The following is a 144,179-nucleotide window of genomic DNA, read 5'->3' as shown; positions in this document are numbered from 1 at the left end:
AAACGAGTTAGATTCAAATGAATGCGAAACACATGATTTAGAATCAAATCAATGCGAAGTAGTAGGCTGATCTTCGAATCCATGCGAAACAAATGGTTTAGCTTCAAATACTTGTGACATACTTGATTTAGCTTCAACTGCATGCGAAACAAACGAGCTAGCTTCAAATCCGTGCGAAACACATGATTTAGCATCTAATCAATGCGAAGTAGAAGGCTTATCTTCGAATCCAAGCGAAACAAATGGTTTAGCTTCAAATACTTGTGATATACATGATTTAGATTCAACAGCATGCGAAACAAGCGAGTTAGCTTCAAATCCATGCGATACACATGATTTAGCTTCAAATCAATGCGAAGTAGGAGGCTTATCTTCGAATCCATGCGAAACAAATGGTTTAGCTTCAAATACTTGTGATATACATGATTTAGCTTCAACAGCATGCGAAACAAACGAGTTAGCTTCAAATCCTTGCGAAACACATGATTTAGAATCTAATCAATGCGAAGTAGAAGGCTTATCTTCGAATCCAAGCGAAACAAATGGTTTAGCTTCAAATACTGGTGATATACATGATTTAGATTCAACAGCATGCGAAACACACGAGTTATCTTCAAATCCATGCGAACACATGATTTAGCTTCAAATCAATGCGAAGTAGGAGGCTTATCTTCGAATAAATGCGAAACAAATGGTTTAGATTCAAATACTTCTGATATACATGATTTAGCTTCAACAGCATGCGAAACTAACGAGTTAGCTTCAAATCTATGCGAAACACATGATTTAGATTAAAGTCAATGCGAAGTAGAAGTATAATCTACGAATCCATGCGAAACAAATGGTTTAGCTTCAAATACTTGTGATATACATGATTTAGCTTCAACAGCATGCGAAACTAACGAGTTAGCTTCAAATCTATGCGAAACACATGATTTAGATTAAAGTCAATGCGAAGTAGAAGTATAATCTACGAATCCATGCGAAACAAATGGTTTAGCTTCAAATACTTGTGATATACATGATTTAGCTTCAACTGCATGCGAAACAAACGAGTTAGATTCAAATGAATGCGAAACACATGATTTAGAATCAAATCAATGCGAAGTAGAAGGCTGATCTTCGAATCCATGCGAAACAAATGGTTTAGCTTCAAATACTTGTGACATACTTGATTTAGCTTCAACTGCATGCGAAACAAACGAGCTAGCTTCAAATCCGTGCGAAACACATGATTTAGCATCTAATCAATGCGAAGTAGAAGGCTTATCTTCGAATCCAAGCGAAACAAATGGTTTAGCTTCAAATACTTGTGATATACATGATTTAGATTCAACAGCATGAGAAACAAACGAGTTAGCTTCAAATCCATGCGAAACACATGATTAAGCATCTAATCAATGCGAAGTAGAAGGCTTATCTTTGAATCCAAGCGAAACAAATGGTTTAGCTTCAAATTCTTGTGATATACATGATTTAGCTTCAACAGCATGCGAATCAAACGAGTTAGCTTCAAATCCGTGCGAAACACATGATTTAGCATCTAATCAATGCGAAGTAGAAGGCTGATATTCGAATCCATGCGAAGCAACTGGTTTAGCTTCAATACTTGTGATATACATGATTCAGCTTCAACTGCATGCGAAACAAACGAGTTATCTTCAAATCCATGCGAAACACATGATTTAGCATATAATCAATGCGAAGTAGAAGGCTGATCTTCGAATCCAGGCGAAGCAAATGGTTTAGCTTCAAATACTTGTGATATACATGATTTAGATTCAACAGCATGCGAAACAAACGAGTTAGCTTCAAATCCTTGCGAAACACATGATTTAGAATCTAATCAATGCGAAGTAGAAGGCTTATCTTCGAATCCAAGCGAAACAAATGGTTTAGCTTCAAATACTGGTGATATACATGATTTAGATTCAACAGCATGCGAAACACACGAGTTATCTTCAAATCCATGCGAACACATGATTTAGCTTCAAATCAATGCGAAGTAGGAGGCTTATCTTCGAATAAATGCGAAACAAATGGTTTAGCTTCAAATACTTGTGATATACATGATTTAGCTTCAACTGCATGCGAAACAAACGAGTTAGATTCAAATGAATGCGAAACACATGATTTAGAATCAAATCAATGCGAAGTAGAAGGCTGATCTTCGAATCCATGCGAAACAAATGGTTTAGCTTCAAATACTTGTGACATACTTGATTTAGCTTCAACTGCATGCGAAACAAACGAGCTAGCTTCAAATCCGTGCGAAACACATGATTTAGCATCTAATCAATGCGAAGTAGAAGGCTTATCTTCGAATCCAAGCGAAACAAATGGTTTAGCTTCAAATACTTGTGATATACATGATTTAGATTCAACAGCATGCGAAACAAGCGAGTTAGCTTCAAATCCATGCGATACACATGATTTAGCTTCAAATCAATGCGAAGTAGGAGGCTTATCTTCGAATCCATGCGAAACAAATGGTTTAGCTTCAAATACTTGTGATATACATGATTTAGCTTCAACAGCATGCGAAACAAACGAGTTAGCTTCAAATCCTTGCGAAACACATGATTTAGAATCTAATCAATGCGAAGTAGAAGGCTTATCTTCGAATCCAAGCGAAACAAATGGTTTAGCTTCAAATACTGGTGATATACATGATTTAGATTCAACAGCATGCGAAACACACGAGTTATCTTCAAATCCATGCGAACACATGATTTAGCTTCAAATCAATGCGAAGTAGGAGGCTTATCTTCGAATAAATGCGAAACAAATGGTTTAGATTCAAATACTTGTGATTTACATGATTTAGCTTCAACAACATGCGTAACAAACGAGTTAGCTTCAAGTCCACACCAAAAACATGATTTAGCATCTAATCAATGCGTAGTAGAAGGCTGATCTTCGAATACATGCGAAACAAATGGTTTAGCTTCAAATACTTCTGATATACATGATTTAGCTTCAACAGCATGCGAAACTAACGAGTTAGCTTCAAATCTATGCGAAACACATGATTTAGATTAAAGTCAATGCGAAGTAGAAGTATAATCTACGAATCCATGCGAAACAAATGGTTTAGCTTCAAATACTTGTGATATACATGATTTAGCTTCAACTGCATGCGAAACAAACGAGTTAGATTCAAATGAATGCGAAACACATGATTTAGAATCAAATCAATGCGAAGTAGAAGGCTGATCTTCGAATCCAAGCGAAGCAAATGGTTTAGCTTCAAATACTTGTTACATACTTGATTTAGCTTCAACAGCATGCGAAACAAACGAGTTCGCTTGAAATCCAAGCGAAACACATGATTTAGCTTCAAATCAATGCGAAGTAGAAGGGTTATCTTTGAATCCATGCGAAACACATGATTTAGCTTCAAATCAATGCGAAGTAGAAGGGTTATCTTCGAATCCATGCGAAACAAATGGTTTAGCTTCAAATACTTGTGATATACATGACTTAGCTTCAACAGCGTGCGAAACAAACGACTTAGCTTCAAATCCATGCGAAACACATGATATAGCTTCGAATCAATTCGAATTAGAAGGGTTATCTTGGAATCCATGCGAAACGTATGATATAGCTTCAAATACTTGTGATATACATGATTTAGCTTCAACAGCATGCGAAACAAACGAGTTAGCTTCAAATCCATGCGAAACAGATGATTTAGTTTCAAATCAATGCGAATTAGAAGGGTTAGCTTCGAATCCATGCGAAACAAATGGTTTAGCTTCAAATACTTGTGATATACATGATTCAGCTTGAACTGCATTCGAAACTAACGAGTTAGCTTCAAATCCATGCGAAACACATGATTTAGCTTGAAATCAATGCAAAGTAGGAAGCTTATCTTCGAATCCATGCGAAACAAATGGTTTAGCTACAAATACTTGTGATATACATAATTTAGCTTCAACAGCATGCGAAACAAACGAGTTAACTTCAAATCCATGCGAAACACATGATTTAGCTTCAAATCAATACGAATTAGAAGGGTTAGCTTCAAATACATGGGAAACATATGGTTAGCTTCAAATCAATTGGAAGTAGAAGGCTTAGATTCAAATCCATGCGAAACAAATGGTTTAGCTTCAAATACTTGTGGTATACATGATTTAGCTTCAAAGGCATGCGAAACAAACGAGTTAGCTTCAAATCCGTGCGAAACACATGATTTAGCATCTACTCAATGCGAAGGAGAGGGCTGATCTTCGAATCCATGCGATACAAATGGTTTAGCTTCAAATACTTGTGATATACACGATTCAGCTTCAACTGCATGCGAAACAAACGAGTTAGCTTCAAATACATGCGAAACACATGATTTAGATTAAAGTCAATGCGAAGTAGAAGGCTTATCTTCGAATCCATGCGATACAAATGGTTTAGCTTCAAATACTTGTGATATACATGATTTAGATTCAACAGCATGCAAAACAAACGAGTTAGCTTCAAATCTATGCGAAACACATGATTTAGATTAAAGTCAATGCGAAGTAGAAGTATAATCTACGAATCCATGCGAAACAAATGGTTTAGCTTCAAATACTTGTGATATACATGATTTAGCTTCAACTGCATGCGAAACAAACGAGTTAGATTCAAATGAATGCGAAACACATGATTTAGAATCAAATCAATGCGAAGTAGTAGGCTGATCTTCGAATCCATGCGAAACAAATGGTTTAGCTTCAAATACTTGTGACATACTTGATTTAGCTTCAACTGCATGCGAAACAAACGAGCTAGCTTCAAATCCGTGCGAAACACATGATTTAGCATCTAATCAATGCGAAGTAGAAGGCTTATCTTCGAATCCAAGCGAAACAAATGGTTTAGCTTCAAATACTTGTGATATACATGATTTAGATTCAACAGCATGCGAAACAAGCGAGTTAGCTTCAAATCCATGCGATACACATGATTTAGCTTCAAATCAATGCGAAGTAGGAGGCTTATCTTCGAATCCATGCGAAACAAATGGTTTAGCTTCAAATACTTGTGATATACATGATTTAGCTTCAACAGCATGCGAAACAAACGAGTTAGCTTCAAATCCTTGCGAAACACATGATTTAGAATCTAATCAATGCGAAGTAGAAGGCTTATCTTCGAATCCAAGCGAAACAAATGGTTTAGCTTCAAATACTGGTGATATACATGATTTAGATTCAACAGCATGCGAAACACACGAGTTATCTTCAAATCCATGCGAACACATGATTTAGCTTCAAATCAATGCGAAGTAGGAGGCTTATCTTCGAATAAATGCGAAACAAATGGTTTAGATTCAAATACTTGTGATTTACATGATTTAGCTTCAACAACATGCGTAACAAACGAGTTAGCTTCAAGTCCACACCAAAAACATGATTTAGCATCTAATCAATGCGTAGTAGAAGGCTGATCTTCGAATACATGCGAAACAAATGGTTTAGCTTCAAATACTTCTGATATACATGATTTAGCTTCAACAGCATGCGAAACTAACGAGTTAGCTTCAAATCTATGCGAAACACATGATTTAGATTAAAGTCAATGCGAAGTAGAAGTATAATCTACGAATCCATGCGAAACAAATGGTTTAGCTTCAAATACTTGTGATATACATGATTTAGCTTCAACTGCATGCGAAACAAACGAGTTAGATTCAAATGAATGCGAAACACATGATTTAGAATCAAATCAATGCGAAGTAGAAGGCTGATCTTCGAATCCATGCGAAACAAATGGTTTAGCTTCAAATACTTGTGACATACTTGATTTAGCTTCAACTGCATGCGAAACAAACGAGCTAGCTTCAAATCCGTGCGAAACACATGATTTAGCATCTAATCAATGCGAAGTAGAAGGCTTATCTTCGAATCCAAGCGAAACAAATGGTTTAGCTTCAAATACTTGTGATATACATGATTTAGATTCAACAGCATGAGAAACAAACGAGTTAGCTTCAAATCCATGCGAAACACATGATTAAGCATCTAATCAATGCGAAGTAGAAGGCTTATCTTTGAATCCAAGCGAAACAAATGGTTTAGCTTCAAATTCTTGTGATATACATGATTTAGCTTCAACAGCATGCGAATCAAACGAGTTAGCTTCAAATCCGTGCGAAACACATGATTTAGCATCTAATCAATGCGAAGTAGAAGGCTGATCTTCGAATCCATGCGAAGCAACTGGTTTAGCTTCAATACTTGTGATATACATGATTCAGCTTCAACTGCATGCGAAACAAACGAGTTATCTTCAAATCCATGCGAAACACATGATTTAGCATATAATCAATGCGAAGTAGAAGCCTGATCTTCGAATCCAGGCGAAGCAAATGGTTTAGCTTCAAATACTTGTGATATACATGATTTAGATTCAACAGCATGCGAAACAAACGAGTTAGCTTCAAATCCTTGCGAAACACATGATTTAGAATCTAATCAATGCGAAGTAGAAGGCTTATCTTCGAATCCAAGCGAAACAAATGGTTTAGCTTCAAATACTGGTGATATACATGATTTAGATTCAACAGCATGCGAAACACACGAGTTATCTTCAAATCCATGCGAACACATGATTTAGCTTCAAATCAATGCGAAGTAGGAGGCTTATCTTCGAATAAATGCGAAACAAATGGTTTAGCTTCAAATACTTGTGATATACATGATTTAGCTTCAACTGCATGCGAAACAAACGAGTTAGATTCAAATGAATGCGAAACACATGATTTAGAATCAAATCAATGCGAAGTAGAAGGCTGATCTTCGAATCCATGCGAAACAAATGGTTTAGCTTCAAATACTTGTGACATACTTGATTTAGCTTCAACTGCATGCGAAACAAACGAGCTAGCTTCAAATCCGTGCGAAACACATGATTTAGCATCTAATCAATGCGAAGTAGAAGGCTTATCTTCGAATCCAAGCGAAACAAATGGTTTAGCTTCAAATACTTGTGATATACATGATTTAGATTCAACAGCATGAGAAACAAACGAGTTAGCTTCAAATCCATGCGAAACACATGATTAAGCATCTAATCAATGCGAAGTAGAAGGCTTATCTTTGAATCCAAGCGAAACAAATGGTTTAGCTTCAAATTCTTGTGATATACATGATTTAGCTTCAACAGCATGCGAATCAAACGAGTTAGCTTCAAATCCGTGCGAAACACATGATTTAGCATCTAATCAATGCGAAGTAGAAGGCTGATCTTCGAATCCATGCGAAGCAACTGGTTTAGCTTCAATACTTGTGATATACATGATTCAGCTTCAACTGCATGCGAAACAAACGAGTTATCTTCAAATCCATGCGAGACACATGATTTAGCATATAATCAATGCGAAGTAGAAGGCTGATCTTCGAATCCAGGCGAAGCAAATGGTTTAGCTTCAAATACTTGTGATATACATGATTTAGATTCAACAGCATGCGAAACAAACGAGTTAGCTTCAAATCCTTGCGAAACACATGATTTAGAATCTAATCAATGCGAAGTAGAAGGCTTATCTTCGAATCCAAGCGAAACAAATGGTTTAGCTTCAAATACTGGTGATATACATGATTTAGATTCAACAGCATGCGAAACACACGAGTTATCTTCAAATCCATGCGAACACATGATTTAGCTTCAAATCAATGCGAAGTAGGAGGCTTATCTTCGAATAAATGCGAAACAAATGGTTTAGCTTCAAATACTTGTGATATACATGATTTAGGTTCAACTGCATGCAAAACAAACGAGTTAGATTCAAATGAATGCGAAACACATGATTTAGAATGAAATCAATTCGAAGTAGAAGGCTGATCTTCGAATCCATGCGAAACAAATGGTTTAGCTTCAAATACTTGTGACATACTTGATTTAGCTTCAACTGCATGCGAAACAAACGAGCTAGCTTCAAATCCGTGCGAAACACATGATTTAGCATCTAATCAATGCGAAGTAGAAGGCTTATCTTCGAATCCAAGCGAAACAAATGGTTTAGCTTCAAATACTTGTGATATACATGATTTAGATTCAACAGCATGAGAAACAAACGAGTTAGCTTCAAATCCATGTGAAACACATGATTTAGCATCAAATCAATGCGAAGTGGAAGGCTTATCTTCGAATCCATGCGATACAAATGGTTTAGCTTCAAATACTTGTGATATACATGATTTAGCTACAACTACATGCGAAACAAACGAGCTAGCTTAAAATCCATGCGAAACACATGATTTAGATTAAAATCAATGTGAAGTAGAAGGCTTATCTTCAAATCCATGCGAAACAAATGGTTTAGATTCAAATACTTGTGATTTACATGATTTAGCTTCAACAACATGCGTAACAAACGAGTTAGCTTCAAGTCCATACCAAACACATGATTTAGCATCTAATCAATGCGAAGTAGAAGGCTGATCTTCGAATCCATGCGAAACACATGATTTAGCATCTCATCAATGCGAAGTAGAAGGCTTATCATCGAATCCATGCGAAGCAAATGGTTTAGCTTCAAATACTTGTGATATACATGATTTAGCTTCAACTGCATGCGAAACAAACAAGTTAGCTTCAAATGAATGCGAAACACATGATTTAGCATCTAATCAATGCGAAGTAGAAGGCTTATCTTCGAATCCAAGCGAAACAAATGGTTTAACTTCAAATACTTGTGATATACATGATTTAGATTCAACAACATGCGAAACAAGCGAGTTAGCTTCAAATCCATGCGAAACACATGATTTAGCATCAAATCAATGCGAAGTAGGAGTCATATCTTCGAAACCATGCGATACAAATGGTTTAGCTTCAAATACTTGTGATATACATGATTTAGTTTCAACAGCATGCAAAACAAACGAGTTAGCTTCAAATCCATGCGAAACACATGATTTAGCACCTAATCAATGCGAAGTAGAAGGCTGATCTTCGAATCCAGGCGAAGCAAATGATTTAGCTTCAAATACTTGTGATATACATGATTTAGATTCAACAGCATGCGAAACAAACGGGTTAGCTTCAAATCCATGTGAAACACATGATTTAGCATCAAATCAATGCGAAGTGGAAGGCTTATCATCGAATCCATGCGAAACAAATGGTTTAGCTTCAAATACTTGTGATATACATGATTTAGCTACAACTACATGCGAAACAAACGAGCTAGCTTAAAATCCATGCGAAACACAAGATTTAGATTAAAATCAATGCGAAGTAGAAGGCTGATCTTCGAATCCATGTGAAGCAAATGGTTTAGCTTCAAATACTTGTGATACACTTGATTTAGCTTCAACGGCATGCGAATCAAACGAGTTAGCTTCAAATCCATGCGAACACATGATTTAGCTTCAAATCAATGAGAAGTAGGAGGCTTATCTTCGAATAAATGGGAAACAAATGGTTTAGATTCAAATACTTGTGATTTATATGATTTAGCTTCAACAACATGCGTAACAAACGAGTTAGCTTCAAGTCCATGCCAGACACATGATTTAGCATCTAATCAATGCGTAGTAGAAGGCTGATCTTCGAATACATGCGAAACAAATGGTTTAGCTTCAAATACTTCTGATATACATGATTTAGCTTCAACAGCATGCGAAACAAACGAGTTAGCTTCAAATCCGTGCGAAACACATGATTTAGCATCTAATCAATGCGAAGTAGAAGGCTGATCTTCGAATCCATGCGAAATACATGATTTAGCATCTCATCAATGCGAAGTAGAAGGCTTATCTTCGAATCCATGCGAAGCAAATGGTTTAGCTTCAAATACTTGTGATACACTTGATTTAGCTTCAACAGCATGCGAAACAAACGAGTTAGCTTCAAATCCATGCGAAACACATGATTTAGCATCTAATCAATGCGAAGTAGAAGGCTTATCTTCGAATCCGAGCGAAACAAATGGTTTAACTTCAAATACTTGTGATATACATGATTTAGTTTCAACAGCATGCAAAACAAACGAGTTAGCTTCAAGTCCATACCAAACACATGATTTAGCATCTAATCAATGCGTAGAAGAAGGCTGATCTTCGAATACATGCGAAACAAATGGTTTACCTTCAAATACTTCTGATATACATGATTTAGCTTCAACAGCATGCGAAACAAACGAGATAGCTTCAAATCCGTGCGAAACACATGATTTAGCATCTAATCAATGCGAAGTATAGGGCTGATCTTCGAATCCATGCGAAGAAAATGGTTTAGCTTCAAATACTTGTGATATACATGATTTAGCTTCAACAGCATGCGAAACAAACGAGTTAGCTTCAAATCCTTGCGAACATATGATTTAGCTTCAAATCAATGCGAAGTAGGAGGCATATCTTCGAATAAATGCAAAACAAATGGTTTATATTCAAATACTTGTGATTTACATGATTTAGCTTCAACAACATGCGTAACAAACGAGTTAGCTTCAAGTCCAAACCAAACACATGATTTAGCATCTAATCAATGCGTAGTAGAAGGCTGATCTTCGAATACATGCGAAATACATGATTTAGCATCTCATCAATGCGAAGTAGAAGGCTTATCTTCGAATCCATGCGAAGCAAATGGTTTAGTTTCAAATACTTGTGATACACTTGATTTAGCTTCAACAGCATGCGAAACAAACGCGTTAGCTTCAAATCCGTGCGAAACACATGATTTAGCATCTAATCAATGCGAAGTAGAAGGCTGATCTTCGAATCCATGTGAAGCAAATGGTTTAGCTTCAAATACTTCTGATACACTTGATTTAGCTTCAACAGCATCCGAAACAAACGAGTTAGCTTCAAATCCATGCGAACACATGATTCAGCTTCAAATCAATGCGAAGTAGGAGGCTTATCTTCGAATAAATGGGAAACAAATGGTTTAGATTCAAATACTTGTGATTTATATGATTTAGCTTCAACAACATGCGTAACAAACGAGTTAGCTTCAAGTCCATGCGAAACACATGATTCAGCATCTAATCAATACGTAGTAGAAGGCTGATCTTCGAATACATGCGAAACAAATGGTTTACCTTCAAATACTTCTGATATACATGATTTAGCTTCAACAGCATGCGAAACAAACGAGATAGCTTCAAATCCGTGCGAAACACATGATTTAGCATCTAATCAATGCGAAGTATAGGGCTGATCTTCGAATCCATGCGAAGAAAATGGTTTAGCTTCAAATACTTGTGATATACATGATTTAGCTTCAACAGCATGCGAAACAAACGAGTTAGCTTCAAATCCTTGCGAACATATGATTTAGCTTCAAATCAATGCGAAGTAGGAGGCATATCTTCGAATAAATGCAAAACAAATGGTTTATATTCAAATACTTGTGATTTACATGATTTAGCTTCAACAACATGCGTAACAAACGAGTTAGCTTCAAGTCCAAACCAAACACATGATTTAGCATCTAATCAATGCGTAGTAGAAGGCTGATCTTCGAATACATGCGAAATACATGATTTAGCATCTCATCAATGCGAAGTAGAAGGCTTATCTTCGAATCCATGCGAAGCAAATGGTTTAGTTTCAAATACTTGTGATACACTTGATTTAGCTTCAACAGCATGCGAAACAAACGCGTTAGCTTCAAACCGTGCGAAACACATGATTTAGCATCTAATCAATGCGAAGTAGAAGGCTGATCTACGAATCCATGTGAAGCAAATGGTTTAGCTTCAAATACTTCTGATACACTTGATTTAGCTTCAACAGCATCCGAAACAAACGAGTTAGCTTCAAATCCATGCGAACACATGATTCAGCTTCAAATCAATGGGAAACAAATGGTTTAGATTCAAATACTTGTGATTTATATGATTTAGCTTCAACAACATGCGTAACAAACGAGTTAGCTTCAAGTCCATGCGAAACACATGATTTAGCATCTAATCAATGCGTAGTAGAAGGCTGATCTTCGAATACATGCGAAACAAATGGTTTAGCTTCAAATACTTCTGATATACATGATTTAGCTTCAACAGCATGCGAAACAAACGAGTTAGCTTCAAATCCGTGCGAAACACGTGATTTAGCATCTAATCAATGCGAAGTAGAAGGCTGATCTTCGAATCCATGCGAAATACATGATTTAGCATCTCATCAATGCGAAGTAGAAGGCTTATCTTCGAATCCAAGCGAAGCAAATGGTTTAGCTTCAAATACTTGTGATACACTTGATTTAGTTTCAACAGCATGCAAAACAAACGAGTTAGCTTCAAGTCCATACCAAACACATGATTTAGCATCTAATCAATGCGTAGTAGAAGGCTGATCTTCGAATACATGCGAAACAAATGGTTTACCTTCAAATACTTCTGATATACATGATTTAGCTTCAACAGCATGCGAAACAAACGAGTTAGCTTCAAATCCGTGCGTAACACATGATTTAGCATCTAATCAATGCGAAGTATAGGGCTGATCTTCGAATCCATGCGTAGCAAATGGTTTAGCTTCAAATACTTGTGATATACATGATTTAGCTTCAACTGCATGCGAAACAAACGAGTTAGCTTCAAATGAATGCGAAACACAAGCTTTAGAATCAAATCAATGCGAAGTAGGAGGCTTATCTTCGAATAAATGCGAAGCAAATGGTTTAGCTTCAAATACTTGTGATACACTTGAGTTAGCTTCAACAGCATGCGAAACAAACGAGTTAGCTTCAAATCCAAGTGAAACACATGAATTAGCATCAAATCAATGCGAAGTGGAAGGCTTATCATCGAATCCATGCGAAACAAATGGATCAGCTTCATATACTTGTGATATACATGATTTAGCTTCAACAGCATGCGAAACAAACGGCTTAACTTCAAATCCATGCGAAACACATGATTTAGAATCTAATCAATGCGAAGTAGAAGGCTTATCTTCGAATCCAAGCGAAACAAATGGTTTAGCTTCAAATACTTGTGGTATACATGATTTAGATTCAACAGCATGCGAAAGAAACGAGTTAGATTCAAATCCATGCGAAACACATGATTTAGCATCAAATCAATGCGCAGTAGGAGTCATATCTTCGAAACCATGCGATACAAATGGTTTAGCTTCAAATACTTGTGATATACATGATTTAGTTTCAACAGCATGCAAAACAAACGAGTTAGCTTCAAATCCATGCGAAACACATGATTTAGCACCTAATCAATGCGAAGTAGAAGGCTGATCTTCGAATCCAGGCGAAGCAAATGATTTAGCTTCAAATACTTGTGATATACATGATTTAGATTCAACAGCATGCGAAACAAACGGGTTAGCTTCAAATCCATGTGAAACACATGATTTAGCATCAAATCAATGCGAAGTGGAAGGCTTATCATCGAATCCATGCGAAACAAATGGATCAGCTTCATATACTTGTGATATACATGATTTAGCTTCAACTGCATGCGAAACAAACGAGTTAGCTTCAAATGAATGCGAAACACAAGATTTAGAATCAAATCAATGCGAAGTAGAAGACTGATCTTCGAATCCATGCGAAGCAAATGGTTTAGCTTCAAATACTTGTGATACACATGAGTTAGCTTCAACAGCATGCGAAAGAAACGAGTTAGCTTCAAATCCATGTGAAACACATGATTTAGCATCAAATCAATGCGAAGTGGAAGGCTTATCATCGAATCCATGCGAAACAAATGGATCAGCTTCATATACTTGTGATATACATGATTTAGCTTCCACTGCATGCGAAACAAACGGCTTAACTTCAAATCCATGCGAAACACATGAGTTAGCTTCAAATCAATGCGAATTGGAAGGCTTATCTTCGAATCCATGCGAAACAAATGGTTTAGCTTCAAATACTTGTGATACACATGATTTAGCTACAACTACATGCGAAACAAACGAGCTAGCTTAAAATCCATGCGAAACACAAGATTTAGATTAAAATCAATGCGAAGTAGAAGGCTTATCTTCAAATCCATGCGAAACAAATGGTTTAGATTCAAATACTTGTGATTTACATGATTTAGCTTCAACAACATGCGTAACAAACGAGTTAGTTTCAAGTCCATACCAAACACATGATTTAGCATCTAATCAATGCGTAGTAGAAGGCTGATCTTCGAATACATGCGAAACAAATGGTTTAGCTTCAAATACTTCTGATATACATGATTTAGCTTCAACAGCATGCGAAACAAACGAGTTAGCCTCAAATCCGTGCGAAACACATGATTTAGCAACTAATCAATGCGAAGTAGAAGGCTGATCTTCGAATCCATGTGAAGCAAATGGTTTAGCTTCAAATACTTGTGATACACTTGATTTAGCTTCAACAGCATGCGAAACAAACGAGTTAGCTTCAAATCCATGCGAACACATGATTTAGCTTCAAATCAATGCGAAGTAGGAGGCTTATCTTCGAATAAATGCGAAACAAATGGTTTAGCTTCAAATACTTGTGATATACATGATTTAGCTTCAACTGCATGCGAAACAAACGAGTTAGATTCAAATGAATGCGAAACACATGATTTAGAATCAAATCAATGCGAAGTAGAAGGCTGATCTTCGAATCCATGCGAAACAAATGGTTTAGCTTCAAATACTTGTGACATACTTGATTTAGCTTCAACTGCATGCGAAACAAACGAGCTAGCTTCAAATCCGTGCGAAACACATGATTTAGCATCTAATCAATGCGAAGTAGAAGGCTTATCTTCGAATCCAAGCGAAACAAATGGTTTAGCTTCAAATACTTGTGATATACATGATTTAGATTCAACAGCATGAGAAACAAACGAGTTAGCTTCAAATCCATGCGAAACACATGATTAAGCATCTAATCAATGCGAAGTAGAAGGCTTATCTTTGAATCCAAGCGAAACAAATGGTTTAGCTTCAAATTCTTGTGATATACATGATTTAGCTTCAACAGCATGCGAAACAAACGCGTTAGCTTCAAATCCGTGCGAAACACATGATTTAGCATCTAATCAATGCGAAGTAGAAGGCTGATCTTCGAATCCATGTGAAGCAAATGGTTTAGCTTCAAATACTTCTGATACACTTGATTTAGCTTCAACAGCATCCGAAACAAACGAGTTAGCTTCAAATCCATGCGAACACATGATTCAGCTTCAAATCAATGCGAAGTAGGAGGCTTATCTTCGAATAAATGGGAAACAAATGGTTTAGATTCAAATACTTGTGATTTATATGATTTAGCTTCAACAACATGCGTAACAAACGAGTTAGCTTCAAGTCCATGCGAAACACATGATTCAGCATCTAATCAATACGTAGTAGAAGGCTGATCTTCGAATACATGCGAAACAAATGGTTTAGCTTCAAATACTTGTGGTATACATGATTTAGATTCAACAGCATGCGAAAGAAACGAGTTAGATTCAAATCCATGCGAAACACATGATTTAGCATCAAATCAATGCGCAGTAGGAGTCATATCTTCGAAACCATGCGATACAAATGGTTTAGCTTCAAATACTTGTGATATACATGATTTAGTTTCAACAGCATGCAAAACAAACGAGTTAGCTTCAAATCCATGCGAAACACATGATTTAGCACCTAATCAATGCGAAGTAGAAGGCTGATCTTCGAATCCAGGCGAAGCAAATGATTTAGCTTCAAATACTTGTGATATACATGATTTAGATTCAACAGCATGCGAAACAAACGGGTTAGCTTCAAATCCATGTGAAACACATGATTTAGCATCAAATCAATGCGAAGTGGAAGGCTTATCATCGAATCCATGCGAAACAAATGGATCAGCTTCATATACTTGTGATATACATGATTTAGCTTCAACTGCATGCGAAACAAACGAGTTAGCTTCAAATGAATGCGAAACACAAGATTTAGAATCAAATCAATGCGAAGTAGAAGACTGATCTTCGAATCCATGCGAAGCAAATGGTTTAGCTTCAAATACTTGTGATACACATGAGTTAGCTTCAACAGCATGCGAAAGAAACGAGTTAGCTTCAAATCCAAGTGAAACACATGATTTAGCATCAAATCAATGCGAAGTGGAAGGCTTATCATCGAATCCATGCGAAACAAATGGATCAGCTTCATATACTTGTGATATACATGATTTAGCTTCAACAGCATGCGAAACAAACGGCTTAACTTCAAATCCATGCGAAACACATGATTTAGAATCTAATCAATGCGAAGTAGAAGGCTTATCTTCGAATCCAAGCGAAACAAATGGTTTAGCTTCAAATACTTGTGGTATACATGATTTAGATTCAACAGCATGCGAAAGAAACGAGTTAGATTCAAATCCATGCGAAACACATGATTTAGCATCAAATCAATGCGCAGTAGGAGTCATATCTTCGAAACCATGCGATACAAATGGTTTAGCTTCAAATACTTGTGATATACATGATTTAGTTTCAACAGCATGCAAAACAAACGAGTTAGCTTCAAATCCATGCGAAACACATGATTTAGCACCTAATCAATGCGAAGTAGAAGGCTGATCTTCGAATCCAGGCGAAGCAAATGATTTAGCTTCAAATACTTGTGATATACATGATTTAGATTCAACAGCATGCGAAACAAACGGGTTAGCTTCAAATCCATGTGAAACACATGATTTAGCATCAAATCAATGCGAAGTGGAAGGCTTATCATCGAATCCATGCGAAACAAATGGATCAGCTTCATATACTTGTGATATACATGATTTAGCTTCAACTGCATGCGAAACAAACGAGTTAGCTTCAAATGAATGCGAAACACAAGATTTAGAATCAAATCAATGCGAAGTAGAAGACTGATCTTCGAATCCATGCGAAGCAAATGGTTTAGCTTCAAATACTTGTGATACACATGAGTTAGCTTCAACAGCATGCGAAAGAAACGAGTTAGCTTCAAATCCATGTGAAACACATGATTTAGCATCAAATCAATGCGAAGTGGAAGGCTTATCATCGAATCCATGCGAAACAAATGGATCAGCTTCATATACTTGTGATATACATGATTTAGCTTCCACTGCATGCGAAACAAACGGCTTAACTTCAAATCCATGCGAAACACATGAGTTAGCTTCAAATCAATGCGAATTGGAAGGCTTATCTTCGAATCCATGCGAAACAAATGGTTTAGCTTCAAATACTTGTGATACACATGATTTAGCTACAACTACATGCGAAACAAACGAGCTAGCTTAAAATCCATGCGAAACACAAGATTTAGATTAAAATCAATGCGAAGTAGAAGGCTTATCTTCAAATCCATGCGAAACAAATGGTTTAGATTCAAATACTTGTGATTTACATGATTTAGCTTCAACAACATGCGTAACAAACGAGTTAGTTTCAAGTCCATACCAAACACATGATTTAGCATCTAATCAATGCGTAGTAGAAGGCTGATCTTCGAATACATGCGAAACAAATGGTTTAGCTTCAAATACTTCTGATATACATGATTTAGCTTCAACAGCATGCGAAACAAACGAGTTAGCCTCAAATCCGTGCGAAACACATGATTTAGCAACTAATCAATGCGAAGTAGAAGGCTGATCTTCGATTCCATGTGAAGCAAATGGTTTAGCTTCAAATACTTGTGATACACTTGATTTAGCTTCAACAGCATGCGAAACAAACGAGTTAGCTTCAAATCCATGCGAACACATGATTTAGCTTCAAATCAATGCGAAGTAGGAGGCTTATCTTCGAATAAATGCGAAACAAATGGTTTAGCTTCAAATACTTGTGATATACATGATTTAGCTTCAACTGCATGCGAAACAAACGAGTTAGATTCAAATGAATGCGAAACACATGATTTAGAATCAAATCAATGCGAAGTAGAAGGCTGATCTTCGAATCCATGCGAAACAAATGGTTTAGCTTCAAATACTTCTGACATACTTGATTTAGCTTCAACTGCATGCGAAACAAACGAGCTAGCTTCAAATCCGTGCGAAACACATGATTTAGCATCTAATCAATGCGAAGTAGAAGGCTTATCTTCGAATCCAAGCGAAACAAATGGTTTAGCTTCAAATACTTGTGATATACATGATTTAGATTCAACAGCATGAGAAACAAACGAGTTAGCTTCAAATCCATGCGAAACACATGATTAAGCATCTAATCAATGCGAAGTAGAAGGCTTATCTTTGAATCCAAGCGAAACAAATGGTTTAGCTTCAAATTCTTGTGATATACATGATTTAGCTTCAACAGCATGCGAAACAAACGCGTTAGCTTCAAATCCGTGCGAAACACATGATTTAGCATCCAATCAATGCGAAGTAGAAGGCTGATCTTCGAATCCATGTGAAGCAAATGGTTTAGCTTCAAATACTTCTGATACACTTGATTTAGCTTCAACAGCATCCGAAACAAACGAGTTAGCTTCAAATCCATGCGAACACATGATTCAGCTTCAAATCAATGCGAAGTAGGAGGCTTATCTTCGAATAAATGGGAAACAAATGGTTTAGATTCAAATACTTGTGATTTATATGATTTAGCTTCAACAACATGCGTAACAAACGAGTTAGCTTCAAGTCCATGCGAAACACATGATTCAGCATCTAATCAATACGTAGTAGAAGGCTGATCTTCGAATACATGCGAAACAAATGGTTTACCTTCAAATACTTCTGATATACATGATTTAGCTTCAACAGCATGCGAAACAAACGAGATAGCTTCAAATCCGTGCGAAACACATGATTTAGCATCTAATCAATGCGAAGTATAGGGCTGATCTTCGAATCCATGCGAAGAAAATGGTTTAGCTTCAAATACTTGTGATATACATGATTTAGCTTCAACAGCATGCGAAACAAACGAGTTAGCTTCAAATCCTTGCGAACATATGATTTAGCTTCAAATCAATGCGAAGTAGGAGGCATATCTTCGAATAAATGCAAAACAAATGGTTTATATTCAAATACTTGTGATTTACATGATTTAGCTTCAACAACATGCGTAACAAACGAGTTAGCTTCAAGTCCAAACCAAACACATGATTTAGCATCTAATCAATGCGAAGTAGAAGGCTGATCTTCGAATCCATGCGAAATACATGATTTAGCATCTCATCAATGCGAAGTAGAAGGCTTATCTTCGAATCCAAGCGAAGCAAATGGTTTAGCTTCAAATACTTGTGATACACTTGATTTAGTTTCAACAGCATGCAAAACAAACGAGTTAGCTTCAAGTCCATACCAAACACATGATTTAGCATCTAATCAATGCGTAGTAGAAGGCTGATCTTCGAATACATGCGAAACAAATGGTTTACCTTCAAATACTTCTGATATACATGATTTAGCTTCAACAGCATGCGAAACAAACGAGTTAGCTTCAAATCCGTGCGTAACACATGATTTAGCATCTAATCAATGCGAAGTATAGGGCTGATCTTCGAATCCATGCGTAGCAAATGGTTTAGCTTCAAATACTTGTGATATACATGATTTAGCTTCAACTGCATGCGAAACAAACGAGTTAGCTTCAAATGAATGCGAAACACAAGCTTTAGAATCAAATCAATGCGAAGTAGGAGGCTTATCTTCGAATAAATGCGAAGCAAATGGTTTAGCTTCAAATACTTGTGATACACTTGAGTTAGCTTCAACAGCATGCGAAACAAACGAGTTAGCTTCAAATCCAAGTGAAACACATGATTTAGCATCAAATCAATGCGAAGTGGAAGGCTTATCATCGAATCCATGCGAAACAAATGGATCAGCTTCATATACTTGTGATATACATGATTTAGCTTCAACAGCATGCGAAACAAACGGCTTAACTTCAAATCCATGCGAAACACATGATTTAGAATCTAATCAATGCGAAGTAGAAGGCTTATCTTCGAATCCAAGCGAAACAAATGGTTTAGCTTCAAATACTTGTGGTATACATGATTTAGATTCAACAGCATGCGAAAGAAACGAGTTAGATTCAAATCCATGCGAAACACATGATTTAGCATCAAATCAATGCGCAGTAGGAGTCATATCTTCGAAACCATGCGATACAAATGGTTTAGCTTCAAATACTTGTGATATACATGATTTAGTTTCAACAGCATGCAAAACAAACGAGTTAGCTTCAAATCCATGCGAAACACATGATTTAGCACCTAATCAATGCGAAGTAGAAGGCTGATCTTCGAATCCAGGCGAAGCAAATGATTTAGCTTCAAATACTTGTGATATACATGATTTAGATTCAACAGCATGCGAAACAAACGGGTTAGCTTCAAATCCATGTGAAACACATGATTTAGCATCAAATCAATGCGAAGTGGAAGGCTTATCATCGAATCCATGCGAAACAAATGGATCAGCTTCATATACTTGTGATATACATGATTTAGCTTCAACTGCATGCGAAACAAACGAGTTAGCTTCAAATGAATGCGAAACACAAGATTTTGAATCAAATCAATGCGAAGTAGAAGACTGATCTTCGAATCCATGCGAAGCAAATGGTTTAGCTTCAAATACTTGTGATACACATGAGTTAGCTTCAACAGCATGCGAAAGAAACGAGTTAGCTTCAAATCCATGTGAAACACATGATTTAGCATCAAATCAATGCGAAGTGGAAGGCTTATCATCGAATCCATGCGAAACAAATGGATCAGCTTCATATACTTGTGATATACATGATTTAGCTTCCACTGCATGCGAAACAAACGGCTTAACTTCAAATCCATGCGAAACACATGAGTTAGCTTCAAATCAATGCGAATTGGAAGGCTTATCTTCGAATCCATGCGAAACAAATGGTTTAGCTTCAAATACTTGTGATACACATGATTTAGCTACAACTACATGCGAAACAAACGAGCTAGCTTAAAATCCATGCGAAACACAAGATTTAGATTAAAATCAATGCGAAGTAGAAGGCTTATCTTCAAATCCATGCGAAACAAATGGTTTAGATTCAAATACTTGTGATTTACATGATTTAGCTTCAACAACATGCGTAACAAACGAGTTAGTTTCAAGTCCATACCAAACACATGATTTAGCATCTAATCAATGCGTAGTAGAAGGCTGATCTTCGAATACATGCGAAACAAATGGTTTAGCTTCAAATACTTCTGATATACATGATTTAGCTTCAACAGCATGCGAAACAAACGAGTTAGCCTCAAATCCGTGCGAAACACATGATTTAGCAACTAATCAATGCGAAGTAGAAGGCTGATCTTCGAATCCATGTGAAGCAAATGGTTTAGCTTCAAATACTTGTGATACACTTGATTTAGCTTCAACAGCATGCGAAACAAACGAGTTAGCTTCAAATCCATGCGAACACATGATTTAGCTTCAAATCAATGCGAAGTAGGAGGCTTATCTTCGAATAAATGCGAAACAAATGGTTTAGCTTCAAATACTTGTGATATACATGATTTAGCTTCAACTGCATGCGAAACAAACGAGTTAGATTCAAATGAATGCGAAACACATGATTTAGAATCAAATCAATGCGAAGTAGAAGGCTGATCTTCGAATCCATGCGAAACAAATGGTTTAGCTTCAAATACTTGTGACATACTTGATTTAGCTTCAACTGCATGCGAAACAAACGAGCTAGCTTCAAATCCGTGCGAAACACATGATTTAGCATCTAATCAATGCGAAGTAGAAGGCTTATCTTCGAATCCAAGCGAAACAAATGGTTTAGCTTCAAATACTTGTGATATACATGATTTAGATTCAACAGCATGAGAAACAAACGAGTTAGCTTCAAATCCATGCGAAACACATGATTAAGCATCTAATCAATGCGAAGTAGAAGGCTTATCTTTGAATCCAAGCGAAACAAATGGTTTAGCTTCAAATTCTTGTGATATACATGATTTAGCTTCAACAGCATGCGAATCAAACGAGTTAGCTTCAAATCCGTGCGAAACACATGATTTAGCATCTAATCAATGCGAAGTAGAAGGCTGATCTTCGAATCCATGCGAAGCAACTGGTTTAGCTTCAATACTTGTGATATACATGATTCAGCTTCAACTGCATGCGAAACAAACGAGTTATCTTCAAATCCATGCGAAACACATGATTTAGCATATAATCAATGCGAAGTAGAAGGCTGATCTTCGAATCCAGGCGAAGCAAATGGTTTAGCTTCAAATACTTGTGATATACATGATTTAGATTCAACAGCATGCGAAACACACGAGTTATCTTCAAATCCATGCGAACACATGATTTAGCTTCAAATCAATGCGAAGTAGGAGGCTTATCTTCGAATAAATGCGAAACAAATGGTTTAGCTTCAAATACTTGTGATATACATGATTTAGGTTCAACTGCATGCAAAACAAACGAGTTAGATTCAAATGAATGCGAAACACATGATTTAGAATGAAATCAATTCGAAGTAGAAGGCTGATCTTCGAATCCATGCGAAACAAATGGTTTAGCTTCAAATACTTGTGACATACTTGATTTAGCTTCAACTGCATGCGAAACAAACGAGCTAGCTTCAAATCCGTGCGAAACACATGATTTAGCATCTAATCAATGCGAAGTAGAAGGCTTATCTTCGAATCCAAGCGAAACAAATGGTTTAGCTTCAAATACTTGTGATATACATGATTTAGATTCAACAGCATGAGAAACAAACGAGTTAGCTTCAAATCCATGTGAAACACATGATTTAGCATCAAATCAATCCGAAGTGGAAGGCTTATCTTCGAATCCATGCGATACAAATGGTTTAGCTTCAAATACTTGTGATATACATGATTTAGCTACAACTACATGCGAAACAAACGAGCTAGCTTAAAATCCATGCGAAACACATGATTTAGATTAAAATCAATGTGAAGTAGAAGGCTTATCTTCAAATCCATGCGAAACAAATGGTTTAGATTCAAATACTTGTGATTTACATGATTTAGCTTCAACAACATGCGTAACAAACGAGTTAGCTTCAAGTCCATACCAAACACATGATTTAGCATCTAATCAATGCGAAGTAGAAGGCTGATCTTCGAATCCATGCGAAACACATGATTTAGCATCTCATCAATGCGAAGTAGAAGGCTTATCATCGAATCCATGCGAAGCAAATGGTTTAGCTTCAAATACTTGTGATATACATGATTTAGCTTCAACTGCATGCGAAACAAACAAGTTAGCTTCAAATGAATGCGAAACACATGATTTAGCATCTAATCAATGCGAAGTAGAAGGCTTATCTTCGAATCCAAGCGAAACAAATGGTTTAACTTCAAATACTTGTGATATACATGATTTAGATTCAACAACATGCGAAACAAGCGAGTTAGCTTCAAATCCATGCGAAACACATGATTTAGCATCAAATCAATGCGAAGTAGGAGTCATATCTTCGAAACCATGCGATACAAATGGTTTAGCTTCAAATACTTGTGATATACATGATTTAGTTTCAACAGCATGCAAAACAAACGAGTTAGCTTCAAATCCATGCGAAACACATGATTTAGCACCTAATCAATGCGAAGTAGAAGGCTGATCTTCGAATCCAGGCGAAGCAAATGATTTAGCTTCAAATACTTGTGATATACATGATTTAGATTCAACAGCATGCGAAACAAACGGGTTAGCTTCAAATCCATGTGAAACACATGATTTAGCATCAAATCAATGCGAAGTGGAAGGCTTATCATCGAATCCATGCGAAACAAATGGTTTAGCTTCAAATACTTGTGATATACATGATTTAGCTACAACTACATGCGAAACAAACGAGCTAGCTTAAAATCCATGCGAAACACAAGATTTAGATTAAAATCAATGCGAAGTAGAAGGCTGATCTTCGAATCCATGTGAAGCAAATGGTTTAGCTTCAAATACTTGTGATACACTTGATTTAGCTTCAACAGCATGCGAATCAAACGAGTTAGCTTCAAATCCATGCGAACACATGATTTAGCTTCAAATCAATGCGAAGTAGGAGGCTTATCTTCGAATAAATGGGAAACAAATGGTTTAGATTCAAATACTTGTGATTTATATGATTTAGCTTCAACAACATGCGTAACAAACGAGTTAGCTTCAAGTCCATGCCAGACACATGATTTAGCATCTAATCAATGCGTAGTAGAAGGCTGATCTTCGAATACATGCGAAACAAATGGTTTAGCTTCAAATACTTCTGATATACATGATTTAGCTTCAACAGCATGCGAAACAAACGAGTTAGCTTCAAATCCGTGCGAAACACATGATTTAGCATCTAATCAATGCGAAGTAGAAGGCTGATCTTCGAATCCATGCGAAATACATGATTTAGCATCTCATCAATGCGAAGTAGAAGGCTTATCTTCGAATCCATGCGAAGCAAATGGTTTAGCTTCAAATACTTGTGATACACTTGATTTAGCTTCAACAGCATGCGAAACAAACGAGTTAGCTTCAAATCCATGCGAAACACATGATTTAGCATCTAATCAATGCGAAGTAGAAGGCTTATCTTCGAATCCGAGCGAAACAAATGGTTTAACTTCAAATACTTGTGATATACATGATTTAGTTTCAACAGCATGCAAAACAAACGAGTTAGCTTCAAGTCCATACCAAACACATGATTTAGCATCTAATCAATGCGTAGAAGAAGGCTGATCTTCGAATACATGCGAAACAAATGGTTTACCTTCAAATACTTCTGATATACATGATTTAGCTTCAACAGCATGCGAAACAAACGAGATAGCTTCAAATCCGTGCGAAACACATGATTTAGCATCTAATCAATGCGAAGTATAGGGCTGATCTTCGAATCCATGCGAAGAAAATGGTTTAGCTTCAAATACTTGTGATATACATGATTTAGCTTCAACAGCATGCGAAACAAACGAGTTAGCTTCAAATCCTTGCGAACATATGATTTAGCTTCAAATCAATGCGAAGTAGGAGGCATATCTTCGAATAAATGCAAAACAAATGGTTTATATTCAAATACTTGTGATTTACATGATTTAGCTTCAACAACATGCGTAACAAACGAGTTAGCTTCAAGTCCAAACCAAACACATGATTTAGCATCTAATCAATGCGTAGTAGAAGGCTGATCTTCGAATACATGCGAAATACATGATTTAGCATCTCATCAATGCGAAGTAGAAGGCTTATCTTCGAATCCATGCGAAGCAAATGGTTTAGTTTCAAATACTTGTGATACACTTGATTTAGCTTCAACAGCATGCGAAACAAACGCGTTAGCTTCAAATCCGTGCGAAACACATGATTTAGCATCTAATCAATGCGAAGTAGAAGGCTGATCTTCGAATCCATGTGAAGCAAATGGTTTAGCTTCAAATACTTCTGATACACTTGATTTAGCTTCAACAGCATCCGAAACAAACGAGTTAGCTTCAAATCCATGCGAACACATGATTCAGCTTCAAATCAATGCGAAGTAGGAGGCTTATCTTCGAATAAATGGGAAACAAATGGTTTAGATTCAAATACTTGTGATTTATATGATTTAGCTTCAACAACATGCGTAACAAACGAGTTAGCTTCAAGTCCATGCGAAACACATGATTCAGCATCTAATCAATACGTAGTAGAAGGCTGATCTTCGAATACATGCGAAACAAATGGTTTACCTTCAAATACTTCTGATATACATGATTTAGCTTCAACAGCATGCGAAACAAACGAGATAGCTTCAAATCCGTGCGAAACACATGATTTAGCATCTAATCAATGCGAAGTATAGGGCTGATCTTCGAATCCATGCGAAGAAAATGGTTTAGCTTCAAATACTTGTGATATACATGATTTAGCTTCAACAGCATGCGAAACAAACGAGTTAGCTTCAAATCCTTGCGAACATATGATTTAGCTTCAAATCAATGCGAAGTAGGAGGCATATCTTCGAATAAATGCAAAACAAATGGTTTATATTCAAATACTTGTGATTTACATGATTTAGCTTCAACAACATGCGTAACAAACGAGTTAGCTTCAAGTCCAAACCAAACACATGATTTAGCATCTAATCAATGCGTAGTAGAAGGCTGATCTTCGAATACATGCGAAATACATGATTTAGCATCTCATCAATGCGAAGTAGAAGGCTTATCTTCGAATCCATGCGAAGCAAATGGTTTAGTTTCAAATACTTGTGATACACTTGATTTAGCTTCAACAGCATGCGAAACAAACGCGTTAGCTTCAAACCGTGCGAAACACATGATTTAGCATCTAATCAATGCGAAGTAGAAGGCTGATCTACGAATCCATGTGAAGCAAATGGTTTAGCTTCAAATACTTCTGATACACTTGATTTAGCTTCAACAGCATCCGAAACAAACGAGTTAGCTTCAAATCCATGCGAACACATGATTCAGCTTCAAATCAATGGGAAACAAATGGTTTAGATTCAAATACTTGTGATTTATATGATTTAGCTTCAACAACATGCGTAACAAACGAGTTAGCTTCAAGTCCATGCGAAACACATGATTTAGCATCTAATCAATGCGTAGTAGAAGGCTGATCTTCGAATACATGCGAAACAAATGGTTTAGCTTCAAATACTTCTGATATACATGATTTAGCTTCAACAGCATGCGAAACAAACGAGTTAGCTTCAAATCCGTGCGAAACACGTGATTTAGCATCTAATCAATGCGAAGTAGAAGGCTGATCTTCGAATCCATGCGAAATACATGATTTAGCATCTCATCAATGCGAAGTAGAAGGCTTATCTTCGAATCCAAGCGAAGCAAATGGTTTAGCTTCAAATACTTGTGATACACTTGATTTAGTTTCAACAGCATGCAAAACAAACGAGTTAGCTTCAAGTCCATACCAAACACATGATTTAGCATCTAATCAATGCGTAGTAGAAGGCTGATCTTCGAATACATGCGAAACAAATGGTTTACCTTCAAATACTTCTGATATACATGATTTAGCTTCAACAGCATGCGAAACAAACGAGTTAGCTTCAAATCCGTGCGTAACACATGATTTAGCATCTAATCAATGCGAAGTATAGGGCTGATCTTCGAATCCATGCGTAGCAAATGGTTTAGCTTCAAATACTTGTGATATACATGATTTAGCTTCAACTGCATGCGAAACAAACGAGTTAGCTTCAAATGAATGCGAAACACAAGCTTTAGAATCAAATCAATGCGAAGTAGGAGGCTTATCATCGAATCCATGCGAAACAAATGGATCAGCTTCATATACTTGTGATATACATGATTTAGCTTCAACAGCATGCGAAACAAACGGCTTAACTTCAAATCCATGCGAAACACATGATTTAGCATCTAATCAATGCGAAGTAGAAGGCTTATCTTCGAATCCAAGCGAAACAAATGGTTTAGCTTCAAATACTTGTGGTATACATGATTTAGATTCAACAGCATGCGAAAGAAACGAGTTAGATTCAAATCCATGCGAAACACATGATTTAGCATCAAATCAATGCGCAGTAGGAGTCATATCTTCGAAACCATGCGATACAAATGGTTTAGCTTCAAATACTTGTGATATACATGATTTAGTTTCAACAGCATGCAAAACAAACGAGTTAGCTTCAAATCCATGCGAAACACATGATTTAGCACCTAATCAATGCGAAGTAGAAGGCTGATCTTCGAATCCAGGCGTAGCAAATGATTTAGCTTCAAATACTTGTGATATACATGATTTAGATTCAACAGCATGCGAAACAAACGGGTTAGCTTCAAATCCATGTGAAACACATGATTTAGCATCAAATCAATGCGAAGTGGAAGGCTTATCATCGAATCCATGCGAAACAAATGGATCAGCTTCATATACTTGTGATATACATGATTTAGCTTCAACTGCATGCGAAACAAACGAGTTAGCTTCAAATGAATGCGAAACACAAGATTTAGAATCAAATCAATGCGAAGTAGAAGACTGATCTTCGAATCCATGCGAAGCAAATGGTTTAGCTTCAAATACTTGTGATACACATGAGTTAGCTTCAACAGCATGCGAAAGAAACGAGTTAGCTTCAAATCCATGTGAAACACATGATTTAGCATCAAATCAATGCGAAGTGGAAGGCTTATCATCGAATCCATGCGAAACAAATGGATCAGCTTCATATACTTGTGATATACATGATTTAGCTTCCACTGCATGCGAAACAAACGGCTTAACTTCAAATCCATGCGAAACACATGAGTTAGCTTCAAATCAATGCGAATTGGAAGGCTTATCTTCGAATCCATGCGAAACAAATGGTTTAGCTTCAAATACTTGTGATACACATGATTTAGCTACAACTACATGCGAAACAAACGAGCTAGCTTAAAATCCATGCGAAACACAAGATTTAGATTAAAATCAATGCGAAGTAGAAGGCTTATCTTCAAATCCATGCGAAACAAATGGTTTAGATTCAAATACTTGTGATTTACATGATTTAGCTTCAACAACATGCGTAACAAACGAGTTAGTTTCAAGTCCATACCAAACACATGATTTAGCATCTAATCAATGCGTAGTAGAAGGCTGATCTTCGAATACATGCGAAACAAATGGTTTAGCTTCAAATACTTCTGATATACATGATTTAGCTTCAACAGCATGCGAAACAAACGAGTTAGCCTCAAATCCGTGCGAAACACATGATTTAGCAACTAATCAATGCGAAGTAGAAGGCTGATCTTCGAATCCATGTGAAGCAAATGGTTTAGCTTCAAATACTTGTGATACACTTGATTTAGCTTCAACAGCATGCGAAACAAACGAGTTAGCTTCAAATCCATGCGAACACATGATTTAGCTTCAAATCAATGCGAAGTAGGAGGCTTATCTTCGAATAAATGGGAAACAAATGGTTTAGATTCAAATACTTGTGATTTATATGATTTAGCTTCAACAACATGCGTAACAAACGAGTTAGCTTCAAGTCCATGCCAGACACATGATTTAGCATCTAATCAATGCGTAGTAGAAGGCTGATCTTCGAATACATGCGAAACAAACGGTTTAGCTTCAAATACTTCTGATATACATGATTTAGCTTCAACAGCATGCGAAACAAACGAGTTGGCTTCAAATCCGTGCGAAACACATGATTTAGCATCTAATCAATGCGAAGTAGAAGGCTGATCTTCGAATCCATGCGAAATACATGATTTAGCATCTCATCAATGCGAAGTAGAAGGCTTATCTTCGAATCCATGCGAAGCAAATGGTTTAGCTTCAAATACTTGTGATACACTTGATTTAGCTTCAACAGCATGCGAAACAAACGAGTTAGCTTCAAGTCCATGCGAAACACATGATTTAGCATCTAATCAATGCGTAGTAGAAGGCTGATCTTCGAATACATGCGAAACAAATGGTTTAGCTTCAAATACTTCTGATATACATGATTTAGCTTCAACAGCATGCGAAACAAACGAGTTAGCTTCAAATCCGTGCGAAACACATGATTTAGCATCTAATCAATGCGAAGTAGAAGGCTGATCTTCGAATCCATGCGAAATACATGATTTAGCATCTCATCAATGCGAAGTAGAAGGCTTATCTTCGAATCCAAGCGAAGCAAATGGTTTAGCTTCAAATACTTGTGATACACTTGATTTAGTTTCAACAGCATGCAAAACAAACGAGTTAGCTTCAAGTCCATACCAAACACATGATTTAGCATCTAATCAATGCGAAGTAGAAGGCTGATCTTCGAATCCATGTGAAGCAAATGGTTTAGCTTCAAATACTTCTGATACACTTGATTTAGCTTCAACAGCATCCGAAACAAACGAGTTAGCTTCAAATCCATGCGAACACATGATTCAGCTTCAAATCAATGCGAAGTAGGAGGCTTATCTTCGAATAAATGGGAAACAAATGGTTTAGATTCAAATACTTGTGATTTATATGATTTAGCTTCAACAACATGCGTAACAAACGAGTTAGCTTCAAGTCCATGCGAAACACATGATTCAGCATCTAATCAATACGTAGTAGAAGGCTGATCTTCGAATACATGCGAAACAAATGGTTTACCTTCAAATACTTCTGATATACATGATTTAGCTTCAACAGCATGCGAAACAAACGAGATAGCTTCAAATCCGTGCGAAACACATGATTTAGCATCTAATCAATGCGAAGTATAGGGCTGATCTTCGAATCCATGCGAAGAAAATGGTTTAGCTTCAAATACTTGTGATATACATGATTTAGCTTCAACAGCATGCGAAACAAACGAGTTAGCTTCAAATCCTTGCGAACATATGATTTAGCTTCAAATCAATGCGAAGTAGGAGGCATATCTTCGAATAAATGCAAAACAAATGGTTTATATTCAAATACTTGTGATTTACATGATTTAGCTTCAACAACATGCGTAACAAACGAGTTAGCTTCAAGTCCAAACCAAACACATGATTTAGCATCTAATCAATGCGTAGTAGAAGGCTGATCTTCGAATACATGCGAAATACATGATTTAGCATCTCATCAATGCGAAGTAGAAGGCTTATCTTCGAATCCATGCGAAGCAAATGGTTTAGTTTCAAATACTTGTGATACACTTGATTTAGCTTCAACAGCATGCGAAACAAACGCGTTAGCTTCAAACCGTGCGAAACACATGATTTAGCATCTAATCAATGCGAAGTAGAAGGCTGATCTTCGAATACATGCGAAACAAATGGTTTACCTTCAAATACTTCTGATATACATGATTTAGCTTCAACAGCATGCGAAACAAACGAGTTAGCTTCAAATCCGTGCGTAACACATGATTTAGCATCTAATCAATGCGAAGTATAGGGCTGATCTTCGAATCCATGCGTAGCAAATGGTTTAGCTTCAAATACTTGTGATATACATGATTTAGCTTCAACTGCATGCGAAACAAACGAGTTAGCTTCAAATGAATGCGAAACACAAGCTTTAGAATCAAATCAATGCGAAGTAGGAGGCTTATCTTCGAATAAATGCGAAGCAAATGGTTTAGCTTCAAATACTTGTGATACACTTGAGTTAGCTTCAACAGCATGCGAAACAAACGAGTTAGCTTCAAATCCAAGTGAAACACATGATTTAGCATCAAATCAATGCGAAGTGGAAGGCTTATCATCGAATCCATGCGAAACAAATGGATCAGCTTCATATACTTGTGATATACATGATTTAGCTTCAACAGCATGCGAAACAAACGGCTTAACTTCAAATCCATGCGAAACACATGATTTAGCATCTAATCAATGCGAAGTAGAAGGCTTATCTTCGAATCCAAGCGAAACAAATGGTTTAGCTTCAAATACTTGTGGTATACATGATTTAGATTCAACAGCATGCGAAAGAAACGAGTTAGATTCAAATCCATGCGAAACACATGATTTAGCATCAAATCAATGCGCAGTAGGAGTCATATCTTCGAAACCATGCGATACAAATGGTTTAGCTTCAAATACTTGTGATATACATGATTTAGTTTCAACAGCATGCAAAACAAACGAGTTAGCTTCAAATCCATGCGAAACACATGATTTAGCACCTAATCAATGCGAAGTAGAAGGCTGATCTTCGAATCCAGGCGAAGCAAATGATTTAGCTTCAAATACTTGTGATATACATGATTTAGATTCAACAGCATGCGAAACAAACGGGTTAGCTTCAAATCCATGTGAAACACATGATTTAGCATCAAATCAATGCGAAGTGGAAGGCTTATCATCGAATCCATGCGAAACAAATGGATCAGCTTCATATACTTGTGATATACATGATTTAGCTTCAACTGCATGCGAAACAAACGAGTTAGCTTCAAATGAATGCGAAACACAAGCTTTAGAATCAAATCAATGCGAAGTAGGAGGCTTATCTTCGAATAAATGCGAAGCAAATGGTTTAGCTTCAAATACTTGTGATACACTTGAGTTAGCTTCAACAGCATGCGAAACAAACGAGTTAGCTTCAAATCCAAGTGAAACACATGATTTAGCATCAAATCAATGCGAAGTGGAAGGCTTATCATCGAATCCATGCGAAACAAATGGATCAGCTTCATATACTTGTGATATACATGATTTAGCTTCAACAGCATGCGAAACAAACGGCTTAACTTCAAATCCATGCGAAACACATGATTTAGCATCTAATCAATGCGAAGTAGAAGGCTTATCTTCGAATCCAAGCGAAACAAATGGTTTAGCTTCAAATACTTGTGGTATACATGATTTAGATTCAACAGCATGCGAAAGAAACGAGTTAGATTCAAATCCATGCGAAACACATGATTTAGCATCAAATCAATGCGCAGTAGGAGTCATATCTTCGAAACCATGCGATACAAATGGTTTAGCTTCAAATACTTGTGATATACATGATTTAGTTTCAACAGCATGCAAAACAAACGAGTTAGCTTCAAATCCATGCGAAACACATGATTTAGCACCTAATCAATGCGAAGTAGAAGGCTGATCTTCGAATCCAGGCGAAGCAAATGATTTAGCTTCAAATACTTGTGATATACATGATTTAGATTCAACAGCATGCGAAACAAACGGGTTAGCTTCAAATCCATGTGAAACACATGATTTAGCATCAAATCAATGCGAAGTGGAAGGCTTATCATCGAATCCATGCGAAACAAATGGATCAGCTTCATATACTTGTGATATACATGATTTAGCTTCAACTGCATGCGAAACAAACGAGTTAGCTTCAAATGAATGCGAAACACAAGATTTAGAATCAAATCAATGCGAAGTAGAAGACTGATCTTCGAATCCATGCGAAGCAAATGGTTTAGCTTCAAATACTTGTGATACACATGAGTTAGCTTCAACAGCATGCGAAAGAAACGAGTTAGCTTCAAATCCATGTGAAACACATGATTTAGCATCAAATCAATGCGAAGTGGAAGGCTTATCATCGAATCCATGCGAAACAAATGGATCAGCTTCATATACTTGTGATATACATGATTTAGCTTCCACTGCATGCGAAACAAACGGCTTAACTTCAAATCCATGCGAAACACATGAGTTAGCTTCAAATCAATGCGAATTGGAAGGCTTATCTTCGAATCCATGCGAAACAAATGGTTTAGCTTCAAATACTTGTGATACACATGATTTAGCTACAACTACATGCGAAACAAACGAGCTAGCTTAAAATCCATGCGAAACACAAGATTTAGATTAAAATCAATGCGAAGTAGAAGGCTTATCTTCAAATCCATGCGAAACAAATGGTTTAGATTCAAATACTTGTGATTTACATGATTTAGCTTCAACAACATGCGTAACAAACGAGTTAGTTTCAAGTCCATACCAAACACATGATTTAGCATCTAATCAATGCGAAGTAGAAGGCTTATCTTCGAATCCAAGCGAAACAAATGGTTTAGCTTCAAATACTTGTGGTATACATGATTTAGATTCAACAGCATGCGAAAGAAACGAGTTAGATTCAAATCCATGCGAAACACATGATTTAGCATCAAATCAATGCGCAGTAGGAGTCATATCTTCGAAACCATGCGATACAAATGGTTTAGCTTCAAATACTTGTGATATACATGATTTAGTTTCAACAGCATGCAAAACAAACGAGTTAGCTTCAAATCCATGCGAAACACATGATTTAGCACCTAATCAATGCGAAGTAGAAGACTGATCTTCGAATCCATGCGAAGCAAATGGTTTAGCTTCAAATACTTGTGATACACATGAGTTAGCTTCAACAGCATGCGAAAGAAACGAGTTAGCTTCAAATCCATGTGAAACACATGATTTAGCATCAAATCAATGCGAAGTGGAAGGCTTATCATCGAATCCATGCGAAACAAATGGATCAGCTTCATATACTTGTGATATACATGATTTAGCTTCCACTGCATGCGAAACAAACGGCTTAACTTCAAATCCATGCGAAACACATGAGTTAGCTTCAAATCAATGCGAATTGGAAGGCTTATCTTCGAATCCATGCGAAACAAATGGTTTAGCTTCAAATACTTGTGATACACATGATTTAGCTACAACTACATGCGAAACAAACGAGCTAGCTTAAAATCCATGCGAAACACAAGATTTAGATTAAAATCAATGCGAAGTAGAAGGCTTATCTTCAAATCCATGCGAAACAAATGGTTTAGATTCAAATACTTGTGATTTACATGATTTAGCTTCAACAACATGCGTAACAAACGAGTTAGTTTCAAGTCCATACCAAACACATGATTTAGCATCTAATCAATGCGTAGTAGAAGGCTGATCTTCGAATACATGCGAAACAAATGGTTTAGCTTCAAATACTTCTGATATACATGATTTAGCTTCAACAGCATGCGAAACAAACGAGTTAGCCTCAAATCCGTGCGAAACACATGATTTAGCAACTAATCAATGCGAAGTAGAAGGCTGATCTTCGAATCCATGTGAAGCAAATGGTTTAGCTTCAAATACTTGTGATACACTTGATTTAGCTTCAACAGCATGCGAAACAAACGAGTTGGCTTCAAATCCGTGCGAAACACATGATTTAGCATCTAATCAATGCGAAGTAGAAGGCTGATCTTCGAATCCATGCGAAATGCATGATTTAGCATCTCAGCAATGCGAAGTAGAAGGCTTATCTTCGAATCCATGCGAAGCAAATGGTTTAGCTTCAAATACTTGTGATACACTTGATTTAGCTTCAACAGCATGCGAAACAAACGAGTTAGCTTCAAGTCCATGCGAAACACATGATTTAGCATCTAATCAATGCGTAGTAGAAGGCTGATCTTCGAATACATGCGAAACAAATGGTTTAGCTTCAAATACTTCTGATATACATGATTTAGCTTCAACAGCATGCGAAACAAACGAGTTAGCTTCAAATCCGTGCGAAACACATGATTTAGCATCTAATCAATGCGAAGTAGAAGGCTGATCTTCGAATCCATGCGAAATACATGATTTAGCATCTCATCAATGCGAAGTAGAAGGCTTATCTTCGAATCCAAGCGAAGCAAATGGTTTAGCTTCAAATACTTGTGATACACTTGATTTAGCTTCAACAGCATGCGAAACAAACGAGTTAGCTTCAAGTCCATGCGAAACACATGATTTAGCATCTAATCAATGCGTAGTAGAAGGCTGATCTTCGAATACATGCGAAACAAATGGTTTAGCTTCAAATACTTCTGATATACATGATTTAGCTTCAACAGCATGCGAAACAAACGAGTTAGCTTCAAATCCGTGCGAAACACATGATTTAGCATCTAATCAATGCGAAGTAGAAGGCTGATCTTCGAATCCATGCGAAATACATGATTTAGCATCTCATCAATGCGAAGTAGAAGGCTTATCTTCGAATCCAAGCGAAGCAAATGGTTTAGCTTCAAATACTTGTGATACACTTGATTTAGTTTCAACAGCATGCAAAACAAACGAGTTAGCTTCAAGTCCATACCAAACACATGATTTAGCATCTAATCAATGCGTAGTAGAAGGCTGATCTTCGAATACATGCGAAACAAATGGTTTACCTTCAAATACTTCTGATATACATGATTTAGCTTCAACAGCATGCGAAACAAACGAGTTAGCTTCAAATCCGTGCGTAACACATGATTTAGCATCTAATCAATGCGAAGTATAGGGCTGATCTTCGAATCCATGCGTAGCAAATGGTTTAGCTTCATATACTTGTGATATACATGATTTAGCTTCAACTGCATGCGAAACAAACGAGTTAGCTTCAAATGAATGCGAAACACAAGCTTTAGAATCAAATCAATGCGAAGTAGGAGGCTTATCTTCGAATCCATGCGAAGCAAATGGTTTAGCTTCAAATACTTGTGATACACATGAGTTAGCTTCAACAGCATGCGAAAGAAACGAGTTAGCTTCAAATCCATGTGAAACACATGATTTAGCATCAAATCAATGCGAAGTGGAAGGCTTATCATCGAATCCATGCGAAACAAATGGATCAGCTTCATATACTTGTGATATACATGATTTAGCTTCCACTGCATGCGAAACAAACGGCTTAACTTCAAATCCATGCGAAACACATGAGTTAGCTTCAAATCAATGCGAATTGGAAGGCTTATCTTCGAATCCATGCGAAACAAATGGTTTAGCTTCAAATACTTGTGATACACATGATTTAGCTACAACTACATGCGAAACAAACGAGCTAGCTTAAAATCCATGCGAAACACAAGATTTAGATTAAAATCAATGCGAAGTAGAAGGCTTATCTTCAAATCCATGCGAAACAAATGGTTTAGATTCAAATACTTGTGATTTACATGATTTAGCTTCAACAACATGCGTAACAAACGAGTTAGTTTCAAGTCCATACCAAACACATGATTTAGCATCTAATCAATGCGAAGTAGAAGGCTTATCTTCGAATCCAAGCGAAACAAATGGTTTAGCTTCAAATACTTGTGGTATACATGATTTAGATTCAACAGCATGCGAAAGAAACGAGTTAGATTCAAATCCATGCGAAACACATGATTTAGCATCAAATCAATGCGCAGTAGGAGTCATATCTTCGAAACCATGCGATACAAATGGTTTAGCTTCAAATACTTGTGATATACATGATTTAGTTTCAACAGCATGCAAAACAAACGAGTTAGCTTCAAATCCATGCGAAACACATGATTTAGCACCTAATCAATGCGAAGTAGAAGACTGATCTTCGAATCCATGCGAAGCAAATGGTTTAGCTTCAAATACTTGTGATACACATGAGTTAGCTTCAACAGCATGCGAAAGAAACGAGTTAGCTTCAAATCCATGTGAAACGCATGATTTAGCATCAAATCAATGCGAAGTGGAAGGCTTATCATCGAATCCATGCGAAACAAATGGATCAGCTTCATATACTTGTGATATACATGATTTAGCTTCCACTGCATGCGAAACAAACGGCTTAACTTCAAATCCATGCGAAACACATGAGTTAGCTTCAAATCAATGCGAATTGGAAGGCTTATCTTCGAATCCATGCGAAACAAATGGTTTAGCTTCAAATACTTGTGATACACATGATTTAGCTACAACTACATGCGAAACAAACGAGCTAGCTTAAAATCCATGCGAAACACAAGATTTAGATTAAAATCAATGCGAAGTAGAAGGCTTATCTTCAAATCCATGCGAAACAAATGGTTTAGATTCAAATACTTGTGATTTACATGATTTAGCTTCAACAACATGCGTAACAAACGAGTTAGTTTCAAGTCCATACCAAACACATGATTTAGCATCTAATCAATGCGTAGTAGAAGGCTGATCTTCGAATACATGCGAAACAAATGGTTTAGCTTCAAATACTTCTGATATACATGATTTAGCTTCAACAGCATGCGAAACAAACGAGTTAGCCTCAAATCCGTGCGAAACACATGATTTAGCAACTAATCAATGCGAAGTAGAAGGCTGATCTTCGAATCCATGTGAAGCAAATGGTTTAGCTTCAAATACTTGTGATACACTTGATTTAGCTTCAACAGCATGCGAAACAAACGAGTTGGCTTCAAATCCGTGCGAAACACATGATTTAGCATCTAATCAATGCGAAGTAGAAGGCTGATCTTCGAATCCATGCGAAATACATGATTTAGCATCTCATCAATGCGAAGTAGAAGGCTTATCTTCGAATCCATGCGAAGCAAATGGTTTAGCTTCAAATACTTGTGATACACTTGATTTAGCTTCAACAGCATGCGAAACAAACGAGTTAGCTTCAAGTCCATGCGAAACACATGATTTAGCATCTAATCAATGCGTAGTAGAAGGCTGATCTTCGAATACATGCGAAACAAATGGTTTAGCTTCAAATACTTCTGATATACATGATTTAGCTTCAACAGCATGCGAAACAAACGAGTTAGCTTCAAATCCGTGCGAAACACATGATTTAGCATCTAATCAATGCGAAGTAGAAGGCTGATCTTCGAATCCATGCGAAATACATGATTTAGCATCTCATCAATGCGAAGTAGAAGGCTTATCTTCGAATCCAAGCGAAGCAAATGGTTTAGCTTCAAATACTTGTGATACACTTGATTTAGTTTCAACAGCATGCAAAACAAACGAGTTAGCTTCAAGTCCATACCAAACACATGATTTAGCATCTAATCAATGCGTAGTAGAAGGCTGATCTTCGAATACATGCGAAACAAATGGTTTACCTTCAAATACTTCTGATATACATGATTTAGCTTCAACAGCATGCGAAACAAACGAGTTAGCTTCAAATCCGTGCGTAACACATGATTTAGCATCTAATCAATGCGAAGTATAGGGCTGATCTTCGAATCCATGCGTAGCAAATGGTTTAGCTTCAAATACTTGTGATATACATGATTTAGCTTCAACTGCATGCGAAACAAACGAGTTAGCTTCAAATGAATGCGAAACACAAGCTTTAGAATCAAATCAATGCGAAGTAGGAGGCTTATCTTCGAATAAATGCGAAGCAAATGGTTTAGCTTCAAATACTTGTGATACACTTGAGTTAGCTTCAACAGCATGCGAAACAAACGAGTTAGCTTCAAATCCAAGTGAAACACATGATTTAGCATCAAATCAATGCGAAGTGGAAGGCTTATCATCGAATCCATGCGAAACAAATGGATCAGCTTCATATACTTGTGATATACATGATTTAGCTTCAACAGCATGCGAAACAAACGGCTTAACTTCAAATCCATGCGAAACACATGATTTAGCATCTAATCAATGCGAAGTAGAAGGCTTATCTTCGAATCCAAGCGAAACAAATGGTTTAGCTTCAAATACTTGTGGTATACATGATTTAGATTCAACAGCATGCGAAAGAAACGAGTTAGATTCAAATCCATGCGAAACACATGATTTAGCATCAAATCAATGCGCAGTAGGAGTCATATCTTCGAAACCATGCGATACAAATGGTTTAGCTTCAAATACTTGTGATATACATGATTTAGTTTCAACAGCATGCAAAACAAACGAGTTAGCTTCAAATCCATGCGAAACACATGATTTAGCACCTAATCAATGCGAAGTAGAAGGCTGATCTTCGAATCCAGGCGAAGCAAATGATTTAGCTTCAAATACTTGTGATATACATGATTTAGATTCAACAGCATGCGAAACAAACGGGTTAGCTTCAAATCCATGTGAAACACATGATTTAGCATCAAATCAATGCGAAGTGGAAGGCTTATCATCGAATCCATGCGAAACAAATGGATCAGCTTCATATACTTGTGATATACATGATTTAGCTTCAACTGCATGCGAAACAAACGAGTTAGCTTCAAATGAATGCGAAACACAAGATTTTGAATCAAATCAATGCGAAGTAGAAGACTGATCTTCGAATCCATGCGAAGCAAATGGTTTAGCTTCAAATACTTGTGATACACATGAGTTAGCTTCAACAGCATGCGAAAGAAACGAGTTAGCTTCAAATCCATGTGAAACACATGATTTAGCATCAAATCAATGCGAAGTGGAAGGCTTATCATCGAATCCATGCGAAACAAATGGATCAGCTTCATATACTTGTGATATACATGATTTAGCTTCCACTGCATGCGAAACAAACGGCTTAACTTCAAATCCATGCGAAACACATGAGTTAGCTTCAAATCAATGCGAATTGGAAGGCTTATCTTCGAATCCATGCGAAACAAATGGTTTAGCTTCAAATACTTGTGATACACATGATTTAGCTACAACTACATGCGAAACAAACGAGCTAGCTTAAAATCCATGCGAAACACAAGATTTAGATTAAAATCAATGCGAAGTAGAAGGCTTATCTTCAAATCCATGCGAAACAAATGGTTTAGATTCAAATACTTGTGATTTACATGATTTAGCTTGAACAACATGCGTAACAAACGAGTTAGTTTCAAGTCCATACCAAACACATGATTTAGCATCTAATCAATGCGTAGTAGAAGGCTGATCTTCGAATACAGGCGAAACAAATGGTTTAGCTTCAAATACTTCTGATATACATGATTTAGCTTCAACAGCATGCGAAACAAACGAGTTAGCCTCAAATCCGTGCGAAACACATGATTTAGCAACTAATCAATGCGAAGTAGAAGGCTGATCTTCGAATCCATGTGAAGCAAATGGTTTAGCTTCAAATACTTGTGATACACTTGATTTAGCTTCAACAGCATGCGAAACAAACGAGTTAGCTTCAAATCCATGCGAACACATGATTTAGCTTCAAATCAATGCGAAGTAGGAGTCATATCTTCGAAACCATGCGATACAAATGGTTTAGCTTCAAATACTTGTGATATACATGATTTAGTTTCAACAGCATGCAAAACAAACGAGTTAGCTTCAAATCCATGCGAAACACATGATTTAGCACCTAATCAATGCGAAGTAGAAGGCTGATCTTCGAATCCAGGCGAAGCAAATGATTTAGCTTCAAATACTTGTGATATACATGATTTAGATTCAACAGCATGCGAAACAAACGGGTTAGCTTCAAATCCATGTGAAACACATGATTTAGCATCAAATCAATGCGAAGTGGAAGGCTTATCATCGAATCCATGCGAAACAAATGGATCAGCTTCATATACTTGTGATATACATGATTTAGCTTCAACTGCATGCGAAACAAACGAGTTAGCTTCAAATGAATGCGAAACACAAGATTTAGAATCAAATCAATGCGAAGTAGAAGACTGATCTTCGAATCCATGCGAAGCAAATGGTTTAGCTTCAAATACTTGTGATACACATGAGTTAGCTTCAACAGCATGCGAAAGAAACGAGTTAGCTTCAAATCCATGTGAAACACATGATTTAGCATCAAATCAATGCGAAGTGGAAGGCTTATCATCGAATCCATGCGAAACAAATGGATCAGCTTCATATACTTGTGATATACATGATTTAGCTTCCACTGCATGCGAAACAAACGGCTTAACTTCAAATCCATGCGAAACACATGAGTTAGCTTCAAATCAATGCGAATTGGAAGGCTTATCTTCGAATCCATGCGAAACAAATGGTTTAGCTTCAAATACTTGTGATACACATGATTTAGCTACAACTACATGCGAAACAAACGAGCTAGCTTAAAATCCATGCGAAACACAAGATTTAGATTAAAATCAATGCGAAGTAGAAGGCTTATCTTCAAATCCATGCGAAACAAATGGTTTAGATTCAAATACTTGTGATTTACATGATTTAGCTTCAACAACATGCGTAACAAACGAGTTAGTTTCAAGTCCATACCAAACACATGATTTAGCATCTAATCAATGCGTAGTAGAAGGCTGATCTTCGAATACATGCGAAACAAATGGTTTAGCTTCAAATACTTCTGATATACATGATTTAGCTTCAACAGCATGCGAAACAAACGAGTTAGCCTCAAATCCGTGCGAAACACATGATTTAGCAACTAATCAATGCGAAGTAGAAGGCTGATCTTCGAATACATGCGAAACAAACGGTTTAGCTTCAAATACTTCTGATATACATGATTTAGCTTCAACAGCATGCGAAACAAACGAGTTGGCTTCAAATCCGTGCGAAACACATGATTTAGCATCTAATCAATGCGAAGTAGAAGGCTGATCTTCGAATCCATGCGAAATACATGATTTAGCATCTCATCAATGCGAAGTAGAAGGCTTATCTTCGAATCCATGCGAAGCAAATGGTTTAGCTTCAAATACTTGTGATACACTTGATTTAGCTTCAACAGCATGCGAAACAAACGAGTTAGCTTCAAGTCCATGCGAAACACATGATTTAGCATCTAATCAATGCGTAGTAGAAGGCTGATCTTCGAATACATGCGAAACAAATGGTTTAGCTTCAAATACTTCTGATATACATGATTTAGCTTCAACAGCATGCGAAACAAACGAGTTAGCTTCAAATCCGTGCGAAACACATGATTTAGCATCTAATCAATGCGAAGTAGAAGGCTGATCTTCGAATCCATGCGAAATACATGATTTAGCATCTCATCAATGCGAAGTAGAAGGCTTATCTTCGAATCCAAGCGAAGCAAATGGTTTAGCTTCAAATACTTGTGATACACTTGATTTAGTTTCAACAGCATGCAAAACAAACGAGTTAGCTTCAAGTCCATACCAAACACATGATTTAGCATCTAATCAATGCGTAGTAGAAGGCTGATCTTCGAATACATGCGAAACAAATGGTTTACCTTCAAATACTTCTGATATACATGATTTAGCTTCAACAGCATGCGAAACAAACGAGTTAGCTTCAAATCCGTGCGTAACACATGATTTAGCATCTAATCAATGCGAAGTATAGGGCTGATCTTCGAATCCATGCGTAGCAAATGGTTTAGCTTCAAATACTTGTGATATACATGATTTAGCTTCAACTGCATGCGAAACAAACGAGTTAGCTTCAAATGAATGCGAAACACAAGCTTTAGAATCAAATCAATGCGAAGTAGGAGGCTTATCTTCGAATAAATGCGAAGCAAATGGTTTAGCTTCAAATACTTGTGATACACTTGAGTTAGCTTCAACAGCATGCGAAACAAACGAGTTAGCTTCAAATCCAAGTGAAACACATGATTTAGCATCAAATCAATGCGAAGTGGAAGGCTTATCATCGAATCCATGCGAAACAAATGGATCAGCTTCATATACTTGTGATATACATGATTTAGCTTCAACAGCATGCGAAACAAACGGCTTAACTTCAAATCCATGCGAAACACATGATTTAGCATCTAATCAATGCGAAGTAGAAGGCTTATCTTCGAATCCAAGCGAAACAAATGGTTTAGCTTCAAATACTTGTGGTATACATGATTTAGATTCAACAGCATGCGAAAGAAACGAGTTAGATTCAAATCCATGCGAAACACATGATTTAGCTTCTTATCAATGCAAAGTAGGAGGCTTATCTTCGAACCCATGCGAAACGAATGGTTTAGCTTCAAATACTTGTGATATACATGATTTAGCTTCAACAGCATGCGAAACAAACGAGTTAGCTTCAAATCCATGCGAAACACATGATTTAGCTTCAAATCAATGCGAAGTAGAAGACTGATCTTCGAATCCATGCGAAGCAAATGGTTTAGCTTCAAATACTTGTGATAAACTTGAGTTAGCTTCAACAGCATGCGAAACAAACGAGTTAGCTTTAAATCCTTGCGAAACGTATGATTTAGCCTCAAATCAATGCGAAGTAGAAGGCTTGGCTTCAAATCCGTGCGAATCAAATGGTTTAGCTTCAAATACTTGTCATATACATGATTTACATTCGAAAGCAAGCGAAACAAACGAGTTAGCTTCAAATCTATGCGAAACACATGATTTAGCATCAAATCAATGCGAAGTAGGAGTCATATCTTCGAAACCATGCGATACAAATGGTTTAGCTTCAAATACTTGTGATATACATGATTTAGTTTCAACAGCATGCAAAACAAACGAGTTAGCTTCAAATCCATGCGAAACACATGATTTAGCACCTAATCAATGCGAAGTAGAAGGCTGATCTTCGAATCCAGGCGAAGCAAATGATTTAGCTTCAAATACTTATGATATACATGATTTAGATTCAACAGCATGCGAAACAAACGGGTTAGCTTCAAATCCATGTGAAACACATGATTTAGCATCAAATCAATGCGAAGTGGAAGGCTTATCATCGAATCCATGCGAAACAAATGGATCAGCTTCATATACTTGTGATATACATGATTTAGCTTCAACTGCATGCGAAACAAACGAGTTAGCTTCAAATGAATGCGAAACACAAGATTTAGAATCAAATGAATGCGAAGTAGAAGACTGATCTTCGAATCCATGCGAAGCAAATGGTTTAGCTTCAAATACTTGTGATACACATGAGTTAGCTTCAACAGCATGCGAAAGAAACGAGTTAGCTTCAAATCCATGTGAAACACATGATTTAGCATCAAATCAATGCGAAGTGGAAGGCTTATCATCGAATCCATGCGAAACAAATGGATCAGCTTCATATACTTGTGATATACATGATTTAGCTTCCACTGCATGCGAAACAAACGGCTTAACTTCAAATCCATGCGAAACACATGAGTTAGCTTCAAATCAATGCGAATTGGAAGGCTTATCTTCGAATCCATGCGAAACAAATGGTTTAGCTTCAAATACTTGTGATACACATGATTTAGCTGCAACTACATGCGAAACAAACGAGCTAGCTTAAAATCCATGCGAAACACAAGATTTAGATTAAAATCAATGCGAAGTAGAAGGCTTATCTTCAAATCCATGCGAAACAAATGGTTTAGATTCAAATACTTGTGATTTACATGATTTAGCTGCAACAACATGCGTAACAAACGAGTTAGTTTCAAGTCCATACCAAACACATGATTTAGCATCTAATCAATGCGTAGTAGAAGGCTGATCTTCGAATACATGCGAAACAAATGGTTTAGCATCAAATACTTCTGATATACATGATTTAGCTTCAACAGCATGCGAAACAAACGAGTTAGCCTCAAATCCGTGCGAAACACATGATTTAGCAACTAATCAATGCGAAGTAGAAGGCTGATCTTCGAATCCATGTGAAGCAAATGGTTTAGCTTCAAATACTTGTGATACACTTGATTTAGCTTCAACAGCATGCGAAACAAACGAGTTAGCTTCAAATCCATGCGAACACATGATTTAGCTTCAAATCAATGCGAAGTAGGAGGCTTATCTTCGAATAAATGGGAAACAAATGGTTTAGATTCAAATACTTGTGATTTATATGATTTAGCTTCAACAACATGCGTAACAAACGAGTTAGCTTCAAGTCCATGCCAGACACATGATTTAGCATCTAATCAATGCGTAGTAGAAGGCTGATCTTCGAATACATGCGAAACAAATGGTTTAGCTTCAAATACTTCTGATATACATGATTTAGCTTCAACAGCATGCGAAACAAACGAGTTGGCTTCAAATCCGTGCGAAACACATGATTTAGCATCTAATCAATGCGAAGTAGAAGGCTGATCTTCGAATCCATGCGAAATACATGATTTAGCATCTCATCAATGCGAAGTAGAAGGCTTATCTTCGAATCCATGCGAAGCAAATGGTTTAGCTTCAAATACTTGTGATACACTTGATTTAGCTTCAACAGAATGCGAAACAAACGAGTTAGCTTCAAATCCATGCGAAACACATGATTTAGCATCTAATCAATGCGAAGTAGAAGGCTTATCTTCGAATCCAAGCGAAACAAATGGTTTAACTTCAAATACTTGTGATATACATGATTTAGTTTCAACAGCATGCGAAACAAACGAGTTAGCTTCAAATCCATGCGAAACACATGATTTAGCATCTAATCAATGCGAAGTAGAAGGCTTATCTTCGAATCCAAGCGAAACAAATGGTTTAGCTTCAAATACTTGTGATATACATGATTTAGCTTCAAAGGCATGCGAAACAAACGAGTTAGCTTCAAATCCGAGCGAAACACATGCTTTAGCATCTAATCAATGCGAAATAGAGGGCTGATCTTCGAATCCATGCGAAGCAAATGGTTTAGCTTCAAATAGTTGTGATATACATGATTCAGCTTCAACTGCATTCGAAACAAACGAGTTAGCTTCAAATCCATGCGAAACACATGATTTAGCTTCAAATCAACGCGAAGTAGGAGGCATATCTTCGAATAAATGCGAAACAAATGGTTTAGATTCAAATACTTGTGATTTACATGATTTAGCTTCAACAACATGCGTAACAAACGAGTTAGCTTCAAGTCCATACCAAACACATGATTTAGCATCTAATCAATGCGTAGTAGAAGGCTGATCTTCGAATACATGCGAAACAAATGGTTTAGCTTCAAATACTTCTGACATACATGATTTAGCTTCAACAGCATGCGAAACAAACGAGTTAGCTTCAAATCCGTGCGATACACATGATTTAGCATCTAATCAATGCGAAGTAGAAGGCTGATCTTCGAATCCATGTGAAGCAAATGGTTTAGCTTCAAATACTTGTGATATACATGATTTAGATTCAACAGCATGCGAAACAAACGAGTTAGCTTCAAATCCGTGCGAAACACATGATTTAACATCTAATCAATGCGAAGTAGAGGGCTGATCTTCGAATCCAAACGAAGCAAATGGTTTAGCTTCAAATACTTGTGATATACATGATTTAGATTCAACAGCATGCGAAACAAACGAGTTAGTTTCAAATCCATGCGAAACACATGATTTAGCTTCAAATCAATGCGAAGTAGAAGGCTGATCTTCGAATCCATGCGAAATACATGATTTAGCATCTCATCAATGCGAAGTAGAAGGCTGATCTTCGAATACATGCGAAACAAATGGTTTAGCTTCAAATACTTCTGACATACATGATTTAGCTTCAACAGCATGCGAAACAAACGAGTTAGCTTCAAATCCGTGCGAAACACATGATTTAGCATCTAATCAATGCGAAGTAGAAGGCTGATCTTCGAAACCCTGTGAAGCAAATGGTTTAGCTTCAAATACTTGTGATATACATGATTTAGATTCAACAGCATGCGAAACAAACGAGTTAGCTTCAAATCTGTGCGAAACACATGATTTAGCATCTAATCAATGCGAAGTAGAGGGCTGATCTTCGAAACCCTGTGAAGCAAATGGTTTAGCTTCAAATACTTGTGATATACATGATTTAGATTCAACAGCATGCGAAACAAACGAGTTATCTTCAAATCCATGCGAACACATGATTTAGCTTCAAATCAATGCGAAGTAGGAGGCTTATCTTCGAATCCATGCGAAACAAATGGTTTAGCTTCAAATACTTGTGATATACATGATTCAGCTTCAACTGCATTCGAAACAAACGAGTTAGCTTCAAATCCATGCGAAACATACGAGTTAGCTTCAAATCCATGCGAAACACATGATTTAGCATCTAATCAATGCGAAGTAGAAGGCTTATCTTCGAATCCAAGCGAAACAAATGGTTTAGCTTCAAATACTTGTGACATACATTATTTAGATTCAACCGCATGCGGAACAAACGAGTTAGCTTCGAATCTATGCGAAACACATGTTTTAGTTTCAAATCAATGCGAAGTAGGAGGCTTATTTTCGAATCCATGCGAAACAAATGGTTTAGCTTCAAATACTTGTGATATACATGATTTAGCTTCAACAGCATGCGAAACAAATGAGTTAGCTTCAAATCCATGCGAAATACATGATTTAGCTTCAAATCAATGCGAATTAGAAGGGTTATCTTGGAATCCATGCGAAACGTATGATATAGCTTCAAATACTTGTGATATACATGATTCAGCTTCAACTTCATTCGAAACAAACGAGTTAGCTTCAAATACATTCGAAACACATGATTTAGATTAAAGTCAATGCGAAGTAGAAGTATAATCAACGAATCCATGCGAAACAAGTGTTTAGCTTCAAATACTTGTGATATACATGATTCAGCTTCAACTCCATTCGAAACAAACGAGTTTGCTTCAAATCCATGCGAAACACATGATTTAGATTAAAGTCAATGCGAAGTAGAAGTATAATCTACGAATCTATGCGAAGCAAATGGTTTTGCTTCAAATACTTGTGATATACATGATTTACCTTCAACTGCATGCGAAACAAACGAGTTAGCTTCAAATTCATGCGAAACATACGAGTTAGCTTCAAATCCATGCGAAACACATGATTTAGCATCTAATCAATGCGAAGTAGAAGGCTTATCTTCGAATCCAAGCGAAACAAATGGTTTAGCTTCAAATACTTGTGACATACATTATTTAGATTCAACAGCATGCGGAACAAACGAGTTAGCTTCGAATCTATGCGAAACACATGTTTTAGCTTCAAATCAATGCGAAGTAGGAGGCTTATTTTCGAATCCATGCGAAACAAATGGTTTAGCTTCAAATACTTGTGATATACATGATTTAGCTTCAACAGCATGCGAAACAAATGAGTTAGCTTCAAATCCATGCGAAATACATGATTTAGCTTCAAATCAATGCGAATTAGAAGGGTTATCTTGGAATCCATGCGAAACGGATGATATAGCTTCAAATACTTGTGATATTCATGATTCAGCTTCAACTTCATTCGAAACAAACGAGTTAGCTTCAAATACATTCGAAACACATGATTTAGATTAAAGTCAATGCGAAGTAGAAGTATAATCAACGAATCCATGCGAAACAAGTGTTTAGCTTCAAATACTTGTGATATACATGATTCAGCTTCAACTCCATTCGAAACAAACGAGTTAGCTTCAAATCCATGCGAAACACATGATTTAGCTTCAAATCAATGCGAAGTAGGAGACTTATCTTCGAATCCATGCGAAACAAATGGTTTAGCTTCAAATACTTGTGACATACTTGATTCAGCTTCAACTGCATTCGAAACAAACGAGTTAGCTTCAAATCCATTCGAAACACATGATTTAGATTAAAGTCAATGCGAAGTAGAAGTATAATCTACGAATCCATGCGAAACAAATGGTTTAGCTTCAAATACTTGTGATATACATGATTTAGCTTCAACAGCATGCGAAACAAACGAGTTAGCTTCAAATCCATGCGAAACACATGATTTAGCTTCAAATCAATGCGAATTAGAAGGGTTATATTCGAATCCATGCGAAACAAATGGTTTAGCTTCAAATACTTGTGATATACATGATTTAGCTTCAAAGGCATGCGAAACAAACGAGTTACCTTCAAATCCATGCGAAACACATGATTTAGATGAAAGTCAATGCGAAGTAGAAGTATAATCTACGAATCCATGCGAAACAAATGGTTTAGCTTCAAATACTTGTGATATACATGATTTAGCTTCAACTGCATGCGAAACAAACGAGTTAGATTCAAATGAATGCGAAACACATGATTTAGAATCAAATCAATGCGAAGTAGAAGGCTTATCTTTGAATCCAAGCGAAACAAATGGTTTAGCTACATATACTTGTGATATACATGATTTAGATTCAACAGCATGCGAAACAAACGAGTTATCTTCAAATCCATGCGAACACATGATTTAGCTTCAAATCAATGCGAAGTAGGAGGCTTATCTTCGAATCCATGCGAAACAAATGGTTTAGCTTCAAATACTTGTGATATACATGATTTAGCTTCAACAGCATGCGAAACAAACGAGTTAGCTTCAAATCCATGCGAAACACATGATTTAGCTTCGAATCAATTCGAATTAGAAGGGTTATCTTGGAATCCATGCGAAACGTATGATATAGCTTCAAATACTTGTGATATACATGATTTAGCTTCAACAGCATGCGAAACAAACGAGTTAGCTTCAAATCCATGCGAAACACATGATTTAGCTTCAAATCAATGCGAATTAGAAGGGTTAGCTTCGAATCCATGCGAAACAAATGGTTTAGCTTCAAATACTTGTGATATACATGATTTAGCTTCAAAGGCATGCTAAACAACCAAGTTAGCTTCAAATCCGTGCGAAACACATGATTTAGCATCTAATCAATGAGAAGTAGAGGGCTGATCTTCGAATCTAAGCGAAGCAAATGGTTTAGCTTCAAATACTTGTGATATACATGATTCAGCTTCAACTGCTTTCGAAACAAACGAGTTAGTTTCAAATCCGTGCGAAACACATGATTTAGCATCTAATCAATGCGAAGTAGAAGGTTGATCTTCGAATCCATGCGAAACACATGATTTAGCATCTAATCAATGCGAAGTAGAAGGCTGATCTTCGAATCCAGCCGAAGCAAATGGTTTAGCTTCAAATACTTGTGATACACTTGATTTAGCTTCATCAGCAAGCGAAACAAACGGGTTAGCTTAAAATCCAAGCGGAACACATAATTTAGCTTCAAATCAATGCGAAGTAGGAGGCTTATCTTCGAATCCATGCGAAGCAAATGGTTTAGCTACAAATACTTGTGATATACATGATTCAGCTTCATCTGCATTCGAAACAAACGAGTTAGCTTCAAATCCGTGCGAAACACATGATTTAGCATCTAATCAATGCGAAGTAGAAGGCTGATCTTCGAATCCATGCGAAACACATGATTTAGCATCTAATCAATGCGAAGTAGAAGGCTGATCTTCGAATCCAGGCGAAGCAAATGGTTTAGCTTCAAATACTTGTGATACACTTGATTTAGCTTCATCAGCAAGCGAAACAAACGGGTTAGCTTAAAATCCAAGCGGAACACATAATTTAGCTTCAAATCAATCCGAAGTTGGAGGCTTATCTTCGAATCCATGCGAAGCAAATGGTTTAGATTCAAATACTTGTGATACACTTGATTTAGCTTCAACAGCATGCGAAACAAACGAGTTAGCTTCAAATCCATGCGAAACACATGATTTAGCTTCAAATCAATGCGAAGTAGGAGGCTTATCTTCGAATCCATGCGAAGCAAATGGTTTAGCTTCAAATACTTGTGATATACATGATTTAGCTTCAAAGGCATGCGAAACAAACGAGTTAGCATCAAATCCATGCGAAACACATGATTAAGCATCTAATCAATGCGAAGTAGAAGGCTTATCTTCGAATCCAAGCGAAACAAATGGTTTAGCTTCAAATACTTGTGATATACATTATTTAGATTCAACAGCATGCGAAACAAACGAGTTAGCTTCAAATCCGTGCGAAACACATGATTTAGCATCTAATCAATGCGAAGTAGAAGGCTTATCTTCGAATCCAAACGAAACAAATGGTTTAGCTTCAAATACTTGTGATATACATGATTTAGATTCAACAGCATGCGAAACAAACGAGTTAGCTTCAAATCCGTGCAAAACACATGATTTAGCATCTAATCAATGCGAAGTAGAGGGCTGATCTTCGAATCCAAGCGAAGCAAATGGTTTAGCTTCAAATACTTGTGATATACATGATTTAGATTCAACAGCATGCGAAACAAACGAGTTAGCTTCAAATCCATGCAAAACACATGATTTAGCTTCAAATCAATGCGAATTAGAAGAGTTAGCTTCGAATCCATGCGACACAAATGGTTTAGCTTGAAATACTTGTGATATACATGATTTAGCTTCAAAGGCATGCGAAACAACCAAGTTAGCTTCAAATTCGTGCGAAACACGTGATTTAGCATCTAATCAATGAGAAGTAGAGGGCTGATCTTCGAATCCAAGCGAAGCAAATGGTTTAGCTTCAAATACTTGTGGTATACATGATTCAGCTTCAACTGCATTCGAAACAAACGAGTTAGCTTCAAATCCGTGCGAAACACATGATTAAGCATCTAATCAATGCGAAGTAGAAGGCTGATCTTCGAATCCATGCGAAACACATGATTTAGCATCTAATCAATGCGAAGTAGAAGACTGATCTTCGAATCCAGGCGAAGCAAATGGTTTAGCTTCAAATACTTGTGATACACTTGATTTAGCTTCATCAGCAAGCGAAACAAACGGGTTAGCTTAAAATCCAAGCGGAACACATAATTTAGATTCAAATCAATCCGAAGTTGGAGGCTTATCTTCGAATCCAAGCGAAGCAAATGGTTTAGCTTCAAATACTTGTGATACACTTGATTTAGCTTCAACACCATGCGAAACAAACGAGTTAGCTTCAAATCCATGCGAAACACATGATTTAGCATCTAATCAATGCGAAGTAGAAGGCTTATCTTCGAATCCAAGCGAAACAAATGGTTTAGCTTCAAATACTTGTGACATACATTATTTAGATTCAACAGCATGCGGAACAAACGAGTTAGCTTCGAATCTATGCGAAACACATGATTTAGCTTCAAATCAATGCGAAGTAGGAGGCTTATTTTCGAATCCATGCGAAACAAATGGTTTAGCTTCAAATACTTCTGATATACATGATTTAGCTTCAACAGCATGCTAAACAAACGAGTTAGCTTCATATCCGTGCGAAACACATGATTTGGGCATCTAATCAATGCGAAGTAGAAGGCTGATCTTCGAATCCATGTGAAGCAAATGGTTTAGCTTCAAATACTTGTGATACACTTGACTTAGCTTCAACAGCATGCGAAACAAACGAGTTAGCTTCAAATCCATGCGAAACACATGATTTAGCATCTAATCAATGCGAAGTAGGAGGCTTATCTTCGAATCCAAGCGAAACAAATGGTTTAGCTTCAAATACTTGTGGTATACATGATTTAGATTCAACAGCATGCGAAACAAACGAGTTAGCTTCAAATCCATGCGAAACACATGATTTAGCTTCAAATCAATGCAAAGTAGGAGGCTTATCTTCGAATCCATGCGAAACAAATGATTTAGCTTCAAATACTTGTGATATACATAATTTAGCTTCAACAGCATGCGAAACAAACGAGTTAGCTTCAAATCCATGCAAAACACATGATTTAGCTTCAAATCAATGCGAATTAGAAGAGTTAGCTTCGAATCCATGCGAAACAAATGGTTTAGCTTGAAATACTTGTGATATACATGATTTAGCTTCAAAGGCATGCGAAACAACCAAGTTAGCTTCAAATTCGTGCGAAACACGTGATTTAGCATCTAATCAATGAGAAGTAGAGGGCTGATCTTCGAATCCAAGCGAAGCAAATGGTTTAGCTTCAAATACTTGTGGTATACATGATTCAGCTTCAACTGCATTCGAAACAAACGAGTTAGCTTCAAATCCGTGCGAAACACATGATTAAGCATCTAATCAATGCGAAGTAGGAGGCATATCTTCGAATAAATGCGAAACAAATGGTTTAGATTCAAATACTTGTGATTTACATGATTTAGCTTCAACAACATGCGTAACAAACGAGTTAGCTTCAAGTCCATACCAAACACATGATTTAGCATCTAATCAATGCGTAGTAGAAGGCTGATCTTCGAATACATGCGAAACAAATGGTTCAGCTTCAAATACTTCTGACATACATGATTTAGCTTCAACAGCATGCGAAACAAACGAGTTAGCTTCAAATCCGTGCGAAACACATGATTTATCATCTAATCAATGCGAAGTAGAAGGCTGATCTTCGAATCCATGTGCAGCAAATGGTTTAGCTTCAAATACTTGTGATACACTTGATTTAGCTTCAACAGCATGTGAAACAAACGAGTTAGCTTCAAGTCCATACCAAACACATGATTTAGCATCTAATCAATGCGTAGTAGAAGGCTGATCTTCGAATACATGCGAAACAAATGGTTTAGCTTCAAATACTTGTGATATACATGATTTAGCTTCAACTGCATGCGAAACAAACGAGTTAGATTCAAATGAATGCGAAACACATGATTTAGAATCAAATCAATGCGAAGTAGAAGGCTGATCTTCGAATCCATGCGAAACAAATGGTTTAGCTTCAAATACTTGTGACATACTTGATTTAGCTTCAACTGCATGCGAAACAAACGAGCTAGCTTCAAATCCGTGCGAAACACATGATTTAGCATCTAATCAATGCGAAGTAGAAGGCTTATCTTCGAATCCAAGCGAAACAAATGGTTTAGCTTCAAATACTTGCGATATACATGATTTAGATTCAACAGCATGCGAAACAAACGAGTTAGCTTCAAATCCATGCGAAACACATGATTTTGCTTCAAATCAATGCGATGTAGGAGGCTTATATTCGAATCCATGCGAAACAAATGGTTTAGCTTCAAATACTTGTGATATACATGATTTAGCTTCAACAGCATGCGAAACAAACGAGTTAGCTTCAAATCCATGCGAAACACATGATTTAGCATCTAATCAATGCGAAGTAGAAGGCTTATCTTTGAATCCAAACGAAACAAATGGTTTAGCTTCAAATACTTGTGATATACATGATTTAGATTCAACAGCATGCGAAACAAACGAGTTATCTTCAAATCCATGCGAACACATGATTTCGCTTCACATCAATGCGAAGTAGAAGGCTTATCTTCGAATCCAAGCGAAACAAATGGTTTAGCTTCAAATACTTGTGATATACATTATTTAGATTCAACAGCATGCGAAACAAACGAGTTAGCTTCAAATCCGTGCGAAACACATGATTTAGCATCTAATCAATGCGAAGTAGAAGGGTTATATTCGAATCCATGCGAAACAAATGGTTTAGCTTGAAATACTTGTGATATACATGATTTAGCTTCAAAGGCATGCGAAACAACCAAGTTAGCTTCAAATTCGTGCGAAACACGTGATTTAGCATCTAATCAATGAGAAGTAGAGGGCTGATCTTCGAATCCAAGCGAAGCAAATGGTTTAGCTTCAAATACTTGTGGTATACATGATTCAGCTTCAACTGCATTCGAAACAAACGAGTTAGCTTCAAATCCGTGCGAAACACATGATTAAGCATCTAATCAATGCGAAGTAGAAGGCTGATCTTCGAATCCATGCGAAACACATGATTTAGCATCTAATCAATGCGAAGTAGAAGACTGATCTTCGAATCCAGGCGAAGCAAATGGTTTAGCTTCAAATACTTGTGATACACTTGATTTAGCTTCATCAGCAAGCGAAACAAACGGGTTAGCTTAAAATCCAAGCGGAACACATAATTTAGATTCAAATCAATCCGAAGTTGGAGGCTTATCTTCGAATCCAAGCGAAGCAAATGGTTTAGCTTCAAATTCTTGTGATACACTTGATTTAGCTTCAACACCATGCGAAACAAACGAGTTAGCTTCAAATCCATGCGAAACACATGATTTAGCATCTAATCAATGCGAAGTAGAAGGCTTATCTTCGAATCCAAGCGAAACAAATGGTTTAGCTTCAAATACTTGTGACATACATTATTTAGATTCAACAGCATGCGGAACAAACGAGTTAGCTTCGAATCTATGCGAAACACATGATTTAGCTTCAAATCAATGCGAAGTAGGAGGCTTATTTTCGAATCCATGCGAAACAAATGGTTTAGCTTCAAATACTTCTGATATACATGATTTAGCTTCAACAGCATGCTAAACAAACGAGTTAGCTTCATATCCGTGCGAAACACATGATTTAGCATCTAATCAATGCGAAGTAGAAGGCTGATCTTCGAATCCATGTGAAGCAAATGGTTTAGCTTCAAATACTTGTGATACACTTGACTTAGCTTCAACAGCATGCGAAACAAACGAGTTATCTTCAAATCCATGCGAACACATGATTTAGCTTCAAATCAATGCGAAGTAGAAGGCTTATCTTCGAATCCAAGCGAAACAAATGGTTTAGCTTCAAATACTTGTGATATACATTATTTAGATTCAACAGCATGCGAAACAAACGAGTTAGCTTCAAATCCGTGCGAAACACATGATTTAGCATCTAATCAATGCGAAGTAGAAGGCTTATCTTCGAATCCAAGCGAAACAAATGGTTTAGCTTCAAATACTTGTGATATACATGATTTAGATTCAACAGCATGCGAAACAAACGAGTTAGCTTCAAATCCGTGCGAAACACATGATTTAGCATCTAATCAATGCGAAGTAGAGGGCTGATCTTCGAATCCAAGCGAAGCAAATGGTTTAGCTTCAAATACTTGTGATATACATGATTTAGATTCAACAGCATGCGAAACAAACGAGTTAGTTTCAAATCCATGCGAAACACATGATTTAGCTTCAAATCAATGCGAAGTAGAAGGCTTATATTCGAATCCATGCGAAACAAATGGTTTAGCTTCAAATATTTGTGATATACATGATTTAGCTTCAAATGCAGGCGAAACAAACGAGTTAGCTTCAAATCCATGCGAAACACATGATTTAGCATCTAATCAATGCGAAGTAGAGGGCTGATCTTCGAATCCAAGCGAAGCAAATGGTTTAGCTTCAAATACTTGTGATATACATGATTTAGATTCAACAGCATGCGAAACAAACGAGTTAGCTTCAAATCCATGCGAAACATACGAGTTAGCTTCAAATCCATGCGAAACACATGATTTAGCATCTAATCAATGCGAAGTAGAAGGCTTATCTTCGAATCCAAGCGAAACAAATGGTTTAGCTTCAAATACTTGTGACATACATTATTTAGATTCAACAGCATGCGGAACAAACGAGTTAGCTTCGAATCTATGCGAAACACATGATTTAGCTTCAAATCAATGCGAAGTAGGAGGCTTATTTTCGAATCCATGCGAAACAAATGGTTTAGCTTCAAATACTTGTGATATACATGATTTAGCTTCAACAGCATGCGAAACAAATGAGTTAGCTTCAAATCCATGCGAAATACATGATTTAGCTTCAAATCAATGCGAATTAGAAGGGTTATCTTGGAATCCATGCGAAACGTATGATATAGCTTCAAATACTTGTGATATACTTGATTTAGCTTCAACAGCATGCGAAACAAACGAGTTAGCTTCAAATCCATGCGAAACACATGATTTAGCTTCAAATCAATGCGAATTAGAAGGGTTATATTCGAATCCATGCGAAACAAATGGTTTAGCTTGAAATACTTGTGATATACATGATTCAGCTTCAACTGCATTCGAAACAAACGAGTTAGCTTCAAATCCATTCGAAACACATGATTTAGATTAAAGTCAATGCGAAGTAGAAGTATAATCTTCGAATACATGCGAAACAAATGGTTTAGCTTCAAATACTTGTGATATACATGATTTAGCTTCAACTGCATGCGAAACAAACGAGTTAGATTCAAATGAATGCGAAACACATGATTTAGAATCAAATCAATGCGAAGTAGAAGGCTGATCTTCGAATCCATGCGAAACAAATGGTTTAGCTTCAAATACTTGTGACATACTTGATTTAGCTTCAACTGCATGCGAAACGAACGAGCTAGCTTCAAATCCGTGCGAAACACATGATTTAGCATTTAATCAATGCGAAGTAGAAGGCTTATCTTCGAATCCAAGCGAAACAAATGGTTTAGCTTCAAATACTTGTGACATACATTATTTAGATTCAACAGCATGCGGAACAAACGAGTTAGCTTCGAATCTATGCGAAACACATGATTTAGCTTCAAATCAATGCGAAGTAGGAGGCTTATTTTCGAATCCATGCGAAACAAATGGTTTAGCTTCAAATACTTGTGATATACATGATTTAGCTTCAACAGTATGCGAAACAAATGAGTTAGCTTCAAATCCATGCGAAATACATGATTTAGCTTCAAATCAATGCGAATTAGAAGGGTTATCTTGGAATCCATGCGAAACGTATGATATAGCTTCAAATACTTGTGATATACTTGATTTAGCTTCAACAGCATGCGAAACAAACGAGTTAGCTTCAAATCCATGCGAAACACATGATTTAGCTTCAAATCAATGCGAATTAGAAGGGTTATATTCGAATCCATGCGAAACAAATGGTTTAGCTTGAAATACTTGTGATATACATGATTCAGCTTCAACTGCATTCGAAACAAACGAGTTAGCTTCAAATCCATTCGAAACACATGATTTAGATTAAAGTCAATGCGAAGTAGAAGTATAATCTACGAATCCATGCGAAACAAATGGTTTAGCTTCAAATACTTGTGATATACATGATTTAGCTTCAACTGCATGCGAAACAAACGAGTTAGATTCAAATGAATGCGAAACACATGATTTAGCATCTAATCAATGCGAAGTAGAAGGCTTATCTTTGAATCCAAGCGAAACAAATGGTTTAGCTACATATACTTGTGATATACATGATTTAGATTCAACAGCATGCGAAACAGACGAGTTATCTTCAAATCCATGCGAACACATGATTTAGCTTCAAATCAATGCGAAGTAGGAGGCTTATCTTCGAATCCATGCGAAACAAATGGTTTAGCTTCAAATACTTGTGATATACATGATTTAGCTTCAACAGCATGCGAAACAAACGAGTTAGCTTCAAATCCATGCGAAACACATGATTTAGCTTCGAATCAATTCGAATTAGAAGGGTTATCTTGGAATCCATGCGAAACGTATGATATAGCTTCAAATACTTGTGATATACATGATTTAGCTTCAACAGCATGCGAAACAAACGAGTTAGCTTCAAATCCATGCGAAACACATGATTTAGCTTCAAATCAATGCGAATTAGAAGGGTTAGCTTCGAATCCATGCGAAACAAATGGTTTAGCTTCAAATACTTGTGATATACATGATTTAGCTTCAAAGGCATGCTAAACAACCAAGTTAGCTTCAAATCCGTGCGAAACACATGATTTAGCATCTAATCAATGAGAAGTAGAGGGCTGATCTTCGAATCCAAGCGAAGCAAATGGTTTAGCTTCAAATACTTGTGATATACATGATTCAGCTTCAACTGCATTCGAAACAATAGAGTTAGCTTCAAATCCGTGCGAAACACATGATTTAGCATCTAATCAATGCGAAGTAGAAGGCTGATCTTCGAATCCATGCGAAACACATGATTTAGCATCTAATCAATGCGAAGTAGAAGGCTGATCTTCGAATCCAGGCGAAGCAAATGGTTTAGCTTCAAATACTTGTGATACACTTGATTTAGCTTCATCAGCAAGCGAAACAAACGGGTTAGCTTAAAATCCAAGCGGAACACATGATTTAGCTTCAAATCAATGCGAAGTAGAAGGCTTATATTCGAATCCCTGCGAAACAAATGGTTTAGCTTCAACTATTTGTGATATACATGATTTAGCTTCAAATGCAGGCGAAACAAACGAGTTAGCTTCAAATCCATGCGAAACACATGATTTAGCATCTAATCAATGCGAAGTAGGAGGCTTATCTTCGAATCCAAGCGAAACAAATGGTTTAGCTTCAAATACTTGTGACATACATTATTTAGATTCAACAGCATGCGGAACAAACGAGTTAGCTTCGAATCTATGCGAAACACATGATTTAGCTTCAAATCAATGCGAAGTAGGAGGCTTATTTTCGAATCCATGCGAAACAAATGGTTTAGCTTCAAATACTTGTGATATACATGATTTAGCTTCAACAGCATGCGAAACAAATGAGTTAGCTTCAAATCCATGCGAACACATGATTTAGCTTCAAATCAATGCGAAGTAGGAGGCTTATCTTCGAATCCATGCGAAACAAATGGTTTAGCTTCAAATACTTGTGATATACATGATTCAGCTTCAACTGCATTCGAAACAAACGAGTTAGCTTCAAATCCATGCGAAACACATGATTTAGATTAAAGTCAATGCGAAGTAGAAGTATAATCTACGAATCCATGCGAAACAAATGGTTTAGCTTCAAATACTTGTGATATACATGATTTAGCTTCAACTGCATGCGAAACAAACGAGTTAGCTTCAAATCCATGCGAAACATACGAGTTAGCTTCAAATCCATGCGAAACACATGATTTAGCATCTAATCAATGCGAAGTAGGAGGCTTATCTTCGAATCCAAGCGAAACAAATGGTTTAGCTTCCAATACTTGTGACATACATTATTTAGATTCAACAGCATGCGGAACAAACGAGTTAGCTTCGAATCTATGCGAAACACATGATTTAGCTTCAAATCAATGCGAAGTAGGAGGCTTATTTTCGAATCCATGCGAAACAAATGGTTTAGCTTCAAATACTTGTGATATACATGATTTAGATTCAACAGCATGCGAAACAAACGAGTTAGCTTCAAATCCATGCGAAACACATGGTTTTGCTTCAAATCAATGCGAAGTAGAAGGCTGATCTTCGAATCCATGCGAAGCAAATGGTTTAGCTTCAAATACTTGTGATACACTTGAGTTAGCTTCAACAGCATGCGAAACAAACGAGTTAGCTTCAAATCCGTGCGAAACACATGATTTAGCATCTAATCAATGCGAAGTAGAAGGGTTATATTCGAATCCATGCGAAACAAATGGTTTAGCTTGAAATACTTGTGATATACATGATTTAGCTTCAAAGGCATGCGAAACAACCAAGTTAGCTTCAAATTCGTGCGAAACACGTGATTTAGCATCTAATCAATGAGAAGTAGAGGGCTGATCTTCGAATCCAAGCGAAGCAAATGGTTTAGCTTCAAATACTTGTGGTATACATGATTCAGCTTCAACTGCATTCGAAACAAACGAGTTAGCTTCAAATCCGTGCGAAACACATGATTAAGCATCTAATCAATGCGAAGTAGAAGGCTGATCTTCGAATCCATGCGAAACACATGATTTAGCATCTAATCAATGCGAAGTAGAAGACTGATCTTCGAATCCAGGCGAAGCAAATGGTTTAGCTTCAAATACTTGTGATACACTTGATTTAGCTTCATCAGCAAGCGAAACAAACGGGTTAGCTTAAAATCCAAGCGGAACACATAATTTAGATTCAAATCAATCCGAAGTTGGAGGCTTATCTTCGAATCCAAGCGAAGCAAATGGTTTAGCTTCAAATTCTTGTGATACACTTGATTTAGCTTCAACACCATGCGAAACAAACGAGTTAGCTTCAAATCCATGCGAAACACATGATTTAGCATCTAATCAATGCGAAGTAGAAGGCTTATCTTCGAATCCAAGCGAAACAAATGGTTTAGCTTCAAATACTTGTGACATACATTATTTAGATTCAACAGCATGCGGAACAAACGAGTTAGCTTCGAATCTATGCGAAACACATGATTTAGCTTCAAATCAATGCGAAGTAGGAGGCTTATTTTCGAATCCATGCGAAACAAATGGTTTAGCTTCAAATACTTCTGATATACATGATTTAGCTTCAACAGCATGCTAAACAAACGAGTTAGCTTCATATCCGTGCGAAACACATGATTTAGCATCTAATCAATGCGAAGTAGAAGGCTGATCTTCGAATCCATGTGAAGCAAATGGTTTAGCTTCAAATACTTGTGATACACTTGACTTAGCTTCAACAGCATGCGAAACAAACGAGTTATCTTCAAATCCATGCGAACACATGATTTAGCTTCAAATCAATGCGAAGTAGAAGGCTTATCTTCGAATCCAAGCGAAACAAATGGTTTAGCTTCAAATACTTGTGATATACATTATTTAGATTCAACAGCATGCGAAACAAACGAGTTAGCTTCAAATCCGTGCGAAACACATGATTTAGCATCTAATCAATGCGAAGTAGAAGGCTTATCTTCGAATCCAAGCGAAACAAATGGTTTAGCTTCAAATACTTGTGATATACATGATTTAGATTCAACAGCATGCGAAACAAACGAGTTAGCTTCAAATCCGTGCGAAACACATGATTTAGCATCTAATCAATGCGAAGTAGAGGGCTGATCTTCGAATCCAAGCGAAGCAAATGGTTTAGCTTCAAATACTTGTGATATACATGATTTAGATTCAACAGCATGCGAAACAAACGAGTTAGTTTCAAATCCATGCGAAACACATGATTTAGCTTCAAATCAATGCGAAGTAGAAGGCTTATATTCGAATCCATGCGAAACAAATGGTTTAGCTTCAAATATTTGTGATATACATGATTTAGCTTCAAATGCAGGCGAAACAAACGAGTTAGCTTCAAATCCATGCGAAACACATGATTTAGCATCTAATCAATGCGAAGTAGAGGGCTGATCTTCGAATCCAAGCGAAGCAAATGGTTTAGCTTCAAATACTTGTGATATACATGATTTAGATTCAACAGCATGCGAAACAAACGAGTTAGCTTCAAATCCATGCGAAACATACGAGTTAGCTTCAAATCCATGCGAAACACATGATTTAGCATCTAATCAATGCGAAGTAGAAGGCTTATCTTCGAATCCAAGCGAAACAAATGGTTTAGCTTCAAATACTTGTGACATACATTATTTAGATTCAACAGCATGCGGAACAAACGAGTTAGCTTCGAATCTATGCGAAACACATGATTTAGCTTCAAATCAATGCGAAGTAGGAGGCTTATTTTCGAATCCATGCGAAACAAATGGTTTAGCTTCAAATACTTGTGATATACATGATTTAGCTTCAACAGCATGCGAAACAAATGAGTTAGCTTCAAATCCATGCGAAATACATGATTTAGCTTCAAATCAATGCGAATTAGAAGGGTTATCTTGGAATCCATGCGAAACGTATGATATAGCTTCAAATACTTGTGATATACTTGATTTAGCTTCAACAGCATGCGAAACAAACGAGTTAGCTTCAAATCCATGCGAAACACATGATTTAGCTTCAAATCAATGCGATTTAGAAGGGTTATATTCGAATCCATGCGAAACAAATGGTTTAGCTTGAAATACTTGTGATATACATGATTCAGCTTCAACTGCATTCGAAACAAACGAGTTAGCTTCAAATCCATTCGAAACACATGATTTAGATTAAAGTCAATGCGAAGTAGAAGTATAATCTTCGAATACATGCGAAACAAATGGTTTAGCTTCAAATACTTGTGATATACATGATTTAGCTTCAACTGCATGCGAAACAAACGAGTTAGATTCAAATGAATGCGAAACACATGATTTAGAATCAAATCAATGCGAAGTAGAAGGCTGATCTTCGAATCCATGCGAAACAAATGGTTTAGCTTCAAATACTTGTGACATACTTGATTTAGCTTCAACTGCATGCGAAACAAACGAGCTAGCTTCAAATCCGTGCGAAACACATGATTTAGCATTTAATCAATGCGAAGTAGAAGGCTTATCTTCGAATCCAAGCGAAACAAATGGTTTAGCTTCAAATACTTGTGACATACATTATTTAGATTCAACAGCATGCGGAACAAACGAGTTAGCTTCGAATCTATGCGAAACACATGATTTAGCTTCAAATCAATGCGAAGTAGGAGGCTTATTTTCGAATCCATGCGAAACAAATGGTTTAGCTTCAAATACTTGTGATATACATGATTTAGCTTCAACAGCATGCGAAACAAATGAGTTAGCTTCAAATCCATGCGAAATACATGATTTAGCTTCAAATCAATGCGAATTAGAAGGGTTATCTTGGAATCCATGCGAAACGTATGATATAGCTTCAAATACTTGTGATATACTTGATTTAGCTTCAACAGCATGCGAAACAAACGAGTTAGCTTCAAATCCATGCGAAACACATGATTTAGCTTCAAATCAATGCGAATTAGAAGGGTTATATTCGAATCCATGCGAAACAAATGGTTTAGCTTGAAATACTTGTGATATACATGATTCAGCTTCAACTGCATTCGAAACAAACGAGTTAGCTTCAAATCCATTCGAAACACATGATTTAGATTAAAGTCAATGCGAAGTAGAAGTATAATCTACGAATCCATGCGAAACAAATGGTTTAGCTTCAAATACTTGTGATATACATGATTTAGCTTCAACTGCATGCGAAACAAACGAGTTAGATTCAAATGAATGCGAAACACATGATTTAGCATCTAATCAATGCGAAGTAGAAGGCTTATCTTTGAATCCAAGCGAAACAAATGGTTTAGCTACATATACTTGTGATATACATGATTTAGATTCAACAGCATGCGAAACAGACGAGTTATCTTCAAATCCATGCGAACACATGATTTAGCTTCAAATCAATGCGAAGTAGGAGGCTTATCTTCGAATCCATGCGAAACAAATGGTTTAGCTTCAAATACTTGTGATATACATGATTTAGCTTCAACAGCATGCGAAACAAACGAGTTAGCTTCAAATCCATGCGAAACACATGATTTAGCTTCGAATCAATTCGAAGTAGAAGGGTTATCTTGGAATCCATGCGAAACGTATGATATAGCTTCAAATACTTGTGATATACATGATTTAGCTTCAACAGCATGCGAAACAAACGAGTTAGCTTCAAATCCATGCGAAACACATGATTTAGCTTCAAATCAATGCGAATTAGAAGGGTTAGCTTCGAATCCATGCGAAACAAATGGTTTAGCTTCAAATACTTGTGATATACATGATTTAGCTTCAAAGGCATGCTAAACAACCAAGTTAGCTTCAAATCCGTGCGAAACACATGATTTAGCATCTAATCAATGAGAAGTAGAGGGCTGATCTTCGAATCCAAGCGAAGCAAATGGTTTAGCTTCAAATACTTGTGATATACATGATTCAGCTTCAACTGCATTCGAAACAATAGAGTTAGCTTCAAATCCGTGCGAAACACATGATTTAGCATCTAATCAATGCGAAGTAGAAGGCTGATCTTCGAATCCATGCGAAACACATGATTTAGCATCTAATCAATGCGAAGTAGAAGGCTGATCTTCGAATCCAGGCGAAGCAAATGGTTTAGCTTCAAATACTTGTGATACACTTGATTTAGCTTCATCAGCAAGCGAAACAAACGGGTTAGCTTAAAATCCAAGCGGAACACATGATTTAGCTTCAAATCAATGCGAAGTAGAAGGCTTATATTCGAATCCCTGCGAAACAAATGGTTTAGCTTCAACTATTTGTGATATACATGATTTAGCTTCAAATGCAGGCGAAACAAACGAGTTAGCTTCAAATCCATGCGAAACACATGATTTAGCATCTAATCAATGCGAAGTAGGAGGCTTATCTTCGAATCCAAGCGAAACAAATGGTTTAGCTTCAAATACTTGTGACATACATTATTTAGATTCAACAGCATGCGGAACAAACGAGTTAGCTTCGAATCTATGCGAAACACATGATTTAGCTTCAAATCAATGCGAAGTAGGAGGCTTATTTTCGAATCCATGCGAAACAAATGGTTTAGCTTCAAATACTTGTGATATACATGATTTAGCTTCAACAGCATGCGAAACAAATGAGTTAGCTTCAAATCCATGCGAACACATGATTTAGCTTCAAATCAATGCGAAGTAGGAGGCTTATCTTCGAATCCATGCGAAACAAATGGTTTAGCTTCAAATACTTGTGATATACATGATTCAGCTTCAACTGCATTCGAAACAAACGAGTTAGCTTCAAATCCATGCGAAACACATGATTTAGATTAAAGTCAATGCGAAGTAGAAGTATAATCTACGAATCCATGCGAAACAAATGGTTTAGCTTCAAATACTTGTGATATACATGATTTAGCTTCAACTGCATGCGAAACAAACGAGTTAGCTTCAAATCCATGCGAAACATACGAGTTAGCTTCAAATCCATGCGAAACACATGATTTAGCATCTAATCAATGCGAAGTAGGAGGCTTATCTTCGAATCCAAGCGAAACAAATGGTTTAGCTTCCAATACTTGTGACATACATTATTTAGATTCAACAGCATGCGGAACAAACGAGTTAGCTTCGAATCTATGCGAAACACATGATTTAGCTTCAAATCAATGCGAAGTAGGAGGCTTATTTTCGAATCCATGCGAAACAAATGGTTTAGCTTCAAATACTTGTGATATACATGATTTAGATTCAACAGCATGCGAAACAAACGAGTTAGCTTCAAATCCATGCGAAACACATGGTTTTGCTTCAAATCAATGCGAAGTAGAAGGCTGATCTTCGAATCCATGCGAAGCAAATGGTTTAGCTTCAAATACTTGTGATACACTTGAGTTAGCTTCAACAGCATGCGAAACAAACGAGTTAGCTTTAAATCCATGCGAAACATATGATTGAGCCTCAAATCAATGCGAAGTAGAAGGCTTGGCTTCAAATCCGTGCGAATCAAATGGTTTAGCTTCAAATACTTGTCATATACATGATTTACATTCAAAAGCAAGCTATACAAACGAGTTAGCTTCAAATTCATGTGAAACACATGATTTAGCTTCAAACCAATGCGAAGTAGGAGTCTTATCTTCGAATCCATGCGATACAAATGGTTTAGATTCAAATACTTGTGATATACACGATTCAGCTTCAACTGCATGCGAAACAAACGAGTTAGCTTCAAATCCATGCGAAACACATGATTTAGCTTCAAATCAATGCGAATTAGAAGGGTTAGCTTCGAATCCATGCGAAACAAATGGTTTAGTTTCAAATACTTGTGATATACATAATTTAGCTTCAACAGCATGCGAAACAAACGAGTTAGCTTCAAATCCATGCGAAACACATGATTTAGCTTCAAATCAATACGAATTAGAAGGGTTAGCTTCGAATCCATGCGAAGCAAATGGTTTAGATTCAAATACTTCTGATACACTTGATTTAGCTTCAACAGCATGCGAAACATACGAGTTAGCATCAAATCCATGCGAAACACATGATTTAGCATCTAATCAATGCGAAGTAGAAGGTTTATCTTCAAATCCAAGCGAAACAAATGGTTTAGCTTCAAATACTTGTGACATACATTATTTAGATTCAACAGCATGCGAAACAAACGAGTTAGCTTCAAATCCATGCGAAACACATGATTTAGCTTCAAAGCAATGCGAAGTAGGAGACTTATCTTCGAATCCATGCGAAACAAATGGTTTAGCTTCAAATACTTGTGATATACATGATTTAGCTTCAAAGGCATGCGAAACAAACGAGTTAGATTCAAATGAATGCGAAACACATGATTTAGAATCAAATCAATGCGAAGTAGAAGGCTTACCTTTGAATCCAAGCGAAACAAATGGTTTAGCTTCAAAGACTTGTGATATATATGATTTTGATTCAACAGCATGCGACACAAACGAGTTATCTTCAAATCCCAGCGGAACACATAATTTAGCTTCAAATCAATCCGAAGTTGGAGGCTTATCTTCGAATCCATGCGAAGCAAATGGTTTAGCTTCAAATACTTGTGATACACTTGATTTAGCTTCAACAGCATGCGAAACAAACGAGTTAGCTTCAAATCCATGCGAAACACATGATTTAGCATCTAATCAATGCGAAGTAGAAGGCTTATCTTCGAATCCAAGCGAAACAAATGGTTTAGCTTCAAATACTTGTGATATACATGATTTAGATTCAACAGCATGCGAAACAAACGAGTTAGCTTCAAATCCGTGCGAAACACATGATTTAGCATCTAATCAATGCGAAGTAGAGGGCTGATCTTCGAATCCAAGCGAAGCAAATTGTTTAGCTTCAAATACTTGTGATATACATGATTTAGATTCAACAGCATGCGAAACAAACGAGTTATCTTCAAATCCATGCGAACACATGATTTAGCTTCATATCAATGCGAAGTAGGAGGCTTATCTTCGAATCCATGCGAAACAAATGGTTTAGCTTCAAATACTTGTGATATACATGATTCAGCTTTAACTGCATTCGAAACAAACGAGTTAGCTTCAAATCCATGCGAAACATACGAGTTAGCTTCAAATCCATGCGAAACACATGATTTAGCATCTAATCAATGCGAAGTAGAAAGCTTATCTTCGAATCCAAGCGAAACAAATGGTTTAGCTTCAAATACTTGTGACATACATTATTTAGATTCAACAGCATGCGGAACAAACGAGTTAGCTTCGAATCTATGCGAAACACATGTTTTAGCTTCAAATCAATGCGAAGTAGGAGGCTTATTTTCGAATCCATGCGAAACAAATGGTTTAGCTTCAAATACTTGTGATATACATGATTTAGATTCAACAGCATGCGAAACAAATGAGTTAGCTTCAAATCCATGCGAAATACATGATTTAGCTTCAAATCAATGCGAATTAGAAGGGTTAGCTTCGAATCCATGCGAAGCAAATGGTTTAGATTCAAATACTTGTGATACACTTGATTTAGCTTCAACAGCATGCGAAACATACGAGTTAGCATCAAATCCATGCGAAACACATGATTTAGCATCTAATCAATGCGAAGTAGAAGGTTTATCTTCAAATCCAAGCGAAACAAATGGTTTAGCTTCAAATACTTGTGACATACATTATTTAGATTCAACAGCATGCGAAACAAACGAGTTAGCTTCAAATCCATGCGAAACACATGATTTAGCTTCAAATCAATGCGAAGTAGGAGACTTATCTTCGAATCCATGCGAAACAAATGGTTTAGCTTCAAATACTTGTGATATACATGATTTAGCTTCAAAGGCATGCGAAACAAACGAGTTAGATTCAAATGAATGCGAAACACATGATTTAGAATCAAATCAATGCGAAGTAGAAGGCTTACCTTTGAATCCAAGCGAAACAAATGGTTTAGCTTCAAAGACTTGTGATATATATGATTTTGATTCAACAGCATGCGACACAAACGAGTTATCTTCAAATCCCAGCGGAACACATAATTTAGCTTCAAATCAATCCGAAGTTGGAGGCTTATCTTCGAATCCATGCGAAGCAAATGGTTTAGCTTCAAATACTTGTGATACACTTGATTTAGCTTCAACAGCATGCGAAACAAACGAGTTAGCTTCAAGTCCATGCGAAACACATGATTTAGCATCTAATCAATGCGAAGTAGAAGGCTTATCTTCGAATCCAAGCGAAACAAATGGTTTAGCTTCAAATACTTGTGATATACATGATTTAGATTCAACAGCATGCGAAACAAACGAGTTAGCTTCAAATCCGTGCGAAACACATGATTTAGCATCTAATCAATGCGAAGTAGAGGGCTGATCTTCGAATCCAAGCGAAGCAAATTGTTTAGCTTCAAATACTTGTGATATACATGATTTAGATTCAACAGCATGCGAAACAAACGAGTTATTTTCAAATCCATGCGAACACATGATTTAGCTTCAAATCAATACGAAGTAGGAGGCTTATCTTCGAATCCATGCGAAACAAATGGTTTAGCTTCAAATACTTGTGATATACATGATTCAGCTTTAACTGCATTCGAAACAAACGAGTTCGCTTCAAATCCATGCGAAACATACGAGTTAGCTTCAAATCCATGCGAAACACATGATTTAGCATCTAATCAATGCGAAGTAGAAAGCTTATCTTCGAATCCAAGCGAAACAAATGGTTTAGCTTCAAATACTTGTGACATACATTATTTAGATTCAACAGCATGCGGAACAAACGAGTTAGCTTCGAATCTATGCGAAACACATGTTTTAGCTTCAAATCAATGCGAAGTAGGAGGCTTATTTTCGAATCCATGCGAAACAAATGGTTTAGCTTCAAATACTTGTGATATACATGATTTAGATTCAACTCCATTCGAAACAAACGAGTTAGCTTCAAATCCATGCGAAACACATGATTTAGATTAAAGTCAATGCGAAGTAGAAGTATAATCTACGAATATATGCGAAGCAAATGGTTTTGCTTCAAATACTTGTGATATACATGATTTAGCTTCAACTGCATGCGAAACAAACGAGTTAGCTTCAAATGAATGCGAAACACATGATTTAGAATCAAATCAATGCGAAGTAGAAGGCTTGGCTTCAAATCCGTGCGAATCAAATGGTTTAGCTTCAAATACTTGTCATATACATGATTTACATTCAAAAGCAAGCTATACAAACGAGTTAGCTTCAAATCCATGCGAAACACATGATTTAGCTTCAAATCAATGCGAAGTAGGAGACTTATCTTCGAATCCATGCGAAACAAATGGTTTAGCTTCAAATACTTGTGATATACATGATTTAGCTTCAAAGACATGCGAAACAAACGAGTTAGATTCAAATGAATGCGAAACACATGATTTAGAATCAAATCAATGCGAAGTAGATGGCTGATCTTCGAATCCATGCGAAACAAATGGTTTAGCTTCAAATACTTGTGACATACTTGATTTAGCTTCAACAGCATGCGAAACAAACGAGCTAGCTTCAAATCCGTGCGAAACACATGATTTAGCATCTAATGAATGCGAAGTAGAAGGCTTATCTTCGAATCCAAGCGAAACAAATGGTTTAGCTTCAAATACTTGTGATATACATGATTTAGATTCAACAGCATGCGAAACAAACGAGTTAGCTTCAAATCCATGCGAAACACATGATTTAGCTTCAAATCAATGCGAAGTAGAAGGCTTATATTCGAATCCCTACGAAACAAATGGTTTAGCTTCAACTATTTGTGATATACATGATTTAGCTTCAAATGCAGGCGAAACAAACGAGTTAGCTTCAAATCCATGCGAAACACATGATTTAGCATCTAATCAATGCGAAGTAGAAGGCTTATCTTTGAATCCAAGCGAAACAAATGGTTTAGCTTCAAATACTTGTGATATATATGATTTTGATTCAACAGCATGCGAAACAAACGAGTTATCTTCAAATCCCAGCGGAACACATAATTTTGCTTCAAATCAATCCGAAGTTGGAGGCTTATCTTCGAATCCATGCGAAGCAAATGGTTTAGCTTCAAATACTTGTGATACACTTGATTTAGCTTCAACAGCATGCGAAACAAACGAGTTAGCTTCAAATCCATGCGAAACACATGATTTAGCATCTAATCAATGCGAAGTAGGAGGCTTATCTTCGAATCCAAGCGAAACAAATGGTTTAGCTTCAAATACTTGTGATATACATGATTTAGATTCAACAGCATGCGAAACAAACGAGTTAGCTTCAAATCCGTGCGAAACACATGATTTAGCATCTAATCAATGCGAAGTAGAGGGCTGATCTTCGAATCCAAGCGAAGCAAATGGTTTAGCTTCAAATACTTGTGATATACATGATTTAGATTCAACAGCATGCGAAACAAACGAGTTAGTTTCAAATCCATGCGAAACACATGATTTAGCTTCAAATCAATGCGAAGTAGAAGGCTTATATTCGAATCCATGCGAAACAAATGGTTTAGCTTCAAATATTTGTGATATACATGATTTAGCTTCAAATGCAGGCGAAACAAACGAGTTAGCTTCAAATCCATGCGAAACACATGATTTAGCATCTAATCAATGCGAAGTAGAAGGCTTATCTTTGAATCCAAGCGAAACAAATGGTTTAGCTTCAAATACTTGTGACATACATTATTTAGATTCAACAGCATGCGGAACAAACGAGTTAGCTTCGAATCTATGCGAAACACATGATTTAGCTTCAAATCAATGCGAAGTAGGAGGCTTATTTTCGAATCCATGCGAAACAAATGGTTTAGCTTCAAATACTTGTGATATACATGATTTAGCTACAACAGCATGCGAAACAAATGAGTTAGCTTCAAATCCATGCGAAATACATGATTTAGCTTCAAATCAATGCGAATTAGAAGGGTTATCTTGGAATCCATGCGAAACGTATGATATAGCTTCAAATACTTGTGATATACTTGATTTAGCTTCAACAGCATGCGAAACAAACGAGTTAGCTTCAAATCCATGCGAAACACATGATTTAGCTTCAAATCAATGCGAATTAGAAGGGTTATATTCGAATCCATGCGAAACAAATGGTTTAGCTTGAAATACTTGTGATATACATGATTCAGCTTCAACTGCATTCGAAACAAACGAGTTAGCTTCAAATCCATGCGAAACACATGATTTAGATTAAAGTCAATGCGAAGTAGAAGTATAATCTACGAATCCATGCGAAACAAATGGTTTAGCTTCAAATACTTGTGATATACATGATTTAGCTTCAACTGCATGCGAAACAAAAGAGTTAGCTTCAAATGAATGCGAAACACATGATTTAGAATCAAATCAATGCGAAGTAGGAGTCTTATCTTCGAATCCATGCGATACAAATGGTTTAGCTTCAAATACTTGTGATATACATGATTTAGTTTCAACAGCATGCGAAACAAACGGGTTAGCTTAAAATCCAAGCGGAACACATAATTTAGCTTCAAGTCAATCCGAAGTTGGAGGCTTATCTTCGAATCCATGCGAAGCAAATGGTTTAGCTTCAAATACTTGTGATAAACTTGATTTAGCTTCAACAGCATGCGAAACATACGAGTTAGCTTCAAATCCATGCGAAACACATGATTTAGCATCTAATCAATGCGAAGTAGAAGGCTTATCTTCGAATCCAAGCGAAACAAATGGTTTAGCTTCAAATACTTGTGACATACATTATTTAGATTCAACAGCATGCGGACCAAACGAGTTAGCTTCGAATCTATGCGAAACACATGATTTAGATTCAAATCAATGCGAAGTAGGAGGCTTATTTTCGAATCCATGCGAAACAAATGGTTTAGCTTCAAATACTTGTGATATACATGATTTAGCTTCAACAGCATGCGAAACAAACGAGTTAGCTTCAAATCCATGCGAACACATGATTTAGCTTCAAATCAATGCGAAGTAGGAGGCTTATCTTCGAATCCATGCGAAACAAATGGTTTAGCTTCAAATACTTGTGATATACATGATTTAGCTTCAACAGCATGCGAAACAAACGAGTTAGCTTCAAATCCATGCGAAACACATGATTTAGCTTCGAATCAATTCGAATTAGAAGGGTTATCTTGGAATCCATGCGAAACGTATGATATAGCTTCAAATACTTGTGATATACATGATTTAGCTTCAACAGCATGCGAAACAAACGAGTTAGCTTCAAATCCATGCGAAACACATGATTTAGCTTCAAATCAATGCGAATTAGAAGGGTTAGCTTCGAATCCATGCGAAACAAATGGTTTAGCTTCAAATACTTGTGATATACATGATTTAGCTTCAAAGGCATGCTAAACAACCAAGTTAGCTTCAAATCCGTGCGAAACACATGATTTAGCATCTAATCAATGAGAAGTAGAGGGCTGATCTTCGAATCCAAGCGAAGCAAATGGTTTAGCTTCAAATACTTGTGATATACATGATTCAGCTTCAACTGCATTCGAAACAAACGAGTTAGCTTCAAATCCGTGCGAAACACATGATTTAGCATCTAATCAATGCGAAGTAGAAGGTTGATCTTCGAATCCATGCGAAACACATGATTTAGCATCTAATCAATGCGAAGTAGAAGGATGATCTTCGAATCCAGTCGAAGCAAACGGTTTAGCTTCAAATACTTGTGATACACTTGATTTAGCTTCATCAGCAAGCGAAACAAACGGGTTAGCTTAAAATCCAAGCGGAACACATAATTTAGCTTCAAATCAATGCGAAGTAGGAGGCTTATCTTCGAATCCATGCGAAGCAAATGGTTTAGCTACAAATACTTGTGATATACATGATTCAGCTTCAACTGCATTCGAAACAAACGAGTTAGCTTCAAATCCGTGCGAAACACATGATTTAGCATCTAATCAATGCGAAGTAGAAGGCTGATCTTCGAATCCATGCGAAACACATGATTTAGCATCTAATCAATGCGAAGTAGAAGGCTGATCTTCGAATCCAGGCGAAGCAAATGGTTTAGCTTCAAATACTTGTGATACACTTGATTTAGCTTCATCAGCAAGCGAAACAAACGGGTTAGCTTAAAATCCAAGCGGAACATATAATTTAGCTTCAAATCAATCCGAAGTTGGAGGCTTATCTTCGAATCCATGCGAAGCAAATGGTTTAGATTCAAATACTTGTGATACACTTGATTTAGCTTCAACAGCATGCGAAACAAACGAGTTAGCTTCAAATCCATGCGAAACACATGATTTAGCTTCAAATCAATGCGAAGTAGGAGGCTTATCTTCGAATCCATGCGAAGCAAATGGTTTAGCTTCAAATACTTGTGATACATATGATTTAGCTTCAAAGGCATGCGAAACAAACGAGTTAGCATCAAATCCATGCGAAACACATGATTTAGCATCTAATCAATGCGAAGTAGAAGGCTTATCTTCGAATCCAAGCGAAACAAATGGTTTAGCTTCAAATACTTGTGATATACATTATTTAGATTCAACAGCATGCGAAACAAACGAGTTAGCTTCAAATCCGTGCGAAACACATGATTTAGCATCTAATCAATGCGAAGTAGAAGGCTTATCTTCGAATCCAAGCGAAACAAATGGTTTAGCTTCAAATACTTGTGATATACATGATTTAGATTCAACAGCATGCGAAACAAACGAGTTAGCTTCAAATCCGTGCGAAACACATGATTTAGCATCTAATCAATGCGAAGTAGAGGGCTGATCTTCGAATCCAAGCGAAGCAAATGGTTTAGCTTCAAATACTTGTGATATACATGATTTAGATTCAACAGCATGCGAAACAAACGAGTTAGTTTCAAATCCATGCGAAACACATGATTTAGCTTCAAATCAATGCGAAGTAGAAGGCTTATATTCGAATCCATGCGAAACAAATGGTTTAGCTTCAAATATTTGTGATATACATGATTTAGCTTCAAATGCAGGCGAAACAAACGAGTTAGCTTCAAATCCATGTGAAACACATGATTTAGCATCTAATCAATGCGAAGTAGAAGGCTGATCTTCGAATCCAGGCGAAGCAAATGGTTTAGCTTCAAATACTTGTGATACACTTGATTTAGCTTCATCAGCAAGCTAAACAAACGGGTTAGCTTAAAATCCAAGCGGAACACATTATTTAGCTTCAAATCAATGCGAAGTAGGAGGCTTATCTTCGAATCCATGCGAAGCAAATGGTTTAGCTACAAATACTTGTGATATACATGATTCAGCTTCAACTGCATTCGAAACAAACGAGTTAGCTTCAAATCCGTGCGAAACACATGATTTAGCATCTAATCAATGCGAAGTAGAAGGCTGATCTTCGAATCCATGCGAAACACATGATTTAGCATCTAATCAATGCGAAGTAGAAGGCTGATCTTCGAATCCAGGCGAAGCAAATGGTTTAGCTTCAAATACTTGTGATACACTTGATTTAGCTTCATCAACAAGCGAAACAAACGGGTTAGCTTAAAATCCAAGCGGAACACATAATTTAGCTTCAAATCAATCCGAAGTTGGAGGCTTATCTTCGAATCCATGCGAAGCAAATGGTTTAGATTCAAATACTTGTGATACACTTGATTTAGCTTCAACAGCATGCGAAACAAACGAGTTAGCTTCAAATCCATGCGAAACACATGATTTAGCTTCAAATCAATGCGAAGTAGGAGGCTTATCTTCGAATCCATGCGAAGCAAATGGTTTAGCTTCAAATACTTGTGATATATATGATTTAGCTTCAAAGGCATGCGAAACAAACGAGTTAGCATCAAATCCATGCGAAACACATGACTTAGCATCTAATCAATGCGAAGTAGAAGGCTTATCTTCGAATCCAAGCGAAACAAATGGTTTAGCTTCAAATACTTGTGATATACATTATTTAGATTCAACAGCATGCGAAACAAACGAGTTAGCTTCAAATCCGTGCGAAACACATGATTTAGCATCTAATCAATGCGAAGTAGGAGGCTTATCTTCGAATCCAAGCGAAACAAATGGTTTAGCTTCAAATACTTGTGATATACATGATTTAGATTCAACAGCATGCGAAACAAACGAGTTAGCTTCAAATCCGTGCGAAACACATGATTTAGCATCTAATCAATGCGAAGTAGTGGGCTGATCTTCGAATCCAAGCGAAGCAAATGGTTTAGCTTCAAATACTTGTGATATACATGATTTAGATTCAACAGCATGCGAAACAAACGAGTTAGTTTCAAATCCATGCGAAACACATGATTTAGCTTCAAATCAATGCGAAGTAGAAGGCTTATATTCGAATCCATGCGAAACAAATGGTTTAGCTTCAAATATTTGTGATATACATGATTTAGCTTCAAATGCAGGCGAAACAAACGAGTTAGCTTCAAATCCATGCGAAACACATGATTTAGCATCTAATCAATGCGAAGTAGAAGGCTTATCTTTGAATCCAAGCGAAACAAATGGTTTAGCTTCAAATACTTGTGATATACATGATTTAGATTCAACAGCATGCGAAACAAACGAGTTATCTTCAAATCCATGCGAACACATGATTTAGCTTCAAATCAATGCTAAGTAGGAGGCTTATCTTCGAATCCATGCGAAACAAATGGTTTAGCTTCAAATACTTGTGATATACATGATTCAGCTTCAACTGCATTCGAAACAAACGAGTTAGCTTCAAATCCATGCGAAACATACGAGTTAGCTTCAAATCCATGCGAAACACATGATTTAGCATCTAATCAATGCGAAGTAGAAGGCTTATCTTTGGATCCAAGCGAAACAAATGGTTTAGCTTCAAATACTTGTGATATACATGATTTAGATTCAACAGCATGCGAAACAAACGAGTTATCTTCAAATCCATGCGAACACATGATTTAGCTTCAAATCAATGCGAAGTAGGAGGCTTATCTACGAATCCATGCGAAACAAATGGTTTAGCTTCAAATACTTGTGATATACATGATTCAGCTTTAACTGCATTCGAAACAAACGAGTTAGCTTCAAATCCATGCGAAACATACGAGTTAGCTTCAAATCCATGCGAAACACATGATTTAGCATCTAATCAATGCGAAGTAGAAGGCTTATCTTCGAATCCAAGCGAAACAAATGGTTTAGCTTCAAATACTTGTGACATACATTATTTAGATTCAACAGCATGCGGAACAAACGAGTTAGCTTCGAATCTATGCGAAACACATGTTTTAGCTTCAAATCAATGCGAAGTAGAAGGCTTATTTTCGAATCCATGCGAAACAAATGGTTTAGCTTCAAATACTTGTGATATACATGATTTAGCTTCAACAGCATGCGAAACAAATGAGTTAGCTTCAAATCCATGCGAAATACATGATTTAGCTTCAAATCAATGCGAAGTAGGAGACTTATCTTCGAATCCATGCGAAACAAATGGTTTAGCTTCAAATACTTGTGATATACATGATTTAGCTTCAAAGACATGCGAAACAAACGAGTTAGATTCAAATGAATGCGAAACACATGATTTAGAATCAAATCAATGCGAAGTAGATGGCTGATCTTCGAATCCATGCGAAACAAATGGTTTAGCTTCAAATACTTGTGACATACTTGATTTAGCTTCAACAGCATGCGAAACAAACGAGCTAGCTTCAAATCCGTGCGAAACACATGATTTAGCATCTAATCAATGCGAAGTAGAAGGCTTATCTTCGAATCCAAGCGAAACAAATGGTTTAGCTTCAAATACTTGTGATATACATGATTTAGATTCAACAGCATGCGAAACAAACGAGTTAGCTTCAAATCCATGCGAAACACATGATTTAGCTTCAAATCAATGCGAAGTAGAAGGCTTATATTCGAATCCCTACGAAACAAATGGTTTAGATTCAACTATTTGTGATATACATGATTTAGCTTCAAATGCAGGCGAAACAAACGAGTTAGCTTCAAATCCATGCGAAACACATGATTTAGCATCTAATCAATGCGAAGTAGAAGGCTTATCTTTGAATCCAAGCGAAACAAATGGTTTAGCTTCAAATACTTGTGATATATATGATTTTGATTCAACAGCATGCGAAACAAACGAGTTATCTTCAAATCCCAGCGGAACACATAATTTTGCTTCAAATCAATCCGAAGTTGGAGGCTTATCTTCGAATCCATGCGAAGCAAATGGTTTAGCTTCAAATACTTGTGATACACTTGATTTAGCTTCAACAGCATGCGAAACAAACGAGTTAGCTTCAAATACATGCGAAACACATGATTTAGCATCTAATCAATGCGAAGTAGGAGGCTTATCTTCGAATCCAAGCGAAACAAATGGTTTAGCTTCAAATACTTGTGATATACATGATTTAGATTCAACAGCATGCGAAACAAACGAGTTAGCTTCAAATCCTTGCGAAACACATGATTTAGCATCTAATCAATGCGAAGTAGAGGGCTGATCTTCGAATCCAAGCGAAGCAAATGGTTTAGCTTCAAATACTTGTGATATACATGATTTAGATTCAACAGCATGCGAAACAAACGAGTTAGTTTCAAATCCATGCGAAACACATGATTTAGCTTCAAATCAATGCGAAGTAGGAGGCTTATCTTCGAATCCATGCGAAACAAATGGTTTAGCTTCAAATATTTGTGATATACATGATTCAGCTTCAACTGCATTCGAAACAAACGAGTTAGCTTCAAATCCATGCGAAACATACGAGTTAGCTTCAAATCCATGCGAAACACATGATTTAGCATCTAATCAATGCGAAGTAGAAGGCTTATCTTCGAATCCAAGCGAAACAAATGGTTTAGCTTCAAATACTTGTGACATACATTATTTAGATTCAACAGCATGCGGAACAAACGAGTTAGCTTCGAATCTATGCGAAACACATGATTTAGCATCTAATCAATGCGAAGTAGAAGGCTTATCTTCGAATCCAAGCGAAACAAATGGTTTAGCTTCAAATACTTGTGACATACATTATTTAGATTCAACAGCATGCGGAACAAACGAGTTAGCTTCGAATCTATGCGAAACACATGATTTAGCTTCAAATCAATGCGAAGTAGGAGGCTTATTTTCGAATCCATGCGACACAAATGGTTTAGCTTCAAATACTTGTGATATACATGATTTAGCTTCAACAGCATGCAAAACAAATGAGTTAGCTTCAAATCCATGCGACATACATGATTTAGCTTCAAATCAATGCGAATTAGAAGGGTTATCTTGGAATCCATGCGAAACGAATGATATAGCTTCAAATACTTGTGGTATACTTGATTTAGCTTCAACAGCATGCGAAACAAACGAGTTAGCTTCAAATCCATGCGAAACACATGATTTAGCTTCAAATCAATGCGAATTAGAAGGGTTATATTCGAATCCATGCGAAACAAATGGTTTAGCTTCAAATACTTGTGATATACATGATTTAGCTTCAAAGGCATGCGAAACAAACGAGTTAGCTTCAAATCCGTGCGAAACACATGATTTAGCATCTAATCAATGCGAAGTAGATGGCTGATCTTCGAATCCAAGCGAAGCAAATGGTTTAGCTTCAAATACTTGTGATATACATGATTCAGCTTCAACTGCATTCGAAACAAACAAGTTACCTTCAAATCCATGCGAAACACATGATTTAGATTAAAGTCAATGCGAAGTAGAAGTAGAATCTACGAATCCATGCGAAACAAATGGTTTAGCTTCAAATACTTGTGATATACATGATTTAGCTTCAACTGCATGCGAAACAAACGAGTTAGATTCAAATGAATGCGAAACACATGATTTAGAATCAAATCAATGCGAAGTAGAAGGCTGATCTTCGAATCCATGCGAAACAAATGGTTTAGCTTCAAATATTTGTGATATACATGATTTAGCTTCAAATGCAGGCGAAACAAACAAGTTAGCTTCAAATCCATGCGAAACACATGATTTAGCATCTAATCAATGCGAAGTAGAAGGCTTATCTTTGAATCCAAGCGAAACAAATGGTTTAGCTACATATACTTGTGATATACATGATTTAGATTCAACAGCATGCGAAACAAACGAGTTATCTTCAAATCCATGCGAACACATGATTTAGCTTCAAATCAATGCGAAGTAGGAGGCTTATCTTCGAATCCATGCGAAACAAATGCTTTAGCTTCCAATACTTGTGATATACATGATTTAGCTTCAACAGCATGCGAAACAAACGAGTTAGCTTCAAATCCATGCGAAACACATGATTTAGCTTCGAATCAATTCGAATTAGAAGGGTTATCTTGGAATCCATGCGAAACGTATGATATAGCTTCAAATACTTGTGACATACATTATTTAGATTCAACAGCATGCGGAACAAACGAGTTAGCTTCGAATCTATGCGAAACACATGATTTAGCATCTAATCAATGCGAAGTAGAAGGCTTATCTTCGAATCCAAGCGAAACAAATGGTTTAGCTTCAAATACTTGTGACATACATTATTTAGATTCAACAGCATGCGGAACAAACGAGTTAGCTTCGAATCTATGCGAAACACATGATATAGCTTCAAATCAATGCGAAGTAGGAGGCTTATTTTCGAATCCATGCGAAACAAATGGTTTAGCTTCAAATACTTGTGATATACATGATTTAGCTTCAACAGCATGCAAAACAAATGAGTTAGCTTCAAATCCATGCGACATACATGATTTAGCTTCAAATCAATGCGAATTAGAAGGGTTATCTTGGAATCCATGCGAAACGAATGATATAGCTTCAAATACTTGTGGTATACTTGATTTAGCTTCAACAGCATGCGAAACAAACGAGTTAGCTTCAAATCCATGCGAAACACATGATTTAGCTTCAAATCAATGCGAATTAGAAGGGTTATATTCGAATCCATGCGAAACAAATGGTTTAGCTTCAAATACTTGTGATATACATGATTTAGCTTCAAAGGCATGCGAAACAAACGAGTTAGCTTCAAATCCGTGCGAAACACATGATTTAGCATCTAATCAATGCGAAGTAGATGGCTGATCTTCGAATCCAAGCGAAGCAAATGGTTTAGCTTCAAATACTTGTGATATACATGATTCAGCTTCAACTGCATTCGAAACAAACAAGTTACCTTCAAATCCATGCGAAACACATGATTTAGATTAAAGTCAATGAGAAGTAGAAGTAGAATCTACGAATCCATGCGAAACAAATGGTTTAGCTTCAAATACTTGTGATATACATGATTTAGCTTCAACTGCATGCGAAACAAACGAGTTAGATTCAAATGAATGCGAAACACATGATTTAGAATCAAATCAATGCGAAGTAGAAGGCTGATCTTCGAATCCATGCGAAACAAATGGTTTAGCTTCAAATATTTGTGATATACATGATTTAGCTTCAAATGCAGGCGAAACAAACAAGTTAGCTTCAAATCCATGCGAAACACATGATTTAGCATCTAATCAATGCGAAGTAGAAGGCTTATCTTTGAATCCAAGCGAAACAAATGGTTTAGCTACATATACTTGTGATATACATGATTTAGATTCAACAGCATGCGGAACAAACGAGTTAGCTTCGAATCTATGCGAAACACATGATTTAGCTTCAAATCAATGCGAAGTAGGAGGCTTATTTTCGAATCCATGCGAAACAAATGGTTTAGCTTCAAATACTTGTGATATACATGATTTAGCTTCAACAGCATGCAAAACAAATGAGTTAGTTTCAAATCCATGCGACATACATGATTTAGCTTCAAATCAATGCGAATTAGAAGGGTTATCTTGGAATCCATGCGAAACGAATGATATAGCTTCAAATACTTGTGGTATACTTGATTTAGCTTCAACAGCATGCGAAACAAACGAGTTAGCTTCAAATCCATGCGAAACACATGATTTAGCTTCAAATCAATGCGAATTAGAAGGGTTATATTCGAATCCATGCGAAACAAATGGTTTAGCTTCAAATACTTGTGATATACATGATTTAGCTTCAAAGGCATGCGAAACAAACGAGTTAGCTTCAAATCCGTGCGAAACACATGATTTAGCATCTAATCAATGCGAAGTAGATGGCTGATCTTCGAATCCAAGCGAAGCAAATGGTTTAGCTTCAAATACTTGTGATATACATGATTCAGCTTCAACTGCATTCGAAACAAACAAGTTACCTTCAAATCCATGCGAAACACATGATTTAGATTAAAGTCAATGAGAAGTAGAAGTAGAATCTACGAATCCATGCGAAACAAATGGTTTAGCTTCAAATACTTGTGATATACATGATTTAGCTTCAACTGCATGCGAAACAAACGAGTTAGATTCAAATGAATGCGAAACACATGATTTAGAATCAAATCAATGCGAAGTAGAAGGCTGATCTTCGAATCCATGCGAAACAAATGGTTTAGCTTCAAATATTTGTGATATACATGATTTAGCTTCAAATGCAGGCGAAACAAACAAGTTAGCTTCAAATCCATGCGAAACACATGATTTAGCATCTAATCAATGCGAAGTAGAAGGCTTATCTTTGAATCCAAGCGAAACAAATGGTTTAGCTACATATACTTGTGATATACATGATTTAGATTCAACAGCATGCGAAACAAACGAGTTATCTTCAAATCCATGCGAACACATGATTTAGCTTCAAATCAATGCGAAGTAGGAGGCTTATCTTCGAATCCATGCGAAACAAATGGTTTAGCTTCCAATACTTGTGATATACATGATTCAGCTTCAACTGCATTCGAAACAAACGAGTTAGCTTCAAATCCATTCGAAACACATGATTTAGATTAAAGTCAATGCGAAGTAGAAATATAATCTACGAATCCATGCGAAACAAATGGTTTAGCTTCAAATACTTGTGATATACATGATTTAGCTTCAACTGCATGCGAAACAAACGAGTTAGCTTCAAATGAATGCGAAACACATGATTTAGAATCAAATCAATGCGAAGTAGGAGTCTTATCTTCGAATCCATGCGATACAAATGGTTTAGCTTCAAATACTTGTGATATACATGATTTAGTTTCAACAGCATGCGAAACAAACGGGTTAGCTTAAAATCCAAGCGGAACACATAATTTAGCTTCAAGTCAATCCGAAGTTGGAGGCTTATCTTCGAATCTATGCGAAGCAAATGGTTTAGCTTCAAATACTTGTGATAAACTTGATTTAGCTTCAACAGCATGCGAAACATACGAGTTAGCTTCAAATCCATGCGAAACACATGATTTAGCATCTAATCAATGCGAAGTAGAAGGCTTATCTTCGAATCCAAGCGAAACAAATGGTTTAGCTTCAAATACTTGTGACATACATTATTTAGATTCAACAGCATGCGGAACAAACGAGTTAGCTTCGAATCTTTGCGAAACACATGATTTAGCTTCAAATCAATGCGAAGTAGGAGGCTTATTTTCGAATCCATGCGAAACACATGATTTAGCATCTAATCAATGCGAAGTAGAAGGCTGATCTTCGAATCCAGGCGAAGCAAATGGATTAGCTTCAAATACTTGTGATACACTTGATTTAGCTTCATCAGCAAGCGAAACAAACGGGTTAGCTTCAAATCCATGCGAAACACATGATTTAGCTTCAAATCAATGCGAAGTAGGAGGCTTATCTTCGAATCCATGCGAAGCAAATGGCTTAGCTTCAAATACTTGTGATATACATGATTTAGCTTCAAAGGCATGCGAAACAAACGAGTTAGCATCAAATCCATGCGAAACACATGATTTAGCATCTAATCAATGCGAAGTAGAAGGCTTATCTTCGAATCCAAGCGAAACAAATGGTTTAGCTTCAAATACTTGTGATATACATTATTTAGATTCAACAGCATGCGAAACAAACGAGTTAGCTTCAAATCCGTGCGAAACACATGATTTAGCATCTAATCAATGCGAAGTAGAAGGCTTATCTTCGAATCCAAGCGAAACAAATGGTTTAGCTTCAAATACTTGTGATATACATGATTTAGATTCAACAGCATGCGAAACAAACGAGTTAGCTTCAAATCCGTGCGAAACACATGATTTAGCATCTAATCAATGCGAAGTAGAGGGCTGATCTTCGAATCCAAGCGAAGCAAATGGTTTAGCTTCAAATACTTGTGATATACATGATTTAGATTCAACAGCATGCGAAACAAACGAGTTAGTTTCAAATCCATGCGAAACACATGATTTAGCTTCAAATCAATGCGAAGTAGAAGGCTTATCTTTGAATCCAAGCGAAACAAATGGTTTAGCTTCAAATACTTGTGATATACATGATTTAGATTCAACAGCATGCGAAACAAACGAGTTATCTTCAAATCCATGCGAACACATGATTTAGCTTCAAATCAATGCGAAGTAGGAGGCTTATCTTCGAATCCATGCGAAACAAATGGTTTAGCTTCAAATACTTGTGATATACATGATTCAGCTTCAACTGCATACGAAACAAACGAGTTAGCTTCAAATCCATGCGAAACATACGAGTTAGCTTCAAATCCATGCGAAACACATGATTTAGCTTCAAATCAATGCGAATTAGAAGGGTTAGCTTCGAATCCATGCGAAACAAATGGTTTAGCTTCAAATACTTGTGATATACATGATTTAGCTTCAAAGGCATGCTAAACAACCAAGTTAGCTTCAAATCCGTGCGAAACACATGATTTAGCATCTAATCAATGAGAAGTAGAGGGCTGCTCTTCGAATCCAAGCGAAGCAAATGGTTTAGCTTCAAATACTTGTGATATACATGATTCAGCTTCAACTGCATTCGAAACAAACGAGTTAGCTTCAAATCCGTGCGAAACACATGATTTAGCATCTAATCAATGCGAAGTAGAAGGTTGATCTTCGAATCCATGCGAAACACATGATTTAGCATCTAATCAATGCGAAGTAGAAGGCTGATCTTCGAATCCAGGCGAAGCAAATGGTTTAGCTTCAAATACTTGTGATACACTTGATTTAGCTTCATCAGCAAGCGAAACAAACGGGTTAGCTTAAAATCCAAGCGGAACACATAATTTAGCTTCAAATCAATGCGAAGTAGGAGGCTTATCTTCGAATCCATGCGAAGCAAATGGTTTAGCTTCAAATACTTGTGATACACTTGATTTAGCTTCATCAGCAAGCGAAACAAACGGGTTAGCTTAAAATCCAAGCGGAACACATAATTTAGCTTCAAATCAATCCGAAGTTGGAGGCTTATCTTCGAATCCATGCGAAGCAAATGGTTTAGATTCAAATACTTGTGATACACTTGATTTAGCTTCAACAGCATGCGAAACAAACGAGTTAGCTTCAAATCCATGCGAAACACATGATTTAGCTTCAAATCAATGCGAAGTAGGAGGCTTATCTTCGAATCCATGCGAAGCAAATGGTTTAGCTTCAAATACTTGTGATATACATGATTCAGCTTCAACTGCATTCGAAACAAACGAGTTAGCTTCAAATCCATTCGAAACACATGATTTAGATTAAAGTTAATGCGAAGTAGAAGTATAATCTACGAAACCATGCGAAACAAATGGTTTAGCTTCAAATACTTGTGATATACATGATTTAGTTTCAACAGCATGCGAAACAAACGGGTTAGCTTAAAATCCAAGCGGAACACATAATTTAGCTTCAAATCAATCCGAAGTTGGAGGCTTATCTTCGAATCCATGCGAAGCAAATGGTTTAGATCAAATACTTGTGATAAACTTGATTTAGCTTCAACAGCATGCGAAACATACGAGTTAGCTTCAAATCCATGCGAAACACATGATTTAGCATCTAATCAATGCGAAGTAGAAGGCTTATCTTCGAATCCAAGCGAAACAAATGGTTTAGCTTCAAATACTTGTGACATACATTATTTAGATTCAACAGCATGCGAAACAAACGAGTTAGCTTCGAATCTATGCGAAACACATGATTTAGCTTCAAATCAATGCGAAGTAGGAGGCTTATCTTCGAATCCATGCGAAACAAATGGTTTAGCTTCAAATACTTGTGATATACATGATTTAGCTTCAACAGCATGCGAAACAAATGAGTTAGCTTCAAATCCATGCGAAACACATGATTTAGCATCTAATCAATGCGAAGTAGAGGGCTGATCTTCGAATCCAAGCGAAGCAAATGGTTTAGCTTCAAATACTTGTGATATACATGATTTAGCTTCAACTGCATGCGAAACAAACGAGTTAGATTCAAATGAATGCGAAACACATGATTTAGAATCAAATCAATGCGAAGTAGAAGGCTGATCTTCGAATCCATGCGAAACAAATGGTTTAGCTTCAAATATTTGTGATATACATGATTTAGCTTCAAATGCAGGCGAAACAAACGAGTTAGCTTCAAATCCATGCGAAACACATGATTTAGCATCTAATCAATGCGAAGTAGAAGGCTTATCTTTGAATCCAAGCGAAATAAATGGTTTAGCTTCAAATACTTGTGATATACATGATTCAGATTCAACAGCATGCGAAACAAACGAGTTATCTTCAAATCCAAGCGAACACATGATTTAGCTTCAAATCAATGCGAAGTAGTAGGCTTATCTTCGAATCCATATGAAACAAATGGTTTAGCTTCAAATACTTGTGATATACATGATTTAGCTTCAACAGCATGCGAAACAAACGAGTTAGCTTCAAATCCATGCGAAACACATGATTTAGCATCTAATCAATGCGAAGTAGAAGGCTTATCTTTGAATCCAAGCGAAACAAATGGTTTAGCTTCAAATACTTGTGATATACATGATTTAGATTCAACAGCATGCGAAACAAACGAGTTATCTTCAAATACATGCGAACACATGATTTAGCTTCAAATCAATGCGAAGTAGGAGGCTTATCTTCGAATCCATGCGAAACAAATGGTTTAGCTTCAAATACTTGTGATATACATGATTCAGCTTCAACTGCATTCGAAACAAACGAGTTAGCTTCAAATCCATGCGAAACATACGAGTTAGCTTCAAATCCATGCGAAACACATGATTTAGCATCTAATCAATGCGAAGTAGGAGGCTTATCTTCGAATCCAAGCGAAACAAATGGTTTAGCTTCAAATACTTGTGACATACATTATTTAGATTCAACAGCATGCGGAACAAACGAGTTAGCTTCGAATCTATGCGAAACACATGATTTAGCTTCAAATCAATGCGAAGTAGGAGGCTTATTTTCGAATCCATGCGAAACAAATGGTTTAGCTTCAAATACTTGTGATATACATGATTTAGCTTCAACAGCATGCGAAACAAATGAGTTAGCTTCAAATCCATGCGAAATACATGATTTAGCTTCAAATCAATGCGAATTAGAAGGGTTATCTTGGAATCCATGCGAAACGTATGATATAGCTTCAAATACTTGTGATATACTTGATTTAGCTTCAACAGCATGCGAAACAAACGAGTTAGCTTCAAATCCATGCGAAACACATGATTTAGCTTCAAATCAATGCGAATTAGAAGGGTTATATTCGAATCCATGCGAAACAAATGGTTTAGCTTGAAATACTTGTGATATACATGATTCAGCTTCAACTGCATTCGAAACAAACGAGTTAGCATCAAATCCATTCGAAACACATGATTTAGATTAAAGTCAATGCGAAGTAGAAATATAATCTACGAATCCATGCGAAACAAATGGTTTAGCTTCAAATACTTGTGATATACATGATTTAGCTTCAACTGCATGCGAAACAAACGAGTTAGCTTCAAATGAATGCGAAACACATGATTTAGAATCAAATCAATGCGAAGTAGGAGTCTTATCTTCGAATCCATGCGATACAAATGGTTTAGCTTCAAATACTTGTGATATACATGATTTAGTTTCAACAGCATGCGAAACAAACGGGTTAGCTTAAAATCCAAGCGGAACACATAATTTAGCTTCAAGTCAATCCGAAGTTGGAGGCTTATCTTCGAATCTATGCGAAGCAAATGGTTTAGCTTCAAATACTTGTGATAAACTTGATTTAGCTTCAACAGCATGCGAAACATACGAGTTAGCTTCAAATCCATGCGAAACACATGATTTAGCATCTAATCAATGCGAAGTAGAAGGCTTATCTTCGAATCCAAGCGAAACAAATGGTTTAGCTTCAAATACTTGTGACATACATTATTTAGATTCAACAGCATGCGGAACAAACGAGTTAGCTTCGAATCTTTGCGAAACACATGATTTAGCTTCAAATCAATGCGAAGTAGGAGGCTTATTTTCGAATCCATGCGAAACAAATGGTTTAGCTTCAAATCAATGCGAATTAGAAGGGTTATATTCGAATCCATGCGAAACAAATGGTTTAGCTTCAAATACTTGTGATATACATGATTTAACTTCAAAGGCATGCGAAACAAACGAGTTAGCTTCAAATCCGTGCGAAACACATGATTTAGCATCTAATCAATGCGAAGTAGATGGCTGATCTTCGAATCCAAGCGAAGCAAATGGTTTAGCTTCAAATACTTGTGATATACATGATTCAGCTTCAACTGCATTCGAAACAAACGAGTTAGCTTCAAATCCATGCGAAACACATGATTTAGATTAAAGTCAATGCGAAGTAGAAGTATAATCTACGAATCCATGCGAAACAAATGGTTTAGCTTCAAATACTTGTGATATACATGATTTAGCTTCAACTGCATGCGAAACAAACGAGTTAGATTCAAATCCATGCGAAACACATGATTTAGCATCTAATCAATGCGAAGTAGGAGGCTTATCTTCGAATCCATGCGAAGCAAATGGTTTAGCTACAAATACTTGTGATATACATGATTCAGCTTCAACTGCATTCGAAACAAACGAGTTAGCTTCAAATCCGTGCGAAACACATGATTTAGCATCTAATCAATGCGAAGTAGAAGGCTGATCTTCGAATCCATGCGAAACACATGATTTAGCATCTAATCAATGCGAAGTAGAAGGCTGATCTTCGAATCCAGGCGAAGCAAATGGTTTAGCTTCAAATACTTGTGATACACTTGATTTAGCTTCATCAGCAAGCGAAACAAACGGGTTAGCTTCAAATCCATGCGAAACACATGATTTAGCTTCAAATCAATGCGAAGTAGGAGGCTTATCTTCGAATCCATGCGAAGCAAATGGCTTAGCTTCAAATACTTGTGATATACATGATTTAGCTTCAAAGGCATGCGAAACAAACGAGTTAGCATCAAATCCATGCGAAACACATGATTTAGCATCTAATCAATGCGAAGTAGAAGGCTTATCTTCGAATCCAAGCGAAACAAATGGTTTAGCTTCAAATACTTGTGATATACATTATTTAGATTCAACAGCATGCGAAACAAACGAGTTAGCTTCAAATCCGTGCGAAACACATGATTTAGCATCTAATCAATGCGAAGTAGAAGGCTTATCTTCGAATCCAAGCGAAACAAATGGTTTAGCTTCAAATACTTGTGATATACATGATTTAGATTCAACAGCATGCGAAACAAACGAGTTAGCTTCAAATCCGTGCGAAACACATGATTTAGCATCTAATCAATGCGAAGTAGAGGGCTGATCTTCGAATCCAAGCGAAGCAAATGGTTTAGCTTCAAATACTTGTGATATACATGATTTAGATTCAACAGCATGCGAAACAAACGAGTTAGTTTCAAATCCATGCGAAACACATGATTTAGCTTCAAATCAATGCGAAGTAGAAGGCTTATCTTTGAATCCAAGCGAAACAAATGGTTTAGCTTCAAATACTTGTGATATACATGATTTAGATTCAACAGCATGCGAAACAAACGAGTTATCTTCAAATCCATGCGAACACATGATTTAGCTTCAAATCAATGCGAAGTAGGAGGCTTATCTTCGAATCCATGCGAAACAAATGGTTTAGCTTCAAATACTTGTGATATACATGATTCAGCTTCAACTGCATACGAAACAAACGAGTTAGCTTCAAATCCATGCGAAACATACGAGTTAGCTTCAAATCCATGCGAAACACATGATTTAGCATCTAATCAATGCGAAGTAGGAGGCTTATCTTCGAATCCAAGCGAAACAAATGGTTTAGCTTCAAATACTTGTGACATACATTATTTAGATTCAACAGCATGCGGAACAAACGAGTTAGCTTCGAATCTATGCGAAACACATGATTTAGCTTCAAATCAATGCGAAGTAGGAGGCTTATTTTCGAATCCATGCGAAACAAATGGTTTAGCTTCAAATACTTGTGATATACATGATTTAGCTTCAACAGCATGCGAAACAAATGAGTTAGCTTCAAATCCATGCGAAATACATGATTTAGCTTCAAATCAATGCGAATTAGAAGGGTTATCTTGGAATCCATGCGAAACATATGATATAGCTTCAAATACTTGTGATATACATGATTCAGCTTCAACTGCATTCGAAACAAACGAGTTAGCTTCAAATCCATTCGAAACACATGATTTAGATTAAAGTCAATGCGAAGTAGAAATATAATCTACGAATCCATGCGAAACAAATGGTTTAGCTTCAAATACTTGTGATATACATGATTTAGCTTCAACTGCATGCGAAACAAACGAGTTAGCTTCAAATGAATGCGAAACACATGATTTAGAATCAAATCAATGCGAAGTAGGAGTCTTATCTTCGAATCCATGCGATACAAATGGTTTAGCTTCAAATACTTGTGATATACATGATTTAGTTTCAACAGCATGCGAAACAAACGGGTTAGCTTAAAATCCAAGCGGAACACATAATTTAGCTTCAAGTCAATGCGAAGTAGGAGGCTTATCTTCGATTCCATGCGAAACAAATGGTTTAGCTTCAAATACTTGTGATATACATGATTTAGCTTCAACAGCATGCGAAACAAACGAGTTAGCTTCAAATCCATGCGAAACACATGATTTAGCTTCGAATCAATTCGAATTAGAAGGGTTATCTTGGAATCCATGCGAAACGTATGATATAGCTTCAAATACTTGTGATATACATGATTTAGCTTCAACAGCATGCGAAACAAACGAGTTAGCTTCAAATCCATGCGAAACACATGATTTAGCTTCAAATCAATGCGAATTAGAAGGGTTAGCTTCGAATCCATGCGAAACAAATGGTTTAGCTTCAAATACTTGTGATATACATGATTTAGCTTCAAAGGCATGCTAAACAACCAAGTTAGCTTCAAATCCGTGCGAAACACATGATTTAGCATCTAATCAATGAGAAGTAGAGGGCTGCTCTTCGAATCCAAGCGAAGCAAATGGTTTAGCTTCAAATACTTGTGATATACATGATTCAGCTTCAACTGCATTCGAAACAAACGAGTTAGCTTCAAATCCGTGCGAAACACATGATTTAGCATCTAATCAATGCGAAGTAGAAGGTTGATCTTCGAATCCATGCGAAACACATGATTTAGCATCTAATCAATGCGAAGTAGAAGGCTGATCTTCGAATCCAGGCGAAGCAAATGGTTTAGCTTCAAATACTTGTGATACACTTGATTTAGCTTCATCAGCAAGCGAAACAAACGGGTTAGCTTAAAATCCAAGCGGAACACATAATTTAGCTTCAAATCAATGCGAAGTAGGAGGCTTATCTTCGAATCCATGCGAAGCAAATGGTTTAGCTACAAATACTTGTGATATACATGATTCAGCTTCAACTGCATTCGAAACAAACGAGTTAGCTTCAAATCCGTGCGAAACACATGATTTAGCATCTAATCAATGCGAAGTAGAAGGCTGATCTTCGAATCCATGCGAAACACATGATTTAGCATCTAATCAATGCGAAGTAGAAGGCTGATCTTCGAATCCATGCGAAACACATGATTTAGCATCTAATCAATGCGAAGTAGAAGGCTGATCTTCGAATCCAGGCGAAGCAAATGGTTTAGCTTCAAATACTTGTGATACACTTGATTTAGCTTCATCAGCAAGCGAAACAAACGGGTTAGCTTAAAATCCAAGCGGAACACATAATTTAGCTTCAAATCAATCCGAAGTTGGAGGCTTATCTTCGAATCCATGCGAAGCAAATGGTTTAGATTCAAATACTTGTGATACACTTGATTTAGCTTCAACAGCATGCGAAACAAACGAGTTAGCTTCAAATCCATGCGAAACACATGATTTAGCTTCAAATCAATGCGAAGTAGGAGGCTTATCTTCGAATCCATGCGAAGCAAATGGTTTAGCTTCAAATACTTGTGATATACAAGATTTAGCTTCAAAGGCATGCGAAACAAACGAGTCATCTTCAAATCCGTGCGAAACACATGATTTAGCATCTAATCAATGCGAAGTAGAGGACTGATCTTCGAATCCAAGCGAAGCAAATGGTTTAGCTTCAAATACTTGTGATATACATGATTCAGCTTCAACTGCATTCGAAACAAACGAGTTAGCTTCAAATCCATTCGAAACACATGATTTAGATTAAAGTCAATGCGAAGTAGAAGTATAATCTACGAAACCATGCGAAACAAATGGTTTAGCTTCAAATACTTGTGATATACATGATTTAGTTTCAACAGCATGCGAAACAAACGGGTTAGCTTAAAATCCAAGCGGAACACATAATTTAGCTTCAAATCAATCCGAAGTTGGAGGCTTATCTTCGAATCCATGCGAAGCAAATGGTTTAGCTTCAAATACTTGTGATAAACTTGATTTAGCTTCAACAGCATGCGAAACATACGAGTTAGCTTCAAATCCATGCGAAACACATGATTTAGCATCTAATCAATGCGAAGTAGAAGGCTTATCTTCGAATCCAAGCGAAACAAATGGTTTAGCTTCAAATACTTGTGACAAACATTATTTAGATTCAACAGCATGCGAAACAAACGAGTTAGCTTCGAATCTATGCGAAACACATGATTTAGCTTCAAATCAATGCGAAGTAGGAGGCTTATCTTCGAATCCATGCGAAACAAATGGTTTAGCTTCAAATACTTGTGATATACATGATTTAGCTTCAACAGCATGCGAAACAAATGAGTTAGCTTCAAATCCATGCGAAACACATGATTTAGCATCTAATCAATGCGAAGTAGAGGGCTGATCTTCGAATCCAAGCGAAGCAAATGGTTTAGCTTCAAATACTTGTGATATACATGATTTAGCTTCAACTGCATGCGAGACAAACGAGTTAGATTCAAATGAATGCGAAACACATGATTTAGAATCAAATCAATGCGAAGTAGAAGGCTGATCTTCGAATCCATGCGAAACAAATGGTTTAGCTTCAAATATTTGTGATATACATGATTTAGCTTCAAATGCAGGCGAAACAAACGAGTTAGCTTCAAATCCATGCGAAACACATGATTTAGCATCTAATCAATGCGAAGTAGAAGGCTTATCTTTGAATCCAAGCGAAATAAATGGTTTAGCTTCAAATACTTGTGATATACATGATTCAGATTCAACAGCATGCGAAACAAACGAGTTATCTTCAAATCCAAGCGAACACATGATTTAGCTTCAAATCAATGCGAAGTAGTAGGCTTATCTTCGAATCCATATGAAACAAATGGTTTAGCTTCAAATACTTGTGATATACATGATTTAGCTTCAACAGCATGCGAAACAAACGAGTTAGCTTCAAATCCATGCGAAACACATGATTTAGCATCTAATCAATGCGAAGTAGAAGGCTTATCTTTGAATCCAAGCGAAACAAATGGTTCAGCTTCAAATACTTGTGATATACATGATTTAGATTCAACAGCATGCGAAACAAACGAGTTATCTTCAAATACATGCGAACACATGATTTAGCTTCAAATCAATGCGAAGTAGGAGGCTTATCTTCGAATCCATGCGAAACAAATGGTTTAGCTTCAAATACTTGTGATATATATGATTCAGCTTCAACTGCATTCGAAACAAACGAGTTAGCTTCAAATCCATGCGAAACATACGAGTTAGCTTCAAATCCATGCGAAACACATGATTTAGCATCTAATCAATGCGAAGTAGAAGGCTTATCTTCGAATCCAAGCGAAACAAATGGTTTAGCTTCAAATACTTGTGACATACATTATTTAGATTCAACAGCATGCGGAACAAACGAGTTAGCTTCGAATCTATGCGAAACACATGATTTAGCTTCAAATCAATGCGAAGTAGGAGGCTTATTTTCGAATCCATGCGAAACAAATGGTTTAGCTTCAAATACTTGTGATATACATGATTTAGCTTCAACAGCATGCGAAACAAATGAGTTAGCTTCAAATCCATGCGAAATACATGATTTAGCTTCAAATCAATGCGAATTAGAAGGGTTATCTTGGAATCCATGCGAAACGTATGATATAGCTTCAAATACTTGTGATATACTTGATTTAGCTTCAACAGCATGCGAAACAAACGAGTTAGCTTCAAATCCATGCGAAACACATGATTTAGCTTCAAATCAATGCGAATTAGAAGGGTTATATTCGAATCCATGCGAAACAAATGGTTTAGCTTGAAATACTTGTGATATACATGATTCAGCTTCAACTGCATTCGAAACAAACGAGTTAGCATCAAATCCATTCGAAACACATGATTTAGATTAAAGTCAATGCGAAGTAGAAGTATAATCTACGAATCCATGCGAAACAAATGGTTTAGCTTCAAATACTTGTGATATACATGATTCAGCTTCAACTGCATTCGAAACAAACGAGTTAGCTTCAAATCCATTCGAAACACATGATTTAGATTAAAGTCAATGCGAAGTAGAAGTATAATCTACGAAACCATGCGAAACAAATCGTTTAGCTTCAAATACTTGTGATATACATGATTTAGCTTCAACTGCATGCGAAACAAACGAGTTAGCTTCAAATCCATGCGAAACACATGATTTAGCTTCAAATCAATGCGAAGTAGGAGGCTTATCTTCGAATCCATGCGAAGCAAATGGTTTAGCTTCAAATACTTGTGATATACAAGATTTAGCTTCAAAGGCATGCGAAACAAACGAGTCATCTTCGAATCCGTGCCAAACACATGATTTAGCATCTAATCAATGCGAAGTAGAGGACTGATCTTCGAATCCAAGCGAAGCAAATGGTTTAGCTTCAAATACTTGTGATATACATGATTCAGCTTCAACTGCATGCGAAACAAACGAGTTAGCTTCAAATCCATTCGAAACACATGATTTAGATTAAAGTCAATGCGAAGTAGAAGTATAATCTACGAAACCATGCGAAACAAATGGTTTAGCTTCAAATACTTGTGATATACATGATTTAGTTTCAACAGCATGCGAAACAAACGGGTTAGCTTAAAATCCAAGCGGAACACATAATTTAGCTTCAAATCAATCCGAAGTTGGAGGCTTATCTTCGAATCCATGCGAAGCAAATGGTTTAGATCAAATACTTGTGATAAACTTGATTTTGCTTCAACAGCATGCGAAACATACGAGTTAGCTTCAAATCCATGCGAAACACATGATTTAGCATCTAATCAATGCGAAGTAGGAGGCTTATCTTCGAATCCATGCGAAACAAATGGTTTAGCTTCAAATACTTGTGATATACATGATTCAGCTTCAACTGCATTCGAAACAAACGAGTTAGCATCAAATCCATTCGAAACACATGATTTAGATTAAAGTCAATGCGAAGTAGAAGTATAATCTACGAATCCATGCGAAACAAATGGTTTAGCTTCAAATACTTGTGATATACATGATTCAGCTTCAACTGCATTCGAAACAAACGAGTTAGCTTCAAATCCATTCGAAACACATGATTTAGATTAAAGTCAATGCGAAGTAGAAGTATAATCTACGAAACCATGCGAAACAAATGGTTTAGCTTCAAATACTTGTGATATACATGATTTAGCTTCAACTGCATGCGAAACAAACGAGTTAGCTTCAAATCCATGCGAAACACATGATTTAGCTTCAAATCAATGCGAAGTAGGAGGCTTATCTTCGAATCCATGCGAAGCAAATGGTTTAGCTTCAAATACTTGTGATATACAAGATTTAGCTTCAAAGGCATGCGAAACAAACGAGTCATCTTCGAATCCGTGCGAAACACATGATTTAGCATCTAATCAATGCGAAGTAGAGGACTGATCTTCGAATCCAAGCGAAGCAAATGGTTTAGCTTCAAATACTTGTGATATACATGATTCAGCTTCAACTGCATGCGAAACAAACGGGTTAGCTTAAAATCCAAGCGGAACACATAATTTAGCTTCAAATCAATCCGAAGTTGGAGGCTTATCTTTGAATCCAAGCGAAACAAATGGTTTAGCTTCAAATACTTGTGATATACATGATTTAGATTCAACAGCATGCGAAACAAACGAGTTAGCTTCAAATGAATGCGAAACACATGATTTAGAATCAAATCAATGCGAAGTAGGAGTCTTATCTTCGAATCCATGCGATACAAATGGTTTAGCTTCAAATACTTGTGATATACATGATTTAGTTTCAACAGCATGCGAAACAAACGGGTTAGCTTAAAATCCAAGCGGAACACATAATTTAGCTTCAAATCAATGCGAAGTAGGAGGCTTATCTTCGAATCCATATGAAACAAATGGTTTAGCTTCAAATACTTGTGATATACATGATTTAGCTTCAACAGCATGCGAAACAAACGAGTTAGCTTCAAATCCATGCGAAACACATGATTTAGCATGTAATCAATGCGAAGTAGAAGGCTTATCTTTGAATCCAAGCGAAACAAATGGTTTAGCTTCAAATACTTGTGATATACATGATTTAGATTCAACAGCATGCGAAACAAACGAGTTATCTTCAAATACATGCGAACACATGATTTAGCTTCAAATCAATGCGAAGTAGGAGGCTTATCTTCGAATCCATGCGAAACAAATGGTTTAGCTTCAAATACTTGTGATATACATGATTCAGCTTCAACTGCATTCGAAACAAACGAGTTAGCTTCAAATCCATGCGAAACATACGAGTTAGCTTCAAATCCATGCGAAACACATGATTTAGCATCTAATCAATGCGAAGTAGAAGGCTTATCTTCGAATCCAAGCGAAACAAATGGTTTAGCTTCAAATACTTGTGACATACATTATTTAGATTCAACAGCATGCGGAACAAACGAGTTAGCTTCGAATCTATGCGAAACACATGATTTAGCTTCAAATCAATGCGAAGTAGGAGGCTTATTTTCGAATCCATGCGAAACAAATGGTTTAGCTTCAAATACTTGTGATATACATGATTTAGCTTCAACAGCATGCGAAACAAATGAGTTAGCTTCAAATCCATGCGAAATACATGATTTAGCTTCAAATCAATGCGAATTAGAAGGGTTATCTTGGAATCCATGCGAAACGTATGATATAGCTTCAAATACTTGTGATATACTTGATTTAGCTTCAACAGCATGCGAAACAAACGAGTTAGCTTCAAATCCATGCGAAACACATGATTTAGCATCTAATCAATGCGAAGTAGAGGGCTGATCTTCGAATCCAAGCGAAGCAAATGGTTTAGCTTCAAATACTTGTGATATACATGATTTAGCTTCAACTGCATGCGAGACAAACGAGTTAGATTCAAATGAATGCGAAACACATGATTTAGAATCAAATCAATGCGAAGTAGAAGGCTGATCTTCGAATCCATGCGAAACAAATGGTTTAGCTTCAAATATTTGTGATATACATGATTTAGCTTCAAATGCAGGCGAAACAAACGAGTTAGCTTCAAATCCATGCGAAACACATGATTTAGCATCTAATCAATGCGAAGTAGAAGGCTTATCTTTGAATCCAAGCGAAATAAATGGTTTAGCTTCAAATACTTGTGATATACATGATTCAGATTCAACAGCATGCGAAACAAACGAGTTAGCTTCAAATCCAAGCGAACACATGATTTAGCATCTAATCAATGCGAAGTAGAAGGCTTATCTTCGAATCCAAGCGAAACAAATGGTTTAGCTTCAAATACTTGTGATATACATGATTTAGCTTCAACAGCATGCGAAACAAACGAGTTAGCTTCGAATCTATGCGAAACACATGATTTAGCTTCAAATCAATGCGAATTAGAAGGGTTATCTTGGAATCCATGCGAAACGTATGATATAGCTTCAAATACTTGTGATATACTTGATTTAGCTTCAACAGCATGCGAAACAAACGAGTTAGCTTCAAATCCATGCGAAACACATGATTTAGCTTCAAATCAATGCGAATTAGAAGGGTTATATTCGAATCCATGCGAAACAAATGGTTTAGCTTGAAATACTTGTGATATACATGATTCAGCTTCAACTGCATTCGAAACAAACGAGTTAGCATCAAATCCATTCGAAACACATGATTTAGATTAAAGTCAATGCGAAGTAGAAGTATAATCTACGAATCCATGCGAAACAAATGGTTTAGCTTCAAATACTTGTGATATACATGATTCAGCTTCAACTGCATGCGAAACAAACGAGTTAGCTTCAAATCCATGCGAAACACATGATTTAGCTTCGAATCAATTCGAATTAGAAGGGTTATCTTGGAATCCATGCGAAACGTATGATATAGCTTCAAATACTTGTGATATACATGATTTAGCTTCAACAGCATGCGAAACAAACGAGTTAGCTTCAAATCCATGCGAAACACATGATTTAGCTTCAAATCAATGCGAATTAGAAGGGTTAGCTTCGAATCCATGCGAAACAAATGGTTTAGCTTCAAATACTTGTGATATACATGATTTAGCTTCAAAGGCATGCTAAACAACCAAGTTAGCTTCAAATCCGTGCGAAACACATGATTTAGCATCTAATCAATGAGAAGTAGAGGGCTGCTCTTCGAATCCAAGCGAAGCAAATGGTTTAGCTTCAAATACTTGTGATATACATGATTCAGCTTCAACTGCATTCGAATCAAACGAGTTAGCTTCAAATCCGTGCGAAACACATGATTTAGCATCTAATCAATGCGAAGTAGAAGGTTGATCTTCGAATCCATGCGAAACACATGATTTAGCATCTAATCAATGCGAAGTAGAAGGCTGATCTTCGAATCCAGGCGAAGCAAATGGTTTAGCTTCAAATACTTGTGATACACTTGATTTAGCTTCATCAGCAAGCGAAACAAACGGGTTAGCTTAAAATCCAAGCGGAACACATAATTTAGCTTCAAATCAATGCGAAGTAGGAGGCTTATCTTCGAATCCATGCGAAGCAAATGGTTTAGCTACAAATACTTGTGATATACATGATTCAGCTTCAACTGCATTCGAAACAAACGAGTTAGCTTCAAATCCGTGCGAAACACATGATTTAGCATCTAATCAATGCGAAGTAGAAGGCTGATCTTCGAATCCATGCGAAACACATGATTTAGCATCTAATCAATGCGAAGTAGAAGGCTGATCTTCGAATCCATGCGAAACACATGATTTAGCATCTAATCAATGCGAAGTAGAAGGCTGATCTTCGAATCCAGGCGAAGCAAATGGTTTAGCTTCAAATACTTGTGATACACTTGATTTAGCTTCATCAGCAAGCGAAACAAACGGGTTAGCTTAAAATCCAAGCGGAACACATAATTTAGCTTCAAATCAATCCGAAGTTGGAGGCTTATCTTCGAATCCATGCGAAGCAAATGGTTTAGATTCAAATACTTGTGATACACTTGATTTAGCTTCAACAGCATGCGAAACAAACGAGTTAGCTTCAAATCCATGCGAAACACATGATTTAGCTTCAAATCAATGCGAAGTAGGAGGCTTATCTTCGAATCCATGCGAAGCAAATGGTTTAGCTTCAAATACTTGTGATATACAAGATTTAGCTTCAAAGGCATGCGAAACAAACGAGTCATCTTCAAATCCGTGCGAAACACATGATTTAGCATCTAATCAATGCGAAGTAGAGGACTGATCTTCGAATCCAAGCGAAGCAAATGGTTTAGCTTCAAATACTTGTGATATACATGATTCAGCTTCAACTGCATTCGAAACAAACGAGTTAGCTTCAAATCCATTCGAAACACATGATTTAGATTAAAGTCAATGCGAAGTAGAAGTATAATCTACGAAACCATGCGAAACAAATGGTTTAGCTTCAAATACTTGTGATATACATGATTTAGTTTCAACAGCATGCGAAACAAACGGGTTAGCTTAAAATCCAAGCGGAACACATAATTTAGCTTCAAATCAATCCGAAGTTGGAGGCTTATCTTCGAATCCATGCGAAGCAAATGGTTTAGCTTCAAATACTTGTGATAAACTTGATTTAGCTTCAACAGCATGCGAAACATACGAGTTAGCTTCAAATCCATGCGAAACACATGATTTAGCATCTAATCAATGCGAAGTAGAAGGCTTATCTTCGAATCCAAGCGAAACAAATGGTTTAGCTTCAAATACTTGTGACAAACATTATTTAGATTCAACAGCATGCGAAACAAACGAGTTAGCTTCGAATCTATGCGAAACACATGATTTAGCTTCAAATCAATGCGAAGTAGGAGGCTTATCTTCGAATCCATGCGAAACAAATGGTTTAGCTTCAAATACTTGTGATATACATGATTTAGCTTCAACAGCATGCGAAACAAATGAGTTAGCTTCAAATCCATGCGAAACACATGATTTAGCATCTAATCAATGCGAAGTAGAGGGCTGATCTTCGAATCCAAGCGAAGCAAATGGTTTAGCTTCAAATACTTGTGATATACATGATTTAGCTTCAACTGCATGCGAGACAAACGAGTTAGATTCAAATGAATGCGAAACACATGATTTAGAATCAAATCAATGCGAAGTAGAAGGCTGATCTTCGAATCCATGCGAAACAAATGGTTTAGCTTCAAATATTTGTGATATACATGATTTAGCTTCAAATGCAGGCGAAACAAACGAGTTAGCTTCAAATCCATGCGAAACACATGATTTAGCATCTAATCAATGCGAAGTAGAAGGCTTATCTTTGAATCCAAGCGAAATAAATGGTTTAGCTTCAAATACTTGTGATATACATGATTCAGATTCAACAGCATGCGAAACAAACGAGTTATCTTCAAATCCAAGCGAACACATGATTTAGCTTCAAATCAATGCGAAGTAGTAGGCTTATCTTCGAATCCATATGAAACAAATGGTTTAGCTTCAAATACTTGTGATATACATGATTTAGCTTCAACAGCATGCGAAACAAACGAGTTAGCTTCAAATCCATGCGAAACACATGATTTAGCATCTAATCAATGCGAAGTAGAAGGCTTATCTTTGAATCCAAGCGAAACAAATGGTTTAGCTTCAAATACTTGTGATATACATGATTTAGATTCAACAGCATGCGAAACAAACGAGTTATCTTCAAATACATGCGAACACATGATTTAGCTTCAAATCAATGCGAAGTAGGAGGCTTATCTTCGAATCCATGCGAAACAAATGGTTTAGCTTCAAATACTTGTGATATATATGATTCAGCTTCAACTGCATTCGAAACAAACGAGTTAGCTTCAAATCCATGCGAAACATACGAGTTAGCTTCAAATCCATGCGAAACACATGATTTAGCATCTAATCAATGCGAAGTAGAAGGCTTATCTTCGAATCCAAGCGAAACAAATGGTTTAGCTTCAAATACTTGTGACATACATTATTTAGATTCAACAGCATGCGGAACAAACGAGTTAGCTTCGAATCTATGCGAAACACATGATTTAGCTTCAAATCAATGCGAAGTAGGAGGCTTATTTTCGAATCCATGCGAAACAAATGGTTTAGCTTCAAATACTTGTGATATACATGATTTAGCTTCAACAGCATGCGAAACAAATGAGTTAGCTTCAAATCCATGCGAAATACATGATTTAGCTTCAAATCAATGCGAATTAGAAGGGTTATCTTGGAATCCATGCGAAACGTATGATATAGCTTCAAATACTTGTGATATACTTGATTTAGCTTCAACAGCATGCGAAACAAACGAGTTAGCTTCAAATCCATGCGAAACACATGATTTAGCTTCAAATCAATGCGAATTAGAAGGGTTATATTCGAATCCATGCGAAACAAATGGTTTAGCTTGAAATACTTGTGATATACATGATTCAGCTTCAACTGCATTCGAAACAAACGAGTTAGCATCAAATCCATTCGAAACACATGATTTAGATTAAAGTCAATGCGAAGTAGAAGTATAATCTACGAATCCATGCGAAACAAATGGTTTAGCTTCAAATACTTGTGATATACATGATTCAGCTTCAACTGCATTCGAAACAAACGAGTTAGCTTCAAATCCATTCGAAACACATGATTTAGATTAAAGTCAATGCGAAGTAGAAGTATAATCTACGAAACCATGCGAAACAAATCGTTTAGCTTCAAATACTTGTGATATACATGATTTAGCTTCAACTGCATGCGAAACAAACGAGTTAGCTTCAAATCCATGCGAAACACATGATTTAGCTTCAAATCAATGCGAAGTAGGAGGCTTATCTTCGAATCCATGCGAAGCAAATGGTTTAGCTTCAAATACTTGTGATATACAAGATTTAGCTTCAAAGGCATGCGAAACAAACGAGTCATCTTCGAATCCGTGCCAAACACATGATTTAGCATCTAATCAATGCGAAGTAGAGGACTGATCTTCGAATCCAAGCGAAGCAAATGGTTTAGCTTCAAATACTTGTGATATACATGATTCAGCTTCAACTGCATGCGAAACAAACGAGTTAGCTTCAAATCCATTCGAAACACATGATTTAGATTAAAGTCAATGCGAAGTAGAAGTATAATCTACGAAACCATGCGAAACAAATGGTTTAGCTTCAAATACTTGTGATATACATGATTTAGTTTCAACAGCATGCGAAACAAACGGGTTAGCTTAAAATTCAAGCGGAACACATAATTTAGCTTCAAATCAATCCGAAGTTGGAGGCTTATCTTCGAATCCATGCGAAGCAAATGGTTTAGATCAAATACTTGTGATAAACTTGATTTTGCTTCAACAGCATGCGAAACATACGAGTTAGCTTCAAATCCATGCGAAACACATGATTTAGCATCTAATCAATGCGAAGTAGGAGGCTTATCTTCGAATCCATGCGAAACAAATGGTTTAGCTTCAAATACTTGTGATATACATGATTCAGCTTCAACTGCATTCGAAACAAACGAGTTAGCATCAAATCCATTCGAAACACATGATTTAGATTAAAGTCAATGCGAAGTAGAAGTATAATCTACGAATCCATGCGAAACAAATGGTTTAGCTTCAAATACTTGTGATATACATGATTCAGCTTCAACTGCATTCGAAACAAACGAGTTAGCTTCAAATCCATTCGAAACACATGATTTAGATTAAAGTCAATGCGAAGTAGAAGTATAATCTACGAAACCATGCGAAACAAATGGTTTAGCTTCAAATACTTGTGATATACATGATTTAGCTTCAACTGCATGCGAAACAAACGAGTTAGCTTCAAATCCATGCGAAACACATGATTTAGCTTCAAATCAATGCGAAGTAGGAGGCTTATCTTCGAATCCATGCGAAGCAAATGGTTTAGCTTCAAATACTTGTGATATACAAGATTTAGCTTCAAAGGCATGCGAAACAAACGAGTCATCTTCGAATCCGTGCGAAACACATGATTTAGCATCTAATCAATGCGAAGTAGAGGACTGATCTTCGAATCCAAGCGAAGCAAATGGTTTAGCTTCAAATACTTGTGATATACATGATTCAGCTTCAACTGCATGCGAAACAAACGGGTTAGCTTAAAATCCAAGCGGAACACATAATTTAGCTTCAAATCAATCCGAAGTTGGAGGCTTATCTTTGAATCCAAGCGAAACAAATGGTTTAGCTTCAAATACTTGTGATATACATGATTTAGATTCAACAGCATGCGAAACAAACGAGTTAGCTTCAAATGAATGCGAAACACATGATTTAGAATCAAATCAATGCGAAGTAGGAGTCTTATCTTCGAATCCATGCGATACAAATGGTTTAGCTTCAAATACTTGTGATATACATGATTTAGTTTCAACAGCATGCGAAACAAACGGGTTAGCTTAAAATCCAAGCGGAACACATAATTTAGCTTCAAATCAATGCGAAGTAGGAGGCTTATCTTCGAATCCATATGAAACAAATGGTTTAGCTTCAAATACTTGTGATATACATGATTTAGCTTCAACAGCATGCGAAACAAACGAGTTAGCTTCAAATCCATGCGAAACACATGATTTAGCATGTAATCAATGCGAAGTAGAAGGCTTATCTTTGAATCCAAGCGAAACAAATGGTTTAGCTTCAAATACTTGTGATATACATGATTTAGATTCAACAGCATGCGAAACAAACGAGTTATCTTCAAATACATGCGAACACATGATTTAGCTTCAAATCAATGCGAAGTAGGAGGCTTATCTTCGAATCCATGCGAAACAAATGGTTTAGCTTCAAATACTTGTGATATACATGATTCAGCTTCAACTGCATTCGAAACAAACGAGTTAGCTTCAAATCCATGCGAAACATACGAGTTAGCTTCAAATCCATGCGAAACACATGATTTAGCATCTAATCAATGCGAAGTAGAAGGCTTATCTTCGAATCCAAGCGAAACAAATGGTTTAGCTTGAAATACTTGTGACATACATTATTTAGATTCAACAGCATGCGGAACAAACGAGTTAGCTTCGAATCTATGCGAAACACATGATTTAGCTTCAAATCAATGCGAAGTAGGAGGCTTATTTTCGAATCCATGCGAAACAAATGGTTTAGCTTCAAATACTTGTGATATACATGATTTAGCTTCAACAGCATGCGAAACAAATGAGTTAGCTTCAAATCCATGCGAAATACATGATTTAGCTTCAAATCAATGCGAATTAGAAGGGTTATCTTGGAATCCATGCGAAACGTATGATATAGCTTCAAATACTTGTGATATACTTGATTTAGCTTCAACAGCATGCGAAACAAACGAGTTAGCTTCAAATCCATGCGAAACACATGATTTAGCATCTAATCAATGCGAAGTAGAGGGCTGATCTTCGAATCCAAGCGAAGCAAATGGTTTAGCTTCAAATACTTGTGATATACATGATTTAGCTTCAACTGCATGCGAGACAAACGAGTTAGATTCAAATGAATGCGAAACACATGATTTAGAATCAAATCAATGCGAAGTAGAAGGCTGATCTTAGAATCCATGCGAAACAAATGGTTTAGCTTCAAATATTTGTGATATACATGATTTAGCTTCAAATGCAGGCGAAACAAACGAGTTAGCTTCAAATCCATGCGAAACACATGATTTAGCATCTAATCAATGCGAAGTAGAAGGCTTATCTTTGAATCCAAGCGAAATAAATGGTTTAGCTTCAAATACTTGTGATATACATGATTCAGATTCAACAGCATGCGAAACAAACGAGTTAGCTTCAAATCCAAGCGAACACATGATTTAGCATCTAATCAATGCGAAGTAGAAGGCTTATCTTCGAATCCAAGCGAAACAAATGGTTTAGCTTCAAATACTTGTGATATACATGATTTAGCTTCAACAGCATGCGAAACAAACGAGTTAGCTTCGAATCTATGCGAAACACATGATTTAGCTTCAAATCAATGCGAAGTAGGAGGCTTATTTTCGAATCCATGCGAAACAAATGGTTTAGCTTCAAATACTTGTGATATACATGATTTAGCTTCAACAGCATGCGAAACAAATGAGTTAGCTTCAAATCCATGCGAAATACATGATTTAGCTTCAAATCAATGCGAATTAGAAGGGTTATCTTGGAATCCATGCGAAACGTATGATATAGCTTCAAATACTTGTGATATACTTGATTTAGCTTCAACAGCATGCGAAACAAACGAGTTAGCTTCAAATCCATGCGAAACACATGATTTAGCTTCAAATCAATGCGAATTAGAAGGGTTATATTCGAATCCATGCGAAACAAATGGTTTAGCTTGAAATACTTGTGATATACATGATTCAGCTTCAACTGCATTCGAAACAAACGAGTTAGCATCAAATCCATTCGAAACACATGATTTAGATTAAAGTCAATGCGAAGTAGAAGTATAATCTACGAATCCATGCGAAACAAATGGTTTAGCTTCAAATACTTGTGATATACATGATTCAGCTTCAACTGCATTCGAAACAAACGAGTTAGCTTCAAATCCATTCGAAACACATGATTTAGATTAAAGTCAATGCGAAGTAGAAGTATAATCTACGAAACCATGCGAAACAAATGGTTTAGCTTCAAATACTTGTGATATACATGATTTAGCTTCAACTGCATGCGAAACAAACGAGTTAGCTTCAAATCCATGCGAAACACATGATTTAGCTTCAAATCAATGCGAAGTAGGAGGCTTATCTTCGAATCCATGCGAAGCAAATGGTTTAGCTTCAAATACTTGTGATATACAAGATTTAGCTTCAAAGGCATGCGAAACAAACGAGTCATCTTCGAATCCGTGCCAAACACATGATTTAGCATCTAATCAATGCGAAGTAGAGGACTGATCTTCGAATCCAAGCGAAGCAAATGGTTTAGCTTCAAATACTTGTGATATACATGATTCAGCTTCAACTGCATGCGAAACAAACGAGTTAGCTTCAAATCCATTCGAAACACATGATTTAGATTAAAGTCAATGCGAAGTAGAAGTATAATCTACGAAACCATGCGAAACAAATGGTTTAGCTTCAAATACTTGTGATATACATGATTTAGTTTCAACAGCATGCGAAACAAACGGGTTAGCTTAAAATCCAAGCGGAACACATAATTTAGCTTCAAATCAATCCGAAGTTGGAGGCTTATCTTCGAATCCATGCGAAGCAAATGGTTTAGATCAAATACTTGTGATAAACTTGATTTAGCTTCAACAGCATGCGAAACATACGAGTTAGCTTCAAATCCATGCGAAACACATGATTTAGCATCTAATCAATGCGAAGTAGGAGGCTTATCTTCGAATCCATGCGAAACAAATGGTTTAGCTTCAAATACTTGTGATATACATGATTCAGCTTCAACTGCATTCGAAACAAACGAGTTAGCATCAAATCCATTCGAAACACATGATTTAGATTAAAGTCAATGCGAAGTAGAAGTATAATCTACGAATCCATGCGAAACAAATGGTTTAGCTTCAAATACTTGTGATATACATGATTCAGCTTCAACTGCATTCGAAACAAACGAGTTAGCTTCAAATCCATTCGAAACACATGATTTAGATTAAAGTCAATGCGAAGTAGAAGTATAATCTACGAAACCATGCGAAACAAATGGTTTAGCTTCAAATACTTGTGATATACATGATTTAGCTTCAACTGCATGCGAAACAAACGAGTTAGCTTCAAATCCATGCGAAACACATGATTTAGCTTCAAATCAATGCGAAGTAGGAGGCTTATCTTCGAATCCATGCGAAGCAAATGGTTTAGCTTCAAATACTTGTGATATACAAGATTTAGCTTCAAAGGCATGCGAAACAAACGAGTCATCTTCGAATCCGTGCGAAACACATGATTTAGCATCTAATCAATGCGAAGTAGAGGACTGATCTTCGAATCCAAGCGAAGCAAATGGTTTAGCTTCAAATACTTGTGATATACATGATTCAGCTTCAACTGCATGCGAAACAAACGGGTTAGCTTAAAATCCAAGCGGAACACATAATTTAGCTTCAAATCAATCCGAAGTTGGAGGCTTATCTTTGAATCCAAGCGAAACAAATGGTTTAGCTTCAAATACTTGTGATATACATGATTTAGATTCAACAGCATGCGAAACAAACGAGTTAGCTTCAAATGAATGCGAAACACATGATTTAGAATCAAATCAATGCGAAGTAGGAGTCTTATCTTCGAATCCATGCGATACAAATGGTTTAGCTTCAAATACTTGTGATATACATGATTTAGTTTCAACAGCATGCGAAACAAACGGGTTAGCTTAAAATCCAAGCGGAACACATAATTTAGCTTCAAATCAATCCGAAGTTGGAGGCTTATCTTCGAATCCATGCGAAGCAAATGGTTTAGCTTCAAATACTTGTGATAAACTTGATTTAGCTTCAACAGCATGCGAAACATACGAGTTAGCTTCAAATCCATGCGAAACACATGATTTAGCATCTAATCAATGCGAAGTAGAAGGCTTATCTTCGAATCCAAGCGAAACAAATGGTTTAGCTTCAAATACTTGTGACATACATTATTTAGATTCAACAGCATGCGAAACAAACGAGTTAGCTTCGAATCTATGCGAAACACATGATTTAGCTTCAAATCAATGCGAAGTAGGAGGCTTATCTTCGAATCCATGCGAAACAAATGGTTTAGCTTCAAATACTTGTGATATACATGATTTAGCTTCAACAGCATGCGAAACAAATGAGTTAGCTTCAAATCCATGCGAAACACATGATTTAGCATCTAATCAATGCGAAGTAGAGGGCTTATCTTTGAATCCAAGCGAAATAAATGGTTTAGCTTCAAATACTTGTGATATACATGATTCAGATTCAACAGCATGCGAAACAAACGAGTTATCTTCAAATCCATGCGAACACATGATTTAGCTTCAAATCAATGCGAAGTAGGAGGCTTATCTTCGAATCCATATGAAACAAATGGTTTAGCTTCAAATACTTGTGATATACATGATTTAGCTTCAACAGCATGCGAAACAAACGAGTTAGCTTCAAATCCATGCGAAACACATGATTTAGCATGTAATCAATGCGAAGTAGAAGGCTTATCTTTGAATCCAAGCGAAACAAATGGTTTAGCTTCAAATACTTGTGATATACATGATTTAGATTCAACAGCATGCGAAACAAACGAGTTATCTTCAAATACATGCGAACACATGATTTAGCTTCAAATCAATGCGAAGTAGGAGGCTTATCTTCGAATCCATGCGAAACAAATGGTTTAGCTTCAAATACTTGTGATATACATGATTCAGCTTCAACTGCATTCGAAACAAACGAGTTAGCTTCAAATCCATGCGAAACATACGAGTTAGCTTCAAATCCATGCGAAACACATGATTTAGCATCTAATCAATGCGAAGTAGAAGGCTTATCTTCGAATCCAAGCGAAACAAATGGTTTAGCTTCAAATACTTGTGACATACATTATTTAGATTCAACAGCATGCGGAACAAACGAGTTAGCTTCGAATCTATGCGAAACACATGATTTAGCTTCAAATCAATGCGAAGTAGGAGGCTTATTTTCGAATCCATGCGAAACAAATGGTTTAGCTTCAAATACTTGTGATATACATGATTTAGCTTCAACAGCATGCGAAACAAATGAGTTAGCTTCAAATCCATGCGAAATACATGATTTAGCTTCAAATCAATGCGAATTAGAAGGGTTATCTTGGAATCCATGCGAAACGTATGATATAGCTTCAAATACTTGTGATATACTTGATTTAGCTTCAACAGCATGCGAAACAAACGAGTTAGCTTCAAATCCATGCGAAACACATGATTTAGCTTAAAATCAATGCGAATTAGAAGGGTTATATTCGAATCCATGCGAAACAAATGGTTTAGCTTGAAATACTTGTGATATACATGATTCAGCTTCAACTGCATTCGAAACAAACGAGTTAGCTTCAAATCCATTCGAAACACATGATTTAGATTAAAGTCAATGCGAAGTAGAAGTATAATCTACGAATCCATGCGAAAGAAATGGTTTAGCTTCAAATACTTGTGATATACATGATTTAGCTTCAACTGCATGCGAAACAAACGAGTTAGCTTCAAATGAATGCGAAACACATGATTTAGAATCAAATCAATGCGAAGTAGGAGTCTTATCTTCGAATCCATGCAATACAAATGGTTTAGCTTCAAATACTTGTGATATACATGATTTAGTTTCAACAGCATGCGGAACAAACGGGTTAGCTTAAAATCCAAGCGGAACACATAATTTAGCTTCAAGTCAATCCGAAGTTGGAAGCTTATCTTCGAATCCATGCGAAGCAAATGGTTTAGCTTCAAATACTTGTGATAAACTTGATTTAGCTTCAACAGCATGCGAAACATACGAGTTAGCTTCAAATCCATGCGAAACACATGATTTAGCATCTAATCAATGCAAAGTAGAAGGCTTATCTTCGAATCCAAGCGAAACAAATGGTTTAGCTTCAAATACTTGTGACATACATTATTTAGATTCAACAGCATGCGGAACAAACGAGTTAGCTTCGAATCTATGCGAAATCATGATTTAGCTTCAAATCAATGCGAAGTAGGAGGCTTATTTTCGAATCCATGCGAAACAAATGGTTTAGCTTCAAATACTTGTGATATACATGATTTAGCTTCAACAGCATGCGAAACAAATGAGTTAGCTTCAAATCCATGCGAAATACATGATTTAGCTTCAAATCAATGCGAATTAGAAGGGTTATCTTGGAATCCATGCGAAACGTATGATATAGCTTCAAATACTTGTGATATACTTGATTTAGCTTCAACAGCATGCGAAACAAACGAGTTAGCTTCAAATCCATGCGAAACACATGATTTAGAATCAAATCAATGCGAAGTAGAAGGCTGATCTTCGAATCCATGCGAAACAAATGGTTTAGCTTCAAATATTTGTGATATACATGATTTAGCTTCAAATGCAGGCGAAACAAACGAGTTAGCTACAAATCCATGCGAAACACATGATTTAGCATCTAATCAATGCGAAGTAGAAGGCTTATCTTTGAATCCAAGCGAAACAAATGGTTTAGCTACATATACTTGTGATATACATGATTTAGATTCAACAGCATGCGAAACAAACGAGTTAGCTTCAAATCCATGCGAAACACATGATTTAGCTTCGAATCAATTCAAATTAGAAGGGTTATCTTGGAATCCATGCGAAACGTATGATATAGCTTCAAATACTTGTGATATACTTGATTTAGCTTCAACAGCATGCGAAACAAACGAGTTAGCTTCAAATCCATGCGAAACACATGATTTAGCTTCAAATCAATGCGAATTAGAAGGGTTATATTCGAATCCATGCGAAACAAATGGTTTAGCTTCAAATACTTGTGATATACATGATTTAGTTTCAAAGGCATGCGAAACAAACGAGTTAGCTTCAAATCCGTGCGAAACACATGATTTAGCATCTAATCAATGCGAAGTAGATGGCTGATCTTCGAATCCAAGCGAAGCAAATGGTTTAGCTTCAAATACTTGTGATATACATGATTCAGCTTCAACTGCATTCGAAACAAACGAGTTACCTTCAAATCCATGCGAAACACATGATTTAGATTAAAGTCAATGCGAAGTAGAAGTATAATCTACGAATCCATGCGAAACAAATGGTTTAGCTTCAAATACTTGTGATATACATGATTTAGCTTCAACTGCATGCGAAACAAACGAGTTAGATACAAATGAATGCGAAACACATGATTTAGAATCAAATCAATGCGTAGTAGAAGGCTGATCTTCGAATCCATGCGAAACAAATGGTTTAGCTTCAAATATTTGTGATATACATGATTTAGCTTCAAATGCAGGCGAAACAAACGAGTTAGCTTCAAATCCATGCGAAACACATGATTTAGCATCTAATCAATGCGAAGTAGAAGGCTTATCTTTGAATCCAGGCGAAACAAATGGTTTAGCTACATATACTTGTGATATACATGATTTAGATTCAACAGCATGCGAAACAAACGAGTTAGCTTCAAATCCATGCGAAACACATGATTTAGCTTCAAATCAATGCGAATTAGAAGGGTTATATTCGAATCCATGCGAAACAAATGGTTTAGCTTCAAATAATTGTGATATACATGATTCAGCTTCAACTGCATTCGAAACAAACGAGTTAGCTTCAAATCCGTGCGAAACACATGATTTAGCATCTAATCAATGCGAAGTAGAAGGCTTATCTTCGAATCCAAGCGAAACAAATGGTTTAGCTTCAAATACTTGTGACATACATTATTTAGATTCAACAGCATGCGGAACAAACGAGTTAGCTTCGAATCTTTGCGAAACACATGATTTAGCTTCAAATCAATGCGAAGTAGAAGGCTTATTTTCGAATCCATGCGAAACAAATGGTTTAGCTTCAAATACTCGTGATATACATGATTTAGCCTCAACAGCATGCGAAACAAATGAGTTAGCTTCAAATCCATGCGAAATACATGATTTAGCTTCAAATCAATGCGAATTAGAAGGGTTATCTTGGAATCCATGCGAAACGTATGATATAGCTTCAAATACTTGTGATATACTTGATTTAGCTTCAACAGCATGCGAAACAAACGAGTTAGCTTCAAATCCATGCGAAACACATGATTTAGATTCAAATCAATGCGAATTAGAAGGGTTATATTCGAATCCATGCGAAACAAATGGTTTAGCTTCAAATACTTGTGATATACATGATTTAGTTTCAACAGCATGCGAAACAAACGGGTTAGCTTCAAATCCGTGCGAAACACATGATTTAGCATCTAATCAATGCGAAGTAGATGGCTGATCTTCGAATCCAAGCGAAGCAAATGATTTAGCTTCAAATACTTGTGATATACATGATTCAGCTTCAACTGCATTCGAAACAAACGAGTTAGCTTCAAATCCATGCGAAACACATGATTTAGATTAAAGTCAATGCGAAGTAGAAGTATAATCTACGAATCCATGCGAAACAAATGGTTTAGCTTCAAATACTTGTGATATACATGATTTAGCTTCAACTGCATGCGAAACAAACGAGTTAGATTCAAATGAATGCGAAACACATGATTTAGAATCAAATCAATGCGAAGTAGGAGGCTTATTTTCGAATCCATGCGAAACAAATGGTTTAGCTTCAAATACTCGTGATATACATGATTTAGCCTCAACAGCATGCGAAACAAATGAGTTAGCTTCAAATCCATGCGAAATACATGATTTAGCTTCAAATCAATGCGAATTAGAAGGGTTATCTTGGAATCCATGCGAAACAAATGGTTTAGCTACATATACTTGTGATATACATGATTTAGATTCAACAGCATGCGAAACAAACGAGTTATCTTCAAATCCATGCGAACACATGATTTAGCTTCAAATCAATGCGAAGTAGGAGGCTTATCTTCGAATCCATGCGAAACAAATGGTTTAGCTTCAAATACTTGTGATATACATGATTTAGCTTCAACAGCATGCTAAACAGACGAGTTAGCTTAAAATCCAAGCGGAACACATAATTTAGCTTCAAATCAATGCGAAGTAGGAGGCTTATCTTCGAATCCATGCGAAACAAATGGTTTAGCTTCAAATACTTGTGATATACATGATTTAGCTTCAACAGCAAGCGAAACAAACGAGTTAGCCTCAAATTCATGCGAAACGAATGATTCAGCATCAAATCAATGCGAAGTAGGAGGCTTATCTTCGAATCCATGCGAAACAAATGGTTTATCTTCAAATACTTGTGATATACATGATTTAGCTTCAACAGCAAGCGAAACAAACGAGTTAGCCTCAAATTCATGCGGAACACATGACTTAGCATCAAATCAATGCGAATTAGAAGGGTTATCTTGGAATCCATGCGAAACGTATGATATAGCTTCAAATACTTGTGATATACATGATTTACTTTCAACAGCATGCGAAACAAACGAGTTAGCTTCAAATCCATGCGAATCACATGATTTAGCTTCAAATCAATGCGAATTAGAATGGTTATCTTGGAATCCATGCGAAACGTATGATATAGCTTCAAATACTTTTGATACACTTGAGTTAGCTTCAACAGCATGCGAAACAAACGTGTTAGCTTCAAATCCATGCGAAACACATGATTTAGCATCTAATCAATGCGAAGTAGAGGGCTGATCATCGAATCCATGCGAAGCAAATGGTTTAGCTTCAAATACTTGTGATACACTTGATTTAGCTTCAACAGCATGCGAAACAAACAAGATAGCTTTAAATCCAAGCGAACACATGATTTAGCTTCAAATCAATGCGAAGTAGGAGGCTTATCTTCGAATCCACGCGAAACAATTGGTTTAGCTTGAAATACTTGTGATATACGTGATTTAGCTTCAACAGCATGCGAAACAAACGAGTTAGCTTCAAATCCATGCTAACACATGATTTAGCTTCAAATCAATACGAAGAAGGAGGCTTATCTTCGAATAAATGCGAAACAAATGGTTTAGATTCAAATACATGTGATATACATGATTTAGCTTCAACAACATGCGAAACAAACGAGTTAGCTTCAAGTCCATGCGAACACATGATTTAGCATCTAATCAATGCGAAGTAGAAGGCTGATCTTCGAATCCATGCGAAACAAATGGTTTAGCTTCAAATACTTGTGATATACATGATTTAGCTTCAACAGCAAGCGAAACAAACGAGTTTGTCTCAAATTCATGCGAAACAAATGATTTAGCATCAAATCAATGCGAAGTAGGAGGCTTATCTTCGAATCCATGCGAAACAAATGGTTTTGCTTCAAATACTTGTGATATACATGATTTAGCTTCAACTGCATGCGAAACAAACGAGTCAGCTTCAAATCCATGCGAAACACATGATTTAGATTAAAGTCAATGCGAAGTAGAAGGCATATCTTCGTATCCATGCGAAACAAATGGTTTAGCTTCAAATACTTGTGATATACATGATTTAGCTTCAACTGCATGCGAAACAAACGAGTTAGCTTAAAACCCAAGAGGAACACACAATTTAGCTTCAAATCAATCCGAAGTTGGAGTCTTATCTTCGAATCCATGCGAAGCAAATGGTTTAGATTCAAATAGTTGTGATACACTTGATTTAGCTTCAACAGCTTGCGAAACAAACGAGTTAGATTCAAATCCATGCGAAACACATGATTTAGCATCAAATCAATGCGAAGTAGAAGGCTGATCTTCGAATCCATGCGAAGCAAATAGTTTAGATTCAAATACTTGTGATACACTTGAGTTAGCTTCAACAGCATGCGAAACAAACCAGTTAGCTTCAAATCCATGCGAAACACATGATTTAGCTCCAAATCAATGCGAAGTAGAAGGCTGAGCTTCGAATCCATGCGAAGCAAATGGTTTAGCTTCAAATACTTGTGATATACGTGATTTAGCTTCAACAACATGCGAAACAAACGAGTTAGCTTCAAGTCCATGCGAACACATGATTTTGCTTCAAATCAATGCGAAGTAGAAGGCTGATCTTCGAATCCATGCGAAACAAATGGTTTAGCTTCAAATACTTGTGATACACTTGAGTTAGCTTCAACAGCATGCGAAACAAACGAGTTAGCTTCAAATGCATGCGAAACACATGATTCAGAATCAAATCAATGCGAAGTGGAAGGCTTATCTTCGAATCCATGCGATAAAAATTGTTTAACTTCAAATACTTGTGATACACTTGAGTTAGCTTCAACAGCATGCGAAACAAACGAGTTAGCTTCAAATCCATGCGAAACACATGATTTAGCAGCTAATCAATGCGAAGTAGAAGGCAGAGCTTCGAATCCATGCGAAGCATATGGTTTAGCTTCAAATACTTGTGATACACTTGATTTAGCTTCAACAGCATGCGAAACAAACGAGTTAGCTAAAATCCAAGCGGAACACATAATTTAGCTTCAAATCAATGCGAAGTAGGAGGCTTATCTTCGAATCCATGCGAAACAAATGGTTTAGCTTCAAATACTTGTGATATACATGATTTAGCTTCAACAGCAAGCGAAACAAACGAGTTAGCCTCAAATTCATGCGAAACGAATGATTCAGCATCAATTCAATGCGAAGTAGGAGGCTTATCTTCGAATCCATGCGAAACAAATGGTTTTGCTTCAAATACTTGTGATATACATGATTTAGCTTCAACAGCAAGCGAAACAGAGTTAGCCTCAAATTCATGCGAAACACATGATTTAGCATCAAATCAATGCGAAGTAGAAGGCTGATCTTCGAATCCATGCGAAACAAATGGTTTAGCTTCAAATACTTGTGATGTACATGATTTAGCTTCAACTGCATGCGAAACAAACGAGTCAGCTTCAAATCCATGCGAAACACATGATTTAGATTAAAGTCAATGCGAAGTAGAAGGCATATCTTCGTATCCATGCGAAACAAATGGTTTAGCTTCAAATACTTGTGATATACATGATTTAGCTTCAACTGCATGCGAAACAAACGAGTTAGCTTAAAATCCAAGAGGAACACATAATTTAGCTTCAAATCAATCCGAAGTTGGAGTCTTATCTTCGAATCCATGCGAAGCAAATGGTTTAGATTCAAATAGTTGTGATACACTTGATTTAGCTTCAACAGCATGCGAAACAAACGATTTAGATTCTACTCCTTGCGAAACACATGATTTAGCATCAAATCAATGCGAAGTAGAAGGCTGATCTTCGAATCCATGCGAAGCAAATAGTTTAGATTCAAATACTTGTGATACACTTGAGTTAGCTTCAACAGCATGCGAAACAAACCAGTTAGCTTCAAATCCATGCGAAACACATGATTTAGCTCCAAATCAATGCGAAGTAGACGACTGATCTTCGAATCCAGGCGAAGCAAATGGTTTAGCTTCAAATACTTGTGATATACATGATTTAGCTTCAACAGCAAGCGAAACAACCGAGTTAGCCTCAAATTCATGCGTAACAAATGATTTAGCATCAAATCAATGCGAAGTAGGAGGCTTATCTTCGAATCCACGCGAAACAATTGGTTTAGCTTGAAATACTTGTGATATACGTGATTTAGCTTCAACAGCATGCGAAACAAACGAGTTAGCTTCAAATCCATGCTAACACATGATTTAGCTTCAAATCAATACGAAGAAGGAGGCTTATCTTCGAATAAATGCGAAACAAATGGTTTAGATTCAAATACATGTGATATACATGATTTAGCTTCAACAACATGCGAAACAAACGAGTTAGCTTCAAGTCCATGCGAACACATGATTTAGCATCTAATCAATGCGAAGTAGAAGGCTGATCTTCGAATCCATGCGAAACAAATGGTTTAGCTTCAAATACTTGTGATATACATGATTTAGCTTCAACAGCAAGCGAAACAAACGAGTTTGTCTCAAATTCATGCGAAACAAATGATTTAGCATCAAATCAATGCGAAGTAGGAGGCTTATCTTCGAATCCATGCGAAACAAATGGTTTTGCTTCAAATACTTGTGATATACATGATTTAGCTTCAACTGCATGCGAAACAAACGAGTCAGCTTCAAATCCATGCGAAACACATGATTTAGATTAAAGTCAATGCGAAGTAGAAGGCATATCTTCGTATCCATGCGAAACAAATGGTTTAGCTTCAAATACTTGTGATATACATGATTTAGCTTCAACTGCATGCGAAACAAACGAGTTAGCTTAAAACCCAAGAGGAACACACAATTTAGCTTCAAATCAATCCGAAGTTGGAGTCTTATCTTCGAATCCATGCGAAGCAAATGGTTTAGATTCAAATAGTTGTGATACACTTGATTTAGCTTCAACAGCTTGCGAAACAAACGAGTTAGATTCAAATCCATGCGAAACACATGATTTAGCATCAAATCAATGCGAAGTAGAAGGCTGATCTTCGAATCCATGCGAAGCAAATAGTTTAGATTCAAATACTTGTGATACACTTGAGTTAGCTTCAACAGCATGCGAAACAAACCAGTTAGCTTCAAATCCATGCGAAACACATGATTTAGCTCCAAATCAATGCGAAGTAGAAGGCTGAGCTTCGAATCCATGCGAAGCAAATGGTTTAGCTTCAAATACTTGTGATATACGTGATTTAGCTTCAACAACATGCGAAACAAACGAGTTAGCTTCAAGTCCATGCGAACACATGATTTTGCTTCAAATCAATGCGAAGTAGAAGGCTGATCTTCGAATCCATGCGAAACAAATGGTTTAGCTTCAAATACTTGTGATACACTTGAGTTAGCTTCAACAGCATGCGAAACAAACGAGTTAGCTTCAAATGCATGCGAAACACATGATTCAGAATCAAATCAATGCGAAGTGGAAGGCTTATCTTCGAATCCATGCGATAAAAATTGTTTAACTTCAAATACTTGTGATACACTTGAGTTAGCTTCAACAGCATGCGAAACAAACGAGTTAGCTTCAAATCCATGCGAAACACATGATTTAGCAGCTAATCAATGCGAAGTAGAAGGCAGAGCTTCGAATCCATGCGAAGCATATGGTTTAGCTTCAAATACTTGTGATACACTTGATTTAGCTTCAACAGCATGCGAAACAAACGAGTTAGCTAAAATCCAAGCGGAACACATAATTTAGCTTCAAATCAATGCGAAGTAGGAGGCTTATCTTCGAATCCATGCGAAACAAATGGTTTAGCATCAAATACTTGTGATATACATGATTTAGCTTCAACAGCAAGCGAAACAAACGAGTTAGCCTCAAATTCATGCGAAACAAATGATTTAGCATCAAATCAATGCGAAGTAGGATGCTTATCTTCGAATCCATGCGAAACAAATGGTTTTGCTTCAAATACTTGTGATATACATGATTTAGCTTCAACAGCAATCGAAACAAACGAGTTAGCCTCAAATTCATGCGAAACACATGATTTAGCATCAAATCAATGCGAAGTAGAAGGCTTAGCTTCGAATAAATCCGAAACAAATGGTTTAGATTCAAATACTTGTGATATACATGATTTAGCTTCAACAACATGCGAAACAAACGAGTTAGCTTCAAATCCATGCGAAACACATGATTTAGCTTCAAATCAATGCGAATTAGAAGGGTTATCTTGGAATCCATGCGAAACATATTATATAGCTTCAAATAATTGTGTTATACATCATTTAGCTTCAACTGCATGCGAAACAAAAGAGTTAGCTTAAAATCCAAGCGGAACACAAAATTTAGCTTCAAATCCATGCGAAGTAGGAGGCTTATCTTCGAATCCATGCGACACAAAAGAGTTAGCTTCAAGTCCATGCGAAACACATGATTTAGCATCTAATCAATGCGAAGTAGAAGGCTGATCTTCGAATCCATGCGAAACAAATGGTTTAGCTTCAAATACTTGTGATATACATGGTTTAGCTTCAACTGCATGCGAAACAAACGAGTCAGCTTCAAATTCATGCGAAACACATGATTTAGATTAAAGTCAATGCGAAGTAGAAGGCATATCTTCGTATCCATGCGAAACAAATGGTTTAGCTTCAAATACTTGTGATATACATGATTTAGCTTCAACTGCATGCGAAACAAACGAGTTAGCTTAAAACCCAAGAGGAACACATAATTTAGCTTCAAATCAATCCGAAGTTGGAGTCTTATCTTCGAATCCATGCGAAGCAAATGGTTCAGATTCAAATAGTTGTGATACACTTGATTTAGCTTCAACAGCATGCGAAACAAACGAGTTAGATTCAAATCCATGCGGAACACATGATTTAGCATCAAATCAATGCGAAGTAGAAGGCTGATCTTCGATTCCGTGCGAAGCAAATAGTTTAGATTCAAATACTTGTGATACACTTGAGTTAGCTTCAACAGCATGCGAAACAAACCAGTTAGCTTCAAATCCAGGCGAAACACATGATTTAGCATCAAATCAATGCGAAGTAGAAGGCTTAGCTTCGAATAAATGCGAAACAAATGGTTTAGATTCAAATACTTGTGATATACATGATTTAGCTTCAACAACATGCGAAACAAACGAGTTAGCTTCAAATCCATGCGAAACACATGATTTAGCTTCAAATCAATGCGAATTAGAACGGTTATCTTGGAATCCATGCGAAACATATTATATAGCTTCAAATAATTGTGTTATACATCATTTAGCTTCAACTGCATGCGAAACAAAAGAGTTAGCTTAAAATCCATGCGAAACACATGATTTAGATTAAAGTCAATGCGAAGTAGAAGGCATATCTTCGTATCCATGCGAAACTAATGGTTTAGATTCAAATACTTGTGATATACATGATTTAGCTTCAACAGCATGCGAAACAAACCAGTTAGCTTCAAATCGATGCGAAACACATGATTTAGCTCCAAATCAATGCGAAGTAGAAGGCTGAGCTTCGAATCCATGCGAAGCAAATGGTTTAGCTTCAAATACTTGTGATACATTTGATTTAGCTTCAACAGCATGCGAAACAAACGAGTTAGCTTAAAATCCGTGCGGAACACATAATTTAGCGTCAAATCAATGCGAAGTAGGAGGTTTATCTTCGAAACCATGCGAAACAAATGGTTTAGCTTCAAATACTTGTGATACACTTGAGTTAGTTTCAACAGCATGCGAAACAAACCAGTTAGCTTCAAATCCATGCAAAACACATGATTTAGCATCAAATCAATGCGAAGTGGAAGGCTTATCTTCGAATCCATGCGAAACAAATGGTTTAGCTTCAAATACTTGTGATATACATGATTTAGCTTCAACTGCTAGCGAAAAAAACAAGTTAGCTTCAAATCCATGCGAAACACATGATTTAGCTTCAAATCAATGCGAATTAGAAGGGTTATCTTGGAAACCATGCGAAACGTATGATATAGCTTCAAATACTTTTGATACACTTGAGTTAGCTTCAACAGCATGCGAAACAAACGGGTTAGCTTCAAGTCCATGCGAAACACATGATTTAGCATCTAATCAATGCGAAGTAGAAGGCTGATCTTCGAATCCATGCTAAACAAATGGTTTAGCTTCAAATACTTCCGATATACATGATTTAGCTTCAACTGCATGCGAAACAAACGAGTTAGCTTCAAATCCATGCGAAACACATGATTTAGATTAAAGTCAATGCGAAGTAGAAGGCTTATCTTCGTATCCCTGCGAAACAAATGATTTAGCTTCAGATACTTGTGATATACATGATTTAGCTTCAACTGCATGCGAAACAGACGAGTTAGCTTAAAATCCAAGCCGAACAAATAATTTAGCTTCAAATCAATGCGAAGTAGGAGGCTTATCTTCGAAACCATGCGAACCAAATTGTTTAGCTTCAAATACTTGTGATACACTTGAGTTAGCTTCAACAGCATGCGAAAGAAACGAGTTAGCTTCAAATCCAAGAGGAACACATAATTTAGCTTCAAATCAATCCGAAGTTGGAGTCTTATCTTCGAATCCATGCGAAACAAATGGTTTAGCTTCAAATACTTGCGATATACATGATTTAGCTTCAACTGCATGCGAAACAAACGAGTTAGCTTCAAATCCATGCGAAACACATGATTTAGATTAAAGTCAATGCGAAGTAGAAGGCTTATCTTCGTATCCCTGCGAAACAAATGATTTAGCTTCAAATAGTTGTGATACAATTGATTTAGCTTCAACAGCATGCGAAACAAACGAGTTAGATTCAACTCCTTGCGAAACACATGATTTAGCATCAAATCAATGCGAAGTAGAAGGCTGATCTTCGAATCCATGCGAAGCAAATAGTTTAGATTCAAATACTTGTGATACACTTGAGTTAGCTTCAACAGCATGCGAAACAAACCAGTTAGCTTCAAATCTATGCGAAAAACATGATTTAGTTCCAAATCAATGCGAAGTAGAAGGCTGATCTTCGAATCCATGCGTAACAAATGGTTTAGCTTCAAATAGTTGTGATACACTTGAGTTGGCTTCAACAGCATGCGAAACAAACGAGTTAGCTTCAAATGCATGCGAAACAAATGATTCAGAATCAAATCAATGCGAAGTAGAAGGCTTATCTTCGAATCCATGCGATAAAAATTGTTTAACTTCAAATACTTGTGATACACTTGAGTTAGCTTCAACAGCATGCGAAACAAACGAGTTAGCTTCAAATCCATGCGAAACACATGATTTAGCAGCTAATCAATGCGAAGTAGAAGGCTGATTTTCGAATCCATGCGAAACAAATGGTTTAGCTTCAAATACTTGTGATATACATGATTTAGCTTCAACTGCATGCGAAACAAACGAGTCAGCTTCAAATCCATGCGAAACACATGATTTAGATTAAAGTCAATGCGAAGTAGAAGGCTTATCTTCGAATCCATGCGAAACAAATGGTTTAGCTTCAAGTCCATGCGAAACACATGATTTAGCATCTAATCAATGCAAAGTAGAAGGCTGATCTTCGAATCCATGCGAAACAAATGGTTTAGCTTCAAATACTTGTGATATACATGATTTAGCTTCAACTGCATGCGAAACAAACGAGTCAGCTTCAAATCCATGCGAAACACATGATTTAGATTAAAGTCAATGCGAAGTAGAAGGCATATCTTCGTATCCATGCGAAACAAATGGTTTAGCTTCAAATACTTGTGATATACATGATTTAGCTTCAACTGCATGCGAAACAAAAGAGTTAGCTTAAAATCCAAGCGGAACACATAATTTAGCTTCAAATCAATCCGAAGTTGGAGTCTCATCTTCGAATCCATGCGAAGCAAACGGTTTAGATTCAAATAGTTGTGATACACTTGATTTAGCTTCAACAGCATGCGAAACAAACGAGTTAGATTCAACTCCTTGCGAAACACATGATTTAGCATCAAATCAATGCGAAGTAGAAGGCTGATCTTCGAATCCATGCGAAGAAAATAGTTTAGATTCAAATACTTGTGATACACTTGAGTTAGCTTCAACAGCATGCGAAACAAACCAGTTAGCTTCAAATCCATGCGAAACACATGATTTAGCATCAAATCAATGCGAAGTGGAAGGCTTATCTTCGAATCCATGCGAAACAAATGGTTTAGCTTCAAATACTTGTGATATACATGATTTAGCTTCAACTGCTAGCGAAAAAAACAAGTTAGCTTCAAATCCATGCGAAACACATGATTTAGCTTCAAATCAATGCGAATTAGAAGGGTTATCTTGGAAACCATGCGAAACGTATGATATAGCTTCAAATACTTTTGATACACTTGAGTTAGCTTCAACAGCATGCGAAACAAACGAGTTAGCTTCAAATCCATGCGAAACACATGATTTAGATTAAAGTCAATGCGAAGTAGAAGGCTTATCTTCGTATCCCTGCGAAACAAATGATTTAGCTTCAAATACTTGTGATATACATGATTTAGCTTCAACTGCATGCGAAACAGACGAGTTAGCTTAAAATCCAAGCCGAACACATAATTTAGCTTCAAATCAATGCGAAGTAGGAGGCTTATCTTCGAAACCATGCGAAGCAAATGGTTTAGCTTCAAATACTTGTGATACACTTGAGTTAGCTTCAACAGCATGCGATAGAAACGAGTTAGCTTCAAATCCAAGAGGAACACATAATTTAGCTTCAAATCAATCCGAAGTTGGAGTCTTATCTTCGAATCCATGCGAAACAAATGGTTTAGCTTCAAATACTTGCGATATACATGATTTAGCTTCAACTGCATGCGAAACAATCGAGTTAGCTTCAAATCCATGCGAAACACATGATTTAGATTAAAGTCAATGCGAAGTAGAAGGCTTATCTTCGTATCCCTGCGAAACAAATGATTTAGCTTCAAATACTTGTGATATACATGATTTAGCTTCAACTGCATGCGAAACAGACGAATTAGCTTAAAATCCAAGCCGAACACATAATTTAGCTTCAAATCAATGCGAAGTAGGAGGCTTATCTTCGAAACCATGCGAAACAAATGGTTTAGCTTCAAATACTTGTGATATACATGATTCAGCTTCAACTGCATGCGAAACAAACGAGTTAGCTTCAAATCCATGCGAAACACATGATTTAGATTAAAGTTAATGCGAAGTAGAAGGCTTATCTTCGTATCCATGCGAAACAAATGGTTTAGCTTCAAATACTTGTGATATACATGATTTAGCTTCAACTGCATGCGAAACAAACGAGTTAGCTTCAAATCCATGCGAAACACATGATTTAGCAGCTAATCAATGCGAAGTAGAAGGCAGAGCTCCGAATCCATGCGAAGCAAATGGTTTAGCTTCAAATACTTGTGATACACTTGCTTTAGCTTCAACAGCATGCGAAACAGACGAGTTAGCTTAAAATCCAAGCCGAACACATAATTTAGCTTCAAATCAATGCGAAGTAGGAGGCTTATCTTCGAATCCATGCGAAGCAAATGGTTTAGCTTCAAATAGTTGTGATACACTTGAGTTAGCTTCAACAGCATGCGAAACAAACGAGTTAGCTTCAAATCCATGCGAAACACATGATTTAGAATCAAATCAATGCGAAGTAGAAGGCTTATCTTCGTATCCAGGCGAAACAAATGGTTTAGCTTCAAACACTTGTGATATACATGATTTAGCTTCAACAGCATGCGAAACAAACGAGTTAGCTTCAAATCCATGCGAAACACATGATTTAGCTTCAAATCAATGCGAATTAGAAGGGTTATCTTGGAATCCATGCGAAACGTATGATATAGCTTCAAATACTTGTGATATACATGATTTACTTTCAACAGCATGCGAAACAAACGAGTTAGCTTCAAATCCATGCGAAACACATGATTTAGCATCTAATCAATGCGAAGTAGAAGGCTGATCTTCGAATCCATGCGAAACAAATGGTTCGGCTTCAAATACTTGTGATACAATTGATTTAGCTTCAACAGCATGCGAAACAAACGAGTTAGCTTCAAATCCATGCGAAACACATGATTTAGCTTCAAATCAATGCCAAGTAGGAGGCTTATCTTCGAAACCATGCGAAATAAATGGTTTAGCTTCAAATACTTGTCATATACATGATTTAGCTTCAACAGCATGCGAAACAAACGAGTTAGCTTCAAATCCATGCGAAACACATGATTTAGCTTCAAATCAATGCGAAGTAGAAGGCTGATCTTCGAATCCATGCGAAGCAAATGGTTTAGCTTCAAATACTTGTGATATACATGATTTAGCTTCAACAGCATGCGAAACAAACGAGTTAGCTTCAAATCCATGCGAAACACATGATTTAGCTTCAAATCAATGCGAATTAGAAGGGTTATCTTGGAATCCATGCGAAACGTATGATATAGCTTCAAATACTTTTGATATACATGATTTAGCTTCAACAGCATGAGAAACAAACGAGTTAGCTTCAAATCCATGCGAAATACATGATTTAGCTTCAAATCAATGCGAAGTAGAAGGCTGATCTTCGAATCCATGCGAAACAAATGGTTTAGCTTCAAATACTTGTGATACACTTGAGTTAGCTTCAACAGCATGCGAAACAAACGAGTTAGCTTTAAATCCATGCGAAACACATGATTTAGCCTCAAATCAATGCGAAGTAGAAGGCTTGGCTTCAAATCCGTCCGAATCAAATGGTTTAGCTTCAAATACTTGTGATATACATGATTTAAATTCAACAGCATGCGAAACAAACGAGTTAGCTTCAAATCCATGCGAAACACATGATTTAGAATCAAATCAATGCGAAGTAGAAGGCTGATCTTCGAATCCATGCGAAGCAAATGGTTTAGCTTCAAATACTTGTGATACACTTGAGTTAGCTTCAACAGCATGCGAAACAAACGAGTTAGCTTTAAATCCATGCGAAACACATGATTTAGCCTCAAATCAATGCGAAGTAGAAGGCTTGGCTTCAAATCCGTCCGAATCAAATGGTTTAGCTTCAAATACTTGTGATATACATGATTTAAATTCAACAGCATGCGAAACAAACGAGTTAGCTTCAAATCCATGCGAAACACATGATTTAGCTTCAAATCAATGCGAATTGGAAGGGTTATCTTGGAATCCATGCGAAACATATTATATAGCTTCAAATAATTGTTATACATTATTTAGCTTCAACTGCATGCGAAACAAAAGAGTTAGTTTAAAATCCAAGCGGAACACATAATTTAGCTTCAAATCAATGCGAAGTAGGAGGCTTATCTTCAAATCCATGCGAAACAAATGGTTTAGCTTCAAATACTTGTGATATACATGATTTAGCTGCAACTGCATGCGAAACAAACGAGTTAGTTTCAAATCCATGCGAAACACATGATTTAGATTAAAGTCAATGCCAAGTAGAAGGCTGATCTTCGAATCCATGCGAAACAAATGGTTTAGCTTCAAATACTTGTGATACACTTGATTTAGCTTCAACAGCATGCGAAACAAACGAGTTAGCTTCAAATCCATGCGAAACACATGATTTAGCTTCAAATCAATGCGAATTAGAAGGGTTATCTTGGAATCCATGCGAAACGTATGATATAGCTTCAAATACTTGTGATATACATGATTTACTTTCAACAGCATGCGAGACAAACGAGTTAGCTTCAAATCCATGCGAAACACATGATTTAGCATCTAATCAATGCGAAGTAGAAGGCTGATCTTCGAATCCATGCGAAACAAATGGTTCGGCTTCAAATACTTGTGACACAATTGATTTAGCTTCAACAGCATGCGATAGAAACGAGTTAGCTTCAAATCCAAGAGGAACACATAATTTAGCTTCAAATCAATCCGAAGTTGGAGTCTTATCTTCGAATCCATGCGAAACAAATGGTTTAGCTTCAAATACTTGCGATATACATGATTTAGCTTCAACTGCATGCGAAACAATCGAGTTAGCTTCAAATCCATGCGAAACACATGATTTAGATTAAAGTCAATGCGAAGTAGAAGGCTTATCTTCGTATCCCTGCGAAACAAATGATTTAGCTTCAAATACTTGTGATATACATGATTTAGCTGCAACTGCATGCGAAACAAACGAGTTAGTTTCAAATCCATGCGAAACACATGATTTAGATTAAAGTCAATGCGAAGTAGAAGGCTGATCTTCGAATCCATGCGAAACAAATGGTTTAGCTTCAAATACTTGTGATATACATGATTTAGCTTTAACAGCATGCGAAACAAACGCGTTAGCTTCAAATCCATGCGAAACACATGATTTAGCTTCAAATCAATGCGAAGTAGAAGGCTGATCTTCGAATCCATGCGAAACAAATGGTTTAGCTTCAAATACTTGTGATACACTTGATTTAGCTTCAACAGCATGCGAAACAAACGAGTTAGCTTCAAATCCATGCGAAACGCATGATTTAGCATATAATCAATGCGAAGTAGGAGGCTTATCTTCAAATCCATGCAAAACAAATGGTTTAGCTTCAAATACTTGTGATATACATGATTTAGCTTCAACAGCATGCGAAACAAACGAGTTAGCTTCAAATCCATGCGAAACACATGATTTAGATTAAAGTCAATGCGAAGTAGAAGGCTTATCTTCGTATCCATGCGAAACAAATGGTTTAGCTTCAAATACTTGTGATACACTTGATTTAGCTTCAACAGCATGCGAAACAAACGAGTTAGCTTCAAATCCATGCGAAACACATGATTTAGCTTCAAATCAATGCGAATTAGAAGGGTTATCTTGGAATCCATGCGAAACGTATGATATAGCTTCAAATACTTGTGATATACATGATTTAGCTTCAACAGCATGAGAAACAAACGAGTTAGCTTCAAATCCATGCGAAACACATGATTTAGTTTCAAATCAATGCGAAGTAGAAGGCTGATCTTCGAATCCATGCGAAACAAATGGTTTAGCTTCAAATACTTGCGATATACATGATTTAGCTTCAACTGCATGCGAAACAGACGAGTTAGCTTAAAATTCAAGCCGAACACATAATTTAGCTTCAAATCAATGCGAAGTAGGAGGCTTATCTTCGAATCCATGCGAAGCAAATGGTTTAGCTTCAAATAGTTGTGATACACTTGAGTTAGCTTCAACAGCATGCGAAACAAACGAGTTAGCTTCAAATCCATGCGAAACACATGATTTAGCCTCAAATCAATGCGAAGTAGAAGGCTGATCTTCGAATCCATGCGAAGCAAATGGTTTAGCTTCAAATACTTGTGATACACTTGAGTTAGCTTCAACAGCATGCGAAACAAACGAGTTAGCTTTAAATCCATGCGAAACACATGATTTAGCCTCAAATCAAAGCGAAGTAGAAGGCTTGGCTTCAAATCCGTCCGAATCAAATGGTTTAGCTTCAAATACTTGTGATATACATGATTTAAATTCAACAGCATGCGAAACAAACGCGTTAGCTTCAAATCCATGCGAAACACATGATTTAGCTTCAAATCAATGCGAATTGGAAGGGTTATCTTGGAATCCATGCGAAACATATTATATAGCTTCAAATAATTGTTATACATTATTTAACTTCAACTGCATGCGAAACAAAAGAGTTAGCTTAAAATCCAAGCGGAACACATAATTTAGCTTCAAATCAATGCGAAGTAGGAGGCTTATCTTCAAATCCATGCGAAACAAATGGTTTAGCTTCAAATACTTGTGATATACATGATTTAGCTGCAACTGCATGCGAAACAAAAGAGTTAGCTTAAAATCCAAGAGGAACACATAATTTAGCTTCAAATCAATGCGAAGTAGGAGGCTTATCTTCGAATCCATGCGAAACAAATGGTTTAGCTTCAAATACTTGTGATATACATGATTTAGCTTCAACAGCATGCGAAACAAACGAGTTAGCTTGAAATCCATGCAAAACACATGATTTAGCATCTAATCAATGCGAAGTAGAAGGCTGATCTTCGAATCCATGCGAAACAAATGGTTTAGCTTCAAATACTTGTGATACACTTGATTTAGCTTCAACAGCATGCGAAACAAACGAGTTAGCTTCAAATCCATGCGAAACACATGATTTAGCTTCAAATCAATGCGAATTAGAAGGGTTATCTTGGAATCCATGCGAAACGTATGATATAGCTACAAATACTTGTGATACAATTGATTTAGCTTCAACAGCATGCGAAACAAACGAGTTAGCTTCAAATCCATGCGAAACACATGATTTAGCTTCAAATCAATGCCAAGTAGGAGGCTTATCTTCGAAACCATGCGAAATAAATGGTTTAGCTTCAAATACTTGTGATATACATGATTTAGCTTCAACAGCATGCGAAACAAACGAGTTAGCTTCAAATCCATGCGAAACGCATGATTTAGCATATAATCAATGCGAAGTAGAAGGCTGATCTTCGAATCCATGCGAAACAAATGGTTTAGCTTCAAATACTTGTGATATACATGATTTAGCTTTAACAGCATGCGAAACAAACGAGTTAGCTTCAAATCCATGCGAAACACATGATTTAGCTTCAAATCAATGCGAAGTAGAAGGCTGATCTTCGAATCCATGCGAAACAAATAGTTTAGCTTCAAATACTTGTGATATACATGATTTAGCTTCAACAGCATGCGAAACAAACGAGTTAGCTCCAAATCCATGCGAAACACATGATTTAGATTAAAGTTATTGCGAAGTAGAAGGCTTATCTTCGTATCCATGCGAAACAATTGGTTTAGCTTCAAATACTTGTGATATACATGATTTAGCTTCAACAGCATGCGAAACAAACGAGTTAGCTCCAAATCCATGCGAAACACATGATTTAGATTAAAGTTATTGCGAAGTAGAAGGCTTATCTTCGTATCCATGCGAAACAATTGGTTTAGCTTCAAATACTTGTGATATACATGATTTAGCTTTAACAGCATGCGAAACAAACGAGTTAGCTTCAAATCCATGCGAAACACATGATTTAGCTTCAAATCAATGCGAAGTAGAAGGCTGATCTTCGAATCCATGCGAAACAAATGGTTTAGCTTCAAATACTTGTGATACACTTGATTTAGCTTCAACAGCATGCGAAACAAACGAGTTAGCTTCAAATCCATGCGAAACACATGATTTAGCTTCAAATCAATGCGAATTAGAAGGGTTATCTTGGAATCCATGCGAAACGTATGATATAGCTTCAAATACTTGTGATATACATGATTTACTTTCAACAGCATGCGAGACAAACGAGTTAGCTTCAAATCCATGCGAAACACATGATTTAGCATCTAATCAATGCGAAGTAGAAGGCTGATCTTCGAATCCATGCGAAACAAATGGTTCGGCTTCAGATACTTGTGACACAATTGATTTAGCTTCAACAGCATGCGATAGAAACGAGTTAGCTTCAAATCCAAGAGGAACACATAATTTAGCTTCAAACCAATCCGAAGTTGGAGTCTTATCTTCGAATCCATGCGAAACAAATGGTTTAGCTTCAAATACTTGCGATATACATGATTTAGCTTCAACTGCATGCGAAACAATCGAGTTAGCTTCAAATCCATGCGAAACACATGATTTAGATTAAAGTCAATGCGAAGTAGAAGGCTTATCTTCGTATCCCTGCGAAACAAATGATTTAGCTTCAAATACTTGTGATATACATGATTTAGCTTCAACTGCATGCGATACAGACGAGTTAGCTTAAAATCCAAGCCGAACACATAATTTAGCTTCAAATCAATGCGAAGTAGGAGGCTTATCTTCGAAACCATGCGAAACAAATGGTTTAGCTTCAAATACTTGTGATATATATGATTTAGCTTCAACTGCATGCGAAACAAAAGAGTTAGCTTAAAATCCAAGCGGAACACATAATTTAGCTTCAAATCAATGCCAAGTAGGAGGCTTATCTTCGAAACCATGCGAAATAAATGGTTTAGCTTCAAATACTTGTGATATACATGATTTAGCTTCAACAGCATGCGAAACAAACGAGTTAGCTTCAAATCCATGCGAAACGCATGATTTAGCATATAATCAATGCGAAGTAGAAGGCTGATCTTCGAATCCATGCGAAACAAATGGTTTAGCTTCAAATACTTGTGATATACATGATTTAGCTTTAACAGCATGCGAAATAAACGAGTTAGCTTCAAATCCATGCGAAACACATGATTTAGCTTCAAATCAATGCGAAGTAGAAGGCTGATCTTCGAATCCATGCGAAACAATTGGTTTAGCTTCAAATACTTGTGATATACATGATTTAGCTTCAACAGCATGCGAAACAAACGAGTTAGCTTCAAATCCATGCGAAACACATGATTTAACTTCAAATCAATGCGAATTAGAAGGGTTATCTTGGAATCCATGCGAAACGTATGATATAGCTTCAAATACTTTTGATATACATGATTTAGCTTCAACAGCATGAGAAACAAACGAGTTAGCTTCAAATCCATGCGAAACACATGATTTAGCTTCAAATCAATGCGAAGTAGAAGGCTGATCTTCGAATCCATGCGAAACAAATGGTTTAGCTTCAAATACTTGCGATATACATGATTTAGCTTCAACTGCATGCGAAACAGACGAGTTAGCTTAAAATCCAAGCCGAACACATAATTTAGCTTCAAATCAATGCGAAGTAGGAGGCTTATCTTCGAATCCATGGGAAGCAAATGGTTTAGCTTCAAATAGTTGTGATACACTTGAGTTAGCTTCAACAGCATGCGAAACAAACGAGTTAGCTTCAAATCCATGCGAAACACATGATTTAGAATCAAATCAATGCGAAGTAGAAGGCTGATCTTCGAATCCATGCGAAGCAAATGGTTTAGCTTCAAATACTTGTGATACACTTGAGTTAGCTTCAACAGCATGCGAAACAAACGAGTTAGCTTTAAATCCATGCGAAACACATGATTTAGCTTCAAATCAATGCGAATTGGAAGGGTTATCTTGGAATCCATGCGAAACATATTATATAGCTTCAAATAATTGTTATACATTATTTAGCTTCAACTGCATGCGAAACAAAAGAGTTAGCTTAAAATCCAAGCGGAACACATAATTTAGCTTCAAATCAATGCGAAGTAGGAGGCTTATCTTCGAATCCATGCGAAACAAATGGTTTAGCTTCAAATACTTGCGATATACATGATTTAGCTTCAACTGCATGCGAAACAGACGAGTTAGCTTAAAATCCAAGCCGAACACATAATTTAGCTTCAAATCAATGCGAAGTAGGAGGCTTATCTTCGAATCCATGCGAAGCAAATGGTTTAGCTTCAAATAGTTGTGATACACTTGAGTTAGCTTCAACAGCATGCGAAACAAACGAGTTAGCTTCAAATCCATGCGAAACACATGATTTAGAATCAAATCAATGCGAAGTAGAAGGCTGATCTTCGAATCCATGCGAAGCAAATGGTTTAGCTTCAAATACTTGTGATACACTTGAGTTAGCTTCAACAGCATGCGAAACAAACGAGTTAGCTTTAAATCCATGCGAAACACATGATTTAGCTTCAAATCAATGCGAATTGGAAGGGTTATCTTGGAATCCATGCGAAACATATTATATAGCTTCAAATAATTGTTATACATTATTTAGCTTCAACTGCATGCGAAACAAAAGAGTTAGCTTAAAATCCAAGCGGAACACATAATTTAGCTTCAAATCAATGCGAAGTAGGAGGCTTATCTTCGAATCCATGCGAAACAAATGGTTTAGCTTCAAATACTTGTGATATACATGATTTAGCTTCAACAGCATGCGAAACAAACGAGTTAGCTTCAAATCCATGCGAAACACATGAATTAGCTTCAAATCAATGCGAAGTAGAAGGCTGATCTTCGAATCCATGCGAAACAAATGGTTTAGCTTCAAATACTTGTGATATACATGATTTAGCTTCAACAGCATGCGAAACAAACGAGTTAGCTTCAAATCCATGCGAAACACATGATTTAACTTCAAATCAATGCGAATTAGAAGGGTTATCTTGGAATCCATGCGAAACGTATGATATAGCTTCAAATACTTTTGATATACATGATTTAGCTTCAACAGCATGAGAAACAAACGAGTTAGCTTCAAATCCATGCGAAACACATGATTTAGCTTCAAATCAATGCGAAGTAGAAGGCTGATCTTCGAATCCATGCGAAACAAATGGTTTAGCTTCAAATACTTGCGATATACATGATTTAGCTTCAACTGCATGCGAAACAGACGAGTTAGCTTAAAATCCAAGCCGAACACATAATTTAGCTTCAAATCAATGCGAAGTAGGAGGCTTATCTTCGAATCCATGCGAAGCAAATGGTTTAGCTTCAAATAGTTGTGATACACTTGAGTTAGCTTCAACAGCATGCGAAACAAACGAGTTAGCTTCAAATCCATGCGAAACACATGATTTAGAATCAAATCAATGCGAAGTAGAAGGCTGATCTTCGAATCCATGCGAAGCAAATGGTTTAGCTTCAAATACTTGTGATACACTTGAGTTAGCTTCAACAGCATGCGAAACAAACGAGTTAGCTTTAAATCCATGCGAAACACATGATTTAGCTTCAAATCAATGCGAATTGGAAGGGTTATCTTGGAATCCATGCGAAACATATTATATAGCTTCAAATAATTGTTATACATTATTTAGCTCCAACTGCATGCGAAACAAAAGAGTTAGCTTAAAATCCAAGCGGAACACATAATTTAGCTTCAAATCAATGCGAAGTAGGAGGCTTATCTTCGAATCCATGCGAAACAAATGGTTTAGCTTCAAATACTTGTGATATACATGATTTAGCTTCAACAGCATGCGAAACAAACGAGTTAGCTTCAAATCCATGCGAAACACATGAATTAGCTTCAAATCAATGCGAAGTAGAAGGCTTATCTTCGTATCCATGCGAAACAATTGGTTTAGCTTCAAATACTTGTGATATACATGATTTAGCTTTAACAGCATGCGAAACAAACGAGTTAGCTTCAAATCCATGCGAAACACATGATTTAGCTTCAAATCAATGCGAAGTAGAAGGCTGATCTTCGAATCCATGCGAAACAAATGGTTTAGCTTCAAATACTTGTGATACACTTGATTTAGCTTCAACAGCATGCGAAACAAACGAGTTAGCTTCAAATCCATGCGAAACACATGATTTAGCTTCAAATCAATGCGAATTAGAAGGGTTATCTTGGAATCCATGCGAAACGTATGATATAGCTTCAAATACTTGTGATATACATGATTTACTTTCAACAGCATGCGAGACAAACGAGTTAGCTTCAAATCCATGCGAAACACATGATTTAGCATCTAATCAATGCGAAGTAGAAGGCTGATCTTCGAATCCATGCGAAACAAATGGTTCGGCTTCAGATACTTGTGACACAATTGATTTAGCTTCAACAGCATGCGATAGAAACGAGTTAGCTTCAAATCCAAGAGGAACACATAATTTAGCTTCAAACCAATCCGAAGTTGGAGTCTTATCTTCGAATCCATGCGAAACAAATGGTTTAGCTTCAAATACTTGCGATATACATGATTTAGCTTCAACTGCATGCGAAACAATCGAGTTAGCTTCAAATCCATGCGAAACACATGATTTAGATTAAAGTCAATGCGAAGTAGAAGGCTTATCTTCGTATCCCTGCGAAACAAATGATTTAGCTTCAAATACTTGTGATATACATGATTTAGCTTCAACTGCATGCGATACAGACGAGTTAGCTTAAAATCCAAGCCGAACACATAATTTAGCTTCAAATCAATGCGAAGTAGGAGGCTTATCTTCGAAACCATGCGAAACAAATGGTTTAGCTTCAAATACTTGTGATATATATGATTTAGCTTCAACTGCATGCGAAACAAAAGAGTTAGTTTAAAATCCAAGCGGAACACATAATTTAGCTTCAAATCAATGCCAAGTAGGAGGCTTATCTTCGAAACCATGCGAAATAAATGGTTTAGCTTCAAATACTTGTGATATACATGATTTAGCTTCAACAGCATGCGAAACAAACGAGTTAGCTTCAAATCCATGCGAAACGCATGATTTAGCATATAATCAATGCGAAGTAGAAGGCTGATCTTCGAATCCATGCGAAACAAATGGTTTAGCTTCAAATACTTGTGATATACATGATTTAGCTTTAACAGCATGCGAAATAAACGAGTTAGCTTCAAATCCATGCGAAACACATGATTTAGCTTCAAATCAATGCGAAGTAGAAGGCTGATCTTCGAATCCATGCGAAACAAATGGTTTAGCTTCAAATACTTGTGATATACATGATTTAGCTTCAACAGCATGCGAAACAAACGAGTTAGCTTCAAATCCATGCGAAACACATGATTTAACTTCAAATCAATGCGAATTAGAAGGGTTATCTTGGAATCCATGCGAAACGTATGATATAGCTTCAAATACTTTTGATATACATGATTTAGCTTCAACAGCATGAGAAACAAACGAGTTAGCTTCAAATCCATGCGAAACACATGATTTAGCTTCAAATCAATGCGAAGTAGAAGGCTGATCTTCGAATCCATGCGAAACAAATGGTTTAGCTTCAAATACTTGCGATATACATGATTTAGCTTCAACTGCATGCGAAACAGACGAGTTAGCTTAAAATCCAAGCCGAACACATAATTTAGCTTCAAATCAATGCGAAGTAGGAGGCTTATCTTCGAATCCATGCGAAGCAAATGGTTTAGCTTCAAATAGTTGTGATACACTTGAGTTAGCTTCAACAGCATGCGAAACAAACGAGTTAGCTTCAAATCCATGCGAAACACATGATTTAGAATCAAATCAATGCGAAGTAGAAGGCTGATCTTCGAATCCATGCGAAGCAAATGGTTTAGCTTCAAATACTTGTGATACACTTGAGTTAGCTTCAACAGCATGCGAAACAAACGAGTTAGCTTTAAATCCATGCGAAACACATGATTTAGCTTCAAATCAATGCGAATTGGAAGGGTTATCTTGGAATCCATGCGAAACATATTATATAGCTTCAAATAATTGTTATACATTATTTAGCTTCAACTGCATGCGAAACAAAAGAGTTAGCTTAAAATCCAAGCGGAACACATAATTTAGCTTCAAATCAATGCGAAGTAGGAGGCTTATCTTCGAATCCATGCGAAACAAATGGTTTAGCTTCAAATACTTGTGATATACATGATTTAGCTTCAACAGCATGCGAAACAAACGAGTTAGCTTCAAATCCATGCGAAACACATGAATTAGCTTCAAATCAATGCGAAGTAGAAGGCTGATCTTCGAATCCATGCGAAACAAATGGTTTAGCTTCAAATACTTGTGATATACATGATTTAGCTTTAACAGCATGCGAAACAATCGCGTTAGCTTCAAATCCATGCGAAACACATGATTTAGCTTCAAATCAATGCGAAGTAGAAGGCTGATCTTCGAATCCATGCGAAACAAATGGTTTAGCTTCAAATACTTGTGATATACATGATTTAGCTTCAACTGCATGCGAAACAGACGAGTTAGCTTAAAATCCAAGCCGAACACATAATTTAGCTTCAAATCAATGCGAAGTAGGAGGCTTATCTTCGAATCCATGCGAAGCAAATGGTTTAGCTTCAAATAGTTGTGATACACTTGAGTTAGCTTCAACAGCATGCGAAACAAACGAGTTAGCTTCAAATCCATGCGAAACACATGATTTAGAATCAAATCAATGCGAAGTAGAAGGCTGATCTTCGAATCCATGCGAAGCAAATGGTTTAGCTTCAAATACTTGTGATACACTTGAGTTAGCTTCAACAGCATGCGAAACAAACGAGTTAGCTTTAAATCCATGCGAAACACATGATTTAGCCTCAAATCAATGCGAAGTAGAAGGCTTGGCTTCAAATCCGTCCGAATCAAATGGTTTAGCTTCAAATACTTGTGATATACATGATTTAAATTCAACAGCATGCGAAACAAACGCGTTAGCTTCAAATCCATGCGAAACACATGATTTAGCTTCGAATCAATGCGAATTGGAAGGATTATCTTGGAATCCATGCGAAACATATTATATAGCTTCAAATAATTGTTATACATTATTTAACTTCAACTGCATGCGAAACAAAAGAGTTAGCTTAAAATCCAAGCGGAACACATAATTTAGCTTCAAATCAATGCGAAGTAGGAGGCTTATCTTCAAATCCATGCAAAACAAATGGTTTAGCTTCAAATACTTGTGATATACATGATTTAGCTTCAACAGCATGCGAAACAAACGAGTTAGCTTCAAATCCATGCGAAACACATGATTTAGATTAAAGTCAATGCGAAGTAGAAGGCTTATCTTCGTATCCATGCGAAACAAATGGTTTAGCTTCAAATACTTGTGATACACTTGATTTAGCTTCAACAGCATGCGAAACAAACGAGTTAGCTTCAAATCCATGCGAAACACATGATTTAGCTTCAAATCAATGCGAATTAGAAGGGTTATCTTGGAATCCATGCGAAACGTATGATATAGCTTCAAATACTTGTGATATACATGATTTAGCTTCAACAGCATGAGAAACAAACGAGTTAGCTTCAAATCCATGCGAAACACATGATTTAGTTTCAAATCAATGCGAAGTAGAAGGCTGATCTTCGAATCCATGCGAAACAAATGGTTTAGCTTCAAATACTTGCGATATACATGATTTAGCTTCAACTGCATGCGAAACAGACGAGTTAGCTTAAAATCCAAGCCGAACACATAATTTAGCTTCAAATCAATGCGAAGTAGGAGGCTTATCTTCGAATCCATGCGAAGCAAATGGTTTAGCTTCAAATAGTTGTGATACACTTGAGTTAGCTTCAACAGCATGCGAAACAAACGAGTTAGCTTCAAATCCATGCGAAACACATGATTTAGCCTCAAATCAATGCGAAGTAGAAGGCTGATCTTCGAATCCATGCGAAGCAAATGGTTTAGCTTCAAATACTTGTGATACACTTGAGTTAGCTTCAACAGCATGCGAAACAAACGAGTTAGCTTTAAATCCATGCGAAACACATGATTTAGCCTCAAATCAAAGCGAAGTAGAAGGCTTGGCTTCAAATCCGTCCGAATCAAATGGTTTAGCTTCAAATACTTGTGATATACATGATTTAAATTCAACAGCATGCGAAACAAACGCGTTAGCTTCAAATCCATGCGAAACACATGATTTAGCTTCAAATCAATGCGAATTGGAAGGGTTATCTTGGAATCCATGCGAAACATATTATATAGCTTCAAATAATTGTTATACATTATTTAACTTCAACTGCATGCGAAACAAAAGAGTTAGCTTAAAATCCAAGCGGAACACATAATTTAGCTTCAAATCAATGCGAAGTAGGAGGCTTATCTTCAAATCCATGCGAAACAAATGGTTTAGCTTCAAATACTTGTGATATACATGATTTAGCTGCAACTGCATGCGAAACAAACGAGTTAGTTTCAAATCCATGCGAAACACATGATTTAGATTAAAGTCAATGCGAAGTAGAAGGCTTATCTTCGTATCCATGCGAAACAAATGGTTTAGCTTCAAATACTTGCGATATACATGATTTAGCTTCAACTGCATGCGAAACAGACGAGTTAGCTTAAAATCCAAGCCGAACACATAATTTAGCTTCAAATCAATGCGAAGTAGGAGGCTTATCTTCGAATCCATGCGAAGCAAATGGTTTAGCTTCAAATAGTTGTGATACACTTGAGTTAGCTTCAACAGCATGCGAAACAAACGAGTTAGCTTCAAATCCATGCGAAACACATGATTTAGCCTCAAATCAATGCGAAGTAGAAGGCTGATCTTCGAATCCATGCGAAGCAAATGGTTTAGCTTCAAATACTTGTGATACACTTGAGTTAGCTTCAACAGCATGCGAAACAAACGAGTTAGCTTTAAATCCATGCGAAACACATGATTTAGCCTCAAATCAAAGCGAAGTAGAAGGCTTGGCTTCAAATCCGTCCGAATCAAATGGTTTAGCTTCAAATACTTGTGATATACATGATTTAAATTCAACAGCATGCGAAACAAACGCGTTAGCTTCAAATCCATGCGAAACACATGATTTAGCTTCAAATCAATGCGAATTGGAAGGGTTATCTTGGAATCCATGCGAAACATATTATATAGCTTCAAATAATTGTTATACATTATTTAACTTCAACTGCATGCGAAACAAAAGAGTTAGCTTAAAATCCAAGCGGAACACATAATTTAGCTTCAAATCAATGCGAAGTAGGAGGCTTATCTTCAAATCCATGCGAAACAAATGGTTTAGCTTCAAATACTTGTGATATACATGATTTAGCTGCAACTGCATGCGAAACAAACGAGTTAGTTTCAAATCCATGCGAAACACATGATTTAGATTAAAGTCAATGCGAAGTAGAAGGCTTATCTTCGTATCCATGCGAAACAAATGGTTTAGCTTCAAATACTTGTGATATACATGATTTAGCTTCAACTGCATGCGAAACAAACGAGTTAGCTTAAAATCCAAGAGGAACACATAATTTAGCTTCAAATCAATGCGAAGTAGGAGGCTTATCTTCGAATCCATGCGAAACAAATGGTTTAGCTTCAAATACTTGTGATATACATGATTTAGCTTCAACAGCATGCGAAACAAACGAGTTAGCTTGAAATCCATGCAAAACACATGATTTAGCATCTAATCAATGCGAAGTAGAAGGCTGATCTTCGAATCCATGCGAAACAAATGGTTTAGCTTCAAATACTTGTGATACACTTGATTTAGCTTCAACAGCATGCGAAACAAACGAGTTAGCTTCAAATCCATGCGAAACACATGATTTAGCTTCAAATCAATGCGAATTAGAAGGGTTATCTTGGAATCCATGCGAAACGTATGATATAGCTTCAAATACTTGTGATATACATGATTTAGTTTCGACAGCATGCGAAACAAACGAGTTAGCTTCAAATCCATGCGAAACACATGATTTAGCATCTAATCAATGCGAAGTAGAAGGCTGATCTTCGAATCCATGCGAAACAAATGGTTCGGCTACAAATACTTGTGATACAATTGATTTAGCTTCAACAGCATGCGAAACAAACGAGTTAGCTTCAAATCCATGCGAAACACATGATTTAGCTTCAAATCAATGCCAAGTAGGAGGCTTATCTTCGAAACCATGCGAAATAAATGGTTTAGCTTCAAATACTTGTGATATACATGATTTAGCTTCAACAGCATGCGAAACAAACGAGTTAGCTTCAAATCCATGCGAAACGCATGATTTAGCATATAATCAATGCGAAGTAGAAGGCTGATCTTCGAAACCATGCGAAACAAATGGTTTAGCTTCAAATACTTGTGATATACATGATTTAGCTTCAACAGCATGCGAAACAAACGAGTTAGCTCCAAATCCATGCGAAACACATGATTTAGATTAAAGTTATTGCGAAGTAGAAGGCTTATCTTCGTATCCATGCGAAACAATTGGTTTAGCTTCAAATACTTGTGATATACATGATTTAGCTTCAACAGCATGCGAAACAAACGAGTTAGCTTGAAATCCATGCAAAACACATGATTTAGCATCTAATCAATGCGAAGTAGAAGGCTGATCTTCGAATCCATGCGAAACAAATGGTTTAGCTTCAAATACTTGTGATACACTTGATTTAGCTTCAACAGCATGCGAAACAAACGAGTTAGCTTCAAATCCATGCGAAACACATGATTTAGCTTCAAATCAATGCGAATTAGAAGGGTTATCTTGGAATCCATGCGAAACGTATGATATAGCTTCAAATACTTGTGATATACATGATTTACTTTCAACAGCATGCGAAACAAACGAGTTAGCTTCAAATCCATGCGAAACACATGATTTAGCATCTAATCAATGCGAAGTAGAAGGCTGATCTTCGAATCCATGCGAAACAAATGGTTCGGCTTCAAATACTTGTGATACAATTGATTTAGCTTCAACAGCATGCGAAACAAACGAGTTAGCTTCAAATCCATGCGAAACACATGATTTAGCTTCAAATCAATGCCAAGTAGGAGGCTTATCTTCGAAACCATGCGAAATAAATGGTTTAGCTTAAAATACTTGTGATATACATGATTTAGCTTCAACAGCATGCGAAACAAACGAGTTAGCTTCAAATCCATGCGAAACGCATGATTTAGCATATAATCAATGCGAAGTAGAAGGCTGATCTTCGAATCCATGCGAAACAAATGGTTTAGCTTCAAATACTTGTGATATACATGATTTAGCTTTAACAGCATGCGAAACAAACGAGTTAGCTTCAAATCCATGCGAAACACATGATTTAGCTTCAAATCAATGCGAAGTAGAAGGCTGATCTTCGAATCCATGCGAAACAAATGGTTTAGCTTCAAATACTTGTGATATACATGATTTAGCTTCAACAGCATGCGAAACAAACGAGTTAGCTTCAAATCCATGCGAAACACATGATTTAGATTAAAGTTATTGCGAAGTAGAAGGCTTATCTTCGTATCCATGCGAAACAATTGGTTTAGCTTCAAATACTTGTGATATACATGATTTAGCTTCAACAGCATGCGAAACAAACGAGTTAGCTTGAAATCCATGCAAAACACATGATTTAGCATCTAATCAATGCGAAGTAGAAGGCTGATCTTCGAATCCATGCGAAACAAATGGTTTAGCTTCAAATACTTGTGATACACTTGATTTAGCTTCAACAGCATGCGAAACAAACGAGTTAGATTCAAATCCATGCGAAACACATGATTTAGCTTCAAATCAATGCGAATTAGAAGGGTTATCTTGGAATCCATGCGAAACGTATGATATAGCTTCAAATACTTGTGATATACATGATTTACTTTCAACAGCATGCGAAACAAACGAGTTAGCTTCAAATCCATGCGAAACACATTATTTAGCATCTAATCAATGCGAAGTAGAAGGCTGATCTTCGAATCCATGCGAAACAAATGGTTTAGCTTCAAATACTTGTGATACACTTGATTTAGCTTCAACAGCATGCGAAACAAACGAGTTAGCTTCAAATCCATGCGACACATGATTTAGCTTCAAATCAATGCGAATTAGAAGGGTTATCTTGGAATCCATGCGAAACGTATGATATAGCTTCAAATACTTGTGATATACATGATTTAGCTTCAACAGCATGCGAAACAAACCAGTTAGCTTCAAATCCATGCGAAACACATGATTTAGCATCAAATCAATGCGAAGTGGAAGGCTTATCTTCGAATTCATGCGAAACAAATGGTTTAGATTCAAATACTTGTGATATACATGATTCAGCTTCAACTGCATGTGAAACAAACGAGATAGCTTCAAATCCATGCAAAACACTTGATTTACATTAAAATCAATGCGAGGTAGAAGGCTTATTATCGAATCCATGCGAAACAAATGGTTGAGCTTCAAATACTTGTGATTTACATGATTTAGCTTCAACTGCATGCGAAACAAACGAGTTACCTTTAAATCCATGCGAAAGACATGATTTAGCTCCAAATCAATGCGAAGTAGACGACTGATCTTTTAATCAATGCGAAAGAAATGGTTTAGCTTCAAATACTTGTGATATACATGATTTAGCTTCAACAGCATGCGAAACAAACGAGTTAGCTTCAAATCCATGCGAAACACATGATTTAGCTTCAAATCAATGCGAATTAGATGGGTTATCTTGGAAAACATGCGAAACGTATGATATAGCTTCAAATACTTTTGATACACTTGAGTTAGCTTCAACAGCATGCGAAACAAACGTGTTAGCTTCAAGTCCATGCGAAACACATGATTTAGCATCTAATCAATGCGAAGTAGGAGGCTTATCTTCGAATCCATGCGAAACAAATGGTTTAGCTTGAAATACTTGTGATATACACGATTTAGCTTCAACAGCATGCGAAACGAACGAGTTATCTTCAAATCCATGCGAAACACATGATTTAGCATCTAATCAATGCGAAGTAGAAGGCTGATCTTCGAATCCATGCGAAACATATGGTTTAGCTTCAAATACTTGTGATATACGTGATTTAGCTTCAACAGCAAGCGAAACAAACGAGTTAGCCTGAGATTCATGCGAAACACATCATTTAGCATCAAATCAATGCGAAGTAGAAGGCTGATCTTCGAATCCATGCGAAGCAAATAGTTTAGCTTCATATACTTGTGATACACTTGAGGTAGCTTCAACAGCATGCGAAACAAACCAGTTAGCATCAAATCCATGCGAAACACATGATTTAGCATCAAATCAATGCGAAGTGGAATGCTTATCTTCGAATTCATGCGAAACAAATGGTTTAGATTCAAATACTTGTGATATACATGATTCAGCTTCAACTGCATGTGAAACAAACGAGTTAGCTTCAAATCCATGCGAAACACTTGATTTACATTAAAATCAATGCTAGGTAGAAGGCTTATTATCGAATCCATGCGAAACAAATGGTTGAGCTTCAAATACTTGTGATTTACATGATTTAGCTTCAACTGCATGCGAAACAAACGAGTTACCTTTAAATCCATGCGAAACACATGATTTAGCTCCAAATCAATGCGAAGTAGACGACTGATCTTTTAATCAATGCGAAAGAAATGGTTTAGCTTCAAATACTTGTGATATACATGATTTAGCTTCAACAGCATGCGAAACAAACGAGTTAGCTTCAAATCCATGCGAAACACATGATTTAGCTTCAAATCAATGCGAATTAGATGGGTTATCTTGGAAACCATGCGGAACGTATGATATAGCTTCAAATACTTTTGATACACTTGAGTTAGCTTCAACAGCATGCGAAACAAACGTGTTAGCTTCAAGTCCATGCGAAACACATGATTTAGCATCTAATCAATGCGAAGTAGGAGGCTTATATTCGAATCCATGCGAAACAAATGGTTTAGCTTGAAAAACTTGTGATATACACGATTTAGCTTCAACAGCATGCGAAACAAACGAGTTATCTTCAAATCCATGCGAAACACATGATTTAGCATCTAATCAATGCGAAGTAGAAGGCTGATCTTCGAATCCATGCGAAACATATGGTTTAGCTTCAAATACTTGTGATATACATGATTTAGCTTCAACAGCATGCGAAACAAACGAGTTAGCTTCAAAACCATGCGAAACACATGATTTAGCTTCAAATCAATGCGAATTAGAAGGGTTATCTTGGAAACCATGCGAAACGTATGATATAGCTTCAAATACTTTTGATCCACTTGAGTTAGCTTCAACAGCATGCGAAACAAACGTGTTAGCTTCAAATCCATGCGAAACACATGATTTAGCTTCAAATCAATGCCAAGTAGGAGGCTTATCTTCGAAACCATGCGAAATAAATGGTTTAGCTTCAAATACTTGTGATATACATGATTTAGCTTCAACAGCATGCGAAACAAACGAGTTAGCTTCAAATCCATGCGAAACGCATGATTTAGTATATAATCAATGCGAAGTGGAAGGCTGATCTTCGAATCCATGCGAAACAAATGGTTTAGCTTCAAATACTTGTGATATACATGATTTAGATTTAACAGCATGCGAAACAAACGAGTTAGCTTCAAATCCATGCGAAACACATGATTTAGCTTCAAATCAATGCGAAGTAGAAGGCTGATCTTCGAATCCATGCGAAACAAATGGTTTAGCTTCAAATACTTGTGATATACATGATTTAGCTTCAACAGCATGCGAAACAAACGAGTTAGGTTCAAATCCATGCGAAACACATGATTTAGATTAAAGTTATTGCGAAGTAGAAGGCTTATCTTCGTATCCATGCGAAACAATTGGTTTATCTTCAAATACTTGTGATATACATGATTTAGCTTCAACTGCATGCGAAACAAAAGAGTTAGCTTAAAATCCAAGCGGAACACATAATTTAGCTTCAAATCAATGCGAAGTAGGAGGCTTATCTTCGAATCCATGCGAAACAAATGGTTTAGCTTGAAATACTTGTGATATACATGATTTAGCTTCTACAGCAAGCGAAACAAACGAGTTAGCCTCAGATTCATGCAAAACACATGATTTAGCATCAAATCAATGCGAAGTAGAAGGCTGATCTTCGAATTCATGCGAAGCAAATAGTTTAGCTTCAAATACTTGTGATACACTTGAGTTAGCTTCAACAGCATGCGAAACAAACCAGTTAGCTTCAAATCCATGCGAAACACATGATTTAGCATCAAATCAATGCGAAGTGGAAGGCTTATCTTCGAATTCATGCGAAACAAATGGTTTAGCTTCAAATACTTGTGATATACATGATTCAGCTTCAACTGCATGCGAAACAATCGAGTTACCTTTAAATCCATGCGAAAGACATGATTTAGCTC

Source organism: Megalopta genalis, unplaced genomic scaffold (assembly GCF_051020955.1).
Source record: "Megalopta genalis isolate 19385.01 unplaced genomic scaffold, iyMegGena1_principal scaffold0043, whole genome shotgun sequence".
Taxonomy (NCBI): Eukaryota; Metazoa; Arthropoda; class Insecta; order Hymenoptera; family Halictidae; genus Megalopta; species Megalopta genalis.
This window is presented reverse-complemented; position numbering follows the sequence as displayed.